Here is a 141245-nt window from a genome sequence, read left to right as displayed (position 1 = left end):
CGTTTAAAATACAAAAAAAAAACGCATTGTTGCATTTTCATTTTTTTGCATTGTTACATTCTTGCATTGTCGCATTGTTACATTTTCGCATTGTTGCATTTTCGCATTTTCGCATTTTTACATTTCCGCAGTGTACATTTTCGCATTTTTGCGTTCCGGTTGTGCGCATGTAGACATCAATCTGAAAAAAGCTTATGACAGCTTTTGTACCATTAGTTTGTACCACTATGGTCTTAATACAATATACTTACTGATTTTTTTATGAATTTAAATTGGTCTCCTTTTATTGATATTCATAAAATATGGGGAAGATGGCATACATAATGACCATCAAGAGAGCTTTGTTTTAAAGACCCGGGGAACGCCTGCCAACATGACATAGTGAAAAAAAAAAGATTTTAAATATCATTATATAAATTTTTTAAATGCAATAAAAGTCACTGAAGAAGGCTGAATGACTGGGAACTATGGCGACCAAATGTTTTCATATGTGTTTTTTTTTATTAAATTAAAAACATTTTTTAAAACTTAATCCAATATGAACTCTAGATAATTAAATAAAGTATGTCTTACAAAACTCTAGTACTAGAAGTAACAGACATAAGCGGAGCGGTGGCCTACTGGTTTCAACCCAGAGATCATGAGTTCGTGCCATACTCCGGTCACGACCATGTTTCTTCATATGCCACCAGTACAGGTTGGTTCCAGGAAGCGGACTCGGAAGTGATTAATTTTAGTTGCAAGAACTTGTTTCGTAAGCGGGCTTAAATAAATATGTTTAAACCAACAGACATTATAAAATGTTTTCCTGTGACAATACACCTCATTCTCAGAGTAAATATCTACTTGAAGATGTGTGAGGACAGTACCTTTATCTTTAATTCTCATGTCACAACCGTCAGCGCGTTAAAATATTTAAAAAAAGATAATCTAAAGATGGACGGAACACATTAATGAATTTATAATAATAATTGTTATTACATTATTGATTCAAAACAGTCTGAAAGTTTTACCGTTATATAATTAAATTATTTTACATGCGTAAGAAGCGGGATGATATTTTTTAATTTGACGTGCACGTGAATACATCATATCTATCTATTAGACAATTATATCATTGTGATCAGACATTACAAAACTTAATAATAATGATAATTATGAATTAATGTCTCGATGCGCATGTACAACCGGAAAGTGAAAATGTGACAAAGCGAAAATGCAGCAATGCGAAAATGTAAAAATGCGAAAATGTAACAAAACGAAAAAGCAAAAATGCAACAATGCGAAAATGTAACAATGCAAAAAATCTAATTTGCAAAGCAAACAAAAATATTAAATGAAATATATCTGCTGTACTCAAGATTTTCAATAACAGCTCCTCATACTTTTTTTACGCGTGTCTAGATTCTTAGGATAGAAGCATATTTGATGTTGCACAAAGTCTGCATACAGTCACATTTCCAGATAAGTTTTTCACAAGATTTTGCAAAGGGAGAGTAATCGAGGGCAATTCCTATAGACATACTCCACAAGTGTTATCCCCCATTGGTAATATTTGTGTTAACACTTGAAACTGCGCTGTGCAACTGCTCTAACCAAGTCTTTTTTTTTGTTTTGGTTTGAGTACATATTCATGTAATATTCGTTTCCATGAAGATTTTGGTGGAAAACTACCGTCTGTAACATATGAGTTAATAACTTCACTCAGCCCGTATTTCAGAAGAATACAATAAATGTCAACAATATACCCTTGTAAGGAGTGTAGGACAAAAGCCTCCTCGGACGAAAGCCCCCCTTCTAAAAATGACAAGGTGGACAAACCTCCCCCCTTCCCCATGAAATTTACACATAGGACAAAATAAATGATTCTCTGAAAATATTCATTTGTACTTTACAATAGTTGATAAACATAAAAACATTCATATCATCTATGAATTATATACGAATTACACAATAAATCAAATTAGAACTTAAGTACCTTTAAATTTAAATCTTAATGTAAATTATCTTTAAAAAGAATTGCATTTGACTTGTCTCAATACATCAACTTCCGGAATTAAACTGACGAGATTCTCAATAACATTGTTTCATTGACTGACGGGGGGGGGGGGCTTTTGTCCTACCTGTATTTTTGATGGGGTGGTGGGGGGCTTTGTCCTATGTGTAAATTTCATGGGGAAGGGGGCTTTTGTCCACCTTGTCATTTTTAGATCGGGGGGTGGGGGCTTTCGTCCGTATTCCGTGTTTGATTATCAAAATTTAATAAGTGAAACAGTTTATTGTTGAATATCTGCTTTGCCAAGAAAGTGTTTGGTAATCAACATAGCTGACCTAGGAATTGTAGCTTACTCAGTTCGATGGAAGACTCTATGGTTATCATGTCTAATGCACCCAATGCGAAATCCGTTGACGTTCTAATTGATAAAGATTGCATATGTTTGACACAAAAATGATGAGATTGCTCAAGACGTAGTATATCTGTTGCAGTCAATGGGGATCATAACTCACAGACATAAAAAGCCTTTGGAATAATAGTCGAAAGAAATGGGATTCATATCTGTGGCGACAGCCCACTATTGACTATTTTCATGTATGTCCCTCCCAACTTGTCACAAGAACTACAAATTTTAATGCAGAATTGCAAAATATGTGGATAAATATTGATATGCGGTTTTTCTAGAATAGTTAACACTGATATTGATTTTAAACCAGTTTTTTTTAAAGATTAGAAAATTCCACTTCATAGACAATAATGACAATAATATCTAACATGCATTTATGCAATTATGATTATTGTTTACATTTAATTATACAAAAATTATAGTCATTTATCTATATCTTACATGTATTTTGGAAGAAAACACGAAAATTTAAATAAATATTGCATACATCTGCATTTTTGTTATTTACCTGAGGCCCTCTTATCAGCAGGAGACCAGTATAATGAAAACAGTCGCTCTCAGAAAAATACCAATACACAGCATGACTTAATTAAGACTTAAATTTCCTCTTGTGTAAAAGCTTTCCCGTCATACATAAAATTTTTAATATAGAACTCTTGAATAAAGTTATCAATTTTATTTATTTCATGGAAAAATATAATTAATGATATCTTTAAAAAGTATGCAAGCATTTCATGGTTGAAAAACATGCAAGCATTTCATGGTTGAAAAACATAATATCACAGTGTATGGATTGTTTTAAAACCAATGAATTATCTTGAACATGAGGAATTGTCTCCTTCTTAAGATATATATTATTATGCAGAATGGCAAGAAATGTGGATAAATATAGAAAATTCTGCATTACATAGAGACAATAATATCTAATATGCATTTATCCCATTATGATTTTTTGTCTATTTTTTTTTATTATACAAAAATTATGGTCATTGATCTATATAGCTAACTAGCCCGACTGCCAACGCCTGATGAATCCCAGGCTTATGTCTAACATGCATTTTGAGAAAACCAGGGAATTTCAATGCATTCTTATAATATGCAAATTTGACTGTTCTTTGTTATTTACCCTGAGGCCCTCTTATCAGCAGGAGAGTGGTATAATAAAAACAGTCCCTCTAAGAAAATACCAATACACAGCATGACTTGAGATTTTCCTCTTCAATAAAAGTATTCCCTTTATACATTAGATTTTTAATATTGAAATCATGAATAAAGTTATCAAATTTATTTATTTTATGAATAATATTTCAATTATTTATATCTTTAAAACATATGCAAGCCTTACACAGTTGATTTATCACAGTATATTGATTGTTTTAAAATCAATGTATTAATATTCTCAAGAAGTTATATATTATAGAAATAATATTTTAGCTTAAATATAAACCTTTCCTTGATTTGTTTGAGCTTATGAAAAAAAGTTAATGTTGTTACAAATTTCTAAATTAATTGGGCCAGAATTATCTCATTGATTTTCCCATTTGTACACTAGAAAAATTAAAATACATGGCCATTAAAAAAAGCTTTAAAACACTTATTTAATTATCCATTACGGAGCATATTTAAATTTAACCTTATTAATTCTATAAATTTGATTTTAAGGGGTACTATTTTACACTTACAGTTAAATACTAGTTAATAAAAATATGTTACAATAAATTTAAAAAAATATTAAGCTTTAACATGATATCACCTAAAATGTTAAAACTGCTGATTTTAAAATTTACTAATTAACCCATTACTTCATATACACGCCTTTTAACGCCTTTTTCACCCCCCCCCCCTTTTTGTTGTCTCAAATGATGAAAAAATGCCTTATTTAGGCCCCAAACACTTGTTTTTGTTTGAGAAATGTTGTTAAAAAAACTTTTTCGGCGCGGCCCCCCAACCAAAAGATACATCAGGGGGTTGCCAGAAGGGGGATGTGCCCCCTTCTGTTTGGGGGGGTTTGAAGGGGGGCGGAGTCCCCCTCATCGCCAAGAAAATTTTGGACTTGTGAGAGGCTGTAAATGACCCCAGATTGATCATAAGGTAACGTGTAACCAACGCTGAAAAGCATTTGACTCTATCTCAATCCATTGAGAAGTTGCAGCACTTTGAAATCAATTTTGATGGAAAAAATCAACGCAAAATAGTGATTTTTGGCAATTTTGAGATGTCCCCTCGTTGCCATGGTAACAGAAAATTTTAGTCTGAGCATGTTGTTGCAAGGACAATGGTCCAGTCATCATTTGTGCCAAGTTTGATTAGTGTTGAAGCAGTTTTTATAGTATTATAGCAATTTGAACTTGTAACGGAAGACTTTTCAATGAAAACAGCCATTTTTCACAAAATGCTCATAAAGCAATGGGTTAATATTCATGAATAGACCATATATTCCCAAAGTTTTTTTCTTACAGCAGCTTAACAAATAATGCCCCCTGTCACTTGATATGCAATTATCCAATAAACCATTTAGTTGTCACCTTCCCTGGCCAGCTTGGTCATATGGTCTAGTGCACTAGAAGTGCAAACGGTGTGCACTTCTAGTTCAGCTCTAGTGCACTAGAAGTGCACAAGGGTGGGAAGTTTAGTGTGAACTCAACTGTATCAAAGGCTTCTTTATTCGTCAGAAAAAGATCAGTTTTCACCCCCTAAATGAAAATAAGAATTAGTTTCACTTAAAACACTATAACCAAGATAAAATTTCCTGTTGTTTGAACTTACAGTATCCCGCTCATTAAAGACGACTATACCGCCAAAGTTTTGAGTAATTGTTACAAACATAAAGCATTTGTTTGAGACCCTGAACTGAATATGATATAAGCAACAGTAGGTGAACTAAGTCTAGTGTCATGCACACAAATTCCACATCCACTTTGCTCTAATGCATTCAAGAGCTCATTAATGTACAGAAGATATAAATATGGTGGAATCTTTCCTCCTTGTCTGGTGCCTTGAAGGACATTAAACCAGTCGTAGTGTTTACACGTGTACATTATAGTATAATATTATACCTCATTTGCATACGCCCCTCTATATTTTATATGACGTCATCCGGTCCATAAACCGCATACAGACCGGGGGCGGTCCATAATTCTTATATGGACCGGATGACGTCATATTTAATACAGAAGGGCGTATGCAAATAGGGTATAAAAATTTTATTTTGTTGTTAAATGAGTCTTTTTACTATTTTTCTTTTGTTTTGTTTCACATAAATTTATTATAAATTGATCAAAAGTCATGATTTGTCTATAAATTAATTATAAATTTTATTAATACAGTTTGTGAAAATCTGAAAGTTCCGCTTTTTGCCAATTTAATTTGATTAACAAAAAAATGAATAACAAAAGAAGAGCATGTTTTTTTTGCTGTATCGCTTGAAAATCTTGAAAATAATTATAAAAAATTCGATTATGGTTTGAGATATTTCAAACAGTGAACAAATAACTTATTATTTGAAAGCAAATTATAGTAAAAATGACAGCAACAAAAGGGATGAAAAAATTTAGATTCGGTACAATATAACAAATAAAACATGGCCTTTTGGGCAAAATACAAGTTTACGGACTGGTTGGTCAGACCTCGGAAGGTATATGTCCCTCAGCTGCGCTTCGGGCCATATACCTTCCTCAGTCTGACAAACCAGTCCGTAAACTTGCATATTGCCCTCAATGCCATGTTTTATTTGTTAAATAGTGTCGGCATGTGTACAATCATTGACGTCACATGTACAGTATATCATTGACGCCACATGTACAGTATACCATTGACGTCACATGTACAGTATATCATTGACGTCGCATGTACAGTACACCATTGACGTCACATGTACAGTATACCATTGACGTCACATGTACAGTATACCATTGACGTCACATGTACAGTATACCATTGACGTCACATGTACAGTATACCATTGACGTCACATGTACAGTATATCATTGACGTCACATGTACATTATACCATTGACGTCACATGTACAGTATACAATTGACGTCACATGTACAGTATACCATTGACGTCACATGTACAGTATACCATTGACGTCACATGTACAGTATATCATTGACGTCACATGTACATTATACCATTGACGTCAAATGTACAGTATACCATTGACGTCACATGTACAGTATACCATTGACGTCACATGTACAGTATACAATTGACGTCACATGTACAGTATACCATTGACGTCACATGTACAGTATACCATTGACGTCACATGTACAGTATATCATTGACGTCACATGTACATTATACCATTGACGTCAAATGTACAGTATACCATTGACGTCACATGTACAGTATACCATTGACGTCACATGTACAGTATATCATTGACGTCACATGTACAATATACCATGACGCCACATGTACAGTATACCATTGACGTCACATGTACAGTATACCATTGACGTCACATGTACAGTATACCATTGACGTCACATGTACAGTATACCATTGACGTCGCATGTACAGAATATCATTGACGTCACATGTACAGTATATCATTGACGTGGCATGTACAGTATACCATTGACGCCACATGTAAAGTATACCATTGACGTCACATGTACAGTATACCATTGACGTCACATGTACAGTATACCATTGACGCCACATGTACAGTATACCATTGACGTCACATGTACAGTATACCATTGACGTCACATGTACAGTATACCATTGACGCCACATGTACAGTATACCATTGACGTCACATGTACAGTATACCATTGACGCCACACGTACAATATACCATTGACGTCACATGTACAGTATACCATTGACGTCACATGTACAATATACCATTGACGTCACATGTACAGTATACCATTGACGTCACATGTACAGTATACCATTGACGCCACATGTACAATATATCATTGACGCCACATGTACAATATTCCATTGACGCCATATGTACAGTATACCATTGACGTCGCACGTACAGTGCGACTGTACATCAGGGCGCCAGTATCTCATTTCATCATGATCAACCTCAGCGTAATCACCTACGTTTACACTATAAGAATGAAAGGTGGTTATCGTCTTTCGTTTTCGCGACTAACGTCTGTCACATGTTTAATTGAATATTTTATGTATGCTTTTGTCTTTCTTCAATTTCAGTTGTGTTGTTCATTTCCATGCCTCTATTTGTCAAAATCATCAGTATCTAAGAACCACAATGGAAATAAGAGATTGAATTCTCTTTCTATGGTTGTCCTAAATATACTATCTTTGACGTGGTCTCATTTCTTATACATGTTATATTGTCTTTATTGTTTTATCACCATGTATTGAATATGTTTTACTATGTTATTACATAGTACTGAAATAAATATATCTATTTGTAATAATTTGAATGATCATTTACTTATTTTCATTTACTGAGAATGCTTCAGATTTTTTATGTGTACTATTAACATTAATATTCACAAAATATTTTTTATGTAAGCCTAATACTTGAGGCACAAGATCTAAAGGTAATAATTTCTAGTTTTAGATTTAGAACTAAATGTTCAGTTTTTTCTTCGAATCCCAAGCTTTACCTTACATTCAGGACTGCACTTCCCTAAACATACCTAAACAGTTGAATCTAGACTAGCACTAACTAGGTTGTTAACCAAATTAGCGTTGGTGAAAATACTCTTTTATTATATACTTTTTAATAGATAATGAAATTATAATCTGCTAATTTCAAAGAGAAATTATAATAAAAAACACACTTTTTCACAATAGCCGGACAATATAAAAAGAGGTAATTAATTATAAGTCCCTAAAGGGCCTCTGTAATAACAGAGCAAATATCTTTTTGTGATATACCAAAACATTAACTTAATAACGTATTATCAATGATTATACTTTGTTGTTTATTTTCAGAAACATTTAAATTGTAAATATGGAAAAAGGTCAAAACAACAAATCTCTACAGCACGAACCTGAGGTGTTTGGTTTTGGGAACAACACAGAGGGCTTTCATACAGCGTCTGATCATGAGTTTACATATATTTCGTTTAGTTTGGGTTGCTGCATTATCGTGATAAATATTGTTACCATGCGGCAGCTATTTCGACATAGGAACTGTATCAGTGTAGATGGGTTCTGGCAACAACTTGTGTTTTTATGTTTTACAGACATTCTCTCAGGAGTGGCAATAGCACTTCCGTATTTTGGCTACCTTTTCATTGCCATCAATGTCAACATATATTATGTTTTCTGTAGCACTGGGTTTATTTTATTTACATTATCAATTACAGCTTCAGTAGGTCATTGTTTTATAATCAGTATTATACGATACATGATTATAAAATATATAGACACACCGATAACAATGTTGAACAGACATGGTACATTTTTTATGATTATAGGCAATGTTTTTCTTTGTTTTGTAACTTTTATTTCGTCTTTGATGGTTGTCATCATTCGCTTTGGTTTCAACTTTATGGAATTCTGTGAAAAATTGAACCAACCTGGACAAAATGAATACAAATCCAATTATATGATAGGTCCAATAATCCTGCTAGCACTGTTTTTATTAGGTACGAATATCCTCACCTTTTTATGCATTTTGAAAGTAAGGAGAGGGAACAGAGTTCAGCCTAACATCACATCTACATCCGGTTCTACATCCGGTTCTACGTCGGAAGCAATTCGTTATGCAACTGTAACTTTCATTATAATTGTGACAGTACTGGATCTAACAACAGTTTCGACTTTAATGTTTTTATTTGTATCAATAATCAAGCCAGTTAACATTTCAACGGAAGCAACAGAACTAATCAGTCGGCTTATTACCATAAATTCTTTGTGTAATCCTTTTATTTATTCTTTAAGGGCGAAAGATTTTCGCTCTGCTGTTTGGAAAGATATAAAAGCAATTTTGCCACAAAGATGCACAGCTGATACACAATGAGACATAGAATTTGTATTTGTATACACAATGAGACGTAGACTTTGTATTCGTATACACAATGAGATACAGATTTTGTATCCGTATACACAATGAGACATAGACTTTGTATTTGTATAAACAATGAGATGTAGACTTTGTATCCGTATACATACACAATGAGATATAGACTTTGTATCCGTATACACAATGAGATATAGACTTTGTATCCGTATACACAATGAGATACAGACTTTGTATCCGTATACACAATGAGATATAGACTGTGTATCCGTATACACAATGAGATATAGACTTTGTATCCGTATACACAATGAGATATAGACTGTGTAACCGTATACACAATGAGATATAGACTTTGTATCCGTATACACAATAAGATATAGACTGTGTATCCGTATACACAATGAGATATAGACTTTGTAAATCTATACATGTATTCAGATGTTACAGTGAAATTTGTTAATTATTTTGTGTTTTTGTATTGTTTTTGTATTACATATTCCTCTCACTCTAGAAAATATTGCCTAATGTTAAAAGTATGATTTATTAAACTTGTTTGTTGTTACTTTGCCGGTCATTACATTAGGTCCATTGCCTGTTAGTTGGTGGTTGTTTTTTTACTTTGTTTTGATTATATTCTTACTAAAGAAATAAATTGGCTGCAAAACAAACAAATATAAATCTCTATTACTTTAACATACTTCGATAATTCATGATCCTTCTTTTGTTATAATTAATTAATTAATCTTTTCCACATGACTCATGTAATTACTAAGCCTTAAGACAAATTAGAAATGAATGCTGAATTTCAAGTTTCTTAATCTCACATATTGGTTAAGACATGCCACAATTTGACAATTTTTACACATTAGGATCTGATGACCAGCAATAGTTTGTATCCTTCCATTTTTTGGGCGATGTGATTTCGAATTTAACCGCTGGAAAATCAATATTGAGTCGATAACAAACACAGCGTTGTCCATATAGCCCACATGTTAACTGGCAATACAATCTTGCCCATAAAAAAATGAGTTTATCAATTTCAAATTATTACTTCAAACATTTTTTTCTACCAAATTAAAGGCTTGAAGGGCCATAATGGCTTACGGGTTTGATATGACTTTTAAAATGAAGGTATCATGTTCTGGATGTCTTGAAGTTTAGAGAAAATAAGGCATCGCTTTCAGTGTTAATAGATTTATTAAGTACTTACAACACTGTATAATATTTTATCAAACTATTTTCCTGAGTATTTCAGTAAACTTTACACAAAAAACAAACCAAACAAGTAAAATAATTGTGCCATTTATCCAAAAATACCTCCGTTGCGCTGAGAATATGTCCATTTCGCTTGCATGTAACCTACCAAAACATAAAAATCAAAATCAATCCTATTGAAAATTACAACAAACATTAATATTGATATAACATTTAATATATATAATTCCTTTAAATTTGATAATTGTTTATGTAATTTGAAAAGTAACTTGCTTGAAATTCCTGACAGGCGGATAGTCATTGTAAAAGTTCGCTTTGTCTAGTCGAACTTAAAATATAGTTAACGCTCGAAGCCTGTCTTGAAAGGTAAACAACATGTTTCATAATTATGTACAGATAAAATTGCTACCTTATATTCAATATGAATTTACTGAGTATTTCAGTAAACTTAGATTTAATGTTGAATGTCTTAACGCCTTTTTAGCTATGCAACTTGGAATATCTATAAATGCTTGAACGTGTTCTTAAAAACTTTATAATATGAATGGGAAAAGATATGGTTTACTTAATGGTTTCTGAGTTGTTGTTGTTGATGTTTTGTGGGATTTTTTATGTGTGTGTGTTTCTGTGTGCGTATCTTTATTTATTTATTATTATTATTTTTTTTATTTTTTTTTGGGGGGGGGGGTTTTTTCTATTATTTTTTTTTTTACATGTAAAAAATATTATTATAGACGTATAAATAAAAAATCAATTTGACGTATGAAAATCAAAGTGACTGTCAATCTACCGGGGAAGCACACCAGTTAACTGTAACCTTTCTTCTCTTCCCGCCATTTCTTTAATCCATTTATTTAGGTTGAATCGGAATCACCCTTGTGCTGTTCGCTTTATTATTAACCCCAACTTGTGGCATTGGACCAATAACAGCTATAAATATATACAGTTTATTGGACTATATCATAAATAAATACATTACATTAACGTTATTTTGTTTATCTATTAATGAACAATAGAATTGTTGTAAGCTTATGTACTTTGGCAATGCACTTTAAAATTGTTCTTTAATGTGAAACGTCAGACGTTATATACATGTACTTACTGTATCATGATCATTGTAACAAAAAAATCGCTGCGAGTATCTGTACGCGATTCAGTGAAATATATTTTATATTATATGGTATACTGCCGATAAACTGTATATACATGCATTTATGTCTGTTATTGGTAAAGTTACGTCACTTGCTACCAACCCCAACCGAAAATGCATTTAATGACACATTATTGACTCTTTTACTGAATCTCGTATAGATAATTTATAGGAACATCTCGCGGTGATTTTATCTGTTAAAAGGAACATAATTGTAGTATTTGAAAAGACATTTTTTAATTGATTCCTGGTTCAATTATTAATTTAAATGATTATTATACAAACAGTATACAAATTCCTAAAGTTAAATGATTTTTTTTCGGAAATACACTCAGTGACACATTAGTAACGCCTTCAACTACAATCACTACCGGTTAAACACTCAGTGACACATAAGTTACGCCATCTACTACAACCACTACCGGAAATACTCTCAGTAACACATAAGTTACGCAATTTACTACAACCACTACCGGAAATACACTCAGTGACACATAAATTACACCATTTACTACAAACTTCTACCGGAAATACACTCAGGAACATATGAGCCGCGTCATGACAAAACCAACATAATGAGTTTGCGATCATCATGGATCCAGACCAGCCTGCGCATCCGTGCAGTCTGATCAGGATCCATGCTGTTCGCTATCAGTTTCTCTACTTGTGATAGGGTTGGTAAGCGAACAGCATGGGTCCTGATCAGACTGCACGGAGGCGCAGGCTATTCTGGATCTATGCTGGTCGCAAACCCACTATGTTGTTTTTGTCATTGCACGGCTCGTATATGTTACGCCATCTACTACAACCACCACCGGAAATACACTCAGTGACACATAAGTTACGCCATCAACTACAACCACTACCGGAAATACACTTGGTGACACATAAGCTACGCCATTAAATACAATGTCCATCGTAAAAACCGGTGTGTTGTTGACAGCCTGAGTATATTTGACAGTGTTTGAGAGACTAATTTTTGAACTTTTGTTTTGTTGTTTAACACTTACAGTTGGAATTATTTACTATTAAATTAATTAATATACATGGACTATTTAATTGTTAATCTCCAGTGTTATTTACCCTGTTCAGGCATTTGGAATCTTAGATTATGTTGGTTATCTTATTTTCTGGTAAGTCTCGTTGATTTAACAGTTAAATGAGTTATATTAATAAACATGAAAAAGGGAATTAATATCATTTAACATTGAGTCAATAATAAAACTGTCATGTAAGTCACAATTAATTAAATTTTTGTTTAATAATATTAGTGACAATGAGTTACTAAACTCCAATTATATATGTTATGATTGTTGTTGGCTTTATTGAATATTGTTGTTGCAATCTTCATGCAAAACATTTATTCTTCATTTGTTACAAGTTAAGTATATACTTTTAAAGGTATCATTTATTCATTATGAAACTTGATATACTATGCTTATAGCTGTAAGACATGGGGCATTATTTCTAAAGCTATATTTTTGGAGTTGTGTCTTTTTTTTACCGTGAAAGATTTGTCAAAAATACTTTAAATATTAAATGGAGTGATTAAATACCACCAACCTGTTGTTAAAGGATCAGTGTGCCAGCAAGACTGTTGCAAGACTGTTATAACTGGCTTACATGTATATCAGTATAATTTTGGTCATCCCTCACCGATTCCGGTAGTATGGCATTAGCTTGCTGAGATTAGATTTCTTGTTAAATTAATCAAAAGCAATTTTATTTACAAAAATCTTTTCATAAATCATTGATATTGTTTATTTTTTATAAAAAATAATGCAAGAAAAAACTTAAAAAGTTTATTTATAACAAAGTTACAGGTTGATTCCGGTAATTTATTGCTGGTTCCAGTAATTCAGCCAATTCCGTTAAGTCGTGTAACCGCTATTTAATCACTACATACAGATGTTATTGATAAGGTTTGGTAAATCACTAGATATCCTGACAAAAACATGAAAAGCACAAGATAGCTATTAATTTGTGAAATGTTTGTCAAAAAAATGAAAAAGAATGGAATTTTTTTAATCTAGATAGAACTAACAAAGACGGGGTTATGAATCTTGTCTGAATCTGTTTGTGAAGTCTTATTAATAAGATATTTTGCCATGGCATGGAGCTATAGAGCTATACAGAGCTATATTTTAATGCTATGACGTGATACAAAAATCTGTATCAAGGATTTATTATCACGTAAGTTCACATTTTTGCAAAATTTTTCAAACCATGTTTGACACTAGAAATTTTACTGATACAGTATATATGTACACTGCCAAATTATCAAAAATTTGTTATGGTAATCAAATAAGAAGTTGCAAAAATGTATAAAGTAAGTTTTATATATTAAGAAGGTGTAAATTATACTCTGTAATGGATGAAAATATAAACAAATTCGGTTATGGAAAACAAGATGGCAGAAATTTATCATTTCGAAAAGAGCCAGTGAATCTGGCGCAAAGGATTATGGGTCAGGATTTGAAAATGTTCTAATTTTAGAGCTTCTTATGTAATAAAAGTCTCTGCATGTATTAACCTTTTAATAGTTCAATTAAAAGTGCATAAAGATAGAAAATATTTTATTTTACAGGACATGTTTTTTTTTCAGGAAAGGAACAAAAGATGAAATTCAAATATCCAGTTGGAGAGAATACTCTTTTCTTATGATATTATAACAGACACTAAATTGTGGAAATTTTTTATTGATATAAAACAAAACCACTGATAATAGAGATACACTTGATACACTATTGTTGCTGTAAAACTTAAACATTGAAGGTTAGTAGTATTTTTTTTAATCAGTTTGCCATATTGTAGAATTAATTTGATGTTCACCACCACTGCTTTGGTTGAGAGGCAAAGGTTGCTGATTTTGAGTCAACTACACCTCACCACTATGCATCAGGGCTTAATAATACTTTCATGTTAAAGCTATCCAGCTAGTGCATGTAAGGTCTTTGGTTCTACTTTAGTAAATATTTGTGTCTGAAAATAATGCATGGAGAGGCACCTGAAGTCACCCTTCATCAGGAAAGTTTGAGTGTTTGCTAAACCACGCCTTTAATTGCAATTAAAGTCATTTCTATGCAGAGTTTTAGGTGTGTTTAAGGAAACAAAAGACATCAAAAAAATCTTTATAATTATTAAATCTATTTTACCCCAATGTAATGTTTTTAGGAAACTGTCACATGGTAAAGAAAAGCCGGATATGTATTTATGTACAAACTGATTGTAAGATTTCATTCCATTTTGTTTAACCTTTATTAGTTATAGCTATAATCTATATATAATTTGCGCAAAAGCTTTTGTTGTTCTTGCTGTACTTGTAAAATACATCAACTATCTTATCTTCTTATGTTATATTTTTGGGGGGTATTATTTGCTAGAATGAAGTGTGGTACAGTGTACAAGTACGTAGAGAAGAAGATAGGAAGTGTGTTTGAGAGGTACGGCTGATTTGTTGCTGCACATGCCTGGAAGGTACTCATTGTCTCCATTGTTGTTAATGCTGGGCTAGGGATTGGTATGATAAAGTTGGATATAGATAATGATGCCAGAAATTACCTCCCTTCAGGTTAGTTCATCAAAAGTTATAGTACACGTACATTTTGTATTCAATTCAAAAGAATATGCATTCTTGTGCAATTCCAGTTACCTTGTACATGAAAGACAAACTTGAGAGGATTTGAAGAAAATGACAATACCAAAAGAGTTATTGCTTTTGTAAAAAAACCACTAGAAATAAATATTCATAACAGCTTTCATTGATAGATTAATTATTATCAGAAAATATGAAAAATGCTGAAATTATTAGGGTTTTTGTTAATTTGTTTAGCTAACATAAGTTCTGCAGTAGAGATGGTCCCATATTATCTATACATCAATGAATTGTGATATCATTGTCCTGTGAATACATTATTGTTGATACAATGTTGAGTTATTGATATCTTGTGTAATATTTATCTATTACATTTGTACCTGAAGTTTCAGAGAAGTGTTATTGCCTATTGTTTATTACATAATATGACATACATGTATTTTAAGCCAGAGGAATGATGTATAAGTACTCATTTTGACATTTAAAGATTGTTCTAGTCAAGATCTAGTCACTAAGATGGATACATTTTCAGCAGCGGTGCAAGCACAACTTGATTCTGCAGTACAATATGAATATTTTATATATTATGGCCCATTTCACAGGGAGTCAAGAGGAAATTGACCAGAAAAAGATCGAGACTCTCTTTCCATATTGTGATTATGAGAACTTTGATGCTCTGCGAGTCACAAGCGAAGGTCCATGGCTACGGATCATCGTGAAGAGTAAAGATGGCAATTTGTTAACGAGACCTGTGCTGGAGGAACTGCAATCATTTTATAATCACCTATATAATATCAGTGTTGAAGAAGATTTTGAAAGATTTGACAGGAGGATAGGTAGATTAGACAATCGTACAGACAACTACACAAAGGTCATCTCGGATGAAAAACTAGGTCACAGGAGCTAAAAATAGAAAACCTTGTTAACGCTCTAGAGGTCACATTTTTGCCTCAATCATCATCAAACTTTATCAGGATGCTTGTCTACATGATAGCTTGGATGAGTTTGAACATGGGTCATCTCAGATGAAAAACTAGGTCACCAGAGCTAAAAATATAAAAACCTTGTTAACACTCTAGCGGTCACATTTTTGCCTCAATCATCATCAAACTTGGTCAGAATGCTTGTCTAGGTGATAGCTCGGATGAGTTCGAACATGGGTCATCTGGGATGAAAAACAAGGTCACCAGAGCTAAAAAAAGAAAAAAACCTTGTTAACACTCTAGCGGTCACATTTTTGCCGCCATCATCATCAAACTTGGTCAGAATGCTTGTCTAGGTGATAGCTCGGATGAGTTCGAACATGGGTCATCTCGGATGAAAAACTAGGTCACTGAAGATAAAAATAGAAATTTTTTGTTAACACTCTAGCGGTCACATATCATCAAACTTGGTCAGGATGCTTGTCTTGGTGATAGTTCGGTTGAGTTTGAACATAGGTCATCTTGGATGAAAAACTAGGTCACCGGAGCTTAAAATAGAAAAACAATGTTAACACTCTAGCGGTCACTTTTTTGCCGCAATCATCATCAAACTTAGTCAGGATGCTTGTCTAGGTGATAGCTCGGATGAGTTCGAACATGGGTCATCTCGGATGAAAAACTAAGTCACTGAAGATAAAAATAGAAAAACTTTGTTAACACTCTAGCGGTCACATATCATCAAACTTGGTCAGGATGCTTGTCTTGGTGATAGCTCGGATGAGTTTGAACATGGGTCATCTCGGATGAAAAACTAGGTCACCGGAGCTAAATAGAAAAACCTTGTTAAGACTCTAGGGGTCACATTTTTGACTCAAGTGTCATCAAACTTGGTCAGGATGCTTGTCTAGGTAATTGCTGGGATAATTTTGAACATGGGTCATCTCGGATGAAAAACTAGATCACCGGAGCTAAAAATGACATTCTATTGTCCAAATATCCTGTAAATTGGTCTGAAAGTTTGTTTTGATTATTTCTAGGTCAAGTTCAAATATGGGTCACCTGGGGGTCAAAGACTAGGTCACACTGCCCAAATATACAAAAAAAACTTGTTAACATTCTAGTGGTCACATTTTTGACTCAATTATCATCAAACTTGGTCAGGATTCTTGTCTAGGTGATAGCTTGGATGAGCTAGAACATGGGTCATCTCAGATGAAAAACTAGGTCACCAGAGCTTAAAATAGAAAAAACCTTGTTATCACTCTAGCGGTCACATTTTTGGCTCAATCATCATCAAACTTGGTCAGGATTCTTGTCTAGGTGAAAGCTTGGATGAGCTCGAACATGGGTCATCTCAGATGAAAGACTAGGTCACCAGAGCTTAAAATAGAAAAAACCTTGTTATCACTCTAGCGGTCACATTTTTGGCTCAATCATCATCAAACTTGGTCAGGATGCTTGTCTAGGTAATAGCTTGGATGAGTTCGAGCATTGGTCATCTCGGATGAAAAACTAGATCACCGGAGCTAAAAATAGAAAAACCTTTTTAACACTCTAGCGGTCACATTTTTGCCTCAATCATCATAACACTTGGTCAGGATGCTAGTCTAGGTGATAGCTCGGATGAGTTCGAACATAGGTCATCTGGGATGAAACACTAGGTCACTGAAGATAAAAATAGAAAAACTTTGTTAACACTCTTGCGGTCACATATCATCAAACTTGGTCAGGATGCTTGTTTGGTGATAGCTCGGATGAGTTTGAAAACATGGGTCATCTCGGATGAAAAACTAGGTCACCGGAGCTAAAAATAGTAAAAACCTTGTTAACACTCTAGCGGTCACATTTTTGCCGCAATCATCATCAAACTTGGTCAGGATGCTTGTCTATGTGATAGCTCGGATGAGTTCGAACATGGGTCATCTGGGGTGAAAAACTAGGTCACTGAAGATAAAAATAGAAAATTTTTGTTAACACTCTAGCGGTCACATATCATCAAACTTGGTCAGGATGCTTGTCTTGGTGATAGCTCGGATGAGTTTGAACATGGGATATCTTGGATGAAAAACTATGTCACCGGAGTTAAAAATAGATAAACCTTGTTAAGATTCTAGGGGTCACATTTTTGACTCAAGTGTCTTCAAACTTGGTCAGGATGCTTGTCTAGGTAATTGCTGGGATAATTTCGAACATGGGTCATCTCGGATGAAAAACTAGATCACCGGAGCTAAAAATGTAAAATCTTGTTAACACTCTAGTGTCCAAATATCCTGTAAATTGGTCTGAATGTTTGTTTTGATTATTTCTAGGTCAAGTTAAAATATGGGTCATCTGGGGTCAAAAACTAGGTCACACTACCCAAATATACAAAAAAAACCTTGTTCACATTCTAGTGGTCACATTTTTTACTCAATTATGATCAAACTATGTCAGGGTGCTTGTCTAGATTATTGCTCGGATGAGTTCGAACACGGGTTATCTAGGATGAAAAACTAGGTCACTGGAGCTAAAAATAGAAAATTTTATGAATACTCTAGTAGCTACAGTTTTGATTGTAATATCCTGTAAGTTGGTCTGAAAATTTGTTTTGATGATTTCTAGGTCAAGTTTAAACATGGGTCATCTCGAATGAAAAACTAGGTCACACCGCCAAAATATGGAACAACCTTGTTAACACTCTAGTGGTCACATTTTTATCCGAAAAGGCGGCGGGGGATATAGAAATAGTCTCCGTCTGTCCTTCCGACCTTCCGTCCGTCCGTCCTTCCGTCCGACATTTTTGTCCGGAGCATATCTCAAAAGTTTTTGAAGTATCAAATTGAAACTTCATAGGTGGATAGACCTTATTGAGGAGGAGTGCAGTGTACAAGAATGATTACTCTACCCTGCATAATTTTTGAGTTATTGCCCTTTGTTATTTTTCAAAATTAATTTTTATCAAGAGCATAACTCAAAAAGCCTTTGAGATATCAACATGAAACATCATAGGTGCATAGATCTCACTCAAGAGGTGTGCAGTGCACAATAAAAATAACTCTACCTTTCATAATTTTTTAGTTATTGCCCTTTGTTATTTTTCATACTTAATTTTTCACCATTGTGGAGCATAACTCAAAAGTGTTTGAGATATCAACATGAATTGTCATAGGTGGATAGATCTTATTGAGGAGGAATGCTGTGCGCAAGAATGATTACTCTTCCCTATTTAATTTTTGAGTTATTGTCCTTTGTTATTTTTCATACTTAATTTTTCACCTGAGTGGAGCATAACTCAAAAGTGTTTGAGATATCAACATGAATTGTCATAGGTGGATAGATCTTATTGAGGAGGAATGCTACGCGCAAGAATAATAACTCTTCCCTTTATAATTTTTGAGTTATTGCACTTTGTTCTTTTTCATACTATTTTGTCCGGAGCTTATATCAAAAAGTATTTGAGGTATCAACTTAAAACTTCATAGCTGGATGTATCTCATTGAGGAGGAGTGCAATGCACAAGAATGATAATTCTACCCTGCATAATGTTTTAGTAATTGCACTATGTTATTTTTCAAAATTAATTTTTGTCTAGAGCATAACTCAAAAGGCCTTTGAGATTTCAACATGAAGCTTCATAGGTGCATAGATCTAACTCAGGAGGTGTGCAGTGCACAAGAATGATAACTCTACCTTTTATAATTTTTGAGTTATTGCCCTTTGTTATTTTTCATACTTAATTTTTCACCTGTGTGGAGCATAACTCAAAAGTGTTTGAGATGTCAACATGAAATGTCATAGGTGGATAGATCTTATTCAGGAGGAATGCTGTGCACAAGAATGATAACTCTTTCCTATATAATTTTTGAGTTATTGCCCTTTGGTTTTTTCATACTATTTGCTCGGAGCTTATCTCAAAAAGTATTTGAGGTATCACCTTGAAACTTCATAGGTGGATAGATTATACTGAGGAGGGGTGCAGCACACAAGAATGATTACCTACCCTGCATTATTTTTCAGTTATTGCCCTTTGTTATTTTCAGCCATCAGTATTCACATTGGTTTCATATCTGTAATCACTTCAGCCATGACTTTTCATTACCAAAAGACCTCTTAAAATGGAATAATTCTGCTCTACTACATATACATTCTTCCAATGAGCAAACACATTTGGTGGGGGATGGCCATGTTGACATGGCTCTTGTTGACCTAATTATCATCAAACTTGGACAGGATGCGTGTCTAGGTAATTGCTCAAATGAGTTCGAACATGGGTCATCTGGCATGAAAAACTAGGTCACCAGAGCTAAAAATAGAAAAATCTTGTTAACACTTTAGTAGCTACTGTTTTAATCCAAATATCCTGGAAATTGGTCTGAAAGTTTGTTTTGATGATTTCTAGGTCAAGTTTGAATATGGGTCACCTGGGTTAAAAAAACTAGGTCACACTGCTCAAATATGGATAATCCTAGTTAACACTCTAGTGGTCACATTTTTGGCTCACCTGTTATGAAACTTGGTCAAAATGCTTGTCTAGGTATTTGTTCGAATGAGTTCGATGGGTCAGGTGAGTGATCTAGGGCCATCATGGCCCTCTTGTATAAATAACCCTCAAACCAGACCTGCAATATTGATATATAGGCAGATATATTGTTTTTGTCTTTATTGACCTTGTTACCTGTCTTCTTATAGACAACTTAAATCTTTAAACCTTAGCCATGATATATTCAAAAACTTTAAAAAAATATTTTCTTGACACCAAAATTCTAATACTGTATCTAAAAATTAATTTGCAAGGTTGAACATTCACAAATTTTTCTTTCAGTGTTGTTCATATTAAATAGTGCAGTGTAGAAACAAATATTTATTTACACGAAAATCTTCAGGTTGCAAAATTTAATCCCTCGTGAAATTTTCTAATTTTGCAGATTGAATGCTCTTATTAAGCTATATCTGGACATACATGTACAATATGACCTTAAACACTAAATGATTTAAGTGTTCAAGGTCAAATTTTCAAAATTAAAGAAATTTTACAATAACTCATGTTTAATGTTTAACCAAATTTAAGTTGACCTGAAACTGCTGAGCAGTTTCTCTCAAATTTAAAAGTAAAAACTACAGTAAAGACTCTAAAAACCGACCCCTCTGAAATCCGAATGATTTTCAAGGGCCCGAATTTTTAATAAAATGTGAAACTAATTATTTCTGGGATTTTTTAAAAGATAAAAGATTGATCATATGTATAGTCAGCTTTATTTCGATATTTATTATATGTATGAATAATAATGTTTCCATTACATATTTATTTCAATAACCAATAAAAAAGTTCCATTTCAGATAAGGTGTTGTTTTCATTTCTAATTTTCTATTTATGAATTGGCAAAACAAAATACTCAAGACATTTATTACAAAAAGAAATTGAAAATATGACTAAGACAGACAAAAGTGTAGAACAGTAAATACAAAAGAATTTAATTAAACAAAGTCATTGTACAAACACATCATAATAATCAATAAATGCATGAAACTTCTGAAAACTGGAATCCTCTTTGAAAAAGTCCAAGTAGGGTCCGGTTTCACTGTAGATTTATAGTTAATAATCTTTAGATATGAATGTATTAAGTAACCCCTTATGCTATGTTTACATGTTGGTTGTTATCGTTATCTGAAATCTGTGCCAAGATGAACAGGCGATGTGTTGTGGATGGAGAAATTTTCATGGAAGAAGAGTTCCTGGCTGCCGTAGATAAACATAATATCCCATACCCAGTATTCAACTCACCTACATAGGGAGATATTAATTATGCTACATTTTTGGGAGGTAAATATCTAAATTGCTCAAAATTGAATCCTTAGCTTCTGACAGCAAGTGGATCTGCCCATGTGACCAGTGCAGACCAGTCATATCATTTGCAGGCATCAAAAAATATTTTCTGAGTCATTAACTTGTCCTACAGGATGAGTAGCTGTTAAATCCAATGAACAGGTAACATTTTTCAACTCTTACTCTGGTCACTATCATTGGGTATGTACAGTATTTTTTGTGAAATTTAATTGTGTTAAAGTCCACCCTGTCTACATTTGGCACCTGGGGTTTAAACAATAAACTTCCAACATTTGCACCATGTGATCTCCCAATACTACTTAGTATTGGATCATATTCTATCAATAAATCATCGTTTTCCATTTTGCCAGCCGAAAATTTTCATATCAAGTCACTAATGTGCTTCATCTAGCAAATTTTTCATGTTCAGTGTACAAAAATTTCATAACAAATCCTATCTGTACTCGAAGTATCAAAGATAAATAAAAAATAAGGTGATGTGAAGTAGAAATGTCATATACATTGTTGAGTATAAATTGATTCTATTTGACTCATACACAGCTGTGACACAAGGTGTAACTTAATGTAACTTTGATTTGAAAAACAATAACCCAATAAAAATTTCCTTTTTTTAAAGAAATATAACTTAATTCATAATGATCTACAGCTGGAATTATTTAAAGGAATATTCTAGTCAGCATATTGATATAGCATATGGATAGTACAGTTCAGTGAACGAGGAGTTGGAAAAAATTTGACATGTGATATAACACTATTCGGAGGAACAATGGCTTTGATGATAGTGTATGCATTTGCGGCTACATTTTCTTCAAGGTATTTCATTTCTCTTCTTCTTGATCTTTCTCGGGGTTCAAATAATGACGGGTATATTTCTTTGTACATGTACATAAATGTCTCCGTTTACTGTGCAATTATGTATATAATACTGTTTAAGTGATTTATTTTGTTTCTGGAAATATATGTGATTTTTGCGAATTAAAATAATTAGCAAATAAATCAACTTTAGTAAAGTCTTCAGTGGCCATTCATCATTTTAACATTACACCATTGCAGTGGTTTTCATGTTAATATATCCCATAAAGAATAACATCTTGCTAAACACACATATAACATGATTAATTTGTTCATTTAATATTTTACACTATGAAATAATAACAAAAAAGGTAGTGGAAATTCGAGAGTCATTAATTCCTGCCTTTGCTTGTGACTTCCAAAATATAATGCTTTTCCTCCTTTACCTACATAATGAAACTTCCAATGTCAGACATTTTGCAGAATCGACTTTCAAATTTTGGAACTTAATGAAATCCCTGTAATATAACCTATAACAAAAGAATTATTTTCATACAGTTTAATTGTATGACAATTGATGATTATAAAACCAAATTTAAACCACTTGCTGGAATACATTTTCTTGATTGGTTAAAATGAGTTAAAAATTTTGGTAAATGTTTTTATTCATTTACCAGTTAGTATTTGATTATCTAATTGTTATAACAAGCGTGCTAATATTACTGGAGTTCTGGAAATCTTACTTTAGCAAATATTTCGGCACACAAAAAGTCCTTTATTGGACATTTGCAAACTTTTTGTTATGTAGAAATATTCAATGATACAGAACTTAGTAAATGTATATTTTGCAAAAATATTCAATACTGGAAATTGGCAAAATTTAATCCCTCAATAAATGTTGTTTTACTGGGATTTGATTCTTTATTGATCAGACAGAGTGATCACTTTTCCATATTTTATTCATTTGATCTTGTATAGATTTACAACTTGATATTCTTGTTTGTATTACAGAGCATCTGATCAGGTTGGACAAAGGATCTGGCTAGGGTTTGCTGGAATTCTTGCTGCTGGCATGGCTATCACATCATCTATAGGTCTATGTTCTTTAGCTGGAGTTGGCTTTGTGACCATAGTAGGCGTGGTTCCATTTCTTATCATAGGTAATTAATAACCCTTCTTGTTCAGAATTTGTGTAAATATCTGCTGTTTATTTTTGACTGTGTATTTTATTTTGAATTTAATTCAAAAATTAGAAATACTAGAATTATCAGCTTGTATGTATTTTAGACTGTGTTCAGACTGTACAGATGATCAGACTGGTTTGCCTCCATACTAACTTACATGACATTGTTACTTCTTTTGTTGTTTTTATTCTCATTCATATTAAAGAAACAGGTTTATAAACTTAACAGTAAGGGATACATTTTTGCTATTTTTGTTTTAAGATCTAATTAAAAAAATACAGAAGTCTTAAACTGAAAGGTAATCAACTTACATGTGTATCTGGAGATTAAAAACATGTCCTTTTTTACATAGTTTAGCATGATCACACAAAGGCTATGCTACTGTTTATTTTAATAGACTACTATTTTCAGGTATTGGTATTGATGACATGTTTTTACTGCAGTCGGCTTATCAGCAGCTCAGACTGAAACCAATGTGGCAGATAAAATGGCCAAAACAATGTGTGTTTCTGGTGTAGGTGTCACTATCACCTCTCTAACAGATCTTATTGCATCCATGGCGGGTGTTGGGTCAGAGTTTGTGGCGGTCCAGAATTTCTGCACTTATACAGGTAGTTAGCAGACATTATAGAGTTTGGTCAGACTGCAGCGATGTGAAGACTAGCCTGGTTCTTCACTGACAGCGAAAGTTTCGGCAGGGAAACTGTTAATTTAAATGATATATATACATGTATTATATAAAATCATATGATTATTAAGAATGTCTTGAAACATGAAAAATGATATGTGAAAAAAAAATTATGCAACGTATCTTACCATAAAGCATGACAATCGTCTTCATATGAAATAACGATAATTATACAATCTATCCTTTGTTTTTGAAATGATATCTGATGAACACATTGTTAATCCCCTTCCGCTTAGCATGAAGGGGATTATAGGAATGGCCTCCGTCTTTCAGTCTGTCCGTCAATAACACTGAAATAATGTCTGATGAACACATTGTTAATCCCCTTCTGCGTAGCGTGAAGGGGATTATAGGAATGGCCTCTGTCTGTCTGTCAGTCCGTCTGTCCGTAACACATTCATGTCCACTCCATAACGGGTTGCTATCCCCCAAAGTCAAAGTCACACTTAAAGGTCAAGTGTTAAAAAGTCTACATTTCGTGTCCTCTTCATAACTTTTAAACCGCTGAAATGTTTTTGAAAATATTTTTTACACAAGTGATCACCATTATGAGACAATGTGCAGTGCACAATAACTAGGTTGCTACCCCTAGGGTCAAGGTCACACTTTTTGGTCAAGTGTTAAAAGTTTACATTTCGTGTCTGTTCCATAACTTTAAAACCGCTGAAAATCTTTTAAATTACTTGGCACAAGTAATCACCAGTATGAGACAATGTGCAGAGCGCAATAGTTGGGTTGCTTCATCCAAGGGCAAGGTCATACTTAAAGATCAAGTGTTAAAAATCTAAATTTCATGTCCGCTCCATAACTTTTAAACTGCTGATTTAAAAAAAAATAAGTACCATTATAAGATGATGTGCAGAGCCCAATAATTGGGTTGCTTCCCCCAAAGTCAAGGGCACACTTAAAGGTCAATTGTTAAAAGTGTACATTTCGTGTCCGTTCTATAACTTTTAAACCACAAAAAATATTGAAATTGAAATTACTTGGCACAAAAAGTAATCACCATTATTAGACGATCTGCAGAGCGCAATAATTGTGTTATAAGTGTACATTTTGTGTCTGCTCAATAACTTTTAAACTGCTGAAAAAATGTTGAAATAACTTGGCACAAGTGATCATCATTATGAGATGATGTGCAAAGCGCAATAATTGGGTTGCTACCTCCAAGGTCAAGGTCACACTTAAAGGTCAAATGTTAAAAAGTCTACATTTTGTGTCTGCTCCATAACATTTAAAACGCTTAAATGTTTTTAAGATGACTTGGCAGAAATCATCACCATTATGAGACAATGTGCAGAACCCAACATCAGGGTTGCTACCCTCATAGTCAAGGGTAAATGTTCTTCATAACTTTTTGACTTTATGAAAGATTTTAAATTACTTGGCACAAGTAATTACTATCAAGGTCCTGTTTTGTTAAAGGTCAAGAAGTACACATTCATGTTTGCTGCGGAAGGGGATTTAGCTGTCCTTCAGACTGCCTTGTTTTGTTTCAGTTATGAAAGAAGTTATTTGATTTAATTAATCTCTATACAATCTTCACACTGAAAAGTAATGTAATTGTCTGTTTCTTTTATATTTCAGCTGTTGCAGTGGTGTTTTGCTATTTAAACAACATCACATTTTTCGCAGCCTGTGTTGCTATCAATGAACGACGTGTAGATGGCAATCGCCATTTTATGACATGTCAACCAATAAAAACCAAGGAAAAGTTATTTGAAGAAAGGGAATCCAACTTAACAGTCACTTGCTGTGGAGGACGTGCACCGAGGAACCGAGAAGAAGCGGAAAGCTTGATTGACAAACTCCCTCGTTGGCTGATCCCGAAAATAGTCCTTAAATTACCATGCAAGATTATCATCTTGGTTTTATATATTCCGTACATTATCTTTGCAATATACGGCTGTATTCACATGAAACAAGGAATGCCTTTCTCCCAGTTAGTCAGTGATGACTCGTACTTCTTCAAGTACTCTGAATGGAATGAGCAACATTTCCCTCGACAAGCTGTGGTGATGTTTGTTATAACAAGTACACAAAATTATTTCCTACAGGAAACACAGTCACAGGTGGATAAATTGATTTCTAGAGCATAAGCCAGTTCTTTCTTTGAAGAAAACTATGAAGTAAATTGGCTTAAATCCTTCAGAGAATCACAATATTACAGTGTTGGAAATGCGTTTTTATTTGGGATTGAAAGGGTTTTTCAGTGATCCGCAGTACATGATGTATTACAATGATGTTGCAGTGGACTTAACAAAAGCGTTATCCTAGCATCTCGTGTATATGTACGGTCGAAAAGTGTTAAACATAACGAAGAGGGGGAACTTATGTTAGAAGCACGAAAAATAGCTGAAACTGCTTCAATTGATTGTTTTGCCTTTTCAACAGTGTTTACAAAAGCCGAATTGTATGTTCGCATTTTAAGACTGACTGCCCAATCTGTTGGTATTGCTCTTGCATCAGTTTTTGTGATCACATGTTTATTTATGCCATACCATGTACTGATTCTGTTTGTCACTGTGGCTGTTGCTTCAATAATGGTAGGTGTTGTAGGCTATATGTTGTATTTGAATGTGTCGTTAAGTGCAATCTCAATGGTGATGTTGATTATGAGTATTGGCTTTTCTGTTGACTTTACGGCCCACATTTGCCATGGTTACATGATGTCTGATGGAGGGACACGCCCTACTAGGGTGCAGCAAGCAATTGATAAAACTGGTGCTCCAATTTTCCATGGTGCCGTCTCGTCTATCTTGGGTGTGTTAGCTCTTGTTGGTGCAAAATCTTATATTTTCCGATCGTTTGCTGCAATTAAGGCGTTTGTCTTGCTTTTTGGCATCATGCATGCTCTGTTTTTACTTCCGGTGGTTTTTTTCCTGGTTCGGACCGGGAAAAAATAACACAGAGACAGAGGATAAAGAGTCAGATAAGTCAGCAATGGCCAATGAGGATACGGAAGCAAATGATATTAAATTGAAAAAGATGTATCCGACAATGATAACTCGGCAGGTGCGAAGTTGTTGAAAGTTACCGAGGATAAAGAATCAGAGAAGTCAGCAATGGCCAATGAGGATACGGAAGCAAATGATATTAAATTGAAAGATGTATCCGACAATGATAACTCGGCAGGTGCGAAGTTGTTGAAAGTTACCGAGGATAAAGAATCAGAGAAGTCAGCCATGGCCAATAAGGATACGGAAGCAAATGATATTAAATTGAAAGATGCATCCGACAATGATAACTCGGCAGATGTGAAATTGTTGAAGGTTACAATGAAATCCGACACTGAAATTAAAGGGGAAGATGTATGAATGTAAAGCATCAGAATAATTTTACCTCACGATGATGTTTCGTAGTGAATAGAAATTATTTGCTGAAGTATATTACATTAATAAATATACAGTATGTCTTACCTGAGTATTGTAAAAAATTTGATCAAAAGTTTGTTATAGATGATACATGTTTGTTATAGATGATACATGTATATGGATAGTCTGTTTCACACATAGGAGATGTAATAATTCACTATAGTAATACTTGATAAATGTTTTTCTATTGTAAACCATTTGTTGTAGTGTTAAATGGACAAAAAAATGCTTTTCAGTATTGTGATTAACTGCCTGATAGTGGGAAATCTCATCTTGTATGTATGTCACAACTATCACATTATTGTTTATTGGCAATCGTAGTTGAATTGTTATTTGTGAAATGGATAATTAAGGATATTGTATTGTTTTTTTTTACAGATTTGTGCATTTACCTGAATATGAACTAGCACTTCCTTTGTCAGGTATATTGCAATACCTTTGTTTGTTATTGTGTTTTATTGTGAAGCCTTTTATTCAGTAAAATGAAAAGAAAACGGGGTTACAAGCAAACATACAGTTTATGATTGTAAATCCTCTTTACCTTAATATACTAATTCTAAAAAGCTATATAACAGGAAATATTCATGTTCTCTTAATAAAGGAAGAACTTTAGCTGCATTGAAAATATTGTTTCTCTTAGAATATTTTGTTGAAATTTTAGATGAGGTAAATTGGTCAAAGTGGGCTGTTTGTTTCCTTGTGATTTTCCTTGGAAGTGAAGCATTCAAGAGTGAAAATTAATTTAGAGAAATTTCAAGTGATGGCAGCATAAACATATTGTAAAATTTTTAATATATTAATTGTTGGAAGCAAAATTTTGCTTTTTTAATTGGAATCTCATTGTTTTTTGTATACAATCTCAGTTTGAAAACTTAAGAAAATGTTTATTTCTTTTTTATTGTTTTGTATGATATAGTAATAATATCATTTACCTATAACAGTATACAGTGCAGCCTGGTTAATTTGGTTATCCTTGCAGTCTGACCAGGCTCTATACTGTTGATAGTTTGATACTGACATCCCTTTAACTGCTAATGGACTGTTCCAAAATCAAATTAGGACTAGTCCATTGTACAAATTCAGTAGGGTAACTGATAGGAGTATGTTTGTAAGAGCAATAAAACTTTAACCTTTGACCTTTAACCTACTGGAACCAAACATGATTACCCTTTACCACCAGTATATAGCCAGACAGATATTATCACCTATTACTGCATGGTCTTTAACAACAATGACTTGTTGTTTGGAAGGAGATATTGTGACATGTACAATTTAATATACATGTATACAAGGGTGAAATAGTGCAGGTATTTATTGGAGACTCCTCTGTTAGTCAATACCTATTCACATTTTTGTGGCAGTATTGTATATGTATTCAGTCATTATGTATATTTATGTGTAAGTTGTTATTTATGTCAATGTATCACAGAGAAATACAAGGTATTTTCCAATATTATCACAACATTTTTAGTAAGAATGGCATCAGATGCAGCAGAAGTTTTGTATTTATAAGATTTTTTTAATAATCTTAATCAAGTGCAATATATAATGTTTTATATATATATTATTATGTTCTTTTTCATGTAAAACATGCTTCATCTGTTCCTTCTTATTTATATCATGTTTGTTTTGTAACGCACGGCTTAGCCATTCAATGTATCATTTTATCATTTAAAAGTCTTGTTACAAAGGCCTGTCTTTGTAACTGTTTCAGATTTTTATTTCATCTTGCTACATTAATATTTACCACCTTATGGTGGAAATATAGTTTTATTTTTGTTCCCGGTGATTTGAAGTAGTGTTACAATTTTACAATATACTGCGAACTTGTGTTATATAGTAGTGAAAATTGTGCATGAAATGCTTCTAAGATATAAAAGTACTATGTATTTATGTTTCTGTGCCAAATGTATGTTAATGTTTTGATTAAAATGCTTCAATATTGACACAGTAAGTCTTTAACTATTAGTTATCATGTTCATTAGTGCCGATTAAATTTGTGCTTGATATTTATTGCCATTAAAAGTATTGCAATAATATGTTGTTTTTCTTTTTATATGTATCCTTTATCAGCTCAGGGTGAGCTTTCGGGATCCTTGAATGTCCGTCGTCCGTCCACATTTGTTCGTTAACACTCTAGTGGTCCATTTTTGCCTTAATCATCAGCAAACTTTGTCAGGATGCTTGTCTAGGTAATTGCTCGCATGAGTTCCAACATGGGTAATCTCAGATGAAAAACAATTAAGGTCACAGGAGCTAAAAAGAGAAAAATCTTGTTAACACTCTAGTGGTTACAGTTTTGATCCAAATATCTGAAAGTTTGTTTTATGATTTCTAGGTCAAGTTTGAATATGGTTCACCTGTGGTTAAAAACTAGGTCACACTGCCCAAATATGGAAAAACCTTGTTAACACTCTAGTGGTCATATTTTTGACTCAATTATCATCAAACGTGGTCAGGATGCTTGTCCAGGTAATTGCTCAGATGAGTTCGAACATGGATCATCTCAGATGATAAACCAGGTCACAGGAGCTAAAAAAAGAAAAATCTTGTACTGTAGTGGTTACTGTTTTGATCCAAATATCCTGGAAAATAGTCTGAAAGTTTGTTTTGATGTTTTCTAGGTCATGTTCGAATATCGTTCACCAGGGGTCAAAAACTAGGGCACACTTCCAAAATATTGAAAAACCTTGTTAACACTTTAGTGGTAACATTTTTGACTCACTTATCATCAAACTTTGTCTAGATAATTGCTTGAATAAGTTTAAACTGATTATGACATTCACTCATCAATGACCTTAATCTTTAAGGTCAAATTATTGTTTGTTTTTGGTTTTACGTCACACCGACACAGTATAGGTCATTTGGCGACGTTCCAGCTCTACTGGTGGAGGAAGACCTCAGGTGCCCTTCCGTGCATTATTTCTGGCACGAACCCCGAGTAGAACCACCGACGTTTCGTAAGCTAGCTGGATAGCTTCCTCACATGAAAGAATCCAAAGTCCCTGTCGGGATTCGAACCCACAGCGATGAGGGGCAAGTGGTTTGAAGTCAACGACCTTAACCACTCGGCAACGGACGCCGTCAAATTATTGAATTTTACTTGACTTTTGCTATAATTGACTATAACATAATACTTGAGAACAGCTTCGTTAAGGACAATGTGTTTGAGAAGACCAAACAGTCTTTATTTTGGATATGTGATGAATATAGGATATCATATTCGCGTAGATTCGTTGCTAAATTTATTTCAGTATCAAGCTTACACTCATTCAATATCCTGTATGTCATAAAATAAGTTCGTGAACATGTTTATTATCAATACAAAGGTTGCACAATTCATTAGGATTATCTCATTTTAGTTTTTGCTTAAAACTATTATTATTATCTTTATTTCCTCCATCACTGAAGAGCATTTACATTATACATATTACAGATAGTACAAAAGATCATATATACAGTAGATATAAATACAAGATTGTTTTAGAATTATATAAATTAGTAAAGAAAAGGCATAATTATAATATGTACAAACATACTAAAAGAAAAATAATGCAATTAATCTGTGATATCTATCAACAAATGTTAATTGAATGAATATATATATAAAGGGAATAAGCTACTTAGTTGCATAGATATCAGGTTCATATGTATATATCAAGAGCATCAGACCTGAGCTTGTTTAGTGTAACAAAATTACTTAGGTGAAGGCAGAGGTAAAATTCAATTCAATTAAGTAAAGTTTAAAGTTACAATAATTTTAATTTTGAGGAAAGACGATGAATAATTATTGAAAAAAAAACAAACAAAAAAAACAACAACAAATTTTATAATATTTAAATGATTGCCAAAAACACATTAAGTAATTAGCCTTAACCGAAACGAAATTATCAAGGCGATTAAGATGTGTTTAAGCTAGGCCAGTTGTTGTTATTTTATATATGAATAAGGACACTTACGCAAACTATCAATTATTGACTATCTAAAATCTACATTGTCTATGATTTAAATTGAGCAATAGTGGAAAAAAAAAGATAAAAAGGGATTCTTAATGAAAACAACACTTGTACGTTAACCTTAAACCGAAAACGAAACATTAAGGCGTGTAAGTTGTGTTGTGAACAAAGAGTAATGATATCACAAAAATGTACATTTATAATAAGAAAATTCATAAATCAAACATAAATAATTGAAAATATATAACATTCAGTATTAAATCTTTATGTACACGTTCATAACTCAATATAACTTAATGCAATGAAGTTATTCGCCATCTGCTTATATCACAGTTTATACATTGCTTAGGTAGTCATGTTATAGACACTTGCTAGGAACACCTTAAAACATGATACTCTCAGGCTATCGTTCATGTCAAAAGAATCAAAACCACTGAACATTTCTAAAAGTTGTGATTCTGGTGAAAAGGAACAAAAGATTTCGAATTGCTGTATGCCTAACATATGTGACAGGTTAGACCATAATGTAAATCTGATACTCTCCATTTTCTCACAGAAGAAAATAAGATGTAACACAATATAGTCAGTGGGTAATTCACATTTATCACACGTTACTTCATAGCTTCTTGAGAAAAATTTAGAAAGAAGTCTGAATGCATAGACACATTGAATCTGATATGTTTTATACTGGCGACTGAATCTCCATAACATACAAGGTTCATACTTTGAGTGCAAACGGGAGAAACTAGATAGACTGGCATCGCATAATATTCTATTGCGCCATTCGAATTCAACAGTTTTGTGAATGGCTGATTTGATCGTGTTTTTCCATGCGTATGAGGATTGTATAGTTCCAGTGTTCATGTAAATTCGTAAGAACGAAGTTAGTCCATACCGACCTAATATTTTGTATAAATCTGGGATAAATCCAGACACTTTTCTCGGTTCCAGCATGTACGACGTAAGTCTATTTGAAAATACTTGTTTAATTTTAAATTTTGTATTCAAACGACACAGTTAACCGAAGAAGAGGAGTTTCCTTTTTATACATTGTCGAATATTCCGGATAAGGTAACGCGCGCTGATGGAATAATAAAATTTGTTGAAAAGACATTTTACAAAGTGAGGAGAAAAAAATAGATCTAGCAAAAATCTAAAATGATAATAAAAAACAACAAAAACAACAGCAATGGCCATGAAGAATATATAACAAATACTTTGTACTTTTATACTGACCAATCAGAACTGCAGGAATGAAATGATCGGAGAATCGATCTCAATATCACAGACAAAATACGCCTCATCATGTGCTGTATATACTAGTATCGTGATATTGCGAGAGTTACATTGTCACTGTTAATATTTCACGAATTACCCTGTCAATAGTTATATCATATCAACGAACAGTTTTCTATATTAAAATTAAGGCACTAAACCACAAACATGGACGGGAAAACAGCGTGAGTAGGCGATTTACAGTTTTATATTTCAAAAGTTAGATTAGTCATATATTTTATGCTTAAATTGTATAGGTAGTGTTTCGATATTGTAAACATTTATAATTGTGTTGAATATTTTTTAAATGACAATTATTTTGCAATATAAATAATTATTGGAAGAAGCAGTAACACCGTATATGTGGAAAGAATTCTTCTTAAAGGTCTGACAACAGGTTCATGTAAGAATTGGCCTTTTCTTTTACATACAACTTAACCATTATACTTTTTATCAAGTTCATAATTAAATAATATATTTATGTAGAGGGAGTAACTTTTATTTAGAGACTATACATAGTAACCTCTGCACAAAGGATTTCAATAAATTTTAGTTTTATTAAATAAGTGAATACTTATTTATATTCACTCGGACCATCTACCGTACAAAAAGGACAGCTTTTACAGGTGTTGTGTAATTCGTTTCTCTGCTATTTTTATGCTTCTGTCACTAATATATTTATTTCAATATTTACAATTTTTTTCATCATTTTTTGGAAAATAGAGAACATTGCAGACCAGGATTTAATTAACGCTAAAAGTAAGGAGTTAACGAGTCGGGTTACCTTTTGTCGGTGTTAAAAGAGATATATTTACACAATAAAATAATGATTGGTCGTATATGATAATAATTACATGTAAAATTATTCTGTATTATTCTTTTTTTATGTGTGAAATAAAGTCTAATTCATTAGTTACTAAGCCAGATATAGAAGTTTAATTTAACCTTCGTGCATTCATTGTTGTAGCGCCGATAAATGTCCAAACGTCGAAAAATGTCCAAACGACGATAAATGTCCAAAAATTGACGATAAATGTCTCAATCGCCGATAAATGTCCAAAACTCCTTTAACGATAAATGTCCAAAAATTAACGAAAAATGTCGCAACAAATTAGGTGCTCATAAATGTCCAAATCGGTTAACGATAAATGTCTCAACTTTTCATGTTACATGTAATTGCACTTATTTCTATGATCAACAGTAATGCATCAGCCAGTTATAAAGGTTTCCATAGGGATTAAAAGTACCGATTTAAGTAGCGTTCTCACCAGCATCCCGGCAAAGCCCAGGACCACCCCAGACGATCCGGGATTAAAATATTGTTGCAGTCTCAATAACCCCGGTAGCACTACGGCGATACCCAATTTCCTTACTCTTAACAACCAGGATGAACTCCGGGCCATCCATGCAGAGTCCAGTTGAAACTACGGATAATGCAGATAGTAAGAGGACGACGGATGACCTAACACGATATTCAAACGCTGTTAAGTCTTCGATCAAAGAGATCATAAAAGCTGAGATCCATGCTAGCACAGCCCCGGATGATGTCGGCAGAGTCCCGGATGATCCCGGCAGAGCCCCGGTACGTTCAGACAGAGTGCCGATAATCACCGGTAGAGCCCCGGCAGAGCCCTTGATCATCCCGGACGTTGCCGACAGTGTTACGGACGTACCCCGGTCGTTCCTGGATCACCCGACCAACCACCGGGACTCTAGCGGGATGCTTGTGAGATTGTTAAAACAGTTTAAAAAATGTATTTGAAAATCAGTTGATTGTTGGATACAGTCTATCTCCCTTACTATTAAAAGGGAAAAACTAAGTAAAACCGAGGTGCATTGTACTGGTGCTTTACACCGGGCACTTAAAAAAAACAGGGTCGCCTCTGGAACGGGGCGTCTTCTGTATCATGCACTATCCCCCGAAAAATAGTATACTAACAATCTTCAGGGGACGTTGGTCATATGGGCAACCGGTACCAACGATAAAAAAAGTTTGGCTGATGGTCCTCATATTTGGAGTGGAGGTTTGTCATGACTAGTAGATGACCCCTATTGATTTTGGGGTCAGTAGGTCAAAGGTAAAGATCACAGTGACCTCACCATGAAAAGCTTGTTTTTAGAAGATATTTTGTGTGTAACATTGTCTCATTGACAACTACAGGGTTTACTCAATTCATGGACCCATGGGTCATATTGGTTCTGCCCCATGGCAATGATATACATGTATTCGATTACAAATTTACTATGCATTTTTTATACACATTTAAAATCTAATGTTATAATATTAAATTGGCTGTGTTTAGGGGGGGGCATACATGTTTCACAATCATATCTTGTCAACATCTGCATTGCGCTACTCTACACGTATGGCTATATTCAGTGTCGTCACTCGAACTCATACTCCACTCAAACTCGGGAAAGGTTTCCTTAAGGACGAATTGAGGACGCCTTGGTCAAGGTGAACTCAAGTGTAGAATTGATATTCATCCTCGACTTACCCGAGGAAGGTTTGATCAGCAAATCACCCGTAAAATCACTGTTATAGGTGATCTGTTCAATAAAATATACAATAATTACATAATTCTTTATGTATATCAATTGGATTTCAAGATAAGTATTGATTTGAAAGTATCATAAATATGAGTTTGGTACAGACATCATTTGTACATTTACTTTTGAAAATGAGCAAGTGGTCTGAATACAATAATAATTCATCTATATTTAAATTATATTCTTGCTTCTATCATCAAATTGCTGAAGTCTATCGACAGAATTAATTTATTCTACGATTTTTGAAAATGTATTAATCAGGTTTTGAGTTATTTTCACGACTAAAGCGCAGTTTGATTATTAGTGAACACTAATATAACTTGAAAATGTGAAACATTTTGGACAGAAAAAGAGGTATGCTTATTTCTACCATATTCATTTATTCAGTTGATGCACATAAACTAATAATTTTCTTAACAGTTGATGAATTTGTCTTTACGTACAAAAATTGTTGTTACTTTTAGATTGGTACTTTTGAATATTCATAGAATTGTTGTGTAATATGATATACTCTCTAGTCACGTGGGTTTAACTCAGTGTAGATTTGTCTCTCTGATACCAGTTTAATAGAATGCGTTAATATGTAAACATATGCTCTAGTACTTAGATATTTAACAGTGTTATGGTTATAACTGACCATCGTCATTCAGACAATAGTACATGGTGTCAGAAGTAAAAACAGAAGAAAAACATGGACTAACATTAAATTGTAAACAATGAGAAGGATTTACATTAATTTGTTAAAAAAGGACTTACATTCAATTGTAAATTAATGAAACACTGTTGATTGGATTAACAATAAATTGAAAATTACAAGCTGGACTACATTAAATTGTAAAGAACTAAAGCATTAAATTTAAGAAGAAATTGTAGAAAAATGGCGAAGTTACAACCTCCAGAAAACTTTGATTTTTCAAGCCCAAATAAATGGAATAACTGGAAACAAAGATTTTCTTTCTACAGAACAGCTTCAAAACTTCATAAAGAAGATGAAGATATACAAGTCGCTACACTGGTATATACGTTTGGAAAAGAAGATGACAATTTATTAAAATCTTTTGAACTATCAGAAAGTCACGCAAAAAAGTATGGAAATGTCTTAACAAAATTCGACGAACATTTTAATCCAAAGAAAAACATAATTCACGAACGAGCAAAATTTCATAAGAGAAGCCAAATGCCAGGTGAAACAGTAGAGACATTCATTAGATCTTTATACGTGTTGGCAGACAACTGTGAATTTGTTGCCGATATGAAAAGCGAGCAAATAAGAGATCGAATCGTAGTTGGAATATTAGATACAAATTTGTCAGAAAAACTGCAGCTTGAACAAGACCTTACTCTCGAAAAATGCGAAACAATGGCAAAATAACAGCGAAATTGTTACAAACCAAATTCGATCACAACAGGATGTAGCTGTAACAGACGAAATTCGTGGCGGGGTAAAGCCAAAACGAAGTTCGGTACCGCAACCACACGTTTCTCGACAGCAGGATGCGATGCAGAAATTTCCGGGGACACAATCTAGACAATCGAAGAAAATCGATAATAACGTGTTCAAATTGTAATAAATATCATGCACGAGGACATTGTGCAGCGTTTGGGAAAGAATGCCGGAAATGTGGACATTATAATCATTTCGCAGCGTGTTGTAAAACTAAAAAAGTACATGAACTGTGTGCAAATGACGCATTATTATATTTAGGAACTATTGACTGTGTACCAGATGAACTTTGGACAATAAAACTTCAGATACATATTTATTAGTAGTAGATTACTTTTCACGATATATAGAATTATCGAGACTTACGTCAACGTCTTCGATGGCGGTAGTTGAACATTTCAAGTCAATATTATCGAGACATGGCCTATTCGATACTATAGTTTCTGATGGAGGGCCGTAATACACCTCTGATGTATTCAGACTGTTTTGTTTGAAATACGGAATCGAACATGTAACAAGTAATCCAGGATATCCCTTAGGGAATTCGGAAGCAGAACGCGCTGTTCAGACTGTAAAACGCTTATTGTCTAAATGCGACGACCCTTATGAAGCGATGATGATCTATCGTGCGACTCCTTTACCGCACAATGGTTTAAGTCCGAGTCAAATATTATTTGGTAGGCAGATTTAAAAACTCTTCCACAAGCACCACATAAACTGCTACCAAGAATTATAAACTATAAGTTACTTCAAAATAGAGAGATGCATACCGTGCTAACGCTAAACAAAATTATGACAGAAAAAGATGTGCACAAAATTTGCTTTCATTAAAGGAAGGGGACGGAGTACGTGTAAAAGACATGAATATCGAAGATAGAGTAATTAAGAAAGCTTCGCGACTACGATCTTTTATAGTTGAGACACCGAAATCTACTATTGAAAGAAATAGCCGTAGTTTAGTTAAGTTGCATAAACGAGTTGACTTTGATAAAGAAATAGATATTCCTTTCAATGAAAATTATAAGACCTCAAAAACTTTATTGTCAACAGAACCAACTAATTCAGTGCATGTGTAATTACTAGATCAGGCAGACTGAGTAAACCCCCAGATAGATTAAATTTGTAATGTTGTTCCTGATTTAACAAATGATTACATGTTGACAGGTTTTAATGATTATTCAATAATGTGTGTTTAAAAACATAATTGATATTTAAACATTTTCTCACAGAGTTTAAATTTGTTGTTAATGAAATATTTGAGGTAATAAATGAATGAACTTACAAGCTTTAGTAAGGGGGTGTTGTGTAATATGATATACTCTCTAGTCACTTGGGTTTAACTCAGTGTAGATTTGTCTCTCTGATACCAGTTTAATAGAATGCTACAATATGTAAACATATGCTCTAGTACTTAGAATAAAACTTATATATATTTAACAGTGTTATGGTTATAACTGACCAAATAGTACAAGAATTGTGTCTTGAAATCTCTTCTGATGATGCTGAACGTCAACGACACTGGGATGCACAGGGGTATATATTATATCGATTATATATCACATACGTTACCCATTAAGATATGTACCCCTATGTCTATATAAATGTCAGAACTGTCACACTAAACGACTGGTGTAAAGCCCATACAACTACGCGTTTTCATTGGCTTAGATGTCTTTGACACGACTGACACGAGCCTGAATGTCCATACCATGCACTTTCCTTGCCAGTCTGTTACGAAGCTTTCAACCGATTCGCATCCGACGAGATTTTGGCTGGAACATAATCAGGTAATATAAATTTCAACTTTTTTAGTTTATTTTTCTAAAGTAATTCATTCATGATTATTTAATTATTTATAGCTAGCCTAGTTGATATATTTCTTCAGAGCTCCTTTGTACGATCCAAAATTCAATTAAACGCCGCAACTAGATGATAAATCAAGTCATTATTATCCATGGCTGTACGGAATAGTCCGTAGACAATTCTGGAGATACAGTATGTTCATATAAATACTGCAATATTCTGATCGGGACATAGATGAGTGCAGTATTTTGTGCGCGATATTAATACGAGAAAGCATGCTCTTGACAATAACTTGTCACGCTCTCGTTATCTCGCGCACAAAATATAGGCATACACGAGAGTACGACATTAATGGCTGCGTTTGATTCGAGACTTTTGTCACTTTTCACGTTGGTAAATTAGCGTAAATGTCGCTAAATGTCGCACTCGATAAGAAGGTTAGTTTCGAATCTAAACAATACAAAATATTACATAGAACAAAGGGGTTGAGTCGATAAGGGCATGAATCGGCCCCATAGAGGAAGCAGATGAAAACTAGAGATTGAGAAATGATTTAATGTGATTAAAAAGTGCTGAAATTTTGATTTAATTAAGATAAAAGATTGGGAAATTATGGCCGTTCGAAAATCACTGATTTTCCTGATTTTTTGCTATTGACGTCGGCTGTGGGAAGCTAACTGACGTCAAACGCTCTAAAACACGTTATAATTGATGCGTCTGGGTTTTCTTTCATTGAAACCATGTCAAAAACTCCACAACGTCAAAACTTCCCTTTATTTACGAGTTTTAAACAAAATCTAATATAATTTATAATAATATATATGTTTAATTTTCTACTGTCGTTAAGATCGGTCCATTGCGACGTATCAACGCATGGCCGTAGGACAGTGGGGGCTAGAGGGGCTAAGCCCCCCCCCCCCAATAATATCGACCGCTATTGTAAATCATATGCAATCCCATTCCCCTAATGATTCGTTTAGCCCCGTCAAAATTCTTGAAAACTCTTTAAGATGTACTATATATTGAAGACGAAATTAGTGAAAATAAGGCAAATATACCACTAAAATGGTGATGACTAAACAATACGTTGGTCCAAATGTGTGTGACAAGTTTAGCCCAACCCTCTTCCCCCAAACAATCCTTAAACCGTTCCTACGACCCTGCAGCGTACAGCTTTCTTGTACGATTTGATCGGATGATCAAATGCAGGCAGACATTTTTTGAAATACTACAAAATCATCCTTTGTTTTTCATTGCAATAATAAAGGTGTGCTATATATTCCTGATGCACATGACAAAACGTACACCTCTGAGCACCCGGAAACGTTAATGCATGGGTTTGTCCCTCCTGAAATTAAATACATTACATGCCTTAACATATGAGTTTTCATCATGTCATGATTTGATTTGAAAACACTCAATAAGGTTGGTCGGATATTGTAATTATGTGCAAGCTTTATACCTGCCATACACAGACCCTTATTCTGATGAAGTTCCACGCATGGATCATAAACAAGCATAACATGCTATCTCACAAGGCTCTTTTAGGTTGGCTACTCATTGCTAAAGGACGATGATTATGATGATGATGATGATGATGATGATGATGATGAGTAAAGGTGTCGTATAAGATTGGTCAAATCTACCTGCCAATGAAACGTATGTATGACGAAATTAATACGTCATAATTATTCATTTTAATAACAATGGAAGTAACAATGTGCACTCACAGGCGGCATTATCAGTGTTTGGACACCCCATCCCTATCTGCCCCTGGACCCCTACTACAACCCTGAAAAAAAATTCAACACTCTAAGGCTTACTATAAGGTACCAAATACAAAACCACCGATGAAATTATATAAAAAAAAAAAATTCCACTATCAAAATTATAGTTATAGAAAGGTGTAAAGCCTACTATATGTCCATTTGCCAAACAATGTGGAACACGGGAAATCGTCGTTTCGGCGACTGAGGCGCATTCCGGCGGGATTTCGCTGCATCATTCATTTACATCAATAAAAAGAACTTGAATTCCACAGCTTACTTAATGCAAGTCCAATGAATATCAATATTCTATCGATTTTTTCTATTTCACGGTAATTTTTGACTTGTCGTTGCCATTTTGGATTCTGATACCTGTGTGTTATACGCGATCTGATTGGACGTCCAATTTGGCTCGTCCAATCAGATCGCGTATTTCAACCCAGGTATCAGACTGCAAAATGGCTACGACAATTCAAAAAATTCCGTGAAACAGAAAAAATCGGAATGATAGTGATATTCGTTGGACTTGAATTACATAAACTTAGGAATTCTAGTTCTTTTTATTAATGTTAATGAATGATGCAGCGAAATCCCGCCGGAATACGCCTCAGTCGCCGAAACGACGATTTCCTGTGTTCCACATTGTTTGGCAAATGGACATATAGTAGGCTTTACACCTTTCTATAACTATAATTTTGATAGTGGAAAAAATTTTTTTTTAATATAATTTCATCGGTGGTTTTGTATTTGGTAACTTATAGTAAGCCTTAGAGTGTTGAATTTATTTTCAGGGTTGTAGTAGGGGTCCAGGGGCAGATAGGGGTGGGGTGTCCAAACACTGATACTGCCGCCTGTGTGTGCACTCAGTAATGCAAAGGGACTTTTTTCCTGATTTGTCCAGATGTTTAAGCAAAGTGACGAAATGCACCGTTGAACATATTGCATTGGAAGTATGTTTCGATTGTGCATTAATTTGTTATGTTTGTTTTTAAATCTATCAAGTGTGTGTGTGTTGGTTTTCTTTACTGGAATTCCTGGGATAGACTTATAATTATGTGTTGAGGAAAATGTCATGTATCGGAAGTTACTGTTTTAAACATTTTAATTGCAGAGACATTGAATTCAAAATTGAAACCAGAACATATCAATTTATATATCTTTCCAAATAAGGTGAGTTAATAAGATTTTACGGAATATATTTTTTTGGATGCACTGTGGTACAAACTGTACTCTAATCTGATTAAGAGACGAATAATAAACAAAGAAAAACTGATTCTCAAATATGACTTAAACGTTGACATTTCGTAAAAGCACTTGTCAATCAATTAATTATTGGAGAGAGGCTGGCGTCAAAATGACGTCATGGTAACGTCAATGATAGAAATTCGCTTGAAAAAGACATTTTTGTTCCTATTTTTTCAAAAGTTAGTTATCAGCCCACACTTTACGAAACTTAAAATTTTCATAGAATCAAGAGCAATTTTTCACGAAACGTTTGGACATTAAAAATAAAATTTCGTAAATGTGTGTTGATATCAAAATCTCTATCAGAAGAGGATAGGTCATTGACGCGTAAAACGAAATATGAGATGTCATTGAAGATGATTACTCCCGTGAAATGATAAATTTATCAGATTTTTCCTACGCTGTTTGTTCTCAAATTTTGAACAAGACCCATGCAATGTTAGTGATCAGAAATTGTGATTAAATTTTAAATAGATTTGACGAATTTTCAATGCTAATACTAAAGTTAAGCCATCATGTCCTAATTTTTGGACGTGAGGATTTTACATTAGCTTGAAATATAATCCAATAGAGTGAACTTGTAATGTTAGTTCGATTATTAAGAAATACAGCTGTAGTGAAATAATGAATCTTTAGTTAGTTTCAAATGGGGCCATTTCTATATCTAAACGACTCAAGCCCTTTAACTTCATAGCAACCACAAGTTGACACATAGCAACCTTCTACATACATTTGTATTCCCACAAACCATCCTAAGGTCCAATGCAAACAACCTTCCGCCCTTAGCAACCGTCTTTTAGTACATAATATCAATATAGCACCCTTAGCCACCGCTTGACTGCTTATGGCAACCACTGTCATGCCCCTAGCAACGGCTTTTTGGTCCATAGCAACATTTAGCGTCAGTCGATTTTTTGCGACGTTTAGCGTCAGCGTTGCGACATTTAGCGTCAGGGCAAGTGCGACGTTTAGCGTCAGTGTTGCGACGTTTAGCGTCGATTGCATGTTTATTCTCATAACAGATTCACCGAGACAGGGGTGATAACTAAACATATCTGGTTATCTATTTCAGGATTTGTCCAACCTCTTCGCATCTAGTATCATTGGGAACAATCTAAAGTTCAATTTGCTGTTGTTGAATGAACAGGATGAGTTTGATCTTAAGGTAATACATGCATTTTTGTTCACTTGACTTATTATCACTATCTCAATCTGTGTAATTTGCCAATAGTCCAGATAACCGTCGGTATGCGAGGGTTCTAATACCGTGAGGCGAATCAAGCGAGGAGCAGGGGGTCTGACCCCCTTAGAATTTGAACATTTACGTTTGTTAAAAGAAAATCGTAGACAATTTTGACAAAAGTGGGGTTAACTACTACCTCATTCCTTTAAGGATCCCCCTCGGCAAAAATCCTAGATCCGCCCATGTTCTGCATTGAAATTAAAAACGCCTTTGTTCGAAATATATGTAGATCAAGATGAAATAAAAATAGATTTGTTAAATGCAATAAGTTTTTTAATTGTAGTAAATATTAATTAAATATTAAAGTTGTACGAACTCTACTTAAAAAAACCACTTTACAATTACCACCCTATAATGTACTATAGTATAAGCATGCCACGAAGTATGAAAATCACTATACGACACCTTAAGATATTCACTGTATTACGTACATGTTCTACATGCATAACCACTTAATACTTATCATGACCATTAACCGACGTACTTTTACCACATCATGACGTACAATTAGTGCTGTATGACACTCTGTTACCATGTAACGAGGTATAAAAACCACTATATATGACGTACTATAACAGCTTTACGACACACGATATCCACTATTCGACGCATGGTAACCACTCTCAATATGACGTACAATAACGGCTTTAAGAAGCATAATCACTTTATACTAAGCATTATGACCACTTTACGACGCACGATAACAACTTGCGACGTAGGATAACAATTTTACGACGTACGATAAAAATTCACGACGTACAATAACGACTTTAAGAATCACGTACTGTAACCACCATATGGCACACGACAATCACTTTACGACGTATAATAACCATCATACGAAGTACGATAACCATAACTATAACAACGTAGTAGTAGACGATGTTTTCTAATATTATTCACTTATTTTCAGATGTTTGTGTGTAGCTGCTGTTGTTGCAACATTGCAAGCGGTCAAAACATATGGGTGTTTCGGATCTGTATCTGTGACTGAATATAGAATACTGCATGATTTAATAGACGGAACATACAAAGTCCCGGTCAAGGAGAGGACCAGTACTGAAAGAGCATTAATACGGCGGTATTCAAGAGCCAGACAAAATCTTCAAGTAATTGATAACAAAATATATTATAACGGAAAAGAGCTCTTACATGAAAAGAAATGTAAATATGTTGTCAAGGAAACAGTCACAAAATGTAAAGGCTCGGGCATTCTCAAAGTGTATCATATTCTGAAGAGAAATAATCAGGAATCAAAGAGAAAATGGTACAAGCAGAACGTAATTAGTTACCTGAATATCAAAAGAAAAATTTAAAGTTTAAAAACAAGGCCGCACTTTAGCATGTAACTAGTAATAACGTTCATGATGCTCTACAAATAGATCTGGTAGATATGTCTAGAGACCCAGTTATTCATAAAAAAATTAAGTCCAAATACATTTTAAGTGTCTTAGACATTTTCAGTTGGTTTGTTTGGCTCAGACCTTTGCCAAATAAATCTGCTATAGCAGTAACAATTGACAATCATATTTTCGGAATTCGGAAAACCTAAAATAATTCAGCATGACTGTGGCAAAGAAATTAGCGGGCAAGGCAAAAACTAAAAATTAAAGACATCAAAAGCCGCCCATATCATCCTCAATCGCAAGGTAAAGTGGAACGTATGCACAAACATTTAAAACAAAAAAATTGCTTTCGACATATCAAATGTAAATAAGTTCGGTGTTAATTGGGCGAAAAGATCGCCAGTCTTCCAAAATATTCTTAACAACGAACCCAAGGAATGTCTTGCTTGGCGTTCTCCATACGAAGTGTATTATGGACGGAATCTCACGAACAAAGCAGAATCTTCAAGTTGCACAAGAAAAAAAAATTCGTAAAATTAGGGACGATGCACAGGCAGCAACATTTAGATTGAATAAAAGAAACGACAAACCAGTTCAAACCACGACTTACAAAATTAATGAAAGAGTAATGGTAAGATATAAACCAAAAGTTTCATTAAACAAAAAGAAATTTGTGGTTGATGGTTTTATAAGAAACAAGAATAAGACTATGTATGAGGTTGAATTCAAACTACCAAAGGAGAATACATCTAACAAAGAATGGGTAAATGTAACTGATATAGCGACGCTTCCACCAGAATGTGAGAAAAAAATAAGACGAAACCATAAACAACACTATTACATTCAGAAAAGTAAGGCTTCATCTTTGCGAGATCTTCAATCGGAATTTGGACTTGACATCGGTTATAATCCTCCGGGAAATGGCAATTGTCAGTTTTCGGCCATAGCATTTCAGTAAAACAATATTGGTGTTTTTAGATCTGAACCAACATTGCGCAATGACGTTATAAGTTTCTTGAGGAGGAGCTCCTTTTGGCATGAATCAATTACAGAATCCCCGACAAATGATCTATTCCGTATTGGACAAAATGCGGAATATGGTGATCACATTACATTACAAGCAATTACAAATATCTATAATGCACAGATTTTAGTTGTTTCAACTTTAAACAGCAGGACTACATTAATAATTCCAAATGGTCTCCCTGACGGCGAGGTAAATGAAAATTTACCTATGATCGTTCTAGGTCACTATCCCGAAGGTGAAGGGGAACATTATGTAGCCCTAAGCTATGACAAGAAAATAGTTCGAAATATAATTTACGAATCAGAGCAGATATATTTTGTTGAAACTAATAGTGATCATGATAGCAACAATGACACAGATAACTTACCAAGTGATATCGATACTGCCAATGATAATTTGGATATCAATGACACAGAGAACTTACCAAGTGATATCGATACTGCAAATGGCAATTTGGATAACAATGACACGGAGAACTTATCAATTGATATCGATACTGCAAATGACAATTTGGATAACAATGACACGGAGAACTTACCAAGTGATATCGATACTGCAAATGGCAATTTGGATAACAATGACATGGAAAACTTATCAAGTGATATCGATACTTCAAATGACAATAATTTGGATAACAATGACACGGAGAACTTACCAAGTGATATCGATACTGCCAATAATAGTGTTAGCGTTACTGCCAATGACTTGAATAACGATGATATTTCTCTGCGCTCACTTGTCGAAAATATGCGACGTCGACGAAGACCGATTGCACCGAGTTCGTTCATATTTACAAATATACAACTACTTATACAAGTTAATATAGGGCGATACTGTATAAACGAAAATCCGGCAATAAGATACGTCTTAAGCAGATGTCATCTTAATAGTGTTGTGCAGTTATGTGACATTTACCTACCTAGAATTTACATTTCAACTGATACAAGAAAAGCATTGATGCAAAGCATCAAAGGGCGTCCAAGCAAGAAATGCAGAAAGTGTCCCTTATTATGTTATCGCTATTAGTGAAGACCCCCTCTTAAGGTATCTGTTCACACTTAGTAAAAATATGACACTGGTTATATTACCATGTTGATCATGTTGAGCATGTTGTTTATTATACAATAATTGTAATATCTGTTTTATTATAAAAAATACAGATTTTATGAATATTGTTTCCTCTCTTTTTTTGTGTTTTAGGCTATTAGTGCTATTTTAATACTGAGTTTTTACGTTTAGTACTCTTTTTTAATTAAAATTGTAAAATAAATTTTAAGAATTCAATTGTCATATTGACCGACGATTATAAGTCAAAACTTAACTGGAAAAAGTCAGTAAATAACGGCTAATCTTTCAATATATAATATTGTTTATTTTTAAACCATGTACATGTATATTTGTATTTTTCTTTATCATTTTTTAAAATATCAATTTATTGTAAAATTCATAAAATCTAATCTGTAACTTTGAAAAATTCCTCGGCATCTTTACTAAACACGAATAACAAATAAAATAAAATGTTTCAAAGTTGATAGTGTCATATTAATACCATAAAAATGTACCTTTTTGCTCAATTATTGTACATATTTATTGTTTTTATCTCATATAGAGTTACAAACTAAGTGACAAACATTTATTTGGGAAAAAAGCTTATTTATCTGTAAAAAATTGGTTCTTTTCTGAAACGATATCAAACATCTACTCCAAAACCGGGAGAGACCGGGCAATAAACGTGTGATTCTATTCGCCGGTCACTAGTAAATACCGGTCAAAATGGACCGGGAGAGACCGGGAATTAACGATAGGAGTACATCCATCTATATATAGATTTTCGGAATGTTTAGGTAGACAGTAGACATTTAGGTCATCAACTTATCATTCTATGTACTACAAAATGATAAATAAAAAAACTGAAGAGACGGAAAAGGTTATTTCATTTGAAAATGTTTGCATTGCGAAATTCTCCAGTTCGCTATTCATTGTACATATCGCGACATTTCATTTTTAATTAATAATAATCAAGCACCCTCATACCGATCGGAATGATCGGCTTTTATTAATACCGACTAAAAGGCTCGAGAAGTTGCTGTCGCCCTTTCACAAAATCTGATTTCATTCCATAAAGGGGCGCCGCGCTTCGGCGCGGACGCCAATAATGCAGGATGTGCCGAATGTTGTAAGCGTGAGACGACTTTTGCTGAATTTTGGTCGGTTCAGTGGCCTAATATTAGAAATCCGAAATATTATAAGAGAATCCAGATGGGCCGAATGCTTGGTTGCACCTTCGGTTATGTACTGATGCCCTTTGTTGGTCCGATATTGCAGATATATGGTACAGAAGACCGTAAGAAATGGCATCGGTACATTACCGAAGTTGCAACCAAGACATAACCAAGTGTAAACCACTTAATATATGTGTAAAAACAGTTTAAAGATGAAAATATCCATTGACAAATTGTGATAATTTCAAAATAACGTGTGTCGAATGGAGAAGAAATGTTAAAAGTTTTTGTTAACAGATTAAAATAAATATTACACAGTATTCGAATAGTAACATTATAATTGCTATATGATGGTGTCATTTAAACATTTATATTATTATACCTCAATATATCCTTCAATGTAAAACTCCCATAGGGCTACAATGTGTTCTGATCGAATATCACCCTCCTAGAATATATTCCACGGGGAATATTTCTTATATCACCTTGGATCACAAAACTCTTACATAACTCATTTATGAAGCGATAATGCCTTAGTACTCAGTTAGCATAATATTATTTATTTCCTAGTCTGTCTGTCTGTCTGTCTCTTGCTTTTATCTATATACATTATACTTTTTTTGTGTAGATCGAACATTTACAGATCAAAATCGCTATAATTGTGAAGTGATGATCTGTATTTCTTTCAGGCAAAGACTGCTGACCTAAGGGTTTTTTTCCGGTATAATAAAATAAATAACACATGGCTGTCGGGGTGATAGAGGATATTGCCAACAATTGAACTGGCATATTACCATCGGCTGCGCCTCGGTGTAATATACCAGTTCTCGTGTTGACAATATCCTCTTTCACCCCGAAAGTCATGTGTTAATTATATATTATTATACCTCAATATATCCTTCAATGTAAAACTCCCATAGGCCTACAATGTGTTCTGATCGAATATCACCCTCCTAGAATATATTCCCCGGGGAATATTTCTTATATCACCCTGGGGCACATAACTCTTACATAACTCTGTATTCATAATAGCGATTATGCCTAAGTAACCAGTTAACATAATGCAAAAATATACATACTAACACAATTTAAATAGTTTATAAAAAAATCTTTATTTAGCAAAGAATCCCACGTGGAAAGCGAAAAGTTCGTGCGAAACCGTTACAAGCTAGTACATGTTCACGTGTATAAAAATTACTACATATGAAAATTTTATAGATAGATGATTATAAATAATTGTAATCTGGCATCCATTAATAATAATTATAATAATTTGATTTTGTTGTTGTTATTTATTTTCTAATGAAGAAATAATGATATGTCTGTCTGTCTGTTTGTCTTGTTTTTACCAATACATTTTTGTGTTTACAGATCATAATCGCTGTAATTTTGAACTGTTGATCTGTATTTTCTCTTATGAATGTTTTGGAACCTAAGGTTTTTTTCGGTATAATAAAATAAATAACATATGGCTGTCGGGGTGATAGAGGATATTGCCAACCCTTGAACTGGCATATTACCCTCGGCTGCGCCTCTTACACCACTCTGTATTGATAAAAACGATAATGCTTTAGTAACCAGTTAGCATAATGCAAAATGACAGCCATGTGTTATTTATATAATATTGTTAAGTTAATATTTGACATATAAGTAATTTTTAAATATACATGTTGGTATCCAACCAGCACAGCAAGAAAACATACTATTACGTCAAGTGTCTATTACGGTGGCACAGATGTGACACATGGGTGTCTTTATTTATCTTGTTCACACGAGATATTATCTTGTTCCCACAAGATATTATCTTGTTCCCACGAGATATTATCTTGTTCCTACGAAATAATTATCTTGTTCCCACGAGATAGTATCTTGTTCCCACGAAATAATTATCTTGTTCCCACGACATAATTATAGCCAATCTGAAGCTGTAAAATGGTAATATAGCAGTTACTTCCCATTATTTAGTTGAACATTTACTTGATTATATATACATTATATTCATGTATAACCATGTAGGTTGATCTTGAAAGTGCCACACTGTAGGGACATACAAAACCTTAACTACCAATTACTGGTAGTTAAAAGCGCATACCCTCGTCTTGTGACGCATTTGCATGCAAACTGATCTGGGTCGACACTGGAGGGATACATGTAAGTAGCCTTTCAAAACTCTGTATTTATAGGGCGGTGGCCCCGCAGTGGCGTTAATTCCACCACTCGCGAATTAGTAATAATCAAATACAAGTGTCTTAAATCAATGTAGCATGAAAAGGACCGTCTTCGCAGTCACAAAACCCATTTAACACGTGTTGCGTATATGCTTATAACGACCATTGTCGAACCATATCCCTCGACAAGCAAATGCGTCATCCTGTCAAGATCTGCACTGTTCGCTGTTGAATCAGTAGGTCAGATTTTAACTGTCAAAGCAGTTAACCCCTTGATTAGCTCACATGGTTTATACAGGTAAACTGCTTTGTTTGCCAGATAGAGTTGCATATTTTTCTTAACTTTTGACCAATTGACAGTAAAGGAATATGCAACTCTGTCCACGCCCCTATACCGTTCACAAACTTTCGGGACGGACACTTAGACACTCGGACGGACAATGGCAACGCTATATGGGGCACAAAAATATTGAAGAACACAAGCAATGCTAAAACGTATTGCTTCGGTGAGTTAAGAAGGCACATGCCCCCGCGCCCCATCCGGATCTGCAACTGGCCATGCACAATAATGTATGATAAATTTTACGTCGGGGGTAAACCAGAGGGTAAAATCACGGGTTAGTTTGATAGACTGTTACAGTATCCAATACAATAAATTACAAATAAACATATGAAAAGTTGAGACATTTATCGTTAACCGATTTGGACATTTATGAGCACCTAATTTGTTGCGACATTTTTCGTTAATTTTTGGACATTTATCGTTAAAGGAGTTTTGGACATTTATCGGCGATTGAGACATTTATCGTCAATTTTTGGACATTAATCGTCGTTTGGACATTTTACGAAGTTTGGACATATATCGGCGCTACAACATGCAGTGTCGTTAAACGGTAAACACTTGTAAACGGGACTTTAAAATATTGCTGTGCCACGGGAGTTCCGTCCATGATAAATATACCTATTTATTGTTTGGCAATGTTGACATGAGACTCATTAATTTTCGAAAGCTTTTTCGTTAGTTTCCGTAATTTATAACAGTTGCTAATTGATTTTTATTGATAGGAAAGTTCTCATACTTTATTTCATACTAATATACATGTATATAATTTCAAATTATACAGTCGTACAATGGACGATTGGCATTCACAAAAACTCAGAAGCAGATCTAGTCAAGTATCGAAATTAATGAAATCAATAAAAAATAAAGAACATAAATATTTTTTATTAAGATTCGAACCTATACCTTCAATTTGTTACTTGGAGTCTTAACGCCTCATAACCGAGTCTAGTTAGGCAAGTGTTGTTGTTTCGGTAACTAACCATGTGTACCGTTTACAATACTTTAAAGTCCGTACATTTACTTCGGAATCCGACAATTACCGACAAAAGGTCATTGAATATTCAAATGTCTCGGGGTCAATATTGACAAATAATATGAGCGTATTTCCACGTATTATAAACACAGCTATAAAGCATTAATGTCCCCAAGATTTCAGGGTGTTTTTTTATACTAATCGCTGTAATATTTAGAACAGTAAAAATTTCCAATAAATGATGATATAGTTTGAAATTTTATAGAAGCGTTCAGACCAAACATGTTTAACCAGCCATCTGTACATATACAGGATGATAAAATAAATAAATATATCATATATATAATTTGTAGATCTAGCAAATAGCAAATTAAATGGTATAAAAATAGGTAATAAAGTCCCTAACGGGCCTCTGTAATAAAAGAGCAAATATCTTTTTAAGATATACCAAAAACATTTACTTAATAATGTTTTATCAATGATTATATTTTGTTGTTTATTTTCAGAAACATTTAAATGGTAAATATGGAAAAAGGTCTTGAAAACAACAAATCTCTACAGCACGAACCAGATATGTTTGGTTTTGGGAACAACACAGAGGGCTTTCATATAGCGTCTGACCATGAGTTTACATATATTTCGTTTAGTTTGGGTTGCTGCATTATCGTGATAAATATTTTTACCATGTGGCAGCTATTTCGACATAGGAACTGTATCAGTGTAGATGGGTTCTGGCAACAACTTGTGTTTTTATGTTTTACAGACATTCTCTCAGGAGTGGCAATAGCACTTCCGTATTTCGGCTACCTTTTCATTGCCATCCATACTGACATATATTATGCCTTCTGTAGCATTGGGTTTATTTTATTTACATTATCAATTACAGCTTCAGTAGGTCATTGTTTTATAATCAGTATTATACGATACATGATTATAAAATATATAGACACACCGATAACGATGTTGAACAGACATGGTACATTTTTTATGATTATAGGCAATGTTTTTCTTTGTTTTGTAACTTTTATTTCGTCTTTGATGGTTGTCATCATTCGCTTTGGTTTCCACTTTATGGAATTCTGTGAAAAATTGAACCAACCTGGACAAAATGAATACAAATCCAATTATATGATAGGTCCAATAATCCTGCTAGCACTGTTTTTATTAGGTACGAATATCCTCACCTTTTTATGCATTTTGAAAGTAAGGAGAGGGAACAGAGTTCAGCTTAACATTACATCTACATCCGGTTCTACATCCGGTTCTACGTCGGAAGCAATTCGTTATGCAACTGTAACTTTCATTATAATTGTGACAGCACTGGATCTAACAACAGTTTCGACTTTAATATTTTTATTTGTATCAATAATCAAGCCAGTTAACATTTCATCGGAAGCAACAGAACTAATCAGTCGGCTTATTACCATAAATTCTTTGTGTAATCCTTTTATTTATTCTTTAAGGGCGAAAGATTTTCGCTCTGCTGTTTGGAATGATATAAAAGCAATTTTGCCACAAAGATGCACTGCAGATACACAATGAGATGTAGACTTTGTATCCGTATACACAATGAGACGTAGACTTTGTATTCGTATACACAATGAGACGTAGACTTTGTATTCGTATACACAATGAGACGTAGACTTTGTTTCCGTATACACAATGAGATATAGACTTTGTATCTGTTTACACAATGCGATATAGACTTTGTATCCGAATACACAATGAGATATAGACTTTGTATCCGAATACACAATGAGATATAGACTTTGTATCTGTATACACAATGAGATATAGACTTTGTTTCCGTATACACAATGAGATATAGACTTTGTATCCGAATACACAATGAGATATAGACTTTGTATCCGAATACACAATGAGATGTAGACTTTGGATCCGAATACACAATGAGATGTAGACTTTGTTTCCGTATACACAATGAGATATAGACTTTGTATCCGAATACACAATGAGATATAGACTTTGTTTCCGTATACACAATGAGATGTAGACTTTGTACAGATGTTACAGTGAAATTTGTTAATTATTTGGTGTTTTTGTATTGTTTTTGCATAACATATTCCTCTCACTCTAGAAAATATTGCCTAATGTTAAAGGTATGATTTATTAAACTTGTTTGTTGTTACTTTACCCGTCATTATATTAGGTCCATTGCCTGTTAGTTGGTGGTTGTTTTTTTACTTTGTTTTGATTATATTCTTACTAAAGAAATAAATTGGCTGCAAAACAAACAAATATAAATCTCTATTACTTTAACATACTTCGATAATTCATGATCCTTCTTTTGTTATAATTAATTAATTAATCTTTTCCTCGTGACTCATGTAATTACTAAGCCTTAAGACAAATTAGAAATGAATGCTGAATTTCAAGTTTCTTAATCCCACAGATTGGTCCAGACATGCCACAATTTGACAATTTTTACACATTAGGATCTGATGACCAGCCATAGTTTGTATCCTTCTCGTGACCTTTCACAATTTTTTGGGCGATGTAATTTCGAATTTATCCGCTGGAAAACCAATATTGAGTCGATAACAAACACAGCGTTGTCCATATAGCCCACATGTTAACTGGCAATACAATATTGCCCATAAAAAAATGAGTCTATCAATTCCAAATTATTACTTCAAACATTTTTTCTACCAAATCAAAGGCTTGAAGGGCCATAATGGCTTACGGGTTTGATATGACTTTTAAATGGAAGGTATCGTGTTGAGGATGTCTTGAAGTTTAGAGAAAATAAGGCATCGTGTTAACATATTTATTAAGTACTTACAACACTGTATAATCTTTTATCAAACTATTTTCCTGAGTATTTCAGTAAACTTTACACAAAAAATAAACAAAACAAGTAACATAATTGTGCAATTTATCCAAAAATATCTTCGTTGCGCTGAGAATATGTCCATTTCGCAGGCATGTAACCTACCAAAACATAAAAATCAAAATCAATCCTATTGAAAATTACAACAAACATTTATATTGATACAACATTAAATATATATAATTCATTTAAATTTGATAATTGTTTATGTAATTTGAAAAGTAACTTGCTTTGTAACACCGCACTTTGGGGTCAAACGCACTTTGGGGTTGAACCCCAAAGTGCGTTACGCACTTTGGGGTCGGACCCCATAGTGCGTTACGCACTTTGGGGTCCAATTTCGATCCCAAAGTGCGTTAAACAGGTACATATGCATTTTTCAACATCAGGCAAACGACCGCACTTTGGGGTCAGAGAAAATTTATGTTCATTATGTTTTAAATAATATAGTGTAGTCAAAGCCAATGGTAAACAAAATCAAGGTATTCAATAGACAAAAAACATGTGCCCTGAATCAATAGGGATTTAAATGGTCTTGATTAGTAAGTGAAGAACTTTCACAAAATAAATCACCAAAAAAAGAATTTGTATCAATGCAGCACGCCTCCAGATTCACGCTAATTTTCATGAAAATTTTGAAAATTTATTTGAATGTATAATATTGTGGAATGATTAACCAAAAGGAAGCACTTTGCACATTATCAATGGCACTTATAACTTAAGTAAATTACCAAAAAGTTGTCAAAATATGCATAAATAGCCCTTAATGCGTTAGTAACGCAGTAGGAATATAGTTGTAAATATTGAAAACTCAGTCATTGACCGCACATAACATGTAAAATATTACTTGAATCTTGAATCATTTTACATGTACATATTTCTCAAGTTTGATTTTATTGAAATATTTTGACTCATCTGGAGGCATAAAATATGTTTTTCTAAAATTTTCCATTTATTTTAAAAGAATGTACACCTTTCATTAACTCCATTGTTTTTAGCTAAATGCATCATTTTCCCGTTTGTTATTTACACATTTTATAGAAATATGATAGTCTTTGCATAGACAAAGGTATAAATTCTGGATAATCTTAGTAAGACATTTCAGTAAAAAATTTGCCTGATAATATGTTAAAATAGCCATTCATTTAGCTAAATGTGACACATTAGAAACTTGACTAGGTGTACATGCGGCTTTAAGTTGTAGTCCGTACAGGCAGTCAAAAAATATCAACTATTTAAGTAGTCGCACATTAAGAGCGAGCTTCAGAATAATGTAAAATTGTCACTGGGGGTAAAGAGGGGATTGTGGGGTATCGATCTCCCCGATGTTTAAAAATAACATTTTAAAGGCCCATTATGCTTTTATTTGTTTTTCTTCAGCTTTTTTATTTTGATGTTCTTTTATATTATCAAAAAAATACACATTGGCCAATTACCTGAACCATCTTTTTCATCTGTTGCTTTTTGACAATGATGAGTACAGTACTGTTATAGTGATAAGTAGTTTACATGTTTTATATGGAAGTCAAATACTACATTGTTTTGACTACTTTTATGACAAATAATTTCACATTTATCGCTACTTTATTCAGGTAACAAGCATCTTATATTTCTCTGATACCATTATTTTAACATTATAAAATTCATCTTTCCAAAGAAGTATGTAAGATTTCTCATTAAAAAAGCATCTGGCGAACGGTTGTTACGGAGGGGAAAAAATATTAACTGCATTTTATTTCATTCCTTACATATTTAAAATGGAGCTCAACATGGCACCAAAAGTTATCAAGTAAATGACTGACAGAACGGGATATTTTTCGCAGCATCTTTAAACTTTAGGAATACATTTCTGTACTAAAATATTTTGAACGGTGGCAAAAAAGTGACATTTGCAACTTTTTTTTTGTTTTTGATACTTTTTTTTTTGTTTTTGTTTTTTCGTACATATTTTTTTTTTTTTTTTTTTTGGTTTGTCATACATTTATTTTTTTTAGTTTTGAATACATACTTTTTTTAGTTTTGCATACATATTCTTTTTAAGTTTTGCATACATATTCTTTTTAAGTTTTGCATACATATTTTATTTTAGTTTTGCATACATATTTTATTTGAGTTTTTGGTACATATTTTATTTTTGTTTTGTTTTTTACTTTTTTTTTCGTACATAATTTTACATGACGCCATTTGCAAAGTAGAGGTTTGGATAATTAAGCCATTTGTAAAATACCATTTTCAAACACTTCGCCATCTGTAAATTACAGTACCCCATTTGCAAATACCAACATTTTCATTTTTGGAGGTATCAAAAAGATAATAACACTTTTTAGTATATATATATATCATATATATTATCATCTATGTCTCTGATATATACATGTACATGTATATACATGTATATATTTTTTTTTTCTAAATCAGTGGAATATAAGGACCTATTTAGATCTTTTATTGTGCATTATTGTAATACACCAGTCATTTGTAACCACCTCCCTTGCCCCCGGGGGAGTGCGGGTTAAAAAAGAATCGTGTGATGTCTGCGCTGTTCCGGGGTATAAGGCGGGAATGTTATTATCTGAATATTCCCGCAGGGCGAAGATTTTACCAGTGGTCGGCTTGGTTTAAAGTCAATGCGCCTCCCCCCGCTATACTCAGGGGGTCGGGTTGAGAGGTGCATATTCATTCACCAATCAACAGCCCTTTCCAAATAGACACTTATATAATAGTAGATAATAATTTTAAAAAAATACACTAATTATATAAAATACATATGATTTAAAAATGGGCCGAAAAAGGTCGGCCGAAACCAGACTTGCGCGGCCAAAAACGACTGGGCCGATTCCAAAAAATGGGCCGAAATGTGACCAAACTACTGTGAGATGAGATGTGAAGGCTGTTTTGATTGGCTAAAATATGTACGAAAAACCAAAATAAAAAATGTACGAAAAACTTTAATAAGATATGAATGCAAAGCTCAAAAAAAAAATATGAATGCAAAACTGAAAAAAAATATGTATGCAAAACTTAAATAAAAATATGTATGCAAAACTTAAATAAAAATAAATGCAAATGTCACTTTTATGCCACCGTAATTTTGTTATATGAACAAATTATTATTATTATTGGATATTTTAAGTGGTAAAATAAATGAAACTTTTATCACTTAAGCATCATCAAAGTATTGACCGCCATCTTGAACTCCACCTCAAATAGTTCAATGTCGAAGATCGAAAATAAGTCAGTATTTAAGCAGAACTCAGATTACACCTTTAGACCTCTGGAACCCAAAGTGCGTTGATATGTAGCATATTAACGCACTTTGGGGTCAATTTCTCGATTTTGACCCCAAAGTGCGTTTGACCCCAAAGTGCGGTGCGAAGTTTAACGCACTTTGGGGTTCGACCCCAAAGTGCGTTTGACCCCAAAGTGCGGTGTTACATTGCTTGATTTCTGACAGGCGGATAGTCATTGTAAAAGTTCACATTGTCTAGTCGGAGTTAAACGCTCGAAGCCTGTTTTGAAGGGTAAACAACTTGTTTAATAATTATGTACAGATAAAATTGCTACCTTATATTCAATATGAATTTTGAGATTTAATGTTGAATGTAGCCATGCAACTTGGAATATCTATAAATGCTTGAACGTGTTCTTAAAAACTTGGGAAATCTGAATGGGAAAAGATATGGTTTACTTAATGACTTTTGAGTTGTTGGTGTTGTTTTGTGGGATTTTTTTATGTGTGTGTGTTTGTGTGTGCGTGTTTTTGTTTTGTTTGTTGTTTTTTTTTTGTTTATTTAGTTTGTTTTTTTTGTTTTTTTTTTGGGGGGGGAGTTCTTTTTTTCTTTTTTCTTTTACATGTAAAAAAATATTATTATAGACGTATAAATAAAAAAATCAATTTGACGTATGAAAATCAAAGTGACTGTCAATCTACCGGGGTAGCACACCAGTTAACTGTAACCTTTCTTCTCTTTCCGCCATTTCTTTAAATCATTTAATTAGGTTGAATCGGAATCACCCTTGTGCTGTTCGCTTTTATTATTAACCCCAACTTGTGGCATTGGACCAATAACAGCTATAAATATATACAGTTTATTGGACTATATCATAAATAATTACATTACATTTATCTATAAATGAACAAAAGAATTGTTGTAAGCTTATGTATTTTGGCAATGCACTTTAAAATCGTTCTTTAAATGTGAAAAGTCAGATGTTATATACTTACTTAGTAGCATGTTGTATCATCGTCTTTGTAACAGAAAAATAGCTACGGGCTTTTCCTGTAAAATATCTGTACGCGATTCAGTGAAATATATTTTATATTATATGGTGTACTTCCGATAAACTGTATATACATGCATTTATATCTGTTATTGGTAAAGTTACCACACTTGCTACCAATCCCAACCGAAAATGCATTTAATGACTCATCATTGACTCTTTTACTGAATCTCGTATAGATAATTTACAGGAACATCTCGCGGTGATTTTATCTGTTACAAGGAACATGATAGAAGTATGAAATGACATTTTTAATTGATTCCTGGTTCATTTATTGATTTAAAAAAAAATTTAAATGAATATTATACAAACAGTATACAAATTACTAAAGTTAAATAATTTTTTGTGTGTACTCGTTTACACTTCCTTGCAGTCCATGCACATTTTGTATATTTGTATTCACAATGCACCTTTCTATGTACATGATTAATATGACAAACAAATGCCAACAAATGCGAAACTAAATAAAAACTGTATTATTCAAAGCTTACGAATATTTTTTCTTCCAGGAATACTGTCAAAGAGACTTTTGTATTCTATCAGTTAAAAATATCTATCAGTCAGTGAACGGAAAAATACTAAATGACACATTAGTACAAAATCTTCCGGAAATACACTCAGTGACACTTTTATTTTAGTTACACCACCGCTACAAACATCTACCAGAAATACACTCAATAACGCACCAACCGCGAAAATATATTTTAAAACATGTAAAGGTACGCAGTCTGCGAACAACCACTACCGGAACTACACTCAGTGACACATAAGTTACGCCATTTACTTCAGACATCTACCGGAAATACACTCAATAACGCGCCAACTGCTACAACCCCATACCGGAAATATATTTTAAAACATGTAAGTTACGCAATCTGCTACAACCACTACCGGAACTACACTCAGTGACACATAAGTTACGCAATTTACTACTGACATCTACGGAAATACACTCAATAATGCTCCAACTGCTACAACCCCATACCGGAAATATATTTTAAAACACAAATGTTACGCAATCTGATACAACCACTACCGGAAATACACTCAGTGACACATAAGTTAAGCCATTAACTACAACCTCTACCGGAAATATACTCAGTGACACATAATTTACGCCATTAACTACAACCACTACCGGAAATATACTCAGTGACACATAAGTTACGCCATCTACTACAACCACTACCGGAAATACACTCAGTGACACATAAGTTACGCAATTTCACCGGGTGGCAATTTATTACAACCACTACCGGAAATACACTCAGTGACACATAAGTTACGCCATTTACTACAATCATCTACCGGAAATGCACTCAGGAACATATGAGCCGCGTCACGACAAAACCAACATAAAGGGTTTGCGACCATCATGGAACCAGACCAGCCTGCGCATCCGCACAGTCTGATCAGGACCCATGCTGTTCGCTATCAGTTTCTCTACTTGTAATAGGGTTGGTAAGCGAACAGCATGGATCCTGGTCAGACTGCACGGAGGCGCAGGCTGGTAAGGATCCATGCTGGTCGCAAACCCACTTTGTTTGTTTTGTCATTGCACGGCTCATATATGTTACGCCATCTACTACAACCACTACCGGAAATACACTCAGTGACACATAAGTTACGCCATTTACTTCAACCACTACCTGAAATACACTCAGTGACACATAAGTTACGCCATCAACTTCAACCACTACCGGCAAAACACTCAGTAATACTAAGTCACGCCATCTACTACAACCACTACCGGAAATACACTTAGTGACACATAAGCTACGCCATTAAATACAAACATCCATCGTAAATACACTCAGTGACGCATAAGTTACACCATTTACTACGGACATCTACCGGAAATACACTCAGGAACACATAAGTTACGCCATCTACTTTAACCTCCACCGAAAATACACTCAGTGACACATAAGATACGCCATTTACTACAGACATCTACCGGAATTAGACTCAATGACACATAAGATACGTCAGCAAACGCAACTATTCGGCCCTTTTCGTCAATCTCCGGATAAGGACCTCGAACACAATAGTATGAATACACAGAACGGATGCCGTATTTCGATCTAACCTACGCTAAGAAACTTATCATGTAAACAAACAGTAATCTAATGCTTGGAGTTGTTGACAAATTTATTTCCGACATATGTAGTAAAAGTCCAACTAAAATAAGTGAATTCATAGATACAAAAGCAAACAATACATTTTTTCTATATTATCCCGACAGTACAAAAATCCAACTTGTTGACATTAAGTCGGATTGTCACCTGCTACAACCTTCTACCGATACACTCATTGACACATTATTTACATCACCTGCTACAACCTTCTACCGAAAATACATTCAATGACACATTAGTAACGTCACATCCTACAAAAAATTCCGGAAATGCACTCATTGACACGTTTGATACGCTACTTGCTACAAACATCTACCGGAAATTATACACACAATGACACGTTAGTTACGTTATCGCACCCCAAAAACACTAAATGACATATAAGTTAGGACACCTGCTACAACCCCTTTCCGGATATACCCTCAATGAAACCTTTAATTGTCACCTGCTACAACCCCATACCGGAAATAAACTCAATGACACATAAGTAACGACACCTGCTACAACTCCATTCCGGATATACCATCAATGACACATTGGTTACGCCAACTACTACTACACCAATCCGGACATACCCTAAATGACACGTACACTAATTGCGTCACTTAATACAACCCCATACCTGAAATTCACTCAATGACAATTAAGTAACGTCACCTGCTACAGCCCCTTTGACACATTAATTACGTTAGCTGTTACAATCCCCTTCCGGAAATACCCTCAATGTAACTTTAGTACGACACCTGCTACAACCCCATTCCGGATATACCCTCAATGACACATTAATGACGTTGGACAAAATCCCCTTCATGTATTTTTGTATATCTGGACATAATCCCCTCCATGGGTGGACATAATCCCCTTCATGTGTGAAATTTTGAAGTGGACAAAATCCCCTTCATAAAATTGCTACCTAGGACAAAATCCCCCTCAGATGAATTTTCGGTTTATATAGTGGGTATTAGAGCGACATACTGCATTATGCTGTGTGGTAAATATCTTAATGTATAAATAAGTAGAAAATATTTCAGCAGAAAAGCACATTTAATAAGCACATTTTAATCACATTAAAATTGCTTTGTTAAAGCATTCATAACAATCAAGTTGTGCAGTGATCTTGGTTTGATTAAGTTATCACTCTTTCATCAATAGAAATTTTAACAATGGATAATATGTATCAATAAGAAGTATCAACTTATACAATCAATGAAACAATTATGGCTAATAAAAATGTTTTTCATACTTATCAATTTAAAACAATTAAAGAAATTGACTAATCAAATATGTGTTATGCAGTTGATAATTTAAACTTTAAAATTTAAAACGAAATAGAGGTTAACTATTGATACATAATTATAAATAAGAAAAAACAAAAGTTCATTTTCATCAATTTTTAGGGAGTATAAACTATAATAATACATTATTCATCAATATTTTTGGAGCATAATAATACATAAGAAACCTATGAAACAAGGGGATTTTGTCCGGGTAGTGAAGGGGATTTTGTCCAGCCTTGCAAGAACATGAAGGGGATTATGTCCACCCATGAAGGGGATTTTGTCCGGGTATGTGAAGAAGGGGATTATGTCTGACATTCGCTACAACCCCCTACCAGAAATACACTCAATGACACATTAGGTACGTTATCTGCTACAATCCCCTTCCAGAAATATTCAATGACACGATATTCACGTCATCCGTTTATTACCCCATACCGGAAATACAATCTATGACATGTAAGGTACGTCATCTGCTACTACACTGAATGACCTGCTACAAACATCTTCCGGCAATACATTCAGACTCTTACTGAATCTCGGGAACAGCTCGCGGTGATTTTCTGTTTCAAGGAATATGGTATGTAATAGAAAGAGCATCGAAACACGTGGCTATCTGATTTGTACAAGGAGGGGGGGGGGGCGTAGCCCCCGAGTTTTTATCAGATTGCCGAGTGTTTTGATGTTCTTTCTCTCTTTTTTCGTAGTCAAACATAAAATCACGCTCCCTGTTGTCACAATATGAAACCCTGAAAAAAGGAACCAATAAACGAGCATCTGAAAATGACATTTCTATCGCTTTCCCTTACTCTTCCGTCACAATAAGTAAACCCCAGCAAATATTAGCCAATCAGTAGGCATTCTCTAGAGTGCGGGTAACTAATACTCCAGTTAACTCACTGTGCATGTATATGTATTAGATTTAACTCTGAAACATTTTCAACAGAAAGGTCCCCAAACTATGATACAAATAATTTTTAATTATTTTATTAACCGTCAGCTTAGCTCATTATGTAGAGCGTTGGATTGGGAATCGGGCGATCCGTGTTATAAGTCGCCGGTAGAAACCGGCGACTATATTTGTAACAGTTTAATATTATATCTATGGTAGGAGAAGCCCTTAAAATCTAAAAATGAAAGCAAATCAATTTTTGAACAATTAAGGACCATAATTCATTTTCATTATCTTAAAATTTAAACATATAATAACGTTGCTCAATGAAATGAAATATACAAGTATTGATCTTTTAAAAGGCGACATTACAAGTTTTATGAAATGAACTAATAATGTATACCTATGGATAAGTCATTGAATTTAGGGATACTTTTACTTTTTTCCAAGTGTTGTTGTTATTTTATGATGAATAAATCATGAATGATATTTGAAATGACACTATTAAATTAGTTGGTTGTTTATATCTATTAAGACCTATTCTATTTTATTATTGTATATAATTATGAACAGTTTCTCCCTGTTCTTTTGTAAGAATCACGTGACTACACGTTGTATGCTATTGTTATAAAATCTATTTATAGTAACAGATTGCTGATAAGACACACAGGTAACTTGTGAATGGTATGGCGGTTGATAAAATGCAAATAATAGTATTACTCATATTTTACACATTAACAAATAAATTTTCAAAACCTTTTCATTTTTTTCAAAGGGTTAAACTTTGCCCTTAATTCTGTCAAACTTCTGACAAGAACATTCAATAGTTTAGTTTAGGTTGAACATCACAAAATAAATTTATGCTAAAGAGGCACATTTATTGTAATTGTTGTTTTCGTTATATTCTGTCGATTTCCGTCGCGCAGGTTTCCAAAAGGTGAAATCCCTGGATCTGGAAAATTTGTAAATGTCCTCAAAATGACAAGCAGTCACAGGATAAGCAGTCACAGGAACAAATCTTTTCTCCTTATAAAGATTAAAATGGTGGTTTCCTGACTTGACCCACGTTGGTCAGGTAAGAGTGTTAACTTTTCACAATAGTTGTCAGTGAACTCTGTACATATTTGAAAAAATGTCAAATGAATGATTAAGACTTGTCCACATACAATGTCCACAATATCTGTGGGTTTGTTCAAGTCACATGACTTAATTTAAAACTACTCGGTGATTCTTGCGGCGTCTAAATTTCGTTCAAAGAGATAGATATATTTAAGCTTTAAACCCAAAATATGAAGAATTTATAGAGAAATTCGTGCAATGACAAATGTCATTTAAGAGTGATTTAAGTACATAAGATCATTTTGATATTTTTATCATTCATTTGCCTTAGTATACTAGTATACCTTTAGAGAAAACTATATGACCATCCCTTGCCTTAACGCTTTAAATTGTAATTGCGTGGTTTTGGATGACATTCAATATTTATGCTTAATCGTTAATAATATATATATATTGCTCCAATAATGGCATGACATCTTCCATATTTTCCTTGTACGATGACGTGTTCCTATTTTTCGAGATGAGATCAGTATTTGTTTGAATTCAAATAAAAAAACTGGGTAGAAATTCCGATAACTGAATGATCTAATCATAAATTTATCGTTACCTTAATTAATTATGAAAAACATGAAATAACAGGAAGTTTTATAAATAGATATTTTGGAAAAAAGCGTTACAAACCGTATAAAAGGCAGACATTTGTAAATGCAATTTATTTTCAATTCATAACTTATATTCAAAATTGTGGAATGCATTGATTAAATTAACTTCTATCTGGGAAAAATGTTAATATTCTAAAAAAGAATTGTAAATTGAACGATTTAAAAAAGATAACGAGATATTATCGCTGAGACATTGAAACATCTTAAGAGCATTTGAGTCAGTAAAATGTCGCATTCTAAATCAGCTCGGTCACATGGTGATGAACAAACTAGCTTATCATGCTGGGACAAAATCAAAGCCTGTTTTTGCTGCCGCAATATATCCTGTTTTTGCGGCCACAAAATCAGTCCGCTCAAAAATAAGGTAAGATTTAGATGGTTACTTTAATGACAACTGTTTAAAGTAAAAATTTTATATTGACTAAAATATTACATAGACTGTACATCGCATTATTAATTCCGAAGATAACGTGGGTTTATAATTAAGAAAAAAAAATGAAAATGAAAACAATTCTGAAAAACGTAAAGTTATTTTGACCTTCCAGTACACTATTTACACATTTTTCCTCGACAGTGATGTTTTCATTGTTGGCACTTAAATAACAGGTGATGTATATCAAAATCGGAGAGCGCGGCTCATTACGATTTTTTTTTATCTCAGAGTGGGAACTTTACAGACCGGAAGTTCATTAATTCAAAAGTCAAAGGTCACAATCTATGCCCTGGGTGATAACTTGGCTGAGCCAAGGATATAGTATAGTCATGTCGTTCCAGTCTCTGTCGAAATTACATGTAGATTGATCTTATCAGAAAGTATGTTTTTTCAGGAAATTTTCATACACGGACATGCTATTGGTGGGATATTGGAGACAGATACTCGACTTGACGAAAGCGGTTTAAGAGTCTACCGACACATACTTAAGATGCCTGACAACGGACCAGAAAATGTGGCGAGAAAAATGAATTTGAAGTAAGTACTAGTATTATTTGTTTATTTCTAACAAAAATGAAGATTTGTACAAAAAGTATAGTATGGAAGACGGACAAAACCCCACCAGTTAAAACCCCACCACTCAAAATTTTATAGAGTGGACAAAACCCCACCACTAAATTTTATAGAGTGGACAAAACCCCACCACTAAATTTCACAGAGTGGACAAAACCCCACCACTTATTTGATTAATTATAATATATATAATATACACATTTTTTCACATTTTATTTTTTTTTATTTCAATATAACATTAAATTTGTGTAATATAAGAATGAACAATTTTATAAACAATGCATATACATCTTGCATGTGCAATATGCAAAAAAAGGTGTTACAAACTGTACACAAAAAACTTAATCCTAATCCCTGAAGAACAAAACAGATTATTTATTGATGTTTTGATTGCAAAAAAGGTGTTACAAACTGTAACTTCTTATTGATGAGTTGTTCACACATTATTTTGAGTTTCTGCTGATGTACAATTGTTTGTTTTTTAACATGTTTACAAGAAAGTTTTGTCCACTCTATAAAGCTGAAGTGGTGGGGTTTTGTCCACTCTGTAAAATTTAGTGGTGGGGTTTTGTCCACTCTATGAAATGTAGTGGTGGGGTTTTGTCCACTCTATAAAATTTTGAGTGGTGGGGTTTTCACTGGTGGGGTTTTGTCCTACATTCGTATTGTATGTTCGTGGACATGCCTTGGGTAGGGCAAGATTCGTTTGTGCCAAATAGACAAACATAACATTTGAAAACATAATCATTTGTCATTTCTGACCGACTTTTGACATTTTCGCCATACCATACATTTTGCTTATGAGCCAAAAAATGAGGTAATCGATTACTGCTCGCCAACATTTTGGCTTTTTTGTGAAAAAGGAAAATAATTGCACAACAAGCAAAACTAATGAGGAAAAATGGTGTTAAAGTTGTGAGCATTTTTGGAAATAAACAAACATGATTTAATCATATATGGGAGCTTCTCGGTTTAAAGAACATTTTCAAAGAGCGGGTTTTTCTTCTTCTAAAATTGAAAACATTATATCCGTGCCAATTCTGTCATACTGCTGCATAAAAGTTTGTAGGTTCGAATCCCGTCAGCCACTTTCGATTCCTATATCTTATATTGACCAGATAGCTTACGAATAGTTGGTTGGTGGTTCGTTTGCTTGAAATAATGGAGAAAGCTTACTGACCATTGCAAGTTGGTGTGACTTAATTAAAGCTCCCGTCAACCTTCACCCCCCGCCCCTAAACATCAGACTCTAGAAACGACAATGAGACAGCACAATTTAAATATAGACATTTTCTCTCTCCATGTTGCATAAAAGCCAATTGATGGGGAGTTGACTTACTTCTAAAAAATATTCTCTATCGAAAAATCCTGATGTATTCGTTTGACATTGTTAATATCAATTACTGATAATATCCTAATTTACTACAATAGAATGCTAGAATATGAGGACAATATAATAACATAAAGCTATTATCTTGATTGAGATCTTATTGCATTATCTAATTTGAAAGATTGTTTTTACATAGCGTGTAGCGAATGCGAAAAATCATTGTGCTCCTTGTAATAACAATGTGATTTAAGACATTATTATTTTTGTGTGTGTGTGTGTGTGTGCGTGCGTGCGTGCGTGCGTGTATGTGTGTGTTGATTGTTGTTGTTGTTCTTTACATTATGGTTCATTGCAGAATTTTCTTTATACACTACAAGAATATATTATAGAGAATGACACAGTCATATAATTTAAAATAGTTCGTCTCAAACTGTTAACCAATCATATTCCAACAAATCCTAAATTATGTCGTTTAAATAAAGTTATTAAACTTTCAGTTGGTTCTTATTTTATTTTATTTATTTTATTTTATTGACCTGTTAGTGCATTAAAGAGTTAGGTTTTTAATAGAAAAGATCGACGTAATTTCGTCAAATATTTGAAGGAAAAAATGAATGAAAGTTTGAATAACATGTAAAGTATGTATAGATTTATTCTAATATATTGGTTTGACCGAAATGAAGGCACACTTTAGTTCATTGTGATAAAAGCTTTTACTTGTAAAAAATAAATAGAATAAGATAGATTGCCTATCTTTACATAAAACACAATTAGTTCCTTTTGAACTAGATACGCTGTGGGTTATTGAGTGTTATGAAACAGCTGTTTATTTTTATTATTTATTTTATTTTATCTTATTTTATTTTTCATTATTTTTCATGATTGGATTTTGGGTAGCACCAACACAGAAACAGTCATATGACTACTTTTCACCTGTACTGGTGGAGGAAGATCTCAGGTGCTCTTCCATGCATTATTTCAGGCACGAACAGGCCTGAACAGAGTAGAACCATCGAACTTCCATAAGTTTGCTGAATAGCTTTCTCACATGTCGGGATTCGAACACACAGCGATGAGGGAAAAGTGGTTTGAAGTCAAACTTTTAACTTAAAACAGAAATATGTTGGCTCGCATATAATACGAAATAAATGACAATTGGTGGATATTTTTTCTCTAACTTTAATGCTTTCACCATAATGTAGAGGTATGTTTGTTATTGTTCTGTTATTAACACATGTATATGTATTGTAAGTGGAATAATCAGTATGATTTGTTGTAAAAAGAAACGAGGCTGCCAGAAAATGGCTGAAGACAAGTTAAATCAAATCTAATCTTAATGATAATAGCCCAGAAGCAAAGCCCAGAATTTTTTCTTCCTTTGCAGAGACGGAGATGAATTGCTGGAGCTGAATAAAGATTTGCTTCCGCTTCTTACTCCAGAACAGGTCCTCAAAGGGTTCCAGAATATAAAAACAGACGGACGGACAAACACAGTATTGGTATTGATTCTTTATTCGACTTTACACAATCCTGTCCTAGCCTAAAAAATCGGCCTATATGTTATCGACCAGTCACATGTTACCGTAGTCTTTACCCCTTTTGAATTATCAACTCAATGATAAAAGTCTGCCAAGCGGATACCGTTGTGTTGTAAAATAAACAACTAAAGTACCCGCTAGATGCTCCCGCACTCCGAGTATGGGAGTATAACCCACACCACTATTGGGTGAAGATCCCTTTTTGCATTCTAATATCTTAAGCCTTAAGCCTTAAGCCTTTTCATTTTGAATGGACTGTTCCAAATTCAAAGCAAGACAAAGATGAAATAAAAAGTAAAATATGTATGCGCATGCGTAAAGTTTTATTTTCAGACTGTAGGGAGGAAAGAAGACACTTATTTTGTTTCTGATAATCAGGCAGAAATGCGCAATGCATCTAACACCCGGACGAACATGTCTACGAGAACGAACATTCCGGAAGTTTCATATTCAAGGACTGAAATGACAAATGCTTCTAACAGCATAAGTAAAATTACACCTGTTAGTGATCAGGTGCATGCGGTTAAGAGGTTATGTTGCAAGTTCGAATGCAAAGGTAATTGTGATGAATTATATTCATTTTATTTTAATTTTATATTTATCTTATGAACATATCTATAAATGATTCCTACCCACACTTATTTCTGTTCGCGATAGCCTTTCAGCCTTCTTCAACATCATAGTGACGCTGCTGTCCGTAAGGCTGATACGTTTTATATTTTGCTATATCACATACCCGTGCCTCTTTTGCGACTCCGTCAAAATAAGACGGCCGTGCATATATTTTAACTTGACGTCATTTGCGTTTTACTAACACAGTGTAAAGACAAAGGGGGGGGTCAATGGAAAATTACTCTTTTTCACTTAAAGCGGTGTTAATTTTTTGTATGTGATAAATAGAATATTAAATTCGTGTACTGATTTTATTGCTCGTAGAATAAAATTATATTATGCTCTCTATTATTCTTGATAATGTTTATGAACATATTCACGACGGTTTGTTGTGATGTAATGCTTGATATGTTTATGAATATATTTACGAAGTTTTGTAGTGATATAATGCCTGTTAATGAACATATATACGACGTTTTGTTGTGATGTAATGCTTGATATGTTTATGAACATATTCATGACGTTTTGTAGTGATGTAATGCCTGTTAATGTTAATGAACATATTCACGACGTTTTGTTGTGATGTAATGCTTGAAAATGTTTATCAACATATTTACGACGTTTAGTAGTGATTTAATGCCTGTTAATGTTTATGAACATATTCACGACGTTTTGTTGTGATGTAACGCTTGATAATGTTTATGAACATATTCACGACGTTTTGTAGTGATGTAATGCTTGATATGTTTATGAACATATTCACGACGTTTTGTTGTGATGTAACGCTTGATAATGTTTATGAACATATTCACGACGTTTTGTAGTGATGTAATGCTTGAACATGTTTATGAACATATTTACGACGTTTTGTAGTGATGTAAGGCTTGAACATGTTTATGAACATATTTACGACGTTTTGTAGTGATGTAATGCTTGATTTGTTTATGAACATATTCACGACGTTTTGTTGTGATGTAACGCTTGATAATGTTTATGAACATATTTACGACGTTTTGTTGTGATGTAATGCTTGATATGTTTATAAACATATATACGACGTTTTGTAGTGATATAATGCCTGTTAATGTTTATGAACATATTTACGACGTTTTGTTGTGATGTAACGCTTGATAATGTTTATCAACATATTTACGACGTTTTGTTGTGATGTAATGCTTGATATGTTTATGAACATATATACGACGTTTTGTAGTGATGTAATGCCTGTTAATGTTTATGAACATATTTACGACGTTTTGTTGTGATGTAATGCTTTATATGTTTATGAACATATATACGACGTTTTGTAGTGATATAATGCCTGTTAATGTTTATGAACATATTTACGACGTTTTGTAGTGATGTAATGCTTGATATGTTTAAAAACATATATACGACGTTTTGTTGTGATGTAACGCTTGTTAATATTTATGAACATATTTACGACGTTTTGTAGTGATGTAATGCTTGTTATGTTTATGAACATATATACGACGTTTTGTAGTGATGTAATGCTTGATATGTTTATGAACATATATACGCCGTTTTGTAGTGATGTAATGCTATATATATGTAAATGAACATTTATACGACGTTTTGTAGTGATGTAATGCTTGATATGTTTATGAACATATATACGACGTTTTGTAGTGATGTAATGCCTGTTAATGTTTATGAACATATTTACGACGTTTTGTTGTGATGTAATGCTTGATATGTTTATGAACATATATACGACGTTTTGTAGTGATATAATGCCTGTTAATGTTTATGAACATATTTACGACGTTTTGTAGTGATGTAATGCTTGATATGTTTATGAACATATTCACGACGTTTTGTAGTGATGTAATGCTTGATATGTTTATGAACATGTATACGACGTTTTGAAGTGATATAATGCCTGTTAATGCTTATGAACATATATACGACGTTTTGTAGTGATATAATGCCTGTTAATGTTTATGAACATATTTACGACGTTTAGTAGTGATGTAATGCTTGTTAATGTTTATGAACATATTTACGACGTTCCGCAGTGATGTAATGCTTGTTAATATTTATGAACATATGCACGAGGTTTCGTAGTGATGTAATGCTTGTTAATGTTTATGAACATATTCACAATGTTTTGTAGTGATGTAATGTTTGATATGTTTATGAACATATTTACGACGTTTTGTAATGATGTAATGTTCGTTATGTTTATGAGTATATTTACGACATTTTGTAGTGATGTTATGTTTGTTATGTTAATGAATATATTTACGACGTTTTGTAGTGATGTAATGTTTGTTATGTTAATGAATATATTTACGACGTTTTGTTGTGATGTAATGTTTGTTATGTTTATGAATATATTCACGATGTTTTGTAGGAGGAAAGTGTATTCCAATTGACCGAAGAGAACCTGAAAATGACGACGGTTTTTCACGAGAAATAGAAAGTGTGCATAAGTATCAGCTTGTTCCTCAACCTAGTCATTTCATAATGATTGAAGGTCAAACAGTCAAAGCGGGTACAAGAGACGGTATATCTACATCTCGTTATTTTTATTCTTTCCTACTGGACCAGATTTATAATTAATAAAACATTGCATAAAATAATAACACTGATACGATATAGATTAAATGTTCATGAACTAAAGTCATGGAGTTTAATCTGTGCTAAAGTTTAACATAATAGCAAGATATTCCGTGATAGAAGTCCCATTTTCTGAATTGTATTGTTGCCTCTAAAATTACAAAACTACCTACCGGTATTGTGTTCCACATGGACCAGCTATCCGCATTGAGACTATTTGCGATAGATTGATATATACGTGATTTAATCATTGATCTTTATTCTTAATCGGCAATTTTTTTCACAAGCGGACGTTTTATTGGACCACTAAACTAAACTTTATCTCAATTTCCCAAACATTTATAATGAGCAGTTCCAAAACTTGATGCCAGACAAGTCCATTTAAGAAATTCATCAGGTTAAGAGATAAACAAATATTAACAATATTTATTATTTCAGACGACATCTTAAAGACATTGAAATACCATCTTGACGGTACAAATTATTATAAACAGAATGGATATGTTCATTTTGATGGCGTTACCCTTTCAAATATAGATAAGACACAGTACATCTGTCTAAATGTTGAAGAAAACAGGATCGAAATGTCGGTAAGCTTAAGTGTACTATAATCGGGTAACTGTCATGTCGTCTGTTTTTCGACATAACAGTGCGAATGACCGTAGAAACTTTTCATGATCAATCACATCGATGGTGATTTGCACCGTCCGGGAATCGAACCCGTGCTGCCCGATTCACAGTCCAACATATTGAGCTTGAAAATGCTGGAACACTTTCATTACTAATTAATATGCATAAAATATCTCAGGAAATGGTGATTGGGATTCGTTCAAATTCGCAGTCGACTTTACAATTTTACGGAGAATAGCAAGAACTTTCGATAGTGGTATCCGATAGTAGTAATGAAATCACACCCACTTCTTACGTTCTTAAGTATTGGGAGGGTTTTGCTTATAGATCAACATTTAAAATTCCATTTCTAAATGCGGACTTAGCAGTTGACACGAATGTATTCAGCACAACATTCAATATGATGCCGAGTTAGCATGTTTAGTAAGCACACTATTTGTATGTATGTATGTATGTATGTATGTATGTATGTATGTATATGTGTGTGCGTGCGTGCGTGCGTGCGTGTATTAATTTGTTTGTTTGTTGCAGGGTGAGCCAGAATGGTTCAAGATCAGCATGAACGATTCACAAGTCCACTTTTCATTATCAAAATTGCAAGGTAAATCACTCAACCTGAATTTGTTATTTTATTTACCTTGAATGTAATCAGGGAAATTCATTCTTTGTTGATAGGGATCTTAATACTTGTACAAAAATATATTTGATTACAGAGCTGAGTCTGATTAGACGCCTCTAGGCTGACAATTTCATGTCGCTAACGCCGCTCTGTCGTGAACTTCACAGATCTTAAAAATATCCTAAACTATATTAACTATTTATAAGAATTTAGGGAAATACACACACCATGTATTTTATAATGTTATTTGTATGATACAAATGTTACAAAATCTGTCTGTATAGTATAAACTTATTTAACATCATTTTTTACCCTTAAGACCATTTATCAGTCTTTCAAAGTTTCATTATAAATAAAATGATTTGATAAAGAAATAGCAACATTCTTATTTTCAGGAAGAAAAAGCACGTACATGTATATTGGTTACCACGAGGAAGAACAAATGTTGATGCCGCTTGACCAGCCCTGTAAATTTGAGGAAGTAACGGTGTCTTAATAACGTACAAGTTCGACCAGCTTCGCCATTTTCCGTGAAAATCGTTTAGATGGCGGAATTTAACTCACTACAGTATTAAAGTAGTACTACAGAGATCACAAAGTAGAAAAATATCGCCTTTTTTTATTTTTTTTATTCATTCATGATCGTATATAAATCAGTGTGAGAAGACGAATTTATTGTGCATTTCGGCGTGTAAACAGGCGAGATTTTAGCATTTAATCATACAAGCGCCCTATCCGGTATATAAATGTATACAGTATTAGTGGTGTTCCAACAATTTTTTTTCGTCTCATTCCAAAATTTCTGGTTGCTCCGTGTCAAATAGACGTTCGCTTACTTAGTTTTTGGAAGACAATATATGATATTTTTATAAGTGAATGTAAGTGAGACAACTATATTCAGCAATAAAGTCGTAGACTTGTAAGAAGAAAATTCCACGTTTTGAATTATTCTCACGCTGATAAAATGACACCAAAGAATTTAGATTTTCTTAATTACATAATATCAATGACTCCTTTTGAAAAGTCTGTAATTATTATAAAATAACTGCTTAATAGTTAAGTTATTGTATATATTTATATGAAAATCTTTTATTCTGTATCTTACTTAGAAAAAAAAAATATGAGTAAATTAGTAAAGCAGTATGCCTCCAGATGAACATTTTTTTTTTTTTTGAAGAAAGTCAATCTCGAGAAAAATGAACTAAGATTTTAAAGAAAGTAAAAAGATTCAAGATTCAATCTCGAGAAAAATGAACTAAGATTTTAAAGAAAGTAAAAAGATTCAAGATTCAAGTATATCAATATATGTGAATATTGACGGCAGTATTTATCACCATATTTCTACTGCATGACTAACGCAGTAAGAGCTATTTTTGCATATTTTGACCTCTTTTCTGGTAGTTTACGTGGATTTTAAGTGCTGTCTTGCAATGTGTAAATCACTTTCCTAGTTCACTTCGTTTAAATACATTTTCAAATTTTTATGAAAATTATCATGATTATAGATACAGCTTTGATTAAAGTGTGGTAAATAAAACACACAGGCTTGTTATAATATACTTGATATGTCAACCATATCTAACTCTCATTTCTGTAATGATAAAATATATATTTTGAATGTTGGATTATGACTCTATTGTAAATACTTTATATCATTATCATTTTATTTTATTGGTTGTCTAATATGGATTTTCTGCTTTCATTTGACAAAGAACTGGTGACGTCATTGCGCGTTATTCATCTGTTTCCGCTTTTGTATTTTAGTCTATTTTTTTTAACCGATCCAAAATGTCTATGGTCACTTTTATATAATTACCAATTACATTAATCTCTTTAAGGTTTACAGTAGAAACTTGATGCACATCACCCGCAATACATTTTTATATTTCTAATGAAGGATTACGTTTACAGTACTTGTAGAAAAGGTGTTTTTTATAGAAAAATAGTCTGAAATTGAAGGGACTTAATTAACTGAGGTCTTTTGACATGACGGAACTAGAATTGTTTTTTCACAAATTTGTACCATTTGATGTATATAGTTATCTGAACTAATTACCTGTGTGCAAAAATTTCAGGTCATTCATTCAATTTGTTTTGCCAGATTAACCGTTTTAAATGTAAAAAAATGAGCCAAACCAGGCTAATAACCACAGTATATAAACAAAATTACTGTACCCTGTCTTGAGAGCCTATATTATTCAATGTGTATACGTAACTTGTCTTGCGAGTACAAGCACATGTTACTTCCGGTTACTGTACCTTACTTGGGAGCTTGTACCTTACTTGCGATAACAGGATGTAGACTTGTTTATATACAGTGAGAACAGCACAAAATCGTGTTACAGTTTAATTTTAAGCATATTTCTTTATTATATTTAGTATATTTTTTCCGTTTTAAATCTCCCAGTGTATCTATTTAAGAATAAAAAGTCTCAGAGGCACTATACACAGAGTGGCTATAACAACTTCAAACACAGAGTGGCTATGACAATATCAAAACATTTTCTTTTTTGTTAAAATAAATAGAAAAGTTAAACATGTCAGGAATTATAAAAAAAAATGTGACATTTTGAATTAAGGTAAATGTATATATGGCCTTGAAATTTACTTTTTTTTGTTGTTGGTTTATTATTATTATTATTATTATTATTATTAATTTTGTTGTTGTTTTGTTGTTGTTTTGTTATTGTGTTATATCAAAAACACTGGACAAGTTCAACTTCCGCTGCAATCAACTCATTATTAATAGAGTTATGTCTCTTTAAAAAGAAATTTAAGGAAATTTTAAGTGAAATTTTTGGTTTCAGCAAAATAACTTTTGAAGGATTTCAATGATTATGTTTATATTTTGCAGGCAAATATGCTAGTATATGATGGTTATTTTCACTGCAATCAACTCGTTATTGCAAGAGTTGTGCCCCATTTCAACAAAATTTCTGTGAAATTATTGGTTCCAACAGAGTTACTTTAAAAAGATTTCATTCTTGTTTTGTTTAGATGTTTAGTTTATTTTTCTTTGACTTAAAGCGTTTACAAGTTTAAGTAAATTTGTATATAATGTACCGGTAGTATGTAATTTTAAACGTTTATTGTGTGCATTATTGTATATTTAGTTTACATTGTGTGAAATTAAAAAAAAATATGAAAGTTTAACATAAATATGTGTTTGTGTTTTAGCCCACTTGAGCATAAAGTGTATATGCACAGGCGAGCTTTAGTATGATGGCTGATTTTGACTTTTGTGCGTCGTGTTGTCGCTAGCGACAGCATGACAAAGCGCCAAACGGCGCGTTGTCGGCCTTTCGTTTTGTTCTGTTGCTAACACCAAACGGTGCGTTGTCGTGCGGCGTGTTGTTGCGATGTCACATTGTCGCTCTGATCAAATTGAAGGATTGGCTTATCAGCCAACCGACAGGGCAACATCGCGACAACGCGCCGTGCTTCGCTAGCGACAGGACGACAAGACCACAGTGCGACAAAGCGCTGTATGAGCACATTTGTCTCGGAGCACATTTGTCTTACGTAAGACCGATGCGGTCGCATTTGTCCCACATGAGACAAATGGGACCTCAAATGTCTACCCAAAAAAACTCATTTGTGTGACTAATGTGCTCCGATCAAGTTTTTTAAGGGACAAGACAGCACATTTGTCTCATGTGTTTTTAAGGGACAAGAAAGCACATTTGTCTCATGTCATTTTTTATGAATTCATTTGTCACATATTTCCCCACGGCAGAAATTCTTTTTATGCCACCGCAGCATCTGCGATGCGGTGGCATATAGCGATTCACCTGTGTTTATGTATGTGTGTGTGTTTGTTTGTTTGTTTGTGTGTGTGTGTTTTATATAGATTATATAGTGAACTTAAAAAACCTTCTTGTGAAAAACCACTAGTCCAATTTCAACCAAACTTGGCAGGATTGATCCTTGGGTGAAGGGCTTTCAAAGTTGTTCAAAGAATTTCATTCCATGCAGAAATCTGGTTGCCATGGCAACCAAAAGGAATTGAAAGAATAAATTTAAAAAAAATCTTCTTGTAAAGATCCAAAAGGCCTAGAGCTTAGATATTTTGCATAAGGCATTGTCTGGTAGACTTGTACCAACTTTGTTCAAATTATAGCCCTGGGGTCAAAATCGGCCCCGCCCCGGGGGTCATTGATTTTCACTATATATACATATAGTAAAAACATAAAATACCTTCCTGTAAAGACCATTAAGGCCTAGAGCTTAGATATTTTGCATAAGGCATTGTCTGGTAGAAATCTACCTAGATTGTTCAAATTATAGCCCTGGGGTCAAAATCGGCCCTGTCCCGGGGGTCATTGATTTTCACTATATGTACATATAGTAAAAACTTAAAATCCTTCTTGTAAAGACCAAAACGGCCTAGAGCTTAGATATTTTGCATAAGGCAATGTCTGGTAGACTTCTACCCAAATTGTTCAAATAATACCCCTGGGGTCAAAATCGGCCCCGCCCCGGGGGTCATTGGTTTTCCTTATATGTATATAGTAAAAACTTTAAAAAAAAATTCTTCTAGCAATTGACAAATGCTAGAGGTTAGATATTTTGCATGAAACATTGTGAAGTGAACTTCTAGCAAGATTGTTCAAATTATAGCCCTGGGGTGAAAATTGCCCACGCCCCGGGGGTCATTAATTTTCAATTATTTTATATACATATAGTAAAAAATCAAAAAAATCTTATTGTCTGAAGGTACAAGGCCTAGAGCTTTAATATTTGTTAAATGATATCATCTATAGGTACTCTACCAAAGTTGTTCAAATTTTGCCTCTAGTGTCAAAATTAGCCCTGCCCCGGGGGCCATAGGTTTTCCTTATATGTATTTTGTAAAAACTTAAAAAAATCATCTTCTCTAAATTTACAAAGGCTAGAGTTAAGATATTTTTCATGAAATATTATTTAGTGAACCTCTAGCAAGATTATAGCCCTGGGGTCAAAATTGGCCTGGCCCCACCCCCAGGGGTCATTGATTTTCACTGTGTACATATAGTAAAAAAATAAAAAATCTTCTTGTCTGAAGGTACAAGGCTTAAGGCTTTGATATTTGGTATATAATATCATCTATAGGTCCTCTACTAAAGTTGTTTTAATTATGCCCCTAGTGTTAAAATTGCCCTGCCCCAGAGGCGATAGTTTTTCTTATATGTATAAAGTAAAAACTTGAAAAATCTTCTTCTCTGAATTGAAAAATCTTCTTCTCTGAATTGACAAAGGCTAAGGGTTAAATATATGGCATGAGACTTTGTGAAGTGAACCTTTACAAAGATTGTTCAAATTATAGCCCTGGGGTCAAAATTGATCCCGCCCCAGGGGTCATTATTTTCATTATGTACATATAGTAAAAAAATAAAAAAATATTTTTGTCTGAAGGTACAAGGCATAGAGCTTTGATGTTAGCTATATAATATCATCTATAGGTGCTCTACCAAAGTTGTTCAAATTTTTCCCCTGGTGTCAAAATTGGCCCCCAGGGCAGTGATTCTCATTATGTACACATAGTAAAAACAGAAAATAAAACAAATGTTTTCTGAATGGGAGAAAGCTACAACTTAGATATTTGACTTGAAATGTTGTTTGGTGGACTGTATCAAGATTGTTTTGAATTAAATCCTTGGGTCCAAAATTTTGCCTTGCCCAAAGGAGACAATTTTGACCATGTGCACAGTTTTAGTTGTAAAATTGAACTTTGATATCAGGTGACCTAGATTTTGATGATGTGACCTACTTTCTTGTCCTTTGATGTACAGCTATGAAATTTGAACCATGTGCACAGATTAGGATGTAAAGTAAACTTTGATTTTAGCTGACCTAGATTTTTACAAAGTGTCTTACTGTGTTGCATTTGATGTAGTCATGAAATTTAGGCTGTGTGAAATATGACCTTCACCACCTAATTCACTAGACTCGAGTGCATTGATATATTCCTACTCTGATCTTTTATTGAGTTAACAACAGATTTAACCACTAATCTGATATTAAGAATTAGATAGGTCAGGGATCTATGCATTATGACAATCTTCAAAATTGTATAGAAACAAAAAAAATATGTTCCTACACTACTATTTAGTGTTGTATTAATGCGGTGGCATAGCATTTTTCTCAAATGCAATCTTGTTTTAAATCGAGGTTCGTCGATTTACCTCAAGTGTAATCATCAATAGGTTTGCTTATGCTTTCTTTATGAAAACCTACAGTGAACTAATAATTACTAATAATTATAATATCTCTTATGCAAGAAATTGAATGACTTAACCTGAAGGCGTACACTGAAACATACTAAATCCCGTTCACGATGGTAAAATGGTGACAGCGCGATGGCACGAAGGTTAGTTGATGAACGTTGATGAAAACGCTGATGGTGCAATGGTAAAAACACAATGGTACGAACGTGAAACAACGAGTGTACGATGGTGAAACAACGATTGTACGATGGTGAAACAACGAAGGCTCGATGATGAAAACGTGATGGTACTATGATGAAAGACGATGTTACGATGGTGAAAATACGATGGTACGATATGATGAAACTGCGATGGCATGATGATGAAAACGCGATATTAGTTTCTCTATCGTGGCATCCCATCATCGTGATTTCACCATCGTGTCATCGTGTTTTAATCATCGTACCATCTCAATTTCACTTTTGTACCATTGTGCATAGCTGTTCAGGGAGACAAAAATGTAACTTATGTCCAAACGAAACACCATTATCGGTTGATATTGAATGATACAATATCGTGACTCGTTTCGCATCTCGCCGAAATCTCGCGTCTCGCGAAATCTCGCGTCTCGCTTCGCGTCCCGTTCGTCGACGCGAGACAAGAAATTGATTCCAGGTCATATACCGCTAAGTAGTATTCCCTTTATAGTCTACATAAAATCACTTTAAGGCCCATTATGCCTGAGAAATGCTTTTATTTGTATTCCTCAAAAGCCTTTTATTTTTGGTATACTTTTTAGCTCTAAAAAGTTACTCATTGGCTAATTACCTGAAGCATTTTTCATCTGCTGCTTTGTTGCAGTTTGTACAGTTGAAGTGATTTAGAATTTTGTATTGAAGTCAAAGTACTACATTGTTTACATTTTGCTACTTTTATGACGCATTATTTCACATTTATCGCGAATTTCTTTGGGTTACAAGCATCTAACTTCCTCAGAAATCATTATTTGAATATTAATAAAGTCATACTTGCCCTATCTAAAGAAGTAAAAATTTATTAATTTCTGAAATCTCTTGGCACGGGATACTTCGACATTGCGAGATCTCCTGTTACAATATCGTGCCTCGCTTCGTGTCTCATCGGAATGTCGCGTCTCGCCCGATTCTGAGTGGCCCGATATTTCATAATCATGGTATTACCCGGATTATTTTAGGAACTCATGCATGTTGTGTGTGCCTTTTTAATGGCGAATCTGAAATACATATGCGCGTGCGCACGTAATAGCTATCGCGTACGCACGTAATAGTATCGCGTGGCCACGGAAAAGCTATCGTGTGCGCACGAAATAAATAAGAAAATTCTATGTCCCCTTTATGCCACCGTAGATACTACCTTGATTTTGCTAATAAAAGCATTGAAAATAAACGTGTCACAATTGATAACGATAAGAATAGACTCGCTGCATATGTGTTTAGGTTATGGATGTGCACTTGTAGAAATTTTCATTGTGACACGCAGAACAGGGATATTCTTAAATTAAATATATGATTCCTATGTAGAGGCAGGGAGTTTTTGACTGACCGGAAGTGACCTAAAAACGGTATTATAAATACAGAAAACACAGAACAATGGCTGGTAGCCGGTATACAGATGGACATGATTATTACCTTTTATGAATTTTATGGAAAAAATGTGAGACAAATGTGCTTCGAGTGTCCTTTCTATTGTGTGTCGAACACATTTGTCTCATTTCCATTTTGTCGCAAATATAATTGTTTACGAACACATCGGTCACACGTCGTGAGACAAAATGTGCTCCGAGACAAATGTGCTCATACAACGCGCCGTTTGGCACGTTTCGCTAGCGATAAGACGAAAAGGCGATAACGATATTAATAATATCTGTCATATGTTGCGGTTCGGACCGACGGGACCAGCCCATTGGGCGGTAACGAGGCTTGTCGAGTTACCGCCCATTTGCGGGTTCCCGAGGGACGGATATTCCGATCCGAACCGCAAACATATGTCAGATATTTTTTCTTGCATATTCTGCCATATTATTTCATATTTACAATGCCTTACCTCAATATGATATATGTTCATGGAAATCAAAGTCATTTCATCCATAACTATTTTTTAACAATAGCGTATGAACTTACAACTTAAATAACAACGGTGAAATGACGTCATCCTAAGCACATATTTCCCTTCTAAAACGACGACATTTTAACGCGGTTCATTCATAAAGCGCGCTTAAATGACGTTGTTGTTTGGCACGCGACTCATCTGGCAACCCCATGCCAGATGAAATTTCCGGCATTGGTAAAAATCACGGAAACGCCAGTCTGCTATGCAAGAAATAGGTTGTGTTATCGACAATGCAACGCGCAAAATGTACCAAATCAGCCATCTTAATTTAGTAATAGCAGGGTGTCTGTCGATATCTACCCACAACTTATTTTAACAACATCTGTTTGATATCAAAGGACACTTTCAATCTGTATTATCTTTTAGATGTTTATTGATGATCAGTGATGTGTTCCGAATGAGAACAATATATAGAGGATATTGAATGAATGTAAGTTCAATACTGAATTTATTGCACGAGTTGAATAAAATTATATTATGCGAGCCTCTGGCGAGCATAATATTATTTTATTCAACGAGTGCAATAAATTCAGAAATGAACTTACACGAATTTAATATTCTATTTATCACATACCAAAAATAAATACAGTTTAAAGTGAAATAAGAGTCATTTTTCATTGACGCGCATATAGTATAACGCCAACATTTAGCGCGTCTTTACACTATGTTTGTATAACGCTAATGACGTCACGTCAAAATATATGCACGGCCGTGCAATACCATATTTACGGAGTCGCAAAATCGGCACGGGTGTGTGATAAACACATTTAATCATGGCCCTAGGGTCACTATGTCCAGTGACAAATATCGTCATTGAAGAATTATAATATTTCCAACAAAAGGGTCTCAGGTGAGCGATGTGAGGCCACCATGACATTCTTGTTTTATAATTATAGTATAGTGAGACAAATTCTACAATATTCTATGTCAAATAAATTTGTTGACTTAAAATAAAAATATTTGTTTCATAAAATAAATGAATATGAACTCAAAAAAATAATTGTGTATTCATGATGTAAAAATTAATTAAATTGACAAAAATTATATTTTGATATCCACTAAAAATAAAAATGTACTTTTTTTGAAGGGGGAATATGCACTGGTTCGTTATTCGTATTTAAAATGTATTTGCGCTTTCATTATGATAATATCTATATTTTGTTAAGACTTGAAATCAAATACAAATTACTTAAATCTTGTTTTATAAAAACATTCCGCTTTTATCAAAATCATGATAATTATCTCTACGCATGAAATAACTCAAACAAATCTGAAATTTAGTAAGACTGTTACCCAATGTGCATAATATTGTAACATTACACTCTTTTTTATGTTCTTAGTCTTAAAATAAATTGTTTTCTTGATTAATAACTATATTGTACAATAAAAATGTACAAATGAGATTCGGTCAGTTTAGCATCAAAAACTCAAAAACCATTTTTTGTATTATATTTATACATTAAAATATCATTTTCAAACATCTGGAATATTCTTGACATTGTGAAAAAATCTATAAATAAATGTAGGTAATGGAATATCCAATCTAAAAATAGGTAATGCACAAACATTTCAAAAATTTCTCAAAAGCGTTACCGGCATTAAAAACAGCAGACTTAGTATTAAAGGAAACGAATACGCTGGGCGAACAGTGGATTTTCATATAAGTAAATATATTATTGAAATGGCTAGGTCAACCTTTAATAAACAACAAAGTATTGGAAGTGAACAACGGCAACAAACTGTGGAATTAAACTGTTTCGAAAGGTTATTGTCCTTATTCAACCTGCGAGACAATAGAGGCGAGGTAAGGACTTTTTATTATGAGAAATTGATATGAAGTATAATATCTATAGAAATAAGGAACTTTTAAAAGTATGTACATTTTGAAGGATAAACATTTTCAAGTTTGTGTTTTTATTATAGTATGTATATCTTAAACACCTTTCACTAAGAAGTTAGTTAAATAATAATACACATACCAGTGAGTAGTTTATATCAATTTATTAAATTTTGAAGTCGATTAAAGAGTATATTTAGTTCGATCATTATCCCGATTGAGTTAAAATGCGTTTAAATGCTTTTCATTTTTAGCTCATTTGCAAAAACTGAGTTAGGAAATGGTCCACATTTTATGAAAAGTCGAAAAACTCAGATGAGTCCCATATATTGAATAGATATTTACTACGCACTGGGGCACACATTCTATAAATCACAAATAGAAATTATGTCATCTTAAGATGTAATTTCATACTTTCACTGGGTTTACGAGTATTAGTATTTTTAGATTTTTACGTCACCGAGATCACTTTGTCTGCTCACCCGTGATGTAAATGTAAATAATACACAAGTCATACAAATTTAATTGCGTTAAATCATGATACATAACACATGAATGGAATCCTAAAAAGTCCGAAAATTATATATCACTTATAGCTATAAGCAGTAGATCTAAACTCATTACCCATTGAACTTATGTATGGATTTCCTTTCTTTCAAATATTAACAGTCCAAAAAACTTGAGATAGCAATAGCAATAGAGACTGGTCAGACAGCACGTATGTACGGACTGTCCTGGCTCAATGACAAAGGCTCTACACCTTTGACACAAGTAGATCAATGATTAAACAATTCACGTTGCACAAAATACATTAAAAGTGTTCCAGTTTTTTTGAATTGTAAACCTCCTTTTAGATATGCAAATATGTATATGAAGAAATAAATAAGAAACATGAAATAACAATTTTATTACAAGATAATATCTCTTTATTAACACCTTTATTTCATCTGTAAAAAGTTAAGATATTATTTATTATTACCCTTCCAGATTTTTTCCGCCTTTTTGATTGGATATTGATCACCCGAAAGAAATTGATATAACCGAGCCAGACGGGTAATATACACACTAAATTTCCCCGTTTGGTACCCAACGTTGTAAACAACATGCGCTGAGGTGATGCGCGTACGGTTCGATTATACGCGGTGTAAATTCTGATTTAAAAGCACTTTTTAACTGTCAAATGATAAATATCTACCAAAGTAGAGTAATGATACATATAACCATCAGTATCGAAAACAAATATGACCTTGTGAAAGCTTGATATTAATTACAAAAAAGTGCGTTCAATAGACTACTCCTTTTCTCTTGTTTACTTTCGTAAGGTACGGGAAAAATACGTCATGTATTTATGTGACGTCATGTTGTGACGAAGAGGTATCCTAAAGGGAATCTTATTTCGACGTTTCAATTGAAACAGCAATGATTTTTTAAAAAATCGTCTAAACTCGGCAGGGGAAGGCTAATAAAATTATTATTTTGGTTTTGGAGTGATATATGTGGATATATTACCTGCCAAGATAAAATATCACCCTCGCCTAACGGCTCGGGTGATATAAAATCTTAACAGGTAATATATCCACATATATCACTCCAAAACCAAAATAACATATAATATATTAATATGCTGTAACAACTTTTATACACTTATACATAATAGGACTCTGGGGATTGGACATACATTGAAAGACCAACGAATTTTTCTGTCAAGAGCAGGAAAGCGTCAGATTTAATTGTTCCGGAAGAAAGTGAAATCCGGATCTTTGTTGGAGGTCAGACAACATTTTTCGGCATCACACTGACATCATATCCATACCCTGAGAATGAATATACTATGAAATGCCAGCATATACTCAAACCCGATAAAGATGACCCTATTGCTGGAAAAATGAAGATAAGGTTAGTTTACTCTCCAATAAGTGGAGCCAAGCGCCAAGTTAGAAGTCATCCCCAAACTTCATACTCATACAAAATAATTAAGTGTATTAATGTTTAGATGGCAAGCTTTTATACATGACCAAAACATAATTGGTATCAAGAAGGAAACAAAAATCAAGGAATCAAAAACTGCTTGGTTTCATTAGTTTTCATTTGAATATTTTCATGTATTTTGTAATGAAATGTTAATCAGATTAAAGCACATTCTTAGCTCGTCTGTTTCGGCTATTTTTGTTGTTGTCGTTGTCAAAGTAGCCTAAATCAAAATCGCGCAAAAACCTAAATTTATCCTAATAGTCAAACATTTTAAAAAGTTGGAAATACTTGCCTATCTGACAATGCGTATTTGTAAGGCAAGAAATTATTCTTAAACCTACAAAACTACCAATTGCTTGGACATTCACAATCACATCATATTTTTTTGAAGTTGAGTGCATAACATAACTTATGGAATTAATTGTTTGGGGTCGTTGTCCTTAAGATTAATGGCATTGCAGATAGTGCTCTTGTTTAGAACTTTATTATTATTGTTTTCATTTACCAAACGTGTACAGAACATGTTTATAAATGATGTATAATTGTTATTGCAGAGATAACGATGAGTTAATATCGTTGCACGGCATTTTTCTTCCTTTCAAAACACACGACAAAGTGCTGGATATGTTCAAAGAAATCAAAGTTGACGGAGAAACGTTGACAAAAATGGTAAGCAGAATCCGTTATATTTTTTAACTAACTGGGCTGTGTTGGGGGTTCTTTTATTAAAAAGGGTTCGTTCATGAATACTAAGCCGTAAAGTGTAGAAGTCGGTAGATTTTAGTTGCAAGCTTCAAAGGGTTAAAGATAGTCTAATGAGTACCGAAGCAGGCCGAGTTTGGGCATAAGTCGGGCAAGGTTATGAGGTTAGCGTCTATTTCGCGCATGAATACAAGTCGAAAATGAGCTGAAGTCGAGCAAAAGTATAAGGCTATTTTACGTATGACATGTATACATTGTACTTTATGTGTTGATATTTTTTTTACTATGACATTGTTTTTGAAGGTTGTGCGAAGAAAAACAAGGCTAAACAAACTGAAATGGTACGAGCTTCTAACCATTCTAGCCCCAGGTTCAAGAACAGGTAAAAATGTTAATGTTACCTATATATATATATTCATGATAAATGACTTTAAACGCCTACAGTGGTAAAGGCTTGATCAAATTCTGTCTTCCTTTTTCTTGTTCTCATACTTTAGTAGTTACTATATTTTTTCTCTATCCTTATCCCCTTCTTTAACTCATACTTCTTCATCTCATTCTTTTCCTTCTATTTATTCTTACAATATTTCCTTTTCTTTATAATTTCATTGTTTTTCTTCTTTTATGATTTCTGCTTTTCTTCCCCGTGCACGTTTATTGTTTCCTTCCTCTTTCCTCCTTTTTCTCCTGTTGTACTTTTCTTTATCTTGTTCTTCGCCATCTTCCATATTTCTTCCATCATCTACTTCTCTTCCTCTCCCATTTCACCATTTTCTTTTTCCTTCTTCTTCTTCTTCGTTTTCTCCTTTTCTTCTTCTTATATCTTTACTGATTTCTTCTTCACATAGTTTAATCATAGATGATAACTGTACGGTATTTACACACGATGCTTTACACCACGTGGCATTTTGTGTTCTGCGTGAGGCATAAAACCGGTTTGAAAGTTGGTCCAGTTAAGATTTCTTTCATACCTTTTTTTATAATTTTATATTATTTTTAATATAAAGTGTAAAGCCTGCTCATCGTAGTCAATATCCTATATTTAAAATAATTTTTCGGCAAAAGTCATTAATACAAGTATCCGTGCGTGTTTGGACAATCAGAAATCCACGCTGTTTCAATTTACGACAAAAATGTGATATGTTCCCCATAAAACATCCAATGTATAGAAAGTAAAATGGTTTCCTGCGGGGAACATTTTTAATAATATAAAGATATTTCATTTAACTATTTTCAAGATTGTTTCGGGGGATAAATAAACATTTGTATCAGGAATATAGTTGACAATAATCGATCAATATAGAAGAAGGTCTTTGGAAACTAGTCCCCGTTTTGAAGACCTGAGACCGGAGAAGGTCGAACATAAAACAATTATTTCTTTTCAAGAAAATGATTAAATACCATTTTCTGAATAATTCCGAGCAAAAAAAATTAAAGTAAACACATAAATTTACGCAGAAAATATCTCTATTTGGTATGGCAGATGCCACTACGAATATTTTAATTTTGTAGATTTTCAGTATGAACATTTTATTGTTTGTAAAATTTGAGATAGATATTAAAGAAACATTGATAATTTTCAAACACATCATTCAAGTTTTTCCACCTTAAACGGTAAAATAATTGTAGAAAATTAGAAATATCACGTATGTCATATATCACGTAATAGTTTTTTTGTTGTTAATAAGGTGTAATTCGGACTAATTCCCTAGAGGTAAATCCGTAACGTACCGGCAAACGGTATTAAGCTAGGTTTTCCAAAAGGTCAATTAACCAATCATGTGCGGTTTACAGATCACATGCTCCTCCATGTACCGAAAACAGGTCACGTGCTCCTCCATGCCTCAAAAGTTAAACGCGTACCAATGCCCTGCGGTCTTCAGACCGCAGGGAATAACATTTGAATTAGCGGGTTCTGCACTTTTTTCCATTAAAATAATGGAAATTTCAAAAATGTTACTGATGAAAATGAATTCTGAACCGAATTTCCTACTTGGTTTCTGCGCGACGCAGATCACAAACTTCTTTGTTTTAAACATTTATCCTTTTTTGTGACCACAGAAAAATTACTTTTCAGTTTTAAAACCAAACAAACAAAATTTCACACTATTTTCTATTTCATAATTTTAGCGGAAGTTGTTACAGTATTAAATCACGAAAAACACAAGCTGAGGAAAAAAGATATTAACAATCTGAAGTCAGAAAGCGTCCATTTTTACAAGGTTCCTGGTACTCAACGGTATTTAATGATTGATGACACAGGACTTGATGCCAAACATATATCTGATGATACCAGCGATGATGCAAGTAAGCTAATCAACAATATATATGCATAATTTTGAAACCTTAGTGTTACAAGAAATTGAACAGTCACAAACGCTGAGTTTGATTCAAATGTTATTTTAATAATAATATTATACTAGAACGCTGTAAGAAAATTATTTTTGATGTCATTTTTAAGAAGTATCCGCCTGTATATAGCAATAAAGTTTTATTGTTTTCAGAGTTGATGATAAAAACGATGAAGATGTGTGTAAATAATAAAAAAAGCCAAATGCATTTTTATGCCAGCCTTAGAGACAAAGCTAGGTCAAGATATATTTCAGTAGACGGAAATGATGGGCGCATATTCTTAGCAGTATGTATATAACATATCAAATGTTTGTATATAAATGAATCCAAAGAATATTTCAAATACGTAAAATAAGGATTAAAATGGTTCAGTAAAATAAAAAAAATCAACTCAGTATGGAAAATCGAACACACCCTTTCCGGCATACAAGCACAAAAATTGCAACTTACTAGGCCCGCTGAGCTAAAGAACCGATTTAATTTTCTGAGGCCGTAAGTAGATGGTGAATATATCGTATTAGTAATCGCAGCAGATGTGAAATCATATACAACATAATTGTATATTTTTAGTTTGAATTTAATCAACTACGAATAAAGTGAAACAATAACAAGTTTGAGAATCTAGTAAATCAACTATATACTTCTTTTCATTTATTTTTCGTTGAACCTTTTATTGCCAGGATGAACCCCATTGGTTTGAACATCGCTCTGATGGCAACCGTACACAGTTTGTTGTTGAAGGCATGAGTACGTATATTTTGTCCACATTTATCTAGATCTCATAAGCCTTCTAAAGTTTTTTTTTATTTTTAAAGGGACTCCACTGAGGTGTTTTGACATGACGGGACTAGAAATATTTTCCCAAGATTTGTGTACTATTTGGTGTAGGTTTGGACCAATAACTTGTGTACAAGTTTTCAAATCAATACCTCACTCCGTTTTTTCCAGAATAATCATTTTTATTGTTCAAAATGAGGTAAAAATGAAAAGCGTTGCAACGCTTTTAACTTAAATCAGGCTAAGAACTGCACATTCTCTTTAATTCTGAGTATATTTTCTATATATTTTGAAAAATAATTTCCATTTTAAGTGCTTCCATATACACAATCTTTGTAAGAATTTCCAATTGTTTGGTTTTAGACTTTTTCACTTCAGTGGAGATTCAAATCATGTCAAATGCATTTCACATTGACAATAAGATTAGGAATTCAATTTGTTATAGTGAGTAAATATATAATTGGCAATGATAAGTCTACAACTCAATGCTGTTTTTCAAATTTTAATGACCATTTCTGTGTAGAAAGTATTAATAAAAAGTGTATACTATAACGTATTTGAAAACTTAAAAAAGCTTTACCTAACAAAATATTAAACTTCTGTACACCTATTGTTATAGATTTAAACCTGGCCTACGACCATGCAATAGATGATGTGGCAACGACACGGGCCGAGTTCATGTTTGAAGAATTTTCACAGTCGCAGCAATTGGAGGAACAACTGGCTGTTTGACATATGGGGCGTGGCTGTATGACATAGGGGGGCGTGGCTGTATGACATTTGGGAGCGTGCAAATAATTGTTTCATTCAATCACGTGATCATGATGAGAAAAAGAAGATTTGATAGATTTTTTTTTTCAGTAATTTTACCACTGTTGTTTATTCTCATATATTTCTTGTATTAACGTACTCAGGATGGATAATCAACAATTACGTTTTCGATTCATAATTTCTTTTCACATTTACGTTTGATATTCATATTTTGTTTTAGAATTTTATATTATCCTACGTTTTCATACGACGTTTTTTAATGTTTAAAGATTAACTTTATCAATATATGTGTGGATAGTTTACTGGTTAAAATTCGTTGTTATGAATTGATTCGAAAATGTTATTAATATATTGATAAATACCAATTGCAGTATTATCATTGCTATTATTTTTATTAAAGTGACATTATGTCCATTCATTAGTAAACGTCGACTGTCTAAGCAAAATTGAAAATAACTTCTATTTTGTCGTATTTGTCACATAGATATCTAAAAATAGCATTCAGAGTTTATCGGTAACATTCAATTTATAAAAAGAGTGGGGAAGTCTTTTTTATTTAAGGCAGTCCCAGGTGTTGGTCATTATCAATTATTGAGCAATGACCTTTATAATAGTCAATCTTTTGAAATAAAGTAGTATTTTGGCACAAATAGACAGTGAGAAAATGAGCATAATGTCACTTATAACTTAGTGTAAATACTCATCATGTTTCATCATTTCTTGACGAAAGCTTTTCATTGTGTTTTATGTACAGCTTCTTTATTTTTTTTATTTATCAACGTTTATTTATTTTATTGTTTATTTAATGCTATTTTCTATTAAGATATAGGATCAGTTCAAAATTGAAGAATTATTTTTGTACAAAGAAAATATTCATTAGAGCCTAAAACTCTCCTATTTTCAGGCCAATTATACAAAAGTAGCCGTACCTCTGTTATCAGTATGTTAAATCATAATTTTGTTTACTAATTTGAAGACGAGCAACTTTAGAGATAATTAAGATAATTTTTATGCTCAGTTCATGACAATAATAGCGTTGTTATACGGTGTTGTTTGTGAGTAAATAGATTTGATCCTATCAGTAATAAATAAATAAAGATGAATTTGTATTAAGATTATTATGTTTTACATTCTAAAGAGTACAGAAACTATCCTGTCCATCAGCATCTTTACGTCGCAGTAACCGAGAGGGTATTTTCGAGATATACCTATTTCTGTGGGTGTCGACGTTGGCACCTAGAAACTTGAAATAATGACAGAATGCAATGGTCAGAAATTTAGTCACGTGAAGAACAAGTAATTTTTACCTTGACCCTGGTGAACTTAATCTTTGACTTCCCGATTTAGCGACACGTGCGGGGGAACAAGATGGGTGGGGGATGGAATTTTTTTCATTAAAATTGAAAATTTTCAAAATATGTGCAAAAAATAATAAAACCTTCGACATGGTTGTATTTTATTTAATTCATTGCTAGATATACATTTTTTTATTTAATATTAAATTTTCTTAATGTGCGTATTCTGCTACTTTTAACACAAGAATCGTCTTTTCCTATAGCTCTAACAGTCAGCAAAGTCGCCACTAGCCTCCGGCACAAGAAATTCGGAAAAACGAAATTCCGATGGTTGCGTAACTATCCTACGTGACTCCGCGTCGAACGCTAAAAACATGTCTGACCCGGACTGATCTTAACAGAGAAAAATATGTAGGCAATTTAAAGAAACAAGTTATATGTGAAAGAATCTATATACATGTATAGGATAATATTCAAAAAGTCGCTACGTTGTAAACCGCAGGGTTATAGCGAACTTCAGTCGAATTTAATTTGAAATAAAAAGCCACTTATTATGTTCTTTCCCTTTTTTGGAATAACGTGCAAAATCTAATGCATACTATTACTTATATACATAAGACAAAAACTGTCATAAAAGGCATGCAACAAAACTCAGCTTTTTATACAGTCATTTAAAAAACATATAAAGTTAATGCAGGATAATCTACATTGTAAAAACATTTAGGTTGTATGTGCGACACAAGCACTTACTTTGCAGCATTCATTATGGTAGAAATATAACTACTACATTTTGTTGTCTGAATCATAGTCTTTCAAATAGTTTTCAGTATTTTTGATCGATTAACAAAACATTATTTTGAATGGTGATGTACTATGCCAGATCACGGTCGGTAAAATTAACCTGATCACGTGATTCAACCGAGACATCTTTTTTCGTAGAATTGGTCCGATTCCAGACCATTCTATTTGAAAGACCCTGTAGCCTTGACCAACAAACGTAACCTTACCAGTAGTCTGGAACATTATAGAATCGCCGTTTCTATGTGCAGCATACCACATGGCAGAGTCCTAAAATAAATCGTATATTTGAACGTTGTAATTAAATATGCAATTTTGAAGAGGAAGTCAACCTTATGCCTTATCCTGTATGGTGGGGAGACGAGTTTTAGGAAAGCAATAACACAACCTTACGCCATATTGGCCCAATAACTACAATATCAATGCATACGCATAACAATATAGTCCAGTGCCATTAAAGTTAACTAGAACGGGGAACTGTCAAAAACACCAACGTATAACGTAATAAATTTCTTGCATGCAAGTTTACAGAAATACTAAAAATTAAAACTGTGTCCGTTATATCGGAAGATACTACAATACCCGTTACGTATACACATCATTTGAATATTGAGAATAAAAACTGTCCGCGGTAGCTTTTCAAATTCTTCTGCTGATCACTAATTCGAAAATCGCCTTCCATCAGCATGCATTAAAACTTTACGTGTCTATATTAACTAGTTGGTGGGTGTATATTATGCGTATTAAAGTTTGAGTAGACGTCGCAAATTGTTGGATGAAATGAGATCACAACAAAACCGCGCAGTCTGATCAGGATCCATGCTGTTCGCTATCAGTTTCTTTACTTGTTATAGGGTCTGTAAGCGAACAGCATGGATCCTGATCAGACTGCGCGATCCTTGCTGGTCGCAAACCCATTATGTTGGTTTTGTCATGACGCGGCTCAAATATCACTATTGTGTTAGCATACACCGTGAAAAGATGATAAAATGAATAATTAATTCTTACGCCAAGTTCAACTCGGTTTCCATTGCGAACTACAATATATTTTGAGCAGGACTCACTGAAGAGGGCTACTTTTAAGTGTATCGTTTGGTCCAAGCTCGTTTCTATGTGCAATACTTTATGTATTCTCTCTGGAAAAAACATTATAAAAATTAGATGCAGTGTATATAGTTTATTAGAACTAGGGCAGTACAATTTCAATACAATTTGACAACTTTGGTATCTGCCGAATTCAAACACTTGTGGAGGAACAGCCAATATGTTATTTTAAGCCAGGGTAGAACTTCCGATTTCTCTTGCTGGTTGGACAACTTGAATAATCAACATACCGTATGCTGGCTTGACAACTTGTACCATCAATATACCGTTTGCTTTTTGGATAGCTAGAACCATCAATATACTTTTAAGTGTTTATACCGTTTGCTTGTAATACAGCTACATGTACAATCAGAACCATTAAGATATCGTGTGCTGATTGGACAGCAAGAACCATCGACATACCTTTTGCTGGTTGAACAGCTAGAACAACATTTTATGTCAGAAAAATAACCGGTATATCAATGTACGCTAAAATTGCTCTTCATGAGGCACTCTGTGACAAGGGAGATCACTTGTGAAAACCAAGTCAACAGCAGTAGTAAGAGTTTACAGACAAATTCGGTCCTATTGTTTCCGTTAATTTGTGTTCAACAATGACATGTTTACAGACCAGCCCTCAACCGCCGCCTCTCGCAGCACCCATGTTTACAGACTAGCCCTCAACCGCCGCCTCTCGCAGCACCCATGTTTACAGACACGCCCGTCCGTTTAACTCACAACGAGTGTAAAATGTCCATCGGTAAAAATGTTGTAAGCAACTTCCGTTCCTCGTTGTGAGCACCCATCTAGGACGTGTGACACGATAAACAAGGTGAGCTTTTCATAATTTTTGAAGATTACAGACATTTATGTAAAAATATCGGAATGCAGTTAGCTAGCGATGTGTTTTCCGAGTATGCACAACATAAAAAGATATGCCTGTTGGTGGACAATTTAATGGAAATACCATGCGACGCAGTCACTCGGGGTAGCTGGAAAACTGGAGACAACTTCTCTCCGGACCAAATTTAACATTGAAAACGTCGATTCTGGTGAAGTTTTGTGCATTCTAACCTAAAACAGATGCCCACAAGACTTCAGCGTAAATTATGACCTGAAAGTCTTCATAGATATAAACGAAGATATACCCTTTTTTGCTTTAATCCTCGTTGTGAGCACCATAACCTGTTGTGAGCAAGACAAGCGCAGTGCTTGTCTGGTTTTAATATGTAATTCAAATGGCGAGAATACAATTTTCAATCTACCAAAAGCAATCAAAACGTTTTTGCACAATAGTTTTCTTTGCAATACTTCTTTTTTTGAAAATTATTCTTCATATTCAAAAGTCATCAGATTAACAGAAGAACTAATCAAGGGAGGTAAATCAGGTATTTTATTTCGTATACTTTAGTGTGGCACGTGTCATCACGTGGAGTTTATGAATATTTCAACAATTTCACAATCTGTGTGATGCACACATACATGTGTTTATCCTGAGCTGCAGACTGACCAAGGTATGTAGAACAAGAACTGTCACGGTAAGTTGACAATGTCCCCGAAGTGGTACTTTGTCCTTATTATGGACTAGATAGATTATTTGTTTTTGGACAATTAGATCTTCAATGTAAAGGTCATTCAAGGTCAAGGTGAAATAAATATAGGTCAGTTGGAAGGTCTTGTCCAAAGGGGCATTGTGTCAAAATATGAATTAATTCCACTTACTAATAAAGAAGTTATGACCAATGTTAAAGTTTTTGGATGTTCTAAAAGGTCATTCAGGGTTCAAGGTAAAACAAAATACAGATCAGTTTGAAGGTCTTGCCTAAAGGGGTGTTGTGTCAAAATATGAGTAGAATCCGTATACTAATAAGGAAGTTATGACCAATTATTAAGTTTTTGGACAATTTGACCTTGTCCAAAGAGGTGTTGTGCCTAAATATTATGCCAGGACTTTATGGCCAATCTTAAATGTTTTTGGACAATTTCACCTTCAAGGTAAAGGCCATTCAGGGGTCAAGGTAAAAAATACAGGTTCGTAGGAAGGTCTTGTGCTAAGGGATGTTGTGTTCAAATATGAATCAAATCCGTTTACTAATAAGAGTTATGGCCAATGTTAAAGTTTTCGGACGGATTGACGGACTGACGGACGGACAGTTCAAAACTAATATGCCTCCCTTCGGGGTATGCACAACGTCTTGCAAAGAAATGCTGCTGTGCAAAAACGTTTCAATTGCTTTGGTAGATTGAAAATTATATTTTCACCATCTGAATTACATAGAGTCTTGCGCTTGTCTTGCTCACAACGAGGTAATGGTGCTCACAACGAGGATTAAAGCAAAAAAGGGTATATCTTCGTTTCTATGAAGACTTTCAGGTAATAATTTACGCTGAAGACTTGTGGGCATCTGTTTAGGTTATAATGCACAAGACTTCATCAGAATTGTCGTTTTCAGTGTTAAATTTGGTCCGGAGAGAAGTTGTCTCCAGTTTTCCAGCTACCCCGAGTGACTGCGTCACACGGTATTTCCATCAAATTGTCCACCAACAGGCAATATCTTTACATGTGCATACTCGGAAAACACATCGCTAGCTAACTGCATTCCGATATTTTTACATAAATGTCTGTAATCTTCAAAAATTATGAAAAACTCGTCTTGTTTATCGTGTCACACGTCCTAGATGGGTGCTCACAACGAGGAACGGAAGTTGCTTACAACATTTTTACCGATGGACATTTTACACTCGTTGTGCGTTAAACGGGCGTGACAGACCAGCCCTCAACCGCCGCCTCTCGCAGCACCCATGGTTTCAGGATAAAGTAAATTACAATCGAGCAATATTGTAGCCATGAATCAGACAAAAATAAAACACTCAGATATAGTAATGGTATGTTCTTCACGTTTGCCTCCATTAATAAGAACAACCTATCAAATCTTATTAGTAGCTCAATAGCAAGTAATACGTACTTGACTTGTCCTCCTCATTACCCGACAATGGTCCTGCTGTCACAATTCCATCTTTGATGTCAACATACAACGTCGTCCCAGGTATTTGGTAGAAATTAACAGATTCTATTTTATGTAATTCATTTTCGTCTTTGACAACTTCTACCGACGGTTCTTCGACAGATATTCCACAAGGCCGGATCGTACCTAAAAAGAAACACTGGATATTGACGTCTTTCAACACAGAATTTTAGTTGCTTTTTACATACCATATATATAAAAACAACAGCATTAATTAATTATGGAAACTCCTAAAATATCTTGCTTTTATCAGCGGTCGTTTTCTTGAACATTTTATTTATATATTCAAAATACTTTGAACAAATTCACTTCAGCTTGGCATAAAACATATGATTACAATTTAGATTTTGTCTGCATTATTGTGGTCCCGGTCGAAGTAGAAACTACACTCGTTACTCGTAATCATTTAGGTTAAAGTAATTCAACGTCACCAAAAATATCAACGGATGGTTTGTTACTTAAAATTATACCATGTACCAACATCGGGCTAATAAAGCAGTGTACAATATACACGCAATAAAATATCGAACCTATTAATGTGGCGGCATGGCCGAGTGGTTAGTGCGTCGGACTAGTAATCTAAGTCCAGGGTGGGGACTTGAGCAAAAAAACATTACATTGCTAAGCACTGGTTGGTTCCAGGAACGGTTTCGAGAGCGTTTCAATAAGTTTATAGCTTTCAACACAATCGAACTAAGATAAATTTGTATAAACTAAAATATCTTACCTTCAGAACTGTTACTGGTGCATGTTTCCGAACATTCGTTACCATTTGAATCCATTTTTGTATTCAGGTTAGTTCAATCTGAAAATATCCACAATTCAAATTTTTACGTATCCTACAATATTTTTGACTAGTTATATATGTTTATTGGCATCGGTGTTTACTTATAGCAGTTAGTAAAATGCTTTTTCATGCTGCATAAATAAAATATCAAGTCTTAGACACAGGGGATCAATTTTCTGTAAATAAATACTTTCCTATTAATTATAAACATGTTTCTCTTTTTTTGACATGATACCTTATCTGGTGAAATTAAACCTATCCTGTGACATGATAGCCCACTAAGTGACAAGATACCTTGTCTGGTGACATTAAACCATATCATGTGACATGATAGCCCACTTAGTGACATGATACCTTATCTGGTGACATTAAACCATATCATGTGACATGATAGCCAACTTAGTGACATGATACCTTATCTGGTGACATTGAACCATTTCCTGTGACATGATAGCCCACTTAGTGACATGATATCTAATCTGGTGACATTAAACCATATCATGTGACATGATAGACCACTTAGTGACATGATACCTTATCTGGTGACATTAAACCCTATCCTGTGACCTGATACCATTTAGTGACGAGATATCTTATCTGGTGACATAAAACCGTATCCTGTGACATGATAGCCCACTAAGTGACAAGATACCTTGTCTGGTGACATTAAACCCTATCATGTGACATGATAGCCCACTTAGTGACATGATACCTTATCTGGTGACATTAAACCATATCCTGTGACATGATAGCCAACTTAGTGACATGATACCTTATCTGGTGACATTGAACCGTATCCTGTGACATGATAGACCACTTAGTGACATGATACCTTATCTGGTGACATTAAACCGTATCCTGTGACCTGATAGCCCACTTAGTGACATGATACCTTATCTGGTGACATTGAACCGTATCCTGTGACATGAGAGTTTACCTACTGACATGATACCTTATCTGGTGACGTTAAACCATATCCTGTAACATGATAGCCCACTAAGTGACAAGATATCTTATCTGGTGACATAAAACCGTAGCCTGTGACATGATAGTCTACCGACATGATAGTCTGTCTACCTAGTGCATATTCCAACACGACCCGCATTTTTCATTATTTACTCGGTTACGAGGATATAACACTGGCTGGGGCGACATCAAGGGGTGTTTCTGCTAAAAAAAATGGCGAGGCCGTTAGGCCGAGACACTTTTTTTGCAGAAATATCCCGAGATGTCGCCCCAGCCAGTGTCATACCCCCGTAACAAACGAGTTTCATATACAAAACCATGCGATAACTCTTGATAACAGTTTACCGTTCTTAGTTTATATATGTGATAAATAGAATATTATATTCGGGTAGATTCAATACTAAATTTATTGAACTCGTTGAATAGAACAATATTATGCTCGCCAGAGGCTCGCATAATATGATTTTATACAACTCATTCAATAAATTTAGTATTAAACCTATACTCATTCAATATCCTCTATATCTAAATATTATAAACGTTATTTTAATCAATTTGACTTTTTTGTTATAAAATGCCAGAAGTAAAATATAATTACCTAAACAACAAAATAAATGATGTGTATCAAGTGCTGTGCCAACGTGAATTTCCTCTCGTAAAAACGTTTAATTTTTGTTTTTCACATATTGAGAGAAGCAATTAAATTTCTTACCTCAGAATGGTGAAATTAACAATTTTTGTACATGTCTCTGTATTAAGAGGTATATGTACGGAAATTGTTTGGAATTTCCAATGCACTGGTGTTCTCACATGTCATATTTCATAATCCTTGAAGTTCTTACAAAAGCGATTGTGACACAAACTTGCCAATATAAACACTTAAATTTCAAGTACATAGCAATTAACCCACTTTCCATTAATGAATGAAACAATTATAAACAGATTGAGATGTTGCGGGTCACGTGCACATTACGTAGTAGTCATACAAGGAAAATATGAATTTCCTGAATATCTAAATGGATCATGAGGAGGTGTAAGTTATTGTTATCATTATTTTTGGACACCTTTGGAAGGCAAAAAACTTCGTATTATTGAGAAAAAGCAGCATCCTTACGTTTAGGCCTCGATTAGTCATAACGTATTACTTAATGCCTTTTATTTGTTTCAAACATTGCCTATTTTAAGAATATCAGGGTCAGTATATAAACGATCTCCCGAATGTTTTTGCAAGCTATAGCACGCAATTTTCATGAGCTTTTAGTCATATATTATTTGCATGGAATCAATGTTCATGTCTCTGACTTAAACCACAGGTGCAGTCAGAAGAAAATGGGAAGAATTTAATATTTCTGAATGTGATAACATTTCAATTTCGCAACTTCAGATATGTTGCTGTTATTCCTGTTGATTCTTCATTTAAATTATTTAATTACATATAACACCGTACACAGCGCTTGAATAAGAAGTCAAGAAGCAAGACCGCTTACCGAAAAATACTCTTAGACAGAAATCATGGGTGATGGCTGCTTATCAAGAGTGGGCTCGTTGGAGAAACTGGCAGATAACTTTCATTAAACGTTTTCCTTAATGCTTAAACAACACTAGGGGGCAGGGTCTTTATTGGTTGTCCGGCTGAAGTTGAGAATATTTTACTTGACGTATAGATTCGTTTATTTATTGTATGCTTTATATACATCCTGCATTGACCTTTTTTTACCTCATCCATGGACTGAAAAAAATATTACAAACGTCCCTCTGAAGTATTAAAGCATAGAATTTCCTTAGCGTTGCAACCGCAGCTCAGTCACCTTTCGGAAACTCCACCTCCTTCCCAACCAGTGGAATCCCCTTTTCCCAAACCAGTAAGTGAATGTACATCTACAGTGTCTGCTATTAAGAGTGAGCCGGGCATAATGCAGGATGCGATTATTATCACATATTAGCACAAAAGCGGTCGTAAAATTTAGAAACATATACAGATTTAAATAGATTGATTTATTTCATTTCAAATAAAGAGGTCAAAGTTTAAAGGTCAATGATGAATGCCCAGCGTTTGAGCCTTCGCTTTCGTGTCTGTTCAATATTCCTTCTACCACTTTTTTGAAGAATTATTATTATTATTATTATTATTATTATTATTATTATTATTATTATATGTGAAATCTTGCTCACAGTTTATGAATCATAATAACTTCTTTTAAACAATTCAGAAGTACATGTAATTTGTTTTTGTTTGTTTATTTATTTTTCAAAACATGATTCATGCAATACTGACAAATGTAAATATTGTTATTGGATAAAGCGAATGATGTGACCGAAACAAGGAACTCGTGTTATTCTGAATACGTGAAGGTTGTTCTTGAGCCGGTCTCATATGATGCCTAAAGCGTGAAAATATGGATGACAGATAGCAAACAGGAAATTTCGTGACCTGTCTCCCTTACAAGTAATAGATATACCATTGCTGCGTTGACGATTTCTGGGTTTGCGTAAATTATACCATAATCACGTGACCTTTCTTATGCCTTAAACCTCACGAGACGAAGTCGAGTGAGGTTGCATAAGAAAGGTCACGTGATTATGGTATAATTTACGCAAACCCAGAAATCGTCAACGCACCAATGGTGTATCTGTTTTAACCTATAGCTCCGCCCAGAAACACTTATTCCTTCGATCTTCAAAACTAAAAATTATACCATAGTCTGGGTATGGTATAATTTACGGTTATTGGAAATTATACTTGGAAGAATTTTACATAAGAAGCGCTGAAGAGCTATAGGTTAAATAGGTCTATTGTATATGTCTACAAATTATACTATCGTAATATTTGCAAAAGTTGGTGTATCTTATATATTTGAGAAAATCTGTTTTAAGTGCACTCAAGAAGCTACGAATGTATCGTTGCATTGGTCACTCATGATTTTATTTCGGCTCTTAAAATATGAAGCGAAAAACACTCCTATAATTAAAAGTTCACCGATCCTAGTATGTTTCTATCCGTACAGATTAATAACTTACAATATTATACATTATAGCACATTGACAACTGTTTCAAGGCCCATAATGCCTCAGAAATGCTATAATTTTTATTTCTCAAAAACTTTTTTTTTTGTATCTTGTTAGTTTCCAAAAACAATACTCCTTTGCCATATAGATGAATAATATTTGCCCCTATTGCTTTAATTGGTGTAATTATAGTGAATTAGAATTTTGTATGGAAGTCAAAATACTACATTGTTCACTTTTTGCTACCTTGACAACACATTACTACGAATTCAGCGACACTTTCTTCAGCTATTGTATAAACGTCTAACATACCCTAAATCAAATATTAAAACATTATTAAACACGTGTATGACATTTCTAGATAATTTTATAATTATGGATTTCTGAGGTATAATGTGACTTTAAAGGAACATTAAGTCGTAAACCTTACTTATATCACATCCTCATGCCGCTTTTGTGACTTGTTATGGTGGCTTTTTCACGGTCTGAAACCTTTTATATAAGACGCACAAACATGCGTTTTTAATCATTTTGCTATAATTCGGATATTAATTTGCATTATACATTAAAGAATGAACCCGATGGTTTGGCTTTGAAAAAATAATAAACGAAAACAGTGTGTCCTTAATACAAAATGCATTTTAGTATGTTCCCTAAAGTTTCTGAAAAAAAAACTTGAATTTAAGCTTTTATGTATAATTTTATCTATTTAAATGGTTTTCTTTCCATGTAACTTTTTTCTGAAGGTCTCTTCTTTCACATATACAATCATGTACACAAAGACATATGTACATGTATAGCATTCCACTATCATCATATGTTAGTGAATTAGACTTGTTCACAAAGTGATTTTCTATTTTTTTTCTTAAAGTTTCAATATAAAATATTATTCCAAAACATGAATTTCTCAAAATTACTCATGGTCATATTAAGAAGTATAGTATCAGCATCAGCAGATTTCTAAAAAAAAAAACAGTAAATAAATTATAACTATAATAACAAGGGTGGTATTAGAAAACTGAAAATATAAATTTCCATTTTATCATGACTTATGTTTTATTTTTCGTGAATATTTTCATTCATAGTACGTATTTCCTGTTGATGAATCATATGATAAGTTAATATATATACATATATCATAGAAACTTTCCGTGAACGCTTCTATTTTAAACACCATCTTAGTACAATTACATCAGTTTGGAGATAAACATTCGAACAGGAACAACAACGGTAAGTGTTCATATTTGATCTTATAAAACAACAAAATAAACTTGAGACAACATTTGTTTCTCTATAACATTATTATTATTATTATTATTATTATTATTATTATCATCACCACCATCATCATCATCATCATCATATATAATCATCATATCATCATCATCATCATCATCGTCGTCATCATCATCATCATCATCATCAAGATAATCATCATCATCACCACCACCACCACCATCATCATCATCATGATAATCATCATCATCATCATCATCATCATCATCAAGATAATCATCATCATCATCATCATCATCATCATCATCACCACCACCACCACCACCACCACCACCAGCATCATCATCATCAGCAACAGCAGCAGTAGTAGTAGTAATAGTAGTAGTATTAAAATAAAGAATGTTACATTGGCATCACTTTAAAAATGTTGTTTTTTTTACAGCAGGAAACTATGGAAGGACCGGCGTGCAATACACGCTCTAAAACATGTCGTAAACACCAAACAACAGCCACCTGTAGTAGTGAAACATTTGAACATTCAAAAAGGACGTCAAAAAATCCAACCTACCAAGAACTGTTCAATAGGAAAGTTTGTCCATTATGTGATGCAGACATAGAGACAGATTACTTCTGTCCAATGGAGACAAAGGTGACGATTTTAAACAAGAGCCCATCAAATCTCCCGCACTCGTTACCAGACGGTGCACCTTTGCCACCAAAGAATAGCATTTGGCATATACTCGGATTTTCGCAAAACAAGGTAATGTAAAAACTGTTCATATAAAATATATTATGGTAAAACTATAAACTTGTATAATGATTACATCTGCATGTCTTTATTTCAAAAACACTAGTGGAATAAAGTACTGTACTTAAAATGGTACTTTTTACGAGAAACGTTCAATCCGTGCTTTATATAATGGATCGGTACTAAATTAGTAAAACCATTGTAATGGGGGATACTCGGTATAACAGAAAAGAAAATTGAGTTTAGAAGGGTCATTTTTCTGACTAATAGGTTTTTTAACATGATTTTTGTACAGTTGTTGGTAATGAAAACTGGAAACTTTGAAGTTTTGATGAGTATGGGATAAGCTAATGACAATCTAGTCTAGCCATTATGTTTGTAAGTGTAATTGTAAACAGGAAATTATTTCAAGTGGCAATTAGAAATAAGGCTATAAAAATTTGCTGACAGTGTCGTTTGTGTAAGTCTGACACTTCTGACGACAACTGAAATCAGTACCAAAGCAATCAGTGCCGCCTGATTATGGCCGGCACTGTTCTATATTAATTAAGTCAGTACATATTCTTAAATTTTCCCTAAAATGATGACTGGTTTTAATTTTGAAAGCTAGACAAGTCCATTTATTTTCTTTAGCGTGTTTAAGGTAAAACTGCATCACTTCCAAGAGCACTGCTAGCGTCTATTTAATACGTCACAAGGCTAGATTGGCGCATTCCATACAGTCTGCTGCGCTTTTTAATCATTTCTTATTTCAAAACATTATCTTAAGAATAAAAAAAAACTTGATACGTATGTTCCACAATGAATTAGAATATGGTTAAAATGCGTTTGTAAAAGAATACGAAACGTCTATTCTAACAAAAAGATAATGAACAAGACAAATTAATCAACTTTGGTGCAGAATACTTGACCCTTAACATGTGTGAAATGGACATGTCCAACTTACATTTTGAAAGCGTCATTTTCAATTTTGAGTGCACTGATATGCAGCTTGCTTGCCGAGCTATAGCATTATCACCTTCGATGCCTGCTCATTAATGTAAATCGACGAAGAAGAAAAAACGTTTAACTATTACGGTAAATTGTCTCACAAAAATATTTGCATTAATTTCCTTAGAATAAGTATTCCCCGAAAACAATAAAAATTCTTAATATCCATAATTTTCCTTCAAATAACTCTAAGCAACATATAGTGGCTTAATGTTCACTTAATTTAAAGGAGTTCAACTGAGGTCAAAAAGTCTGAACATAATATTTGATAGTTTTTAAAGATATCAAGAGAATCACTTAAATCTAAAAAAAACTGCAGAGGATAATATTAAAGAAATATAGAAGAAAAAACTGAAAATTGATACATAGTGCAAAGCTACCCGTATTTCAGTGAAAAGCGAGTCCCTTTAACCCTTTCTCCCATGAGCATATTGTGAAAAATGGCCGTTTTCACTGAAAAGCCTCCTGTTACAAGTTCAAACTGCTATGAAACTATGAAAAATGCTTCAATACTAATCAAACTTGGCACAAATGTTGACTGGACCATTGCCTTTGTAACTACATGCTCAGTCTTTAATTTCCTGTTACCATGGCAACGAGGGGACATCTCAAAATTGCCAAAAATCACTATTTTGCCTCGATTTTTTCCATCAAAATTTATTTCAAAGTGCTGCAACTGTTCAAGGGATTGAGATAGAGTCAAAGGCTTTTCAGCGTTGGTTAAACGTTACATTATGATCGACCTGGGGTCATTTTTACCCTCTCACAAGTCCAAAATTTTCTTGGCGATGAGGGGGACTCCGCCCCCCTTCAACCCCCCCCCCCTAACAGAAGGGGGCACATCCCCCTTCTGGCAACCCCCTTATGTATCTTTTGGATGGGCGGCGGCGCCGAAAAAGTGCTCAATTTTTTAAGCAACATTTCTCAAACGAAAACTTATGTTTGGGGTCCAAATAGGACATTTTTTCACTATTTGAGGTCTTTAAAAGGGGGGGGGGGTCGAAAGTGCGTTGTTTCGCGTATATATGTGGTAAAGGGTTAAAATCAACTCGGCGACAAAACGATTAGCTAATTTTCATTTAGAGTGTAGCACTGGTGCATTGGATGCACCTGTTGCAAGAATAGATTCAGTTGCTGCTAGAAAGTAAATCTTAAAAAGAATGTTGTGTGAAAATTAAACGGTTAAATTGAAAGTGATGAATTGAAATTAGTAAGCATACCATATTTGTGGGTATAAGTGGCTAATTCCGGGGAGAATTAGTGTACTGTATATATAATTGATTAGTAGATTTTGTAAATAATGTGATTATTTGAAAATTAAGAAACTTGTGTCAAGAATTTATGATACGGGTAACAACTTAAGTCTCAGTTAAGAATTTGTAAAACTGGTTACCCTTGATACGATTTTGTATACAATACACGTAGGTAAATTAATTGGAAAAGTAATAGACTCGTACTTTATGCGAAATGGTATTATCTACACGAACAAATACTCCTTTTTTATTTTCATTTCGTTGCAAAAAAACAACAACAAAAAAAAAACAAACAAACAAACAAACACACACACACACACACACACACACACACACACACAAACGAAAAAACACGACGCACTTAATTAAAACAATTACGTTATTGTGTGTTAATCTAAAATCAAACAAGTTTATCTATTTAACGCATTGTTACAGTTTTTAAAATTTGTATATGATAATGTTATCTTGCTTTTACAAGCACGTGCATTGACGAGTTTACTAGTATACTAATTTCATATATTAATACGGTGTTACAATTCTGCAAACTCCAGTGCGGTTGAAGATACATAATTTTTTTCCTCGGTCCTAGACATACGAAAGCTTATTTTACTTAATTGACAAAACATGTCTGGTTCTCTAGAAACTTATCACTCAGTGCTAATTGCTCAGAACACTTTTGAAACCAGAAGTTCATAACCATTTGTTATAGATTTATAAAACACTGCAAAACTGTACTGAATATAGTTATATATGTAACTAAAAGAACATATCACTGTGACGACCCATCTCCATTCCTCCTCACATACTGTTAGCTAAATTTGTGTCAATAGCGGATCAAAAGGGGATCTAACTAGTGTGTCTAACCCTCCAGAGAGTGTGTGAGGGGGGGGTAACGAAAATGGAGCAAAACTTGTAAGTCACTCAAAATTTGACTCACTCCCTCCCCCACCCCCCTCTGGAAAAATCGTAAAATGCCAAACCCACATTACAATTTATTGAAATTTTGCGACCTCTCTAATAAAAATCTTGGATCCGCGCCTGTTAGCAACTGTACTCTCAAAGGTTGCAAAGTTGATTTTTCTTCGCGCACTTCGTCTTGTTAAAAAAATAATGAATTTCCCAACATATACTTAAAATGCCCACAAACACAAACATTGATATAATCAGTTATTGCTACAAAACTTTAAGTTAAGCTTGTAACACAATTTTTCAAGGTCGTCTAGTTGTTTTTGTTGTTGGTTTTTTAAATCGCATATTTGACACTCCTTAAAGTTTAAACTAGTAATATTTAAACCAATATAATATATCTAGTTCATTTAAATGGGACACAGTCTCGATCAATAGGGTATAATTAGTTAACCTTTAATTTAACAGATAATATTAAAACATACTATAGATCTAATATTATTGTGGTTTAAGCGGAGATCGATTAAGCTCATAAAGATATCAGGTGCGGCCTAGTTTTCGGAAAAACGCGGAGTTCATTTTCCGAAAATGTAAATAGCTAGAAACGTGGATATGTTAGTCGTTAATGGTACATTTATAGGATTGGGAACTGTCTATTGACATCAAAAGATTTAACTGTACTGTATTAAAATAATGGAGAAAAGGAAAAGGTTAAGTGCTATAGGAAAACAACGAAGGATTAAAGTACGGAAATTAGATGAGGATATTGTTTCTTATTGTGATCAAGAAAAAAACGTCGATGATGAAGAGGATTTCACTGTAGGTTCCTTGAACAAAACAGGACGTTATCTCAGGTCAAACGATTTCGAAGAAGGTCAAGAGCCTAAAGCATTTACAAACGCCGTTAAACACGTGAAATCAAGCCAACAATTGAGTGCGTCAAGTGATGTAAGTACACATTATCATATACAAGGTGATACAAGAGGAAGTGATCATCTGCAAAAAGAGCAAAAAGATGACACGCAGGGCTTGGCCAATAGAACGTATTTACGTGACGATTCCGGCTATAAATCAGACGACTTTTCAGAATCTGACGAGAATGAAACTGATGAGAATTGTGTTTTTCAACTCGAAAAAATACCGAAAGAATGCTTAAAAGATTCGAACTCAGACATAAATATTAAAGGCGTACTAGCAGACGATAACTGTAACGTTACATCTACGAGAGGAAACTTAAAAACAGAGTCTGCTAGTGTCATTAAAGATGTCTTTGTTGATGAAAGTGATGAAATAGTAACGTCCGAGTGTGTTGATATTATTACAGAAAAAATACCAAAACCAGTTGATAGACGCTGGGCTAGAAATTCTTTGGAAAGTAACATTGGAAAACGTTTGTATAAAACCGGAACAGTAAAACGCAGAAGCAATTCACTTCCTGATATATTTACACGACACAAACATATAGTAAGGTTTACTTTTGATGCAAACTATGCTTCGACAGTTTCACAAATATGTAATTGTTTAAAATTTATATAAATGACAGATGGGTTTTTTCTTGTCGTTGTTAAACATTTAGATCTGATAAAAATGAATTTCAAAAAAGGCATGTATTTTAACCCGATACGCTTTATAATATGTACAGTACACACAGTACATGTAAAAAACACATCACACCTAAATTTCACAACAATTTTCTCCTTAATTTATACAAATATTTGCTTTTTTCTTCATTTCCTTTCAAAGGTTTCTTTTTAGTGTGGTGTCTAGTGCACGACACATTCCGGTGCACGAATTATTTTCGTAAAGAAAATTTTGCATTAAAATAATGCATATATTTTTATATCCCCCTTCATATTTATTTTAATTAGATTTAGCAATATTTCGCATTCATTTATATACATATACATGTATGTCAATACTTTCGTTTGAAAAGTAGCAGGCGAAATATAAACAACACTGTATTGGAAGAATATTTACTCCTAAAATCTGAAACATGTTACACATAAAATCAGTTATTTTGTATTGTATCTGAAATAAAGAAAATAAAGTTAAATTCCTGGCATTATCTTTATTTTGTTTTATAAGTTTTAACATCACATGAAATTATCTTGAAATATAAAATTTAATGTAAGCAGAATTTTACTTGCGTATATTATATTATATATGTATTTTTGATAAGTATATTTTTGTGTTTTATGTTTTACAGAAGCCCAACTACACATCGACCATTTACATATTACACGAACATGCTGATACTGAATTTGGAGACGAGTTTGGTGCCGAACTGTGGACTTTCATTACTCAACAGGGTAGCACTGTTTATAAACAGCACTTTCTTGTTGACGTAAAACCGGGTGGACCTGCTGCAAAAATGAAAATATCGTAAGCAGTCTTACATCCTTCAGGCCAAGAATATAGTCTTAAAGTCTCCATTAATAGTAAACGTAGAATTAATAATTTTATTAAATTCAAGCAATTCTAAATGGTCCATCAAAGTGTCGTGTAATTATAAAGAATGTGACCATCAAAAGCCAAAGGCTTGGCACTTTTTAAATAGCATAAACACGTAAATACATGACAAAAATAGGTTTAAAGAAGGAAAACGCCAACAAAAATAATATTGAAAATGGCAGACGTGGTGTTGTTTCACCGAATTTAATTATTGCTAGGGATTAATCTATTCAGCATGATTGCTGACTTACTGTAGATCTACTGAAGCCTGAAATAATGTAAAGAGTGTCATCGCGGGGTCTTTGCCCTTAGTTACTATAGGAACGTTATATACTGGAAACGATATACATTTTGTAATTTTATAATTATATTTGTTTTTCCTGTGTTTTCAGATCAAATGATGAATTAGTCCTCCTGAATGGCAGATTTGTACCAGATCTAGATCATGGCGAAGTTTTAAATCTTTTCAAAAATGTCACGGTCGATGGGAGGACACGATTCAAATTAGTATGTGATACAAATATTAACAGCTTTTAGTTATGCACGCAGTCTACCCGATAAACTTTTATGTACATGTATATCTCGTATATATTATACTTTACATTTTCAGCAAGTTAACTTTATCAATAGATAATATACTGTTTTAACAAACTACCTTTTTGTCGGAGTCATATGTCGGTTTAGTAATTAGATAATCATTTCGTGAAAAGAACACCACCAACCGAAATTTAAGTGGGTTATAACATTCAAATAGAATTTTTGAGGTGATAGCTGAATATCCAAAATCACATTCATACTGTAAGATAAGTATGGACAGCATCATTAAATCTTACTTCCAACTTATTTTTATTAATTCAACTTTCATATATTTATGTGTATGTATTACAGGTACTACGTCGTCTTGTGCAAGAAAGATCAAAGAAAGAGTGGGAATGGATAGAGACAAGCGCTGTACTATCCCCAGATAGTCCACGTGATAAGGGTATTTTTTTACATTCTTTCTGCTTAATAAGGAAGTAAAAATCACCTGACATAATAACATGTTTAAGTTGTGTCGAAAACAGAGCGCACACTTTGAATAGGCATTATACATAATTACTAATTGTCCTACGTTTGTCCATTTGAGATCTGAATTTGAAACTTCTAACTGTCTAATTCTCATTAATTCTTTTTCAACAGCTTATATTTAGAATCGTCTGCATTATGGAAAGAACCCTCGAGCGAATTTAAAGCTATATCAGTTTAACCCTATTAGGAGTATATTAAACCATCTTAAATCGCCCTTTAAACTTGTTTATATCGTTTATGTTTGTATAAGCGTGTTACATATACTTTATTGTTGTTTATATGTATGTATGTCCAATTGTCTATGCTAAGTGGCATAGATGGAACTGACAGAACATACAAATGCTAAAATACATCTTACACGTACACTATAATAGAAGTTTTTTGCTATAGATTTCAATTGCTTTATTTTAATTCCATACTTTTTAGATAAATATCCGGAAGTAAAAGCCGAGAAGTGTAACGTTATAAGGTCGAATATTTTCGAGGAAGAAGAAGTGTGTTGGTTTAAAACATCTAATAAACAACAACACTACTTAGATATCAAGAATAATTCTGTTGTGGCTAATGTTATGACAGGCACGGACACAGACAAATCTAGTAAGTAAGAGATAATCTAAGAACCACTATAGAATTTCAAAAAGAACGCGTAGACACGGGTGATTATATAAAAAAAAATCGTAAGGACTAAATATATTTATTTAAATTGTAGACACTGTAAGATCTGGAAAATGTGTCGAATATTGAGCGGTCCCGTTCACGTATTTCTATAAGTCTGAGTATTATATCATTTTACAGACGCATGTTAATTGTAAAAACATCACCGAAGTTCGGTTTTCTTTAAATTTTTACAGTAAGTGCAATCGAGAAGGCCTTTAACAAGTTGCAGCAATAAACATCGCATTAAACTTATTGAAAAAAGGAATAGAACTATTATTTTAATTCAGCAAAACCTATGTACATTGTATGAATTAAATGGTTCAACATTTAAATACACACAATCATTGTTGTGATATCTTTTACAGAAAGAATCAAGAAAAAAGTGCGTATTCACATCATGCCTGGAAAAACACAGCCTGGCATGACAGCTGCTTTATTTTGTGAGATTAACTCAAAATATATAGTAATAAACAAGGACCAAGTCAGTCTGGATGTAAGTATACCTTACTTTCTGTCAAAGCCTAGTTAGTGGCAAAGTTTTTCCTAATATTCATGCCTGGAGTACATGTATATGAACCTTGACGTCAATACTTAATTGTAGTCACCAGAATACATATATAAACAATAAGATTTTTGAATGCAATTTGAATACTTTAAATGTGTTATGTGCCAATTGATAAAAGCCGATGGAAAAATAGCAGTTTTGTAAAGAGGCTGGCCTACATTTTATGTGTATTTTCTAGAGTTATAACACAGTGAAATCATTGTTCGATAATAGCATGTGAAGAACATGTCCGCTCGATTTGGTACAATAATGTAAAGTGCTAATATTGATTTTATATGGCAAGTCAGTACATTAATGTTAAAAGCTTATTGGCATGTCTCCCTTACTTTCAGGAAACACCAATGTATTTTGACATCGGTCAAACATCGGACAATATTTTCTTCAAAAACAGTGGTAAGAAATGTTAACATATAGATATACAAGTAGGCATGAAGACGGTAGTTTTAAAAATAATGAAGTTTTTAAGGTTTGAAAATTTGACCTTCATTTGTCAAATAAATTGTTTTAAAGGTCATCAGTGATTCGAACAAACTTGATAGATGTTTTATGCAAATTATCAAAAATCTAGGTCTTGCAGTTCTAAAAAAAGATTTTCGATGTTTTTCCTATCTCTTCATAAAGCTATATGCTTCTCATGCGCACCATAGGTCACGATTCAAACAAACTTGGCAGGAGCTCTGGAGATTTTTTTACTATTGTATTTTTGGTTTCCAAAACTAGATTTCTGCTCAATTCTTTGAGTAACTTTGAAAAACCTTCACCAACTAAATAAGCATGTCAAGTTTGGTTGAAATCGGACTTATGGTTTTTAAGTTCACTTTGTTAATGAACATAAACACACATGCACGTTGAAGCGGCATAAGTTATATGGATTAGATCAACTTGAGCTTTGTTTCGTTTTATATTGCAGATAAGTATCTGGCATGCAACCCAACAAATCTTAAAATAGAAACTAGCTACAATGAATACATGTTTGAAGAATTTCCTGCTGATGGGAATGACCAGGTTGATCACTGCAAGCTGATGACGTGTTTAACATCAGGAAATGATCCGTCAATATGCACTGATAGTTCATTCTCCAGTACACGGAGGAACAGTTGTATAAATGATGTCAAAAGTAATAACAGCAATTCCAAAAGGTCCCAACAAAGCATGGAGTGGGATACTGAAGTCCCCAGCTTGAACAAGAGTCTAAAATTGGACATAACTGAAAAGAGATCAGCACGTAAAATAAGTTCAGAAATTTTGAAAACGCCAACGACTCCATTTGAATTGATGTGTATGTAAACCGACGGGTTTCTCAGACATGTCAATTATCATACTTAGTTTTCATTTTTAAGAAAAGTAACAACTTATTACTTATTTAAGTGGAACACCAGGTTTAAAGCTTCTCGGGGTTATTATAAATTTGGTGTTCAGAACTAGATCATTCATGTAACAGTTGCCTTATCCTGGTGTAACATTTTGCATTTTTGTGACTACTGGATTAGATTTTGGAGCATTATTGTCAACCTGATAGGCACTGAGTAAAAAATGCCAATGAGTGGTTTTTCAAGGACACGCTTACTTAATGCTTAGTATTTCAACCCAAATAATCCCAAGGGAGGTAACAAGAGGCACAATTTTAGAATATTTTCATGATAATCACTTTAGTCTTAGCAAACCATTACTAAAACGGCACAAATGCCAAAATAATCATAACAAAGAATTAGTTTATAGTTCCATGAAACTAATATCTAGTCTGAAAAAAAAAATGATATTAATGAATTTTTATTATATGCTAATATATTCTTTTACATTAAATTAAAATGTAGATCTATATGAAGATATTTTATTTATATGTAAATAAAACTTGAAAATATATTGTTTTTATAATATTTAATTGCTGATATACACATGTTAATATATACATGAACAACATGTTTTTGAATTAATGAATATAAAAAGGGATGAGCCCAAGTTCTTCCAAGTTCAGCGATCGGGCCCTCCGAAAGGAAAAAATCGTACATGTATCATTTATCAGAAAAAATGGCACTTTAAAGAAATATTGAAACATTTATATATATAAGCATTATAAGCAATTAAGCATATATAAAATAAAGCTCCATAGTTTAATATCAGAAAAATAATACCAAAGGAAAGAAAAATGATTGAACATAAAAATCATTGAACTAGGTGTCCAGTCTATCAATTATCAGGCATATTGGTTCGTCCCTCCCGTCATAAACAAGATTAATAATTCTTATAGAACCCTGATATAGGTATTTTAATAACAAAATGATTAAAAAAGATTTAACAACAGAAAATATATTCTACTGGTATTGTGGAAGAAGACCCAAGTAATAAAACTATGCACACTTCCCAAGATATGAAGGCAGAGCAGCACCGCACGAGTTTTATAATTCATTAATTGAAATATTCTCAGTTGCAAGTAATTGTTTAGTTAACTGTTTACCTGAATTATGTGACATTTACACTTAGAAAAGGAGTTATATAAACTGCAAGAGATGATAGATTTAAAAATTACAAAACTGTATATTGAAACATGATATTTACACTACAACTCAATGTATCACAGTAGAGAAAATATTAACTCGTAAAAAACAACAAGAGGGCCATGATGGCCCTGAAGTCGCTCACCTGTATATAGGCCCCCTGGAGCGGGGCCAGTTTAAACCCCAGAGCTTTTATTTGAACAAACTTGGTAGACACCCATTAGAAGATGTTTCATGCTTAACATCTAAGGTCTAGCTTGTTGGGTTTTTTAAAAGAAGATTTTATAAGTTTTTTCTTTACACATATATTTAAAAACAATGACACCCCTGGGGCAGGGCCAGTTTTGACCCCAGGGCTTTTATTTGAACAATCTTTGTAGACACTTCCTGGAAGATGTTTCATGCTTAATATCTAAACTCTAGCTATTCGGGTTTTTTCGAAGAAGATTTTTAAGTTTTTGCTATACACATATAAGGAAAATCAATGTCCCCCAGGGCGGGACCAATTTTGACCCCAGGGCTCTTATTTGAACAAACTTGGTAGACATCTATTAGAACATGTTTCATGCTAAATATCTTAGCTCTAGCTCTTTGGGTTCTTTAAAAGATGATTTTTAATTTTTTACTATATGCATATAGGAAAAATCAATGTCCCCCTGGGGCGGGGCCAATTTTGACCCCAGGGCTTTTATTTGAACAAACTTGGTTGACACTCACTAGAAGATGTTCCATGCCAATTATCTAAGCTCTATCTCTTTGGGTTATTTAGAAGAAGATAATTAAAGTTTTTTTTCTTTTGGTTGCCATGGCAACCAGAGTTCTTCATGGAATTAAATTCTTTGAACAATTTTCAAAGGTGACCACCAAAGGAACTTTTCTGTGAAGTTTGGTTGAAAATGGCTTAGTGGTTTATGAGGAGATGTCATTTGAAGTAAAAGTTTACGGATGGCCGGACGCCGGACAAAAAGCGATCACAAAAAAAAACAAACAAAAAAAACAACAGATAAAACTGATTGATTATTCTGACAAAATCATATCCCTAAATATATCCTCACCCAAAGATCTTTATCAAACCCAGAAGGACATGCACACTTGAATGCTTCAATTATAGAACTGAAGTTTATCCTTGCTCGACAATGCTTTAGTTTCATATAGTAATAAGGTGTGTTACATCTCTAAAATCACATAAAACTTTTATATACTATCCAGTTAATATAAAGTCCGGCCTATTTCACAATTTTAATTAATTTATCTAAAACAAATTGAATAATGAACAGCCAATTACTCAGGGTGATAGTGCATATTAGTCACCGGAGAACTGAAATAACGCCTGAGTCCGAGCCACGGGTGTTGTATCAGTTCAAGGGTTGCTTACATGCACTGTCACTCTGAAGGACATTGTTATCTTTTTAATTATACCGAACCAACATTTCATAAACTTTACAAGAGCAGAGGGGTCAGGGGAGAGAACTAGAATGTCTATAGATTACTCTCCCCTGAGGAATATTGCCACAGGATAATAGATTGAAATAACACCATGTGTCACATAAGGCTATATAGTAAAAAGTTAACATGATGTTTAATAAACCATAATGTGACACATTAAAATCTATCACATAAGATAAAATAAAAGGTATACAATGAGTTGTACATGGTTGTATAATAATAAGATAAAACATTGTATAAACCAACAGATAAAACATTGTATAAACCAACAGATAAAACATTGTATAAACCAACAGATAAAACATTGTATAAACCAACAGATAAAACATTGTATAAACCAACAGATAAAACATTGTATAAACCAACAGATAAAACATTGTATAAACCAACAACAAATCAAAATCAGATCTAACAGAATTATATGCATTGTGTATAATCATGCTGTATAACAAATTAAGTTAAAACTTACATTAATAGAATCTTAAGAGTGAGTATTTGAGTTTATTTATACTTGCCATCGGTTGTCCATATCGGCGAGTCCAGAAGAGTATTAGTCATTTTAGAATTTGGAGGACATACAGATACAGAAAGATGCCAAATTCCAGAAGTTTCCTGGTTCTTTAACGTGCCAAGTGTTTGAGCACTCATACACGGGACCTCAATTTAAAGTCTCATCTGACAGACTGACTAGTAATTTTAGTTGGCCAGTCTGGGAATCAAACCCACAATGGTGAGATTACAAGTCTTGCACTCAAACCCACTAAGCTATGCAGACTGGTATAACCTAGAAATACCACTTATCAAATTAAATATCTTAAATGAACTTGTCCATCTTTCAATCTGAATGAATCCATTGATCATTTTGAGGGAAAATTTCAAAACAAGTATTGACTGAATAGTGAACAGTGTAGATATCAGACAACATAGTCGTTCCTGTTTATCTTGGTCTGCCCTGGTCATATTGATTCAATCACCACCACATCATCAGCATGTCAATGGTCATTTTCTACAATAACAAGTAGCTAAAACATGTTTGTTTAACACAAATGCCCCTTCACCTTTAAACACTTATGACCCTTCATTTTCAGACCCTATGAATTGTTAAAAATATCATCAAGGTTATATTTTAGTCAATGTCATATTTCAATAAGTCAAGAGAAATTTTGTCAGTCACATATCTCGACAAAACAAATATAATACTGCCCCTCTATGTACATATAGATACACAAGCACTTGTGAATTTATCTTATGTGAATGTAACACCTGACATATACAATGTATATATCTGTTTTCATATTAAGTACATGATTCCCATGTGTACAAAACATTATATGACTTCCGATTAAATAAAGTAAGCTATCCAGGTGTAAAAGTTCATCTTCTTCATCCTAAAGGTTCATCTTGCAGGTCCTTTGTTGACCACAAGTCGCACTCCTTAACATTACTATATATCTTTCTAACAAACCAAAAGCTGGAGAAGAAACCTACACTTCCTGAAACAAAATAAATACAATTCTTTATTCAGCAAAAGTTTCAAGGTCACAGTCAAAACTAACCAACAAATACAATCAATTTGGAATGTGCAGTATACATGTATAATGCTGAATCATCAATCAATTTGGAATGTGCAGTATACATGTATAATGCTGAATCATCAATCAATTTGGAATGTGCAGTATACATGTATAATGCTGAATCATCAATCAATTTGGAATGTGCAGTATACATGTATAATGCTGAATCATCAATCAATTTGGAATGTGCAGTATACATGTATAATGCTGAATCATCAATCAATTTGGAATGTGCAGTATACATGTATAATGCTGAATCATCAATCAATTTGGAATGTGCAGTATACATGTATAATGCTGAATCATCAATCAATTTGGAATTTTTGTGCAGTATACATTTATAATGCTGAATCAGTCTACAATTAAGACTCCAGATATAAGTACCATTATTCTTTAAAAAGTCAAAATAAAAGAAGAAGTACATGAGCCACATTGATAATTCCTTTCCTTCTAAATATTGTAAAGTATAAAATGTGGGTTACAAATATGCAAATCAATGCCACTTTTACATCAACAATTGCTTATCACACACCATTTTTACAATGTGTTATTTATAGAAAAGGAAATATGTACCTGTTACAAGAAACAGCAAAAACGACAAAATAAAGACATATATGCCATAGATGAATGCGCTAACTCCATCATCAAAGTCTGTTTTAGCAGCGTAGTAATAAATACAGTATATGAACATGTAAACAGCACAAAAACTACTGTTTAGGAATGACCTCCACCACCAGCGATAATCCTGTAAATAAATCAACTTTAGTTATTGTATCTTTCCTGTAACAGGACCATTAAAGTCTTACAATTATAAATGAATTTGCTTACATACTTCAGATTTCATATAGAAGCATTATCATGCTAAATTTCTATTTTATTATTTACAATGTGAATGACATGTGGAAACAAGAATGCCATGCTGGGCCTACTTGTTCACCTATATATGCAAACAAATTTGGGGCAGTGTCAACCATGGATGCTATCACCACGTTTTTTATTAGTGTTCCAGTCATTTTTGTTTATGATCTAAATTTTCATGACTTCTATATGTACAACATGTTTGATAATACTCTGCAAAGATTGATGAAGGAATTAATAATAATAAACTACCTTTAATCATGTCATCATTATGAAATTATGTCTTCCTGTTTTATTCAAATTTACAAATTTTAGGCCTATTTCAGCCTTTACTCCTATTACAAAGCTTTGAGATAATCGGAAAACTGTTCTATACTTATATAATTGCATAGAAATAGTTTTATTTAAGGTAGTACACCCCTAATGCACTATCTCCACTTTGAAGAGTATTCAAATAGGCTAGAGTCACTTTTAAGTATATTGAAACTGGGGGCGTGGGTTCAAACCCCAGAAGGGGCAACTTTTTTTTCTTTCTTTTTTTTCTTTTTAACGTTTTTTAATAATCTCTCAGATCCCTAATGGAAGAAAAAAGTTTTTCATTTTAATCATATAATTATTGTAGGTATTTATTTGCTAAATAATGCCAAATTTAATAGTAAATTTGATACCAGATATTTTCAAAGTTTAATAAGATAAAAACTACACGGTAAAAGTATTTTATATTTTGCAAGACCAACCAATATACATTTAAGAAAATTTTGACAAACTTTGAAAACAGCCCCTTATTATGGAAAATTTTAGAATATTTTAAATAAGGCTTTTTACATAGGGAAATGGTCAAATAAGTGTTAAAAGTGGGTGGGGTAGGGTTATATTTTAATATATATTAAAACAATTTGTTTAAAAACAATCATTTTGCTTGTTTAATTTGTTACCTAAATGTCATTATTTGTTTCTTAACAATGAGCAATAGAAAAAACATTTTTCATAATGATGATATTATAGATTATTTAGAGTTTCCTCATTTCTGAAAAAAAGCCCTTCTAATGGCAAAATTTTAGTTCAGAAAAATGTCCATCACTGTAACTCATAAACCACACGGTAAATTTTGTTTAAATTTTGCATGCAGGTGACATTTAAGGCATATAACTGTCCTATGTTGTCAATTTTACAGTTCCTTATAGGTGTCAATTAGGGGTGTTCTACCTTAAATCATATAAGGATTATAAGCCTATGATGACACATAATAGCATAATACAAGACAATGAACAGTGCACATGTTGACATACAAAACATACATACAAATTACTTAACATAACAAGATAATATCAGATAAGACAAACTCTTCAAGTCTGAATACATTAATGTCAAAACATGTATCTTACCTCTGCACACAGATGGAAATAGGACAGTAAAATCGTTACCAGGAAACATGTGACAACCAGCATAATAAATCCCAAAGCCAGGAAACCAAACTTGTAGTACAATTGGTGTGCACTAAAATGCATACATGTATGTTATTAGTTATACAAGTTGCTGACTGAATATACAGAAGAATATAGCCTGAATGAGATAAATATGACCTGAGGCGCTAGCAAATTGTAATGACGACAAGTTCATAAGAGCAGCCTCGATCTGCTAACTTTAAGCTACTGGAACCAAATCTGATATTCATACAGTCTGACCAGGCTCTATACTGATAGCAACTTCTTTTTCTTTTCTTTCTTTTTTATTTTGATTATATCTTATATCCTTTACAATTCAAATGGACTATTCCAAATTCTCAACAGGGCAAGTCCACCTCACTAATTCTGCAGGTTAAAGGTTTTAAAAAGTTATTTTGAGCTATATATAATTATAAACAAAAGATCAGACTAAATTATTTATAATCTTAGATCTTATTTTGATCTGAAAATCATCAAGACCGGTGTCCATCAACCCTTATTTAATATCTAACCATATAAACACACATCACCCCTCATATAATATCTAACCATACAAACACACATCACCCCTCATATAATATTTCACCATATATATTGCACATCAACCCTAATATAACAACTTACCATATAAACAACCAGCAACCCTTATATAATATCTAACCATATAAACATACCACACCCCTCATATAATATATAACCATATAAACAACCATCAACCCTTATATTATATCTTACCATATAAACACACATCACCCCTCATATAATATATAACCATATAAATGCACATCAACCCTCATATAATATCTCACCATATAAATGCACATCAACCCTCATATAATATCTAACCATATAAACAACCATCAACCCATATATAACATCTAACCATAAAAATACACATCAACCCTTATATAATATCTAACCATAAAAATACAAATCAATCCTCATATAATATCTAACCATATAAAAGCACCTCAACTCTCATATAATATCTAACCATATAAATGCACATCAACCCTCATATAATATTTCACCATAAAAACACACATTAACCCTCACATAATATCTCACCATATAAACAACCATCTACCCTCACATAATATCTAACCATATAAAAGCACATCAACTCTCATATAATATCTAACCATATAAATGCACATCAACCCTCATATAATATCTCACTATAAAAACACACATTAAACCTCACATATCTCACCATATAAACAACCATCTACCCTCACATAATATCTAACCATATAAAAGCACATCAACTCTCATATAATATCTAACCATATAAACACACATCAATCCTCATATAATATCTAGCCATATAAAAGCACCTCAACTCTCATATAATATCTAACCATATAAATGCACATCAACCCTCATATAATATCTCACCATAAAAACACACATTAACCCTCACATAAAATCTCACCATATAAACAACCATCTACCCTCACATAATATCTAACCATATAAAAGCACATCAACTCTCATATAATATCTAAACATATAAATGCACATAACCCTCATATAATATCTAACCATATAAACACACAAATTTCATCCATTGAATCATGCCTAATTCTAAGTGACAAATAGATACATGTACAACTGTAAGATATTTAATCATAATATTAGATTCTGTCAATATTGTACTTACAAAATGCTATTCAAGATAAAGAACAAATGAAGGAAAATTGTTCCAAAAGGTAGAAAGCCTCCTATAATCATGCCTGAAACAGGTTTTAGATGTAGTCTCAGTGGAGGTACTTGTCTTGCAACTTCAGATGTTTTCACTGGATATTGATATCCCTGCAATGAAAAAAAACAATTTATCATTTTACAGTAAATCAAAACTTTGATATTTAATTTACCGGTAAAATAAAGTACAGACTTTAATCCTTATGAATTGTAAATTTGTAAGTAAAGGACTTTCAATTTGTTTTCTTTTTTTCATAACATAATACTTCTCTGTATACTGAATATTTCCCATTGCATAACATACAAGTTTATGTAAAATACATGTATATTTATAAAATAAACTTTGGCACAGGAGAGTAATTAAAAGCCATTTAATATTATTACCCCTCACTATTTTTGAAATGTTAATATCCCATAGGCCGATGAGAGTTATTCTCACTGTTAATTCAAGTGTACCATGTGACTAAAAATGTTCACAGTAAAAATCTAAAAAATAAAAACCAATAAAAACAGTGTCCCAATGAAGTATTTGTTCAGGGTAACAGTATTTTCTTTGTGATGTTATTTTTACAGTTACACATAAACCTATGTGTTATTAATATAAAAACGATATTACACAAATGTAATAACAATGCAACAAGACATCATTTACATTATACAAATATTGTGTAAATTTAGTATTGAACTTACACTCGTTCAATATCCTCTATTTAGTTACATGTATATCATCACCTTAGTGCAATACCTTATTAACTGCTATTAAATCTAGAAGAACTTATTCCGTTACTGCACTAAGCTGGAGATATGTAATAATGGGTAATCCAGTTAGTAAACACAAACATTTTAACTTTGTAGAATTCAAAGACCTTGACATGTAACTAAATTACCTTAAAGCGGAATATCTCCAGGGAAATAAAAAAAATGTACAATATCAAACTTAAGGAAAATAGATGCAAAATATGATTGGGTTTTTTTCTACACATTCATACTCAGTAACAGTGTTTGGGCAATTACATTGTATTTCATACTGTAGCACATTTTAAGTAAAGTAAACTTTGTGGAATGTTAATGTCTTGTATGGACATTACATTTAATCTTTTCTTAGATAAAATACAGAAATTAAGCATAAATCTAGAGTCAAGCTGCTCTAAAAAAAGTAAATTTTCTCTGTATAGTATTCCTGTCATATTTGGTTTATACAGAATTTATTTTAGTTCGATTGTGTAGGAAGCTATTAGCTTATAGACATACTTTTAAATCCTTTCCTTGAACCAAACAGTACTGAGCAGTGAGTGTAAAGTTTCTTGCTCAAGGAAACAATGACTTGCCCCTGTCAGGGTTTGAACCCATGCGGCTAGCGATCATAAGATTACTAGCGTTAACCACTCGGCCATGCCACCACATATGTTCCTGTCATATTTGATAACAGTATTAAGTGACACTTAAAATTAATTGAACTGGCAAACATGCACTAACTACATGTGATAAATCTGCCCTTTGAAATGCAAAATAAAAAAAACCTTTTTTCTAAATCCAAAGAATGAACCAAGTAGCGTCAAAGGCAAAGAAATACCCAACCATAAACCCAACAGAGCAAGTATTGTTGTAAATGGTATTGCCGCACTTGACTCCTCTATCATATACAGAAAGTTGGAGATGAGTATCAGCACAAAAACTATCCTGAAAACATGCAAGCAAACAAACCTCAAATAATAATATCAAATCTTTAAAATGTGATTATATATTTTGATGAACAAAATTGTTCACAGCTTATAACTAATTGGAAAGGTAACAATTTATGACACGATAATTGTGAAAGGTTATCCACTACTGGTACAAAACATGCTTGTTAAACACACATCTATTAGCTGATGAGATGAGGTTATAAAATTTCTCCCTCCCTCACATTCCTTAATTTTTCTTACAACCCCTTGAAGTAGTAAATCTCCTTAGACTTTAGAAATAAACATCCAACAACACTTTGTAGATTTAATCTAACTGACAGCTCATATCTTGTAATTGATTGACAGTAGAACATTTGAAGTGTATAAAGCTATATATAGATTACAAAATTATTGTTTTCTGCTATTTACCAATTATTGATTTCTGCTATGTGTTGTTTACAAAATTATTATAATTTGAATTCCAAAATACTTGCATAAAAAAAATAATGTTTGCATATTTTCTTCAGAGTAAATATTGCATTTCTAAATGCTTATAAAATAGAGAATACAAGAATCCTCAAAGAAAGCCCAACACAGCACAATTGAAAATGTTGCAGACTCGGTTTCATTGAGCGGTTCATGGACGGTTCTGTTAAGTGCAAACTACCTTCCACGCCCCCTAGCACCGGCTTAAGCAGAATTCAACATTTAACATGAACTGGTACAATATTTTGAATTTAGAATCCGCAGATGTGTCCATATGGCGGTTATCATGGAACCTTCAATTTCACACATGAGTGCCATTCCATGAAAAGAGGCATAAGGTCCCCAAGTAAAAAAATGCGTGTGTGCTAAACGGGAAAACAATGGGCGGAACTAAATAAAGGGGATCATTTTAGTTAGATCAGGTTATGAAGCCTGCATATCACAGATAATTTAAAAAGCAGGCCACATATCCTAAGGGTGATTCAACAGTATTCAATAGAGGAATAATGGAACCGCCCAACTAGAAAATAGCCAAATAGAAAGAACTAAATTACCACAAGCACAACAATAATGTCGTGCTGAATGATCTTTAAGGATCTGAAATATAACATCTCTGATTGAATGTACGGGGCAACTTTTTACAGCCTCCACAATATAAGACAAACATTTTATTCTGTTTACCTACAATATACATTTGTGTTAAATTCCAGAGACATTTTCTCTCTTACAACATTTTCCAGAATCCACCCTAAGATTTTGGAAAGAACATAATTTGATCATTATCAATTTTATAAAAATTATTTCATTAGATATTTCCTTTGCACACTTTCACAAACAGAAATGAGGCCAAACAGTACATCAAATGAATAAACATGTAAACTTGTACTTCATATTTTCTTAACAAAATTAAAAAGTTATAGAAATCTGAAGCCTAACAAATTCTTCAAAAATTTAGAAGGGAAATAAAAGATCTTGGTGCCAGCACTGGTCACTAGGAATAGGATGTATTCATGGACAGAAGAATTAAGGTTAAATATATCTACCTACCCTGGACAAACTGTAGCTGTTAGAATAGCATTTAACAACTTCCTTTCCCCACCAAAAGCTGAAAAATAAATTTTCAAATGATGTTTGATTCTTTCTCACTGCTGTTTTATCATAGTGTATCAATGAATCTTGGAATATTACATTTCTCAACTTAAGTAGTTTCAGTACTTTCACTCTAGTCATCCATTTCATTTTCAAGCAAGTTTTCAGACAAAAAACTTTCAAACTATTTTTTAAGAGAGTAGCCAAATTCAATGACTTTGAATGTCCTTTTTTGTGCCCCCATGTTAGTGGCGGGCATTTAGATTTACCCTTGTCCGTCCGTCCGTCCGTCCTTCCGTCCGTCCTTCCGTTCACTTTTGTGTCGCACGTAACTCAAAAAGTATTTGACCTAGAGTCATGAAACTTTACAGGAATGTTGATCAGCATGTGAAGTTGTGCACCTGGGTATTTTCGTCTGGATATTTTTAGTATTTTCTGAGTTATTGCCCTTGACTTAGTAAAATATTGCAATTTTCAACTTGTGTCGCATGTAACTCAAAAAGTATTTGACCTAGAGTCATGAAACCTAACCGGAATGTTGATCAGCATATGTAGTTGTGCACCTGGGTATTTTTGTGTGGATATTTTTAGTATTTTCAGAGTTATTACCCTTGACTTAGTAAAATTTTGCAATTTTCAACTTGTGTCGCATGTAACTCAAAAAGTATTTGACCTAGAGTCATGAAACTTTACAGGAATGTTGATCAGCATGTGTAGTTGTGCACCTGGGTATTTTTGTGTGGATATTTTTAGTATTTTCAGAGTTATTGCCCTTGACTTAGTAAAATTTTGCAATTTTCAACTTGTGTGGCACGTAACTCAAAAAGTATTTGACTTAGAATCATGAAACTTTACAGGAATGTTGATCAGCATGTGTAGTTGTGCACCTGGGTATTTTCGTCTGGATTTATTCAGTATTTTTAGAGCTATTGCCCTTCACTTAGAAAATTTTTGCAATTTTCAACTTGTGTCGCAAGTTACTCAAAAAGGATTTGACATATTCATTAAACCTTACGGGCAGATTGCTCAGCATATTTAGATTTGCACCTGGGGTTTCGCTTGTGGATTTATCCAGTATTTGTAGAGTTATTTCCCTTGACTTAGTAAAAAGATTGACAGAACAGTGGCGCGGTGGGGGCACCCGTGTCCTATGGACACATTTCTAGTTTAATTTTTATTCACATTATCAGAAAGGGACTCAATTTTAACTCTTTGAGACACTATGAATCCTCATGGCATCACAAACTGAGCAATGGATCGTGTTGTATGTATTTCTTAAGCAGAGAATGATTGTCTTTTCATCAGGAAGCATATTAGATTTTCTAATAATTTACCTTTATAAAGTCTTGCTGAAACATAACCTGCTGGGGATCCCAGGCAAACATAGAACACTAATATACATGTCTCTAAGGCTCCTCTATTTGCTGGTGAGAGAACACCTATTGTTGCCAGCACTGTAATATACAGGTGGGAAATATGAAGACACGATTCCATTAGTTATAAACACACAGTTAATTGACAACTGCTATCTATACTACACCAATATGTGTACAGAATTTAGAACAAAATGTCAAACACCAGGGTGAGTTTCAGCCCACAGAGGCTGTAATCAATTTTATAGTTTCTTTGTATTATCTGGTAACTAATATCAATTTAACACATTTTTGGTCTTCTCTCCATTGTCGTCTACCTAACTGGCTTTCCTGGATTAACTAACCAGTAAATTCCACTATCTCTGCAATAGACCCTCTACTTATCCCACTGAATTAGTGGGGGTAGACAAATGACCATTAGATTCAATGCCTGATATCAACTGCTACAGAGAAATTTTGTTTCACATGAGGATCAAACCAGCAACTCTTGTATAAAAATCTGATTTTCTCCCTATTGAGTTAAACAGGTGGACCAGTTTCTGTGTAAGATGATGTTTTAGATAGACATTTATGTAATGCCTAAACAAACATAAATTGGTTTATCACAGAAATGAATATGCACATTTATCATTATTATAAAAAAAATTACGTTGGAGCCTTGATATAACGCTTATCTCAGTATAAAGCTCATAGGCCTTGGTTCCCCCAAAAAATCGTAGTTTTTGCTGATCATTCTTTGTATGTATATTTTAATGTTTCTGGTTGTTTTTTCAGTAATAGATAAATTTACCTAGTATAATCACTGCAGTTACAATGAGTTGCACACCACTTCCATTCAACACTGCTAATGCCATACCAGAGCCTGGAGGTCGAAATATGTATGCATAAATTAATTTCCACTTAAATTGGCTTTCATCATTTTTTCTTTTCCAACAACGCCAACCATTCTGTAACAATGAAATAAAGACAATGCTAACATTTATGAGCATGTCTGCTATATGTTTAAAAAAAAGAAATATGCCCACAGGGTAATAATAACCCCACTTCATATGCCTGTCATTGTGGCATATTTACATACTTTTGCATATTTCACAAAGGTCATGTATAATATCAATAATCAATATATATAAGAATAGCATAATGACTCAGAAATTTCATTAACCTATTACTGAGGAAACTGGCCATGTTACTACCAAGATAAACAAATCCAGGTTATTTTTTTCTCAAGTTATTGATTGCATAACAAAGGTTCTAAACTAAGTTTCATTCAACAGAAAAGATAAAGTATTACTTACTTGTTTGCTAGTTTGTACAGTCTTTTTTAACAGAATTTTCCTCAAGACTACTGCGAGTATTGAGGCCAGAAACATGGCAACAATCAGCGAGTTTAAACAACTGAAGTAGATCACCAAAATTTATTACACAATAAACCATCATTGGTTAATTTGTTAATAAACATACTCTCTGTAATATGTGCAACTAAATGCAGGAACTGTGAAGAAGCAATACTGAATTTCAATTACTATATATAGTCATACATAAACATCAATTAATTTGTATTATTCATAGTAAAACAAGAGCTGTCACCCAAGTGATGAATGCCCCCGAAAAGGTTTCCTAAGCATGCAGGTATAATGAAAAGAAAAGAGAATGAAAGTAACGAATTGCTGAATATTGTTCTTTGTATTATTGTACCTGTAATTTCTAATTGTGACAGCATGAACCTTCAATATATTAGTGTGACCTTGACCTTTGAAGAAGGGACGTGGTTCCTGGACGCGACAAAATGTTGCTATAATGATAGACATTTGTGCCAAATTATTTCAAAACCCCTCAATGCATGACAAAGTTACAGTCTGGACATGATTGTTGTGTAAGTGGGGACACATGGACAGACGGACATGAGCCTCAGCTGCGACACATTGTCTTGATGTGGTAGACATTTGTGCCAAGTTATTTTAAAATCCTTCAATGCATGACAAAGTTACAATCCAGACATGAATGTGTATCAGCAATGAGAATGAGCACCTTCAAACTATAAGTGTGACCTTGACCTTGAAGGTAGGAACATGGGTCTTTGTCCGACATGTAGTCTTGATGTGGTAGACATTTATGCCTAGTTATTTTAAGATCCTTAAATGCACGACAAAGTTACAGCTCGGACACGAATGTGTGTACCTATAAATGAATTGAACTTCAAAATGGTAGTGTGAACATTACCTTTGAGGTAAAGACGTAATTCTTAGAAGCAACACATTGTCTTGATATGGTAGACATTTATGCCTAGCTATTTTAAAATCATTTGATGCATGACAAAGTTACAGTCCGGACACAAATGTGTGTACCTATTTACTCTAATTGCGATAATGTGAAACTTCAAAATGATAGTATGACCTTGACCTTTGAGGTAAGAATGTGGTTCTTAAACGCGACACGTTATCTTGATGTTGTAGACATCTGTGCCAAGTTATTCAAAATCCCTCAATGTTTGACAAAGTTACAGTCCGGAACACAAATGAAGTGGGACAGACAGACAGACGGTGCAATTATATTATGCTTCCCTTTGGGGTCATAAAAATTAAGCTGTAAATAATCACAAATGAATATATTTCAGCTGTAAACTAGAGCTTGTAACTAGTGTTGCATACCCCCAGCATGCACTTGTCAGAAAACATGCTTTTTAGTAAATAATTTTGCACATAGGGAGAATGCATTAGTTTATAGATTTTTTAAAAAGGTTATTGAATTATTTGTCTTACATCAATAAGATAAATTAAAGTTTGGATTTGGAGTTTTCACACCTTCTTTTAATGGCAATACATTCTTTCTCACTTCTTATCAGTGAGATCTCTCTACCTACAAAGTTTTAAGTTGATACCCTTTATAGTTCTCAAGTTATGTCCTGGACAAAGTTCAAAGTGTAAAAATAAACAAAGGACAATAACTTCAATGGGAGGGTTAAGGTTCTTATGTCAAGGGCAATTTGAGCTTAATATTCATAGATGTCTTATCCTAAAGATTGTTCTGTTATAATATGAAGTAAGTCCATTCAATAATAGCCAGTTACAGCAAAAAAAATGACAATTTCCATAATCTGACCTTCAAGGTCAAGGTCATTTATGAGTGAAAGTCAAGGTCTCTCTGGTTAACATGAAGTTCTATCCTAACATATTGTTGTGTTCAAATTTCAAGGCAATCCATTAAAAAATAACAAAGTTAAAGCAACTTAAATCAAAAATCAGCAAAAAGACAAGCAAAATTTAGACATTTAACCTCGAAGGTCAATGTAATTTATGAATAAAGGTCAAGGTTAGTCTAGTCTACTTAAAGGTCTTGTGCCTAGGGTTGTTTCGGCAAAGTATGAAGACAATACACCATGAACTTAAAAGTTTAATATGATAAAGGTTCAAGTTTGCTGGCAACATCTACAGCAATGCCAACATGACTGGAACAATACCTCTATTTTTATTTTTTTTTGGTTAAAAAAAAGTTGATCTAAAAATGAACAAAGGGCAATAACTGCAATATTAAGGAAGGGAGGGTTACAGTTCTTATGGATCTTATCCACTGCTCTTCTATGCTATAAATAACCTCAAGGTAATACATTACAACAGTTAGTCACATTTAGGTAATACATTACAGCTTTAAGTCACCACAAGGTAATACATTACAACTGTAAGTCATAGCAAGGTAATACATAACAGCTGTTTGTCATCTCAAAGTTATACATTACAGTTGTAAGTCACAAGAAGGTTATACATTACAGATGTAAGTCAGTCACTCACCAAAAGGTAAAAAAAAAACAGCTGTATGTCACCTTAAGGTAATACATTACATCTGTGAATAACCAAAAGGTTATACATTAGAGCTGTAAATCACTAAATAATACAGCTGTAAGTCACCTCAAAGTAAAACACTGCTGTAAGTCACCTCAAAGTAATACACTACTGCTGTAAGTCACCTCAAAGTAATACAGCTGTGTATAGCTGTGAATCACCAAGAGGTAATACAGTATAGCAGTTAAGTACTATTAAAACTGTACATTACAACAAGAAAATCTTTTTACATTGTAATGGTCATCAATTAATTCATTATAACAGTACATTACAAGTGATTTCATCATAACTGGACATGACCAGTGAATTCATCATAACTGTACATTATAAGTGAATTCATTATAACTGTACATTACATGTGTATTCATCATTATTGTACATTACAAGTGCTTTCATTATAACTGTACATTAAAAGTGAATTCATCATAACTGTACATAACAAGTAAATTCATTATAACTGTACATTACAAGTGAATTCATTATAACTGTACATTACAAGTGAATTAATCATAACAGTACATTACAAGTGAATTCATCATAACTGTACATTACAAGTGAATTTATCATGACTGTACTTGACAAATGAATTAATCATAACTGGATATTACAAGTAAATTCATCATAATGAATTTATTATAACTGTACATTACAAGTAAATTTATTGTGACTGTACATTACAAGTGAATTAATTATAACTGTACATTAAAAGTGAATTTACAGAGTATCTTTAGACAAAAAACAAAATTCATTCATTTAAAAAATAAGCACATTGTTATGAGACAGAAATATAACAAAAATCTTACTTCAACCATAGAAGATGTTCATTGGCTGGAAAGTCCTCTAGAATATAGTCCCATCTTGATGCCCACTTTATATTTTCCTCAGCCTGACAATAAAAATTTATCCTGTAACTTTAAATTTGATTGGGTTTTAAGTCAAACTGTTTCAGTCGAATGGCAACTTTGCAACTTTCCTAGTGGAGGAAGACCGCAAGTGCCCCTCCGTACTTTATTTCAAAGATGGACAAGCACCTGATGACTGTAATTTCATGCATATAAAGTCATGCATATAGATTATGAATTATCGTATATCATATGATATTGTATCTAAACAGATCAGTAAATATTCTTAAATACTTATACATTTAAATATCAAAAAATAGTTACTCACAACCCATCTGACAGAGTAAGTATATGTAATAGTTGTTTCCTTCATCAAATGGCCATTTCTGATGCCCATGGCTTTTAAGTTATTATCTTGACAAATATCAATATCCTGATTATAGGCAATGCTGAAGAAAAGACACAAAGTTATGACTGAAATATCATACATTCCTTAATAAATGCCAACTGGCATGTTACATTTACCAAAAGAGGATGAGGTGGGGGAGGGGTGTTAATCAAACAAAGAAGACATGGGTACTATAAAAAGTAAATAGATATGAAACATCTAACTATCAAAATGCCTATTTCTTTCAATATCCATCAAATTATAACCGAATCAATGGACACATAGACCATCAATTTACTTTTTTGACATATTACCTTTGAAGTTTTAATATGACCTTAACCTATAAGCTACAAACTTGTTTTGACTCATCACACATTGTCTCAAAATACCACATATCAGCAAATTTATTTAAAATTCAGCAAATAAATGACTTAGGTATATGGACTGGGTATTTAACCAATTAAACAGTTGTTTTAAGGGGGCCTTCTCCAAATCCCTCATCGCGGAGAAAGCACACGGCAGGTCAAGGTCAAGTCATCTTAAATACCAGAGGTGATTTGTTTGACCTGCCGTGACTAACTCTGGAGGGTTGGCGCTAATGAAGGCCGTTTTTGTTATCGTCAGTAAGGAACATGATGCCTTGACAGTATTGTCGTCTCCTTTACCACCAACGAACGAAGAATGGGCTACCAGGAAGATTCTGCTTGAAAAAGACGTCCCCGATGAGACTACCGTAGTGGACTGGCAAGGATGCTATAATCTTGGACATATGGTTATTCCGGCGCCGAGTATAAATAAACTTACTTACACACACTTTTGAGGGGCGTTGAACAATTTGTTCTCTATATATGGCAGCTACTTTGTAGCATGTTGCAGGCTACACAAAAATCATTAATGGTGCCAAAATTAAATTTTTATTTAAGGGTCATAAGTCAGCCAAAAATTATCGTAAGGTTTGCCCAAGCACTTGAGGTACCGATCAATTCAGTAAAATTCCAAATTAGATGAAAATAATAAAAGGGCAATAACCCTGACAAATTTATTGAACTGGAAATTGCTAAGATTATGCACAACTAATTTTGGTACTGATCATTCCTGTAAAGTGTGCATGAAATTGTACCAGTAGTTTGTGAGGAGTAGTCTGGACGTTTTTTGTGACAAACAGACTTTCAAGGCAATATTGCTACTCAATTTTATTTCTATTGTTCTTTTTAGCCACATAAAGGAAGATAGCCACATAAAAGCCTTATAGAATTAATGACATGAAAGAAAATGTACAATAACTTATTGTTCCTGTAGCCTCATATGTAACTAAATGTTTGCTTGGACAGACAGACAGGCAACATAAAAGTGATCAGTGATCCCTTTATGTGGCAACTTTGTAGCAGACGACACAAAAAAGGCTGACACATGGTCTCTGTCTGTGGCCCATTAAACAAGCTTTTGAGTATGTTGTTTTTTTCTTTGTCTCATATACTGGTTTTCTAGCAGTGTCTGCCCCCAAATCATATAAAATAAAAACCTGTCAATTGACAGGTAAAAAAAACTTTGATAGACGACAGTAATGTACCTGTCCAGCAACCTGTCCTATTGATATTGCTGTTTTACTTTAACTATTAATAGGCCAGAAATGTAACAACTTTTCTTGCTATTATTCATAGACCTTTCTCATTTTATATATAATTCAGTACCAGTAAGCAATGTTGAGGTCAATTTATAAAAAAAACAGAATTTTTCAACTTTTTCCATATTGTATGCAAGTATACTGATTTACTGGGAATTGGACCACAATTATTGCGCAGGAGCATTCACACTGGAAATGCCAAGGTGTTGCTTACTTTTTCATATATAAAACCTCTGTGCATTATTAACTGCTGTGTTGCCTAGAAAACAAATGTCTCTCTGATTTGATGAAGTAACACAGATGCTTTATTGGTAAAAATAGATTGTTATATGTAATAGAATTTTCTGTGACTCCAAGGATTATTGTTAATACACATGAACTAGACAATAAAATTGGAAACAATTATGGCATAAAACCTAGTGATTTTTTAACTTTGACCTGTATACCATTTACACGCAAATGGGCATGAGGTCACTTCAATATATTTGTTATAATCCAGATTAAAATCCATTTAATAATGATCAAAGAGTTTAGTAGTTGAAGGTTACAAAATGAAATACCTTTTGGGCGTGGCCCAAACAGAGAGAATTCTACCACTATCATCAGCAGATGGATGGTACTTTATGGTAAAGTCAATATGATTGAAGAAATAATGTGTGTCGGGCTCTGTGAACAATGTGTCCTGAAATAAAAAAATATAGAAAATACATCTCAATTTTAATCAGGCCTGTGTTTATAGCGTCAAACATATTTCATTTTACTTGAGTGTAATCAAACGTCTAAGCTTATCATAATCGGTCTGAACACTTGACTAAACACCTAGCAACCTAGCCTTTATGTTTCCTGCATATGTTCTATTTTCAAAATATTTCAACTTTATTTACCAGTTAGATGATTGGAAATAAAAAATGGTTAAAATCATATCTAACTATAAAATTTTAATAGACAAAATCTGAATTAGCATATCAAATATCCTGCAGCCTATACAATTCTAACCTTTATTCACTATAATATTTGTGCACATGTGTATATTTTCATATTCAAATGTTTTTGTTTCGATATTACTTCATACTGTGCCTTATGTAAACATGTTATGCTCTCCCGTATGGAGGAAATAAAAGTATCCAGTATATATTGAAAAACAATAACCTAATTTTCATTTTCAAATTTCCATGTTATAACCATGTCTTCTATATAGAAAAACATACAGTAGAGGAAGACAATATGGTATCACATAAGCTGCTTGACCAGGTCACCTAAATAAGAAAAGTCCGCAAAATGAAATTATCATTTAACAAACAAAATTGTTGGCATGCTTGATGAACAAGAGCACCGCTAGCAGAACATTATATGCCCCAAAATGTTTTTTTTTTTATTAAGGATGAAGCATTTGTAAGACATTACATAAATTTAATAAAGTATTACCTCCTTCAAATAGCAATCCTCCAATAAAGTTTGAATATTGTGGGCCAAATGGAACTTAATTTATGCTCTAGAAACTGTTTTCAGTTTTAAAGTAATAGTGACCTTGACCATTGACCTTGAGGCCCAAAATCAATAGGAGTCTTCTACCCAATATGGACAATCATCCTATGAAGTTTGAATATTGTGGGCCAAATAGACCTTAAGTTATGCTCCGGAAACTGTTTTCAGTTTTAAAGTAATAGTGACCTTGACCTTTGACCTTGTGACCCCAAAATCAATAGGGGTCTTCTACCCAATATGGACAATCATCATATGAAGTTTGAATATTGTGGGCAAAATAGACCTTAAATTATGCTCCAGAAACTGTTTTCAGTTTTAAAGATATAGTGACCTTGACCTTTGACCTTTTGACCCCAAAACCGATAGGGGTCTTCTACCCAATATGGACAATCATCCTATGAAGTTTGAATATTGTGGGCCACATGGAACTTAAGTTATGCTCCGGAAACTGTTTTCAGTTTTAAAGTAATAGTGACCTTGACCTTTGACCTTGTAATCCCAAAATCAATAGGGGTCTTCTACCCAATATGGACAATCATCCTATGAAGTTTGAACACTGTGGGCCAAATGGAACTTAAGTTATGTTCCAGAAACTGTTTTTTGTTTTAAGGTAATAGTGACCTTTGACCTTGTGACCCCAAAATCAATAGGGGTCTTCTACCCAATATGAACAATCATCCTATGAAGTTTGAATATTGTGGGCCAAATGGAAGTTAAGTTATGCTCCGGAAACCAAATTGTTAACAGGCAGACGACAGACTGAGGGACGGATGTACTCACAAAATGGTACTTATGTGACTTTTCCTTTGATCTTTTTGGCCAGTTTTAGTCACACTAGGCTTAAAAAAAGACACACAAGTAAAAACGGAATGAATAGGATCAAAGAGAATTTACTGTTACCCATTGTTCTCCAAATCACACAAGTACCTCTGGGTTCGTACGGATAGACAGACAGACGGACAGATGCCAGGGGGAATAACATAATATGCCCGAAATTCTTTCGGGCATATAATAAAAATGACAGACAAACAAGTAACTGGTCAGATGCTGTAATGAAATTGAACATTTTGTAAAAAGTACAGTGCCTTATAAAACCAGGTCTATTATGTTCTTTGTGAAATTGACCTTCGACTACTACTATTACTTACACTGGTTACACAAAAATCTTTCTGTACAAAGTCCTTAGCAACATAGCAACCAACTGGAAATGAGCTAGTACAATATTGTCCTCCACTTTCCACCTCGTAACAATATGTCACCGGCATATTGTCCACAATCCTAAAATAAACATGCACTGTTTTGTAATAAATCAGCTATAAAAAATGAGAAGTCTATGGTACGAGTTGGATAATTTATAATATAGTCAACTGATTATTTCAATCTTAGTTCATTTTATTACAATTTCACAAAATCAACAGTAAAGTTATTGATAAATACATGCAATAAACATTTATTTTTCCATCAAGCTGACAATTCTTCAGAATCTGGCTTTATGAAAATTTTAAAAGCAAACAAATACAATAATTTGAGTTAGCATAAATCATTTAAAATCTACATAAAGTACCTTAGTATTTATGTCTAAAACTGTGCAAATTAAAACTTCACCCACCAATGTCTAATGGAGATACTGTTAGTTATTTATATTACTTATCGTTAGCAGATTATAAAAATTAATATTTTGTATACCCAATGCAAACATGTTATAAAATGTTTAATGGCATAATTATTTGGACAATAGATAACTTTTCTAATGTAACATGATGTCTACATTCTTAGCAGCAGCCCACTGACCCAAAGTAATTCAAATCTAAATTGAACCCTTAAAGTTTTCTAAAACATTAGTCCAACCAACAGGCCTGTGGAAGATTTTCAGCCATTCACCTTATTTTCTGAAAATGAAATGACTTACAAATGGAACAACTTATTTATTCTTAATCACTGAAATGAAAATTGAACCAAGCCATGAGTGCGCAGTCTGATCAGGACACATGCTGTTGGCTTACCAACCCTATTACAAGTAGAGAAACTAATAGCGAACAGCATGGATCCTAATCAAACTGCGCAGATGTGCAGGCTGGTCTGAATCCATGTTGGTCACAAACGCACTATGTTGGTTTTGTCATGACGCGGCCAAATTATAAAACAACAATGTTTTATCATTATTCTTGACGTTACTTTCCACTTTCAAAGTCTAACACATTTGGGTTTGTAAAAACCTTTGGGTTAGTTGAATATTGCAAACTACTTGCTTCAATGATTTGTGATTTTCTTGCCTGAAATTCTTACAAATTTTTACAAGACAAAAGAAATGAAAATAAAGTACAACAATTATACCAGTGGAGATTATAGTTCTGGTCAATCATTTTCCTCATCATGTTCAACTTAACTAGGCTGGTTTTATTACCAGGGTAATAATTCTTCTCACATACTTTCTCACACACACGATCTTCTTTGAAATAAAACTGTAACGGAAACATATATTCAATACTACGGCATTCTGTTTGTATTAGAGAATGTACTACAAAACTGATAAAAAAATAGCATGCACAAAATTCATATGTTAAACAAATTTAAGATATATCCATGTGGTATGCATTAATCTATATATAAAAAATTTAGCCCATGTGCACTCACAGTATCAAATGGTAACAAATGGCTGAAGAAAGTATAAATCTATGAATTACAAAGTACATTTTACTTTTATTTAGTACAATACAAATATGAAATTTTCATATACTTTTACTTTCATTCATTTTTACCTACAAAGATATAAACTTACAATGTCAAAATATTTCATATTTTCAATCATAGTCAAGTTGAGCTGAATTGACTTTATATTTCAAAAGATTGACTCTCAAAATGGTCTTTGACCAACAGTTGATATTGGAAAATGTTTAGGATAAAATCATAAATCTGCCTAAAACTTAAAAAGACTGCCCCACTCTTTTTATAGGTAAATTCTAATGGATATTAACAGAAATTTCGTTTGGATAATGTGCGTTATTTATTGTTATGAACTTAATTATTACATTCAAAGGAATTATGGCAAAATGAAAACTTATTTTGATCTTCACCCATTCACTCACTATATACCCTTAGATGGGCATAATGTCACTAGGCTTGTCTAGGTTTTAACTGATTTCGACACATATTTGGTCATATCTAGGCAGTCAGTCCACCTACCCTGCTTTTTTGATAACTAACCAGTAATAACCAGTATCTCCTGAGCTTACCTATTTGGAACTGTCCATTATCATTTCTGGGGATATGAAGATGAAAAATTTCAAGTAGTCTCTACCAACTGTAGCATATGTAATCAGACTGCATGTGCTAACCAGGCTCTATACTCGTGGTAAAAGCTGAACACTTTTGGTTCCAGCAGATTATTAAAATATTAATATAAGGACCTTTACAATCAATCAACAATCAACAGACAGTATTGAAATAATTGAAATAAAAACTTTTCTTAAAGTCTTATTTTTATTTGTCACTATATTTGTACAGAAGGTTAATATTCATACCTTATAAAGAGATGGTTTTATTCTCTCTCCAAATACCACTTGACCTAAATTCATCTGAGGATCAGCCTGTGATTCATCATAGCCACAAAAATCAAACCTTTATAATATAAAGACAATGACTATGAAAAATTACAAACATATGTCAAAAGAACATTAAAACTTTCCTGCAAGGAAAAAAATGCACAATGAATTGCAAGGAAAAATGCACAATGAATGTTCCAGAGGAAATTTGGACAATAGAATCTGGACTTTAAGCTCCTCTAATGCGTTTAATGGGGAAAAATTCTGGTTGGTTCAAATGACTACTAATAGATTTGTCTATAATTGTATATTCAATCATCGGTTTAGTAAGGCCTGATGTTTTATAAACTAGTTCATGTAGTTGAATTTTGAGATGACAATTTTTTGTATGCAAACAAATATATTTCAAAAACAGTGTATAGAATGGAATAGACAACAAAATGTTCTCAAATAACCTTCAATTCTGATATAAAATCAAAACTCATGTCTACAACATATCATTCGTGTATCAGGTTTGATATATTGGAGTAGCAATAATTTTTGCAAAATGTTCACCTCATTTTTAGAATGTATGCATGCACTTATGGTAACTACCTGTAATGGATGCCTGTTTGGCTATGGGAACAATTAAAGTAACTTTAAATCTTCTTTGATGCAATTCATTCCATATCTTTATGTGACTAGAAAATTCTAATACTTGCAATGCTTAGCTAAACGAGAAGGTAAATCTCTAATAGCATTTTATGAAAAATACCATTAAGAAATGGGCATAATCATTTAAAAACAAGATAACACAGGTTGCCTTTAACGGCTTACCTGTGAACAGATAAACATTTTTCAATGAGGAATTAGGACAATGGGTCAGACTGGTGAAGGTCTATTTTTGACCCTAGGGCCATTATTCATATAACTTAAGCAGAGGTTCACTAGGCAAAGTTATGGGTCATGTAGTTTCACAAAATTAGTTTTCATGTAAAGCCTATGAAAAACTTAGTGACCCTTAATGCAGGGACAATTTTGTCCATATGTCCCAGGAAAAGATTTTTATAAGATTGTATAAGACAATGTTACATAAGTGACCCCAGGAGGGCAGGTTCATTTGGAAATCAGTGCCATGATTCATATTACTTTTGTAGAGGTTCAATGGGAAATGCCAAATATCGAACTTCTAGGAAATGAAGTTTCACAAAAAAAAGATTTAAAACTGTTTTCCTATGTAAGTCTATGAAAACTAAGTAATTCCTCATGCAGGGCCAATTCTCCTCAGGTAATGCTACATATGCCAAATATTTAAGCAATATTAGTTTCTGTGGATAAGGAGGATAACTTCTGGATAACAAAAGACATAATGATATCTGGATATTTTATTATCTCTAGTGACCTTGACCTCCATAATATTAACCTAAATTATATGTGTCACACTTGAAGTCATGATAGTTATCATTTGTGTTTCAATCCATCAACAAATTATGACTAAATGGTCCCCGTACACAAACTTTGACCTCTCTATGTGACCTTGACTTTGGTAGCAGAGACATGGATTATGTGCTCACAACTGTAGTAATGATAATGACCATTTGTGTTCCTATCCCTCAATAAATAACGACTAAAAGGTCAGAATACATATTTTCAAATTTTATCTGCACCCTATGTGTGACCTTGACCTTGGCCACAGGCACTTGAACTTTGCATGTGACACTCTGCCTTACAATTGTGAACATTTGTGTCAAGTTATATTGAAATCCCTTGATCCATGTAGAAGTATTGCTCTGGACAAATGATTTTCAATGACGTAAGTGTGACTTGACCTTTGACCTAGAGACCTGGTTTATGTGCACAGCACTGCTTTTCATAGTGGTGAACATTTCTATGAAGTTTCATTAAAATCCCTCAATATGTGTAGGAGATATGCTCTGGACAAAATCTCTAATTTTATCATATCTAGTGACCTTGATCTTGCATATATTAACCTAAATTACATGTTTCACACCTGTACTCATGATAATGACCATTTGTGTTTCAATCCCTCATTAAATGATGACTAAAAGGTCTGAATACACATTTTCATAATTTTATCTGGACTTTGACCCCAATGTGTGACCTTGACCTTGGTCGCAGGGACCTAAATTTATCATGGACAATGGTGAACATTTGTGACAAGTTATATTGAAATCCCTCTATGTTTATAGAAGTTTTGCTCCAGACAAGCGTTTTTTAATGACCTCTTATGACCCTGACCTTTGACCTAGAGACCTGGTTCATGTGCGAGAGACAGCCTCTCATAGTGGGGAACATATCTACAAATTTCATTAAAATTCCTCAATGTGTGTAGGAGATATGCTCTGAATAAAATTGTGGCTGCCGCCCACCCCCTGCCCGCCAGGGTGGAAACTATAATACGACCTGTTTTTCAATAAGGCATATAAGAGGGATGGGTTATTGGGGAGAAAAAAAGTAAATAACTATATAGCAACTTACATATCATATTCATATGGTATCAAAGTTCTTAGTGAGTTAAGTCTATTGACGAACACTGGCACCTCAATCTGAAATAGCAAAAGAAAAAAAAAACACTTTATTGAATCTCTGTGCCATCTGTGTTCCTTTCCATAGGTTTTAATTTTTTGCCTCTATATAGGATAAAACATTTTACGCCAATTTGTAACAGACCCTGAACACCATTCATTTTGTTGAAAAATGAACGGTTGTGCCTACTTGTTACTGTACATTATTCAAATGAGTGGGACAAAAAATTAATATTTTTCTATTTCAAATATATGATTTTATGTAACATTTATTTCAATTTTAAACACCTTCAAATTTATCATTAACTTTGAAAATTGAATGTTCTTTTCTTACAGTTGTCTAGTTGATGTTGGTACTAAACACTGATCATAAAAAATAATGTGAAATAATTAAAAGTGAAAAACACTGCGTTAAAAGGGATTTTTTTGCTTATTTAACAGCCAAGATTTGGTCATAGTCCCAATTGAAAATAGTATATTATTTTCCCAATCCACAAGAAAAAATCCCAATTGGAAGTAATACAAAATAAAAATATTGAATAAAGAATTTTTGAATTTCTTCTAAATGGGACTTTCATGCACAGTAATGAAGTACTGCCATTGAATTGGGCTTGAGCTATGCCAGCAGGGTCTCAAACCTGGGCACCACCACAAAAGCTGGGTTGGTCTTGCCAAGATGACTAAAAAGTAACTGTGTACAACTGTTTTCTGCTACTTCATTTCTTTTTTACTTTTTTCTAGCAACCGTGTCCGTGTCTTTATTCCGTCTATACTATTTCATTTCTCTTTTGTCTTTTTCTTGTGCACAGGTAAAAGAATGTCAACTTTGACAGTTTAACATATGGATGTAGATGAAGTTTAACTGTTAAAAATATACATAAAATTACCAGCAGTTAAAAAATTCTGAAAGTCAACAAAATAATTATATAAGGTATACATGTAGATGTATTTGTTATTGAAATACAGTATTTACTCCAGAAATACTTAGTAATAGAGATTGAGGGGTGGCTTCTTACTGATTTTGGGGGGTTAAGTGTCTTGAGATGTACATTGTCTTGTTCCTGTTAAACTTTACTTACATGGTGCTAGGGGTGTAGATGGTTGAGCTCATTCAAGATTGCGTTTTCTAGTGCAACATTTTCAAATTTTCAAGTTTTGGACATTCTTAAGAGGACTCTTTTTGTCTCTTAATTATCAATAGACATAGCTAAAGAGACTTCAGCGAACACGTTTTTTTAACGTTTATAGTACTTTACTGTCAAATTGAAAGCGACATATATAAAGTTATGGAAGAACTATACAGTACACTGATATAGCAGTTTAGCTGTTTAGACAATACCTGGCAATCATCATCATCATTTCCGTTTGAGGAACAAAATAAGACGGGTGCTAAACCAGGTAGGTAAAATCCTTCAATCTGTAGGATAACAGTTGATATCGTCAATAGCGCTAGATATAAGAAAACAGCCATATCTTTATTATTATTGGTTTTGTATTTGGGTATTTTCTGGGAAATCCCAAGTTTCTATTTTTACCTTAACATGGTATTTTCCGTACCGGAGTAATGCTCCGTGTTTATACCGTACAGTGCGATGCAAATTGCGTACCATCGAATCTGAGAAGGAGACATGTTATGAAAAAGACTCTTTAGAGAATTGTTTAATAAAATAGGATATTATCTAGCTTTGAATCTTCACTGTTTATTTTTTATCAAGAACCAAACAGGGTCTTTCAAATAGAATGGTCTGGAAATGCGCTATGTAACCTTCTCACTACAATTAAACATGTCTTGGTATACTTTGCTATATGCAAATTATGTAAGTGTTCAAAAAAGGGTTGAACATTAAATACAAGAGCAAAAATGAAAGTTCTTACAACATGATGTTCTTTTAAGATTTTTAAACTTGTGAAAAGAAGATAGATATTTCAGAAAATAATGCTCTTTAAGCAATAATCTGTTGAAAACATTTGTTTGTTTGTTCAGAATATTACTTCTTCTTCTTCTTCCGGGTAATGTGCTGGGCCCCTCTGGAGCATCGTCGCACAATTGTGACTATTTACATGAGTGAAGGGAACATCAAGTGCAGCTAAAAACAGGTTAAAAACACCATGCTCCAGAGTTACTCGTGCAGCGCACCCATCCTCGTCTTGAAGACCTCTAGGAACGGGGCTGTCATCACGACTTCTGGTAGGCTGTTCCAAAGTCGGATCCCAGAAGGAAAGAACGAGTACAAACTGCACCATTTTGAAAATGCACAAATTTAACATTAAATATTAAACATATCCTGATTGGCTGAATTGAGGATGTCAATTAGGGAGTTAACAATACAATTTATA

The 141245-nt window shown here is 33.4% G+C and overlaps 7 protein-coding genes and 1 long non-coding RNA gene across 11 annotated transcripts; 6 read left to right on the top strand and 2 right to left on the bottom strand.

Annotated features, from left to right (window-relative positions):
* Window positions 1-14353: 14353 nt before the first annotated feature.
* On the top strand, window positions 14354-18673 carry LOC132759764 (uncharacterized). Its single transcript, XR_009629764.1, has 3 exons — window positions 14354-14510; window positions 15119-15306; window positions 15933-18673. It is a non-coding gene; the product is annotated as an uncharacterized LOC132759764 (long non-coding RNA).
* Window positions 18674-22737: 4064 nt separating this feature from the next.
* Window positions 22738-29625, top strand: LOC132759762 (patched domain-containing protein 3-like). Its single transcript, XM_060751594.1, has 4 exons — window positions 22738-22890; window positions 23881-24029; window positions 24465-24664; window positions 26329-29625. The coding sequence occupies exons 3-4, from the start codon at window positions 24541-24543 to the stop codon at window positions 26838-26840; spliced, it is 636 nt and encodes a 211-aa protein (XP_060607577.1). The 5' UTR covers window positions 22738-22890; window positions 23881-24029; window positions 24465-24540; the 3' UTR covers window positions 26841-29625.
* A 15827-nt stretch (window positions 29626-45452) lies between these two features.
* On the top strand, window positions 45453-46978 carry LOC132759775 (glycosyltransferase-like protein gnt13). The gene is made up of 3 exons (XM_060751621.1): window positions 45453-45594; window positions 45796-46548; window positions 46971-46978. The coding sequence occupies exons 1-3, from the start codon at window positions 45453-45455 to the stop codon at window positions 46976-46978; spliced, it is 903 nt and encodes a 300-aa protein (XP_060607604.1).
* A 17693-nt stretch (window positions 46979-64671) lies between these two features.
* On the top strand, window positions 64672-79100 carry LOC132759761 (uncharacterized). The gene is made up of 8 exons (XM_060751593.1): window positions 64672-65000; window positions 65464-65606; window positions 68357-68471; window positions 68844-69066; window positions 71500-71652; window positions 72144-72295; window positions 72867-72936; window positions 73350-79100. The coding sequence occupies exons 1-8, from the start codon at window positions 64863-64865 to the stop codon at window positions 73448-73450; spliced, it is 1095 nt and encodes a 364-aa protein (XP_060607576.1). The 5' UTR covers window positions 64672-64862; the 3' UTR covers window positions 73451-79100.
* A 3652-nt stretch (window positions 79101-82752) lies between these two features.
* LOC132759759 (uncharacterized) lies at window positions 82753-89708 on the top strand. The gene is made up of 8 exons (XM_060751590.1): window positions 82753-83091; window positions 84782-85020; window positions 85650-85764; window positions 86101-86179; window positions 87928-88104; window positions 88302-88435; window positions 88830-88896; window positions 89546-89708. The coding sequence occupies exons 1-8, from the start codon at window positions 82969-82971 to the stop codon at window positions 89656-89658; spliced, it is 1047 nt and encodes a 348-aa protein (XP_060607573.1). The 5' UTR covers window positions 82753-82968; the 3' UTR covers window positions 89659-89708.
* A 1428-nt stretch (window positions 89709-91136) lies between these two features.
* On the bottom strand, window positions 91137-98520 carry LOC132759760 (uncharacterized). Of its 2 annotated transcripts, none has more exons than XM_060751592.1 (6): window positions 98365-98520; window positions 96627-96704; window positions 95840-96025; window positions 92799-92926; window positions 92000-92060; window positions 91137-91385 (listed from the first exon to the last, which is right to left on the bottom strand). In XM_060751592.1, exons 2-6 carry the CDS (start codon window positions 96679-96681, stop codon window positions 91258-91260), a joined length of 558 nt encoding a protein of 185 aa, XP_060607575.1. In that variant the 5' UTR covers window positions 96682-96704; window positions 98365-98520; the 3' UTR covers window positions 91137-91257. The 2 variants fall into 2 exon arrangements, with proteins under 2 accessions (XP_060607575.1, XP_060607574.1); XM_060751591.1 differs by having other exon boundaries at window positions 98251-98468.
* A 3218-nt stretch (window positions 98521-101738) lies between these two features.
* LOC132759758 (uncharacterized) lies at window positions 101739-112395 on the top strand. 3 transcript variants are annotated; one of them, XM_060751588.1, is made up of 9 exons: window positions 101739-101888; window positions 102337-102654; window positions 107998-108173; window positions 108635-108749; window positions 109131-109224; window positions 109737-109907; window positions 110333-110460; window positions 110865-110925; window positions 111443-112395. In XM_060751588.1, exons 2-9 carry the CDS (start codon window positions 102346-102348, stop codon window positions 111817-111819), a joined length of 1431 nt encoding a protein of 476 aa, XP_060607571.1. In that variant the 5' UTR covers window positions 101739-101888; window positions 102337-102345; the 3' UTR covers window positions 111820-112395. The 3 variants fall into 3 exon arrangements, with proteins under 3 accessions (XP_060607571.1, XP_060607572.1, XP_060607570.1); XM_060751589.1 differs by having other exon boundaries at window positions 101752-101888; window positions 102340-102654; XM_060751587.1 differs by lacking the exons at window positions 101739-101888; window positions 102337-102654 and adding an exon at window positions 106145-107255.
* On the bottom strand, window positions 112396-140446 carry LOC132759757 (transmembrane 9 superfamily member 2-like). Its single transcript, XM_060751585.1, has 17 exons — window positions 140248-140446; window positions 138862-138929; window positions 136363-136459; window positions 135176-135303; window positions 133990-134119; window positions 131917-132038; window positions 129673-129793; window positions 129306-129388; window positions 125962-126061; window positions 125457-125613; window positions 124628-124747; window positions 123252-123309; window positions 121575-121734; window positions 120014-120165; window positions 118291-118402; window positions 116621-116792; window positions 112396-115966 (listed from the first exon to the last, which is right to left on the bottom strand). Exons 1-17 carry the CDS (start codon window positions 140377-140379, stop codon window positions 115857-115859), a joined length of 2022 nt encoding a protein of 673 aa, XP_060607568.1. The 5' UTR covers window positions 140380-140446; the 3' UTR covers window positions 112396-115856.
* Window positions 140447-141245: the final 799 nt, after the last annotated feature.

The sequence above is a fragment of the Ruditapes philippinarum genome, unplaced genomic scaffold, assembly GCF_026571515.1.
Source record: "Ruditapes philippinarum isolate M1 unplaced genomic scaffold, ASM2657151v2 ctg38_1_1_1_1, whole genome shotgun sequence".
Classification (NCBI taxonomy): domain Eukaryota; kingdom Metazoa; phylum Mollusca; class Bivalvia; order Venerida; family Veneridae; genus Ruditapes; species Ruditapes philippinarum.
This window is presented reverse-complemented; position numbering and strand designations above follow the sequence as displayed.

Excerpts from the sequence above, each read along its gene's own strand:
- LOC132759759 (XM_060751590.1), top strand. The coding sequence starts at position 82,969 with ATGGCTAGGTCAACCTTTAATAAACAACAAAGTATTGGAAGTGAACAA. Across the intron at positions 85,021-85,649 it reads GCTGGAAAAATGAAGATAAG|AGATAACGATGAGTTAATAT; the intron begins GTTAGTTTACTC and ends TTGTTATTGCAG. Across the intron at positions 88,897-89,545 it reads GTTTGTTGTTGAAGGCATGA|ATTTAAACCTGGCCTACGAC; the intron begins GTACGTATATTT and ends CTATTGTTATAG.
- LOC132759758 (XM_060751587.1), top strand. The coding sequence starts at position 106,485 with ATGGAGAAAAGGAAAAGGTTAAGTGCTATAGGAAAACAACGAAGGATT. Across the intron at positions 108,750-109,130 it reads GGAGGACACGATTCAAATTA|GTACTACGTCGTCTTGTGCA; the intron begins GTATGTGATACA and ends TATGTATTACAG. Across the intron at positions 110,461-110,864 it reads AGGACCAAGTCAGTCTGGAT|GAAACACCAATGTATTTTGA; the intron begins GTAAGTATACCT and ends CCTTACTTTCAG.
- LOC132759757 (XM_060751585.1), bottom strand. The coding sequence starts at position 140,379 with ATGGCTGTTTTCTTATATCTAGCGCTATTGACGATATCAACTGTTATC. Across the intron at positions 136,460-138,861 it reads ATACCATATGAATATGATAT|GTTTGATTTTTGTGGCTATG; the intron begins GTAAGTTGCTAT and ends TATATTATAAAG. Across the intron at positions 123,310-124,627 it reads TTCAGCAAGACTTTATAAAG|CTTTTGGTGGGGAAAGGAAG; the intron begins GTAAATTATTAG and ends TTTATTTTTCAG.
- LOC132759762 (XM_060751594.1), top strand. The coding sequence starts at position 24,541 with ATGGCCAAAACAATGTGTGTTTCTGGTGTAGGTGTCACTATCACCTCT. Across the intron at positions 24,665-26,328 it reads GAATTTCTGCACTTATACAG|CTGTTGCAGTGGTGTTTTGC; the intron begins GTAGTTAGCAGA and ends TTTATATTTCAG.
- LOC132759775 (XM_060751621.1), top strand. The coding sequence starts at position 45,453 with ATGTATGAGGTTGAATTCAAACTACCAAAGGAGAATACATCTAACAAA. Across the intron at positions 45,595-45,795 it reads ACACTATTACATTCAGAAAA|AATCCCCGACAAATGATCTA; the intron begins GTAAGGCTTCAT and ends AATCAATTACAG.
- LOC132759760 (XM_060751592.1), bottom strand. The coding sequence starts at position 96,681 with ATGGATTCAAATGGTAACGAATGTTCGGAAACATGCACCAGTAACAGT. Across the intron at positions 92,061-92,798 it reads GAAACCGAGTTGAACTTGGC|GACTCTGCCATGTGGTATGC; the intron begins GTAAGAATTAAT and ends GATTTATTTTAG. Across the intron at positions 91,386-91,999 it reads TATAATGTTCCAGACTACTG|ATCAGTCCGGGTCAGACATG; the intron begins GTAAGGTTACGT and ends TTCTCTGTTAAG.
- LOC132759761 (XM_060751593.1), top strand. The coding sequence starts at position 64,863 with ATGTCGCATTCTAAATCAGCTCGGTCACATGGTGATGAACAAACTAGC. Across the intron at positions 65,607-68,356 it reads GCGAGAAAAATGAATTTGAA|AGACGGAGATGAATTGCTGG; the intron begins GTAAGTACTAGT and ends CTTCCTTTGCAG. Across the intron at positions 72,937-73,349 it reads TTCATTATCAAAATTGCAAG|GAAGAAAAAGCACGTACATG; the intron begins GTAAATCACTCA and ends TCTTATTTTCAG.